Below are 144,179 nucleotides of genomic sequence, written 5' to 3'. Positions count from 1 at the left end.
GAGTGAAACATCACAAAGGGAAATAGAGGGACTTCCCTGGTGGTGCAGTGGTTGAGAATCCACCTGCCAATGCAGGGGACACGGGTTCAATCCCTGGTCCGGGAAGATCCCACATGCTGCGGAGCAACTAAGCCCATGTGCCACAACTACTGAGCCCACGCACCGCAACTACTAAAGCCTGTGCGCCTAGAGCTCGTGCTCTCCAACAAGAGAAGCCACTGCAATAAGCATGCGCACCGCAATGAAGAGTAGCCACCGCTTGCTGCAACTAGAGAAAGCCCGTGCGCAGCAATGAAGACCCAGCACAGCCAAAACAAAAAACAGAGACCAAAAAACAAAGGGAAAGAGAAACAGCTTGTGTACACAAAAGCATTTGTGTCCACGGGGAGTGGGGTATGGGCAACCTACAATCACAAGACAGTAGAGAGGAAAAGAAATTGCAGCAAAATGAATAGACAAAGATAAATGTCTCTACCAGATAAACAGCTCTTTCAAATTTATAAAGAAAACATCAAGCATTTTATAGATGCAAACAGTGAAAAAATGTTCATCTTAGAAGACAACTCTAAAATATTGGGTTGGCCAAAAAGTTTGTTCAGTTAGTGAAGCCATTGTTCAATAAAATTCTTGGTGAAAATGAAAAATGTCTCTTATTTTCACTTAAAACTGAGTGCACTTTCTGGCCAACCCAATACCATTTTACACCTAGTAAGTTAGTTTCAGGAAACGTTTTACAAATGCTGGTGAGACTGGAATAAAAGGGTAAAGTTAATAGCATTGAAAATTAGTATATACAGATGGCCAAAAAGCACATGAAAAGATGCTCAACATCATTAATTATTAGAGAAATGCACATCAAAACTACAATGAGGTATCACCTCACACCAGTCAGAATGGGCAGCATCAAAAAATCTACAAACAATAAATGCTGGAGAGGGTGTGGAGAAAAAGGAACCCTCTTGCACTGGTGGTGGGAATGTAAATTGATACAGCCACTATGCAGAACAGTATGGAGGTTCCTTAAAAACCAAAAAATAGAACTACCATATGACCCAGCAATCCCACTCCTGAGCATATACCTGGAGAAAACCATAATTCAAAAAGATACATGCACCCCAATGTTCACTGCAGCACTATTTACAATAGCCAGGACATGGAAGCAACCTAAATGTCCACTGACAGAGGAATGGATAAAGAAGATGTGGTACATATATACAATGGAATATTACTCAGCAACAGAAAAGAACAAAATAATGCCATTTGCAGCAACATGGATGAACCTAGAGACTGCCATTCTGAGTGAAGTAATCAGACACAGAAAGACAAATATCATATATCGCTTATGAATCTAAAAAAAAGGGGTTACAAATGAACTTATTTACAAAACAGAAGTAGAGTCACAGATGTAGAAAAAAAACTTATGGTTACCAGGGGATAAGGGTGGGGGAGGGATAAATTGGGAGATTGGCATTGACATATAGACACTACTATATATAAAATAGATAACTAATAAGAACCTTCTGTATAGCACAGGGAACTCTACACAATACTCTGTAATGGCTGATATGGGAAAAGAATCCAAAAAAAAGAGTGGATATATGTATACATATAACAAATTCAGTTTGCTGTACACCTGAAACTAATACAACATTGTAAATCAACTATACTCCAATAAAATTTTTTTTAAAAATTAGTATAAACATCTAAAAGCAACACAACAAAAAAATGCATCCAGAATTATTAAAACATTCATACTATTGAATCCAGTAATGTAACTGATTGATATTTATTCCAAGGAAATAATACAATAGAAGAAAAAACTATCTGCTGAAATGTGTTCACTTCAGAATTATTTATACAATAATGCAATTGCATAATTATAAGAAAACAATTTAAGCGATGAAAATATTACCTGTTAGAATCTGCTCACTGCAGCCTTATTTATAAAGGTGGAGGAAGAAGGCTTAGAATCAAATCAAATTAATATCCAAAAAAAGAGAAATTACATAAATAATATCAGTTCCATGCAATAAGATATAGCTGTTTTAAATAATTATAACTGCTATACATAAATCTGAAAATTACATAAGTAAAAAATTACAAACATTTTTCATAAAATAAGTAAAAAATTACAAATATTCTTTTTAAAATTACAAATGTAAGTAAAAGATTGCATATATATTAAAATATAGAGTGGAATTATGGGCTTTTTTCCCTTCAAATTTTCTTTGAATTTAAAAATATTTATTATCTTTTTATTTCTATTTTTTGAGCTTAATGGTTTTTAAAATTTATTTAAGGGGAACGTTAATAGTTTTTGGTTATACAACAGCTATGTCTACTGAGCAGTATCCTGGGTTTTGAGATTCTAATAAAACTGTCTTAGGTATATTTCTTTCATGCTGTGAGGGAAATGCAAATTAAAACCACAGTGTGTATTGTATTCACCTACAATAAATGGTTATAATCAAAAACAAACAAATAAAAATGCTGGTAACAATGAGAAAGAGATCCCTTACACACTGCTTGTGGAAATGTAAACTGGTACAGACAATATGTACAGTAGTTTGGCATTTCCTCAAAAAGATAAAAATATAATTACAGTTTGCTCAAGAACTCCATTCCTAGATATGTGCCACAAATAACTGAAAACAGGTGTTCAAACAAAAACTCGTGCACGAATATTCATAGCAGCATGGTTGACATTGGCCCAATGGTAGAAACAATTTGAATAGCCATCAGTGGGTGAATGGATAAGCAAAAGAGGGCAGATCTATAAACTTCCATATTACTCCACATATACAGAAATAGAGTAAAATGGTGCAGCAGCTATGGAAAACAATATGGCGGTTCGTCAAAAACTTAAACAAATTAACGTATGATTGTCAATTCCACTTCAGGGGATGTACCCAAAAGTTTTGAAAGTAGGGAGTGAAACAGATGTTTGTACACCCATATTCACAGCAGCATTTCTCACACCGCCAAAAGGTGGAAGCAACCCAAGTGTCCATGGACAGCTGAATCAATAAACAAAATGTGATATATACACAAAGGGATATTATTCAGCCCTAAAAACTATGGAAAGTCAGACACATGCTACAACACGTATGAGCCTTAAAGTCATTATGCTAAGTGAAATAACCTGGTCACAAAAGGATGACTATTATGATTCCACTTCTATGAGGTATCCTCCAGAGAAGTGAAACTCAGAGACAGAAGGTAGAATGTGGTTGACAAGGGTTGAACAGAGTCAGTGTTTAATGGATGCAGTTTCACTGGGAAAAAATGAAAGAGTACAAGAGATGGATGGTGAGGATATTTGTACAACAATGCTAATGTAGTGAATGTCACAGAGCTATATACTTTAAATGGTTTACATGGTAAATGTTATGCTCGATAAATTTAATCACCATGGAAAATGTGAATGAAGTACTGATACATGTTACAACATGCATGAACATGGAAAACATCCTGAGGGAAAGAAGCTGTACAGACAAGGTCACCCAGATCATACTCATCTTGTATGCTTTAAACCCGTCAAGGTTGTGAAAATGAGGGAAAGTCTCAAGAACACTTCCAGAAAAAGAAAACTGGATCAGAATGGAAAAAGACATTTTCATGCTCTGGGGCAGGTGGTAAAAATGGAAGTGGGCCTGTGGCTTGGATTAGAAGGTGAAAACCATAATGATTTCTCATTTGGGGTTATGTGGGTGTTCCCTGGGAGAGTGTCCCTTTTTGGGGGTAAAACACAATGGAAGGTGTCATTTAAATTGGCATAGGTGGTAAGTTAATGATGACCAGGGAATCTGAACTTACAGATAAAGAGTACATTGTACTTCTACAGCAAGTTTTCTATATGTTTGAAATTATTAGTAAGTAAATAACTTTTGAAAACAAACATGTCAATACCAGGCCAGAAAAGTAGGTAAGACATCAAACTTCATGACAGGGGCCAAGTCCTACACAGATTCAGTTCACCCCAAATGGTTAAGCTAATTACTCTTGTAGGAATCCACATATAATCTTTCCACAGTACCTCTTAATACTACTAGTAGTCACTATGTCTTGGGTGTTGTGGATGAACTGGGATACAGTAGAAACAATGGGATTTTTAAATTACAATTTTCCACATCAAATCACCAAAAGGTAGAAGTAATACATGAACTGAGTAAAGTTGCATGATACAAAAGCAATACACAAAAATCAGTTGCATTTCTATACACTAAGAAGGAAGTAGAAGTATCAGAAAAATTCAGAAAACAGTCCCATTCACCACTGCATTGAAAAGAACAAAATACCCAGGTGTAAATTTAAACAATGATGTGAAATACCTGCACAATGCAAACTGTAAGACACTCATGAAGAAACTGAAAGAAGAAATATTCTGTGATCAGGCATTGGAAGAATATTGTTAAAACGTTCATGCAGCCCAAGCAGTGTACACATTCAATTCAATCTCTAACGCAATTAAAATGGCATTTTTCACAGAAACAGAACAAACAACCCTATCATTTGTGTGGAACCAAAACAGACCCCAAATAGCCAAAGCAATCCTAAGAAAAGAGAGCACAGCTGGAGTCAACCCGGTCCCAGACTTCAAACTACACTAGGAAGCTACAGGAACCAAAACAGTGTGGAATGGGCACAAAAACAGGCACCAGAGGAACAGAACAGAGAACTCAGAAATAATCCCACGTGGATGTGGTCAATTTATGACAAAGCTGCCAAGGACATTCACTGTGGAAAGTCCCTTCAAAAAATGCCGGGGACTTCCCTGCTGGTGCAGTGGGTAAGACTCCTCGCTCCCAATGCCGGGGGCCGGGGTTCGATCCCTGGTCAGGAAACTAGATCCCACGTGCACGCCGCAACTAAGAGTTCGCATGCCACAACTAAGGAGCCCACATGCCGCAACTAAGGAGCCCACCTGCCACAACTAAGACCGGGTGCAGCCGAATAAACAAATATTTTTAAAAAAAATGATACCAAGGAAACTAGATACCACATACCAAAGAGAGACACTGGAAACTGTCTACACCACACACAGAACTACCTGAAATCCACACTTTTCCACATCAAGCCCTTCCTCTGTGGGCTCCTCTGAAAACGGACCCCCCTCACCCGTCAGCCGCATACAGGAAGCTTCTCCCCATGTTTTCTTCACCTTTCACTCCCATGGCGGCACCTCCCAGCAGGTCCTGAAGACACTGGGGTCCTGTCTGCGTGGACGGGGCCCAGTGTTTCGCAGAAGCTGAAGCCCCAGCGTGTCCGCGGGAGACCGACCTCCTGTCTGCGTCCACTCCGCCAGGCACGGTCAATCCCGGGAAGCCAAGCCAAAGCGCTGGCCCATCCCAGATCCAGGTCAAGCACAGGTGTGAGGCTAACGGGCCCCGCAGGAGGCCACTTGTTATTAAGAGACGCCGGGAGAAGCCGCCACGGGCGCTGTGGACGCCTTGGCGCAGGCGGGCTCCGCTCTCCCGCCTCCGGCCTCGGGGCGGGGCCGCCACGGGCGGCGTGGGGTCGCCCCGCCCTCCCCGCGTGCGCCGCTGGCGGGAGTGGACGCCCAGCCCGCAGTTCTGGCTCCGCGGGAACCCGGGCTCCAGCTCCCGCGCTGGGGGCGGGGCCGCCAAAAACATTTTTTGAAAATAAAAACGAAGGCCCTTTGGTAAATAGGCACCAGCCCATAGGCACCTTACAGTGAAAGCAAGTCTGTGGTGTGTCTGCTTCTTTGAGAAATAAGGAAGTTCTTCACCAGCTTGTTTCCTTTACCTCCAGGGCACCGGCATCCTTCATTTGCTTTGGCTTCATGACCAAGTCTTTGCCAGTGGAACATCTGTGAATGCCACGGCCACGTCTGGCCCATAAAACTTGCTACACGCGAAGCTGTGTGTCTCTCCTGCTGTGCTAGCTGGGTACAGACAGGCACGTTGGTCTTGGGAGTCACACGCAAAACCTGGCCCAGGCAAGGGCTGGAAGGAGGCTGGGTCCCCAAGTCACTGTTTGGAGAGAGCTGCACACCAATCCGTTTTTGACTTTATGGTAAGTTGCTGAGACATTTGGATACACTAGTTAAGAGCTAGTTTTCCTCTACTACCCCCTGACTTTTAGTTTGAGGATTTCGAATTAACTTTAGCAAGCAATTAGTAGGAAGTAAGCTAGACCTTTGTCAGGCAAAAATTCCAAGTTAGAACTCTGTAGCTCCCGTGCACATAACCCTGATTTTATTCTTTCTATTTCCATAAGGATGTTAATTAGACTTATTGTGATGATCATTTGCAGTTATACTTAGGCTGAATCATTATGTTATACACCTGAAAATAATATAATATGTCAATTATATTTCATTTTTTAAAAAAACTGTTCTAATTTCTTATCTGCCATGCCCCTTCTTATTTAAACTTTATCTTTTCATCTAAGCAAAAACTCATAGTTCTGGTGTCCAACTATCGTATCAATAAGCATTTGAAAATGCCCTACCCGATATCGTATGGAAGCAGGAGCATTATTAGTTGACTACTTCACAGCCAGTTACACCGGGAGGGTGTTTGGTAGACATTGGTAACCTGTCTAGCAGCCAAAAAGAAGGTCAAGAGCAAGGAAAAGGAAGTCTGAGAGCTTATGGCCGTGAATTGCATTGATGTGTCAAAACTCAGTCCCTGTGTCTCTCTTTTTTTGTATTCCCGTAAAACTTTATTTTACAAAAACAGGGCTCAATCTGGCCTAAAGGCAGTAGTTTGCCAACCTAGAGCATACTGAGAGAATGATGGTATGTGATGAAACCGATGAGGTAGGTACAACATTCTTATGAGGCTGATATTAATTTCTCCATTTTATGGATGTGGCAATTGTGGTTCAGAGACATGAAGTAACTTGCCCAACGTCACCCAGCTCATAGTTGGTAGATCCATAATATAAAAAAAGAAAAGAAGGGAGGGACATGATCTTTGGGGTCAAACAGATTGCTTTTATATCATGGATCTACCAACTATCAGCTGGGTGACCTTGGGCAAGTTACTTCATGTCCCTGTGTCTCTTATGGTTCAAAGAGTTTAAAAGTCAACATGGTTCAGAAAATTTCGAGGGTTCAAAGGCTTTGGAGAGAAGGCTAAAAAGAGTGGTCTGATTTCTTAGCACTGCCACCAGATTGAATTGTCAGAGTATATTCTCCTCAGCAGGGGTGGTAACACTTAGAGACACATGCCACCACTGGCCGTCTCCTGCCCGTGCAGACATCACTCATGATCTTGGCACGATTCTGAGTCCCTGGCACAGAACCCTGGCAGCCACTAACCATCAATTAGTTGGTAGAACATGAGAGATTGCGGCACCTGCTCCAAAGACTGGGAATTTTCTCTAAAAATCTTGCAGTTGTAGTTCCAGGCTGTTTGCCCTCAGACAGTGGGAGGGCCTTCTTGAGCTGACAAAATGATTTAAGTGCCTTGAAACAGGAGTACAGACTCAGAAATAGGAACTCTCAAAGAGAAAAGGGAAATACTTTCAAAATCTTAAAAATCACAAATTGTACCATTAACTTTACCTGATACGAATAAAACAGAAGTGTGTAACTTTCTGTCTGTAATGAACTTATCAATTCAATTAATCAAAACTGATGTGTGATCAGAACCAAAGTATTATTTATTCTTACACTTACTGTATAATACTTGAGAGCTTTTTTAGAGAAAGTACTATTAAACAACACCCGGAATTAAATATAAACTTTAATACGACAACATGTATGCATTGTCTGACCCCCTCCTCCCTACAGGTCCCCTTTCTATCACGATGTGCCTCCATCAGAATGACCATCGTACATTTGTCTTGTGTCTCCTTCTATTTCGTAATCTAGGCTCTGCCTACACCTCCATCCTCATGTTCATCACCTCTCAGAAGATACCTGTGTACCAGCCGCACAGAACTACTTGGAGTTTCCCAAACTCCCCCAGAACTGCACGCTTGAGGCTGCAGTCGCCTTTGCCTAGGACACCCCGTCCTGTCTTTTCCATTTACATGAAATCCACCTAACCCAGCCCCAGCCTGGCCTCCTCTGCAGACTGTTTCCTGGGTTAGCTGCCCCTCTCCTGTGCTCCCCCTCACCCCACAAAGCACTTGACACACGCATTTTTAGTTGCAGGCTGACTTGTTTTTTCTTTTATTTAACAGACTGTAAGGCCCTTGAGGGTAGGAACAACCTTCCATCTTTCCATGCCCAGAGCATGGTGTTGGTATATAGATAGTTGTTTAAGGAATTTTGTTACATGATTGCTGGAGTGAATTCTGAAGATCAGAGCTGTTTTGAAAAATGATGCCCAGATCACTCGTTAACCTAAGCCCACACCTCAGAGCTTTTTCGTTTGCTAGAACTCAGTGAAGTGGAATGGTTACCAAGATGTTGTAGATTTTGGATTTGTTAAGACTAGGCTTTTTTTTTTGCGATTACAATTTACCAGAAGTAGTTTACCAGAAATTTCTAATGAGGTGCTTCTCTTGACACATCAGATGCTATGTTATAGGTAAGTGTTAGCAATGGGAGCATCTAACCCCTATGTTCATAGCAGCACTATTCACAATAGCCAAGACATGGAAACAACCCAAATGTCCATCAACAGATGAATGGATAAAGATGTGGTACATATATACAATGAACTACTACTCAGCCATAAACAAGAATTAAATAATGCCATTTGCAGCAACATGGATGGACCTAGAGATTATCACACTAAGCGAAGTGTAAGTCAGACAAAGACAAATATCATGTGATATCACTTCTATGTGGAATCTAAAATACAACACAAATGAACATATCTACGGAACAGAAAGAGACTCATAGACATAGAGCACAGACTTGTGGTCGCCAAGGGGGCAGGGGAGGGGGAGGATGGATGGGGAGTTTGGGATTAGCAGATGCAAACTATTATATAGAGAATGGATAAACAACAAGGTCCTACTGTATAGCACAGGGAGCTATAACCAATATCCTATGATAAACTATAATGGAAAAGAGTATGAAAAAGAATAGATACAGATATGGATATACATATCTGAGTCACTTTGCTGTACACCAGAAGTTAACACAACATTGTAAATCAACTATACTTCAATAAAATAAATTTTAAAAAACACACAGAAAAAAACCCAACGGGAACATCTAGTATGCACTTGTGGAATTCAGCCTTCAGTTGACAGACTCCATTAATTCAATAAATATTTCAATATCTGCTCTATGCCAAGTTGCTCTGGGTGTTGGAAATGCAGTAACGAAAGAAAAGAAAGACTAATCATGCCCACGTTGAGTTTACAGCCCATATTAGGGAGAGACACAAACTATATAAATACATATTTTGTCAAGAGGTATGAAAAAAACTAAGTTGGAGTCTAGTGGCTGGAGAATGCAGTGGAGGGAATACGGTTGCTACACCATATGGTAGTCAGGGACGGCTGCTCTGGTAAAGTGACAAAAACCTAAAGGGGAGGGTAACAGCAAGTGCAGTGGCCCTGAGAAAGGAGACTGGATGGCATTTTACAGGCACAGCAAGGTGTCAGATTTGGCCAGAGCGAAGTAGCAAAGGAAAGTGAGGCAGAAGGTGGTAGTGAGGCAGCAGGTTACGGAGGGTTTGTAGGCTATGGTTAGAACGTCTGCTTTTACTCCAAGCGAAGTGGGGAATTACTGGAAGATTTTGAGAAGAGGGACGACATGATCCTACTTTTGTTTTAAAGGTAACTGACTGCTAATAACCTAGGTGGGAAAGAATCTGAAAAAGAATGGGTATATGTATATGTATAACTGAACCACTTTGCTGTACACCTGAAACTTACACAACGTTGTAAATCAACTATACTCCAATATAAAATAAAAATTAAATTATAAAAAGATAAGTGACTGCTGTGTTAAGAGCAGATTACGGAGAGCCAGGGATGAACTGGGGAACATAGTTAGGAGACTACAGTAATGACATAGGCGAAAGAAAATGGCAGCCAAACCCAAAATGGTATCAGCAGTGGAGATAGGAAATGTTTGCATGCTGGATATACTTTGAAGGTTAAGGCAACAAATTGTGAGTTATGAGTGAAAATATTATGCTGGTGATGACTGCAAGGTGAGGAGAATAGATGTGCCATTTACCGATATGTGGGATTCCATTAATGTGTATCTTTGGGGGAAATATAAACAATGCTTACTGTGTTTTATTTTTCTGTTAGATGATAAGATCATATTTATAACTTACATGCTTAAAACTTAAAGGACTGTTTGAGGGTGTACTTTTTCCTCTTCCATCTCTCCCCAGGCACCAAACCCTGGAGCTTCATTCTTGGCAAGGTCTCCAATGTCTCATCCACCTTCGCTTTTTCTCTCATGTTCCCTTAGTCAAGTCTCTCAGTATTTCTTGCTTGGAATAATGCAGCAGCCTCTTCATTGGTCTCCAGCCTTCGATCTTTGATGCCTCCAGCTCCTCCCCCGATGAGGAAGCACAGGTGGAATTGTCAACACCACGTTCAAAAATCTCTGATGGCCTTTGCCTGCTGAATAAAGACCATGACCCTCCACGGGGCAAGACTCCACACAACGGCCCTTTTAGCCGTGCGTCTTATTACGTAGCCCACCGTGTGCCTGTTGGTTCTGTTGTATATGCTCTGGCCTCTTAGTTTTATAGGTTTGTACTACCCCCCCCCTTTCCAAACCTGCCCCAGCCCCAAACTCACTTCTAACTCTGCATATTGGAATGTTTCCAATCCTTAATGCCCATCATGCCAATGAAGTCCTTTAAGCTTCACCCAGTAAGAATTCATCTTTTCCTTGGTACACAGAAATGTGGGTGAAGATTTGCTCTTAGACTCTGAGATGCTGACCAGCGAGCCTCCTGCCAGACTGGCCAACAGCTGGAGAATGAGACCATGGACTCTTTCCTTACCATATCTCCAATACAGGCAAAGAAATAGATTCCATGACCCCTTTTTCATGGACCAAAATAGCTATAACAGATGATCACAGCCCATATTCCCATGGCGATGACTTTTAGGCCGGGAGTGTACTCTAAGGGGACATACTGTCTGAGAAGAACAAACTGAGCTACCCAGGGAAGAAAAGGATCCGACCTAAGGTTGTCCTTTGTCATCCAAAAGAGAAGAGCCTCACCTGTAGTCTTCTTCTAGAACAGGGTCAGCAAACCTTACCCTGAGAGGCAAATTCCACCTACCACCCCTTTCTGTAAATCAATTTTTTTAATACAAAAGAAGTTTCCTCCCCAACATACTCGCACTTCCTTGGGCCTCTGCCTAGTAGTCTGTATTGGTTATTTATGAGTATGTGTTTCTATACCTCCTTTTGGGCAGTGGCCTACTGTATGAGAATGCAGAATTTGTTTTATTAACCACATTTCCACAGTGCCCAGCAGAGCACTGCTCAGAATAGATCCTTAGTAAATATCCATGGTAGGCTGAAACAGCAAATTGCTACTGCAGTGACAACAGTCTTAATATTGAGAAAAGATTTGCAGAACTTGTGGTTGGTCCCTGCCCACACATAACCAGTACGCACACACGTTATTTTTCAAATGCATTTTCTTTTATTGGATATTATTATTATCATAGTCTGTTTAGAACAACACCACCAAAATAATGTAAGTTTCTTAAAGGTCATATTGATACTCTCCATAAATATAAGCCTCTCTGGAGTAACATTTAGAAACCACTGTAAAATAAATTAGATGTTTTTTTCCTTTGAGGCCAACCATGTTTTCATCTCTGTGTGCAAATTAAAAAAATATATTGATTTTTTTCCTCTTTCTTTTACTAAGAAGAATTCTTTAAAATACACTAGGCAAACTGCTTACATGCTGCAGAAAGCCAGATGTCTTAGGGCACTGAAATAGAAAAATTAGTACTGTGTCTCATAACTTAAGGCTATCTGAAGGGAAAACTGATGAACGTTGTGATTTGGAAACTTGGGGCTAGCTAGTTATACTCTGCTTAACATCAGGGATGCCTCCAGTACCCACTTAATATTATTGGTATAAATGTCTTTTCCTACTCGATTGCTGCCCTCGGAGCCGCACTTCACTCCCGTGTATTAAAATTACTGGTATAAATATATTTTTCTTCACTAGATTATAAATTCCTTGAGGGTTATATTCCCGAAAGTCATTTAAGTTTATAGATGGGTTTTTCCTCACTAGACTTTAAGTTCCTGGAGGGCAGGAACTGTCCTTCATGTATCTTCCACCAGCTCTTACCATAGATCTTTGCACAGAGCATTCACTCAACAAATGTGAAATTCATCTTGCCCCTTGGCTACTACTCTGTTTGACTTCCTTTCTTTGCTAATGGACACTACACCCTATTCCCGATTTAGAATCTTGTATGAACTGTAACGGAGGTTCAGCAGCTGTAGCAGAGATCCAAAGTAACAGTATTTGAAATAGTCCAGCTGTAAGCTTCCCAAGACTTACTCCTCGGGGGTAGCCCTACCTGGGGCAGGTGACGCTGGGATACTGTGTATGGTTATGCAGGATGCTCATTTTTCCTGATGTCTGTTGCACCACTCTGTGGGGTCACATTCACACTGTGGTCTCTGCGATGTGTACCCACTGATGTCATGTCCAACCGCACAGTTGTATCCAGCGGCCCTATGGCTGCTCCACGATGGCAGAGATCCATGTTCCTTTTTCCTATTGCTCTGCTAGTCCTAGCGACTTCCAAGATGCATCACGCTCCAAAACGGACGGCCGCCACTGCATCCACATTCCAGTAAGAGCACGCTTACCGGAAGCCGCCATGTGTCACTTCTCCTCACATGCTAGTGTGACTAGAACTTAGTCACACAGGCGCACCGCGCTGTAAGAGACCCTGGGAAATATCCTTATTCTCAGTGGCAAGTTGTAACTCAAGGGTTCAAGGACCATGAAAGAGAACAGATTTGGGGGATGACTACAAGTCTCCATTACAAGCCAGTATGTCACCTTTTGTTTTGTCACTTACACTTTTAGTTCTGCAATCTTTTTCCCAGCTCTCATTCTCCTCTGTTCCTGGTAACCAGGAATACTTCATAGGCTGCCTTAATTTCTGCAGTATCATCGGTGAAGAATGGCAGCTTTGTTTCCTTCTTCCTCATACTTTTACTCCCCTTATTCTACTAGGCAGGACCTCCAGAACAAAGCTGAATTGAAAATGTAATAGTGGACATACGTGTCCTGTTACAAGAAGGAAAACATTCACTAGATCACCCTTCAGTATGATGTCTGCTGTAGGCTCTTTGTAGGTACTAGGTATTGGATTAAGAAAATCCCTCTTTTTCTCAATTTAAAGAACAGGGTAGCTATAACCAAGAGTTTTTGAGAGATGAAGTACCTTTGGGACCTCCAGCATCCCCTTTCTAATTCCTCTGAGATTTCTTCAGATGCTTAGAGAATGTTCTTCTGCTCTAGCCTTCCTACTAAACAAACTCTGGCTTTCAGTCATTAGGGTATAAATTTAAGATGTCTTATCTCTATCCGCCTAACAATGTTTTTGTCGTTGTTTCCTTTATTCATTCATGTACTATTTTATTTTACAAAAGATTTTACAAGATTTATAAGGACCATACATTAAACTGGAAAAGTAGAAATAGATAGCAATTCACCTCATGGAACATCTAGCTAGTATAGAAAATCATCACTAAGGTGTAGTTAACACATAAATTTATGCAGGTCATACACTACAGTATTATTACATTTGACCTGTAAATTTTTCGGATGTTCTTTATAATCAGTTTTGCATTGACTATAAGAAACAATCGTATCAGTTCTTCACAGAAAGTAAAGATTTCCTAGCACTAGGATTTGGAAAAAAATATTTAATGCTCTTCACATAGGTAATGTAGAGGATATTATCCATACTCTGAGAGAAATGCACAAGCAGATCGCCTGTGATGGTTTATTGTTTCCGTCAAGGTACGCAGAGGGCATTATTCCAAAGCAAAACTCACTAAACACAATTTTTCAAGCTATCCAACCACTTTGGACTAAGTTGCCTGTTACATTCCACAGGGGGTAGGGCATGCAGATTTTTTGTTAGTCATAATCTTAAAATTTTCTTCAAATAAGTTTGTAATTCTCTCAGCTAGGATTTTTTTTTTAATATGAGTTGTGCAGGGGACATTTCAGTTGTAATTAATTTCTGGCAAAGGCTTCCTGTGACTGCTTAAAGATGGACATAAATGATTTGTCACTCTCCCCATTAGGAGGTGGCTTCATGTCCCCTCCCCTTGACTCTGGGCTGGCCCTAGGTCTGCCTGAACAACAGGATGGGCTGCAAGTGATGCTGGACCAGTTCTCAGTCTCACCTTTATGAAGACAGCTTCCCCTCCTTGCTCTGGGTGTGCAGCCTCTCTGCACCCAGCTACCCTGGAGAAGCCAAGGCCAGACAGAAAGTCCGTACCCAGGAAAGCCAGTTAAGAGCCCCAGCTCAGCTCCCAGGTGACAGCCACGTGTGCAAGTCATCATGGATGCTCTGACCCAGTTGAGTCCCCAGGTGACTCCAGCCTCGGCTGACATCACATGGAGCAAAGGAACTGCCCAGCTGAGCCCAGTCAACTCAGAGGCCGGTGGGAGAGTACAATGACTTGTTTTAAGCCACTACGATTTGGGTGGTTTCTTTTTTTTTTTCTTTTTTGGCCATGCTGCAAGGCTTGCTGGATCTCAGTTCCCTGACCAGGGATTGAACCCGGGCCCTCGGCAGTGAAGGTGCTGAGTCCTAACCACTGGACTGCCAGGGAAGTCCTGGGGTGGTTTCTTCACTCAGTAATATACAATAAAAATGCTTCTCATCCACATTTCAATTCACTGCACGCAGTCTTCCTTCAGGCACTCACATACCCACAAATCTGTTCTGGTAAAGTTCATAATTTAACAAATCATTGGGAAACACGATAGACACTTCCTATTCTCGCCTTACTGAAATTCCTGCTGCATTTGTCTACTGACCACTCCCTGTTTAAAAAAAAAAAAAAAATACATGGGTAATACTTTCACATGGCTCAGAAACTAGAAAGTTTAAAATTGTCACCAGCAAGAAGTCTCCTCTCAGTTTTTTTCCACACCTGGCCAGTTCCACCCCCATCTCTGTCGCCAACAGGTAAAAGCCATCTGTATTTTATTAGATATCTTTCTAGAGTTTCTGTATATACACACAAATACATATGACGTTTCTCCTCTTCCCACTTTTTAAACAAAACATGCACCTTACCCACACTAGACCACTCCCATGCTTTTTCCCACAGTAGCAAAATATCTTGGGGATTTTTACATGGAGGGAACTCGATTTTTAAATCATATTCTTTAAGAAAAAAAAAATCTTCTACCATATGGCTATTTCTAGATTAAAATGCTGTTTGTCCCACTAAAGGATTTCTAGACCACCTACAAAAAGGTAAGAGATTTTAGAACCTAGGTGGCTCTTTCCTCTCTAGATGCATAAATGACCCCCCAAAACACCATTTCTAACAGAGGCCTGCCCTTACAAGGGGAAAAAATAAGCAAAATTAGATCATAATGGATTTTTCCCATTTCATCTTGTAGGGTAAGGCGTTTTTGATTGTCATGTAGGTACCTGACCCTAAGCTTCTGATTGCTGAAGCATCTACTTCAAAGTCACCTGTCTGGAATACACACAGTGCCAGATACATGACTGGATGAAGTCAGGACCCCTGCATCCGTGAAGTTCCCCTTTTCGAAAGCCCTGGGTGACCTACATAACTGACCACTTGAGTGACCTCGCTTTTCCCCCCGTAAAGGCAGAACCCAAGTCTGCTCTCTTTCTCTCCCCACGACCTTGCCGTGTGGCCCTGGGATGTGTCCTTGTGACCCTCCAGGACCTGTGGGTCATGAATCTTGTTTTGCCAAAGTTCCCTGATGGCTGTTGAGGTGCCTTTTGTAGCCATAACGAGAACCACGAGGGCTGGGCTGGCCACGCCATCACAAGATGGGCTGCAGCCAGTGAGGTGTCTGTGGGGCTCCCACAGGTGGCACAGGCCAAGGTGAGTGCCCTGGGCATTTCTGGGCCACAGCACCGTTACTGATGGGCTGAGACACGAAACACACCTCCGCCAAACACATATGCCAATCTCAGAGTGAAAATAGACCCATGCTTGTACTGGAAGAGACACGGAGACAAAAACAGAGGAAAGAATGGGAACCACAACACACTAATCACCTCCACGTGCGACGAGGCCAACAGTCTCTTCCTCTGTCTCACGATAGTATCGTATACTCAGACCACGCGGAAATGAAACGTTCCCCTGACACTGACACAGGCCACACCCTGCTTCAGTGAGAAGAAGGAAGGTCTTGTTCAGTGAATGCTGTTACAAGTTGAGGTTCATGCGGGTAAAAGTTCAATTAGATTCTTACCCTACCCTACACCAGAACACTCAAAATTTCAAATGGAAAGAAAGTTACACAGGCCGTAGAAGAATAAGAAATTGTACTTAAGGTTTTGAGATGTCTAGGTCTTTTTAAGCAAAACATAAAACCAGGGAAAATATTGGCAGATTTTGTACATAAAAATTGAAATCTCCTATAAGACAGAAGCCATCATAAACAAGCTAAATATAAGCACATCACAGACAGAAACACATGTGACAAAGAATGCATGTAAATAACTTATACATGCTGTTCCATACCAATAAAAAAGACTATCAATTCAAAAGAAGAGTGGGCAAACAATATGGAAGGGCAATTCACAGAAAAAAATACAAATAACCAATAAAGATCTGAAGATACGTTCAATTGGAATAATTAAGTAAATATAAAACGGAAAAAATTGAAAAGATTTACACTATTTAGTGTAAGAATATGAAGAAATACGTGCTCCCATACCTTGCTGTTGGGATTAAACTGACATAGATTTTTTGGAACATGATTCAGTAACATCCACCAGAATTTAAAATGGGTGTTCTCTTTAACCTAACAATTTTACACATAGGAATCTCTCTTACATGTATACATCTGTAAAAAGGTCTAAAAGTACTTGGGGCTGTTACTTAACCTCTCTGATCCTGATCCTTCAATGGTAAAATATTTATTATAATATGTGTACCTCATTTGGTTGTTAAGTGAGATAAATTAAGACATGGCCTGGTACACAATAAATTTCAGTAAATGTTATATATTGATATTATGATTATCAGCATTACCATCTCATGTTATTTTCGTGTACCTATCAATGATTATAAATTATTGACAAAAATGTCCATCAATGGAGAAATACATATTAAGTAGCATGCACATATACATATGTACACACATGAAATCTCCAAGACATGCAAAATAATACATGTTTAGATTATTTCCGTTTATGTAACAATTTGTGTGTGTATGTGTGTAAAGGGGAAGAGAAAGAATAAATGTGTGTTTTTTTAAGGGTCTAAAAAGATACCAAACTGTTATTAATGCCTGAAGTATTGGCACAAAGGGAAAAACTGAAGAGAAACTTACACTTTTTTACTCTAGGTCATTCTGTATTGTTTGAATTTTGACCTTTCTGAACAGCCAGTAGAAGCTGCAATGTTCCCTCCAAAACCAGTGAACTTGACTCATCTGAAACCATAACAGCTGGACCATATGCCTTCAGTCAACTCTGACCAACGTGGTCATCTAGCTTTTCAGATTAGACACGAGAGAAGATGATCTATAATCTAGATTTTGCACACCATTTAGGATGTCAGAGATTTATATCTAATTTTTTTAAATGGCGACTTATGATGAACTTAAGGTTTTTGGAAAATCATCTCATTGCTAACAGTGGCAGATTAATGAGGCGTTTCAGAACAAAATTATTTCATCCCATTCTGATCAAGGAACTCTTCATCTGAGAAACCTCTAACACTTTTATATTCTATTAGTACCATACAAGTTATTAATAATACGCTGACATAATAGAATTCTCTAAAAAGATCTTCTGCTGTAAAGATAGTCCTTTCAGCCCAGGGACTCCTGTCAGTGGATCAAAGCCCGCGCCCCACTCCTGTGAGCACTGCCAGGGGGCCAGGCTGGCTGGAAAATATCTCACTACAGCTTCTGCCTTATTTGAAATATTCACTATCAAAAGGCTTGTCCATCAGGATACCACTTATATCCTAAAAGAGACCAACGCCTAGGTAGCTCCTTTCCACTGTTCCCCTACTAAATGAAATTATACCTTTCTCCTTCTAATTCAAGATAAGAAAAATTGCTAAATCGAAGCCATCGTTCAAATCGATAAAAATAGAAAAAGTATAGGAAAAGAAAATTCCACCAAAACAATTCTCTGGAAGTGATATTAAATTCTACCCCAGAAATAAATGGGTTTCATATGACTTCAGAAATTTCACCTGGCACAATATAGTTGTTACAAAACCATTAAAAGCAGATTGTCATTAATTGATTACTTCTATTTGCCAAGCTCTGTGCTACATGGTTATAGATGTTATCTCATTTGCAACTCAGACAATTTCTTACCCCATTTCATGGATGAGGACTCAGAAGCTTAAGGAAATTAAGTACTTCCCCCAAATCTAGCACAGGTCTCACTCCCAGGTCCCAGTTCTTAACCATTACAAGTGTCACCATTCTTTCACTGAATGTGGCTGATGAATTTAAAAATACCTGTCATCAGAATCTAGTAAAAATAACCTACAGTATTGTTTATAATTTTATTTTGTTAATATTTGTCAAGAAATAAATCCATGTACATTTTACCCCTAAAGAAATATTTATAGCTTTAAATTAATCCATTTCATTCACTACAAGACTAGAATTAGTACTAAAGCAACTCAGCCTTAATTTCATAATAGTTTAAAATAAATGTGGCAATGATTTCTTTTCTTCTTTTTTTTTTTTTCTTTTCTTCTTTTAATGTTTACTGAACGAAACACATATTTTAAAATAAGCAAACTCCGCTACTATATATAAAATAGATAACCAACAAGGACCTACTGTATAGCACAGGGAACTATACTCAATACTTTGTAATAACCTATAAGGGAAAAGAATCTGACAAAGATATATATATCTGAATCACTGTGCTATACACCTGAAACACAACATTGTAAATCAACTATACTTCATTTAAAAATTAATTTAATATTTTTAATTAAAAAAAAATAAAATAAGCAAACTCGAGTGTTCACAAGGTACATATGCATCTAAAATATTTTTAAACACTTCTTCAAAAACTATCTGAATGCATTTACATAAAGCAGATAATTCCATAAGCATAATAATAATTAGGAATTTTTCAGAGCTAAAAATGCTTCATAACTATGAACATGTACAGCCTGTGAAATAACCAACATTTTTAAAACCTGTTTCTAAAGGCCTTTTTCACTAGCTATGCTCATACCTAACTTTTGCTACCTATCACACTGTTAGTTCATACTACCTAGTACAAATAGTATCAACTCTTCTGCAAAAAAAAAAAAAAAAAATTATCCTCAAATTTTGAACTTTCTGAAATTTTAATTTCCATTTTTAAAATGTGATACATTTTTAAAAATTTTATTTATTTATTTTTATTTTTGGCTGTATTGGGTCTTTGTTGCTGTGCGAGGGCTTTCTCTAGTTGTGGAGAGCGGGGGCCACTCCTCGTTGCAGTGCGTGGGCTTCTCATCGCGGTGGCTTCTCTTATTGCGGAGCACGGGCTCTAGGCACACAGGCTCAGTGGTTGTGGCACTCGGGCTCAGTAGTTGTGGCTGGCGGGCTCTAGAGCGCAGGCTCAGTAGTTGTGGTGCACGGGCCCAGTTGCTCCGCGGCATGTGGGATCGTCCTGGACCAGGGCTCGAACCCATGTTCCCTGCATTGGCAGGCGGATTCTTGACCACTGCACCACTAGGGAAGCCCCTAAAATGTGATACATTTTTAATGCTACAAAATCAGTTTCTATAAATTATCCCATATATGTTGATTTTGAAACTGAAACAAAAAAGTAATACCTAATCTTAGAGCAAATGCTTATGCATACAAGTCACAAAGTTGTAGCTTTGAAAAAAAAATTTGATGCTCAAATATCAACATTCTCCCAGCTGAAAACTAAGTCATTTTTTTCTTCTTGAGTACATTTAATGTAAATTAATCTTTCCATTTCCTCAGTTCTTAAGATTAATTTCTGTTGTAAAGGTTTTAATGAAGTTCAGTTAGAGTATACTCAATAAAACTAGCTTCTGAACAAACTCACCTAGCCACAAGTCTATTTCAGTCAACTGATGATTAAGTCATAAATCACTCAGGCAAATTATAATTACTTTCTGTTGTGCATATTTCTCAAAAACAGGAACACATACGTTTTTCACAATCTTGAATATATTCCTAAGAGGCGTGTGTGTGTGTGTGTGTGTGTGTGTGTGTGTGTGTGTGTGTGTGTGTTTAGGTTATTGACCAAAAAAGAAAAGACTAGAAGTTCTGTTCAATGAACAATACCACTGAACTAAAATCATTTAGCATAGTTTTTAACTACTAAAACTATGATGTCCATTTATTTCATATCATTAAATTCAGTACAAGAAAAAAACCTGATTATTACTCTGGATTTTACCACTGTTCTCTGTCTTATTGCCCTACACTACTTAAGTGAATGGACAGATCAATTACACGGCTATAAAATAACATATGCTTTAAAGAGCACATACAAAATCTCTTACTACCTCACCCTATGCAAATATCGAGTTTTTCATTTGTATAAACTTAAAGCTATGGTGTTCATTTTGGTCAGAGACAACAGAACAACATGGAATGCTGATTTTTTCTGTTACGTTAAGTACACGGAATACGGCATCTGTAAGAAGTCACCTCCCTCCGCCCCGATGTTTCTCTGTTTCTTAAAGGGGTGGTGGAAACTCTCAACTGCCGACATCAAGCTAGCCAGCACCTTGCTAGAAATGTAGATTCCTCAGCCCTACAGCCACTGATGCAAAGCCTCCAAGGGAGGGACTCTGGGGTCCTAGGATCACTCTTACAAAAGCTGTGATCTGAAACCCATTCTTCTACAGTCTTTACCCTAAAAAGTAAAACCCACAAAGTGTTAAGTGCATTTAAGAACAACTGCATTTAAAAATATAGGGGTAAGACACTATCCTAAATCAAAAAATAAAATGTATTTTTATTTTTCTATTGGAGTATAGTTGATTTACAGTGTTGTGTTAGTTTCAGGTGTACAGCAAAGTGATGCAGTTATACATACACATATATCCACTTTTTTAGATTCTTTTCCCATATAGGCCATTACAGAGTATTGGGTCTTCGTTGCTGCGCGCGGGCTTTCTCTAGTTGCGTCGAACGGGGGCTACTCTTTGCTGCGATGCGTGGGCTTCTCACTGCGGTGGCTTCTCTTGTTGCGGAGCACAGGCTCTAGGCGTGTGGGCTTCAGTAGTTGTGGCTTGCAGGCTCTAGAGCTCAGGCTCAGTAGTTGTGGCGCACAGGCTTAGCTGCTCCGCGGCATGTGGGATCTTCCCGGACCAGGGCTCAAGCCTGTGTCCCCTGCATTGGCAGGCGGATTCTTAACCACTGCACCACCAGGGAAGCCCTCAAGGTCTATTTGATTCAAGCCTGACTTGCCTACTCAAAGGAACGTTTTTGGGAGATTTTCAAAAGAAAATGTTGTCACAGGAGACAAGTGCAAAGGACTTTCAAATACTCTTTTTAAAATCAACCTACCATTTAAGTACTTTATTTTCTACACAAAAGACGGCTTAGAATTAGTTGAAATAAAAGATCCTGAAGATAAACTAAATCTAAAGTTTAGGCATGCACTGAGTATATTAATATAGTCTCTGAATAGTTCGATGTATTTCATTTTTATTAAAGTTGATCACAATTCCTACTTTAAGATATTCCGCCATTTAAGGGAAAAAAAGAGTATTACAGCTGCTGGTAGGGAGTACAAGTTGAATTAGTGCAAATTTTAGGAAAAGGATTGAAAATATTTTTCATAAGACAGGCATCTAACAAGATAAATATGTGAGCTTCTTATACTATGTTACCAAAAGGAAGAAGTCCCTGAAAATTTCTTCCATATAAAAATTCAAAACGGGGCTTCCCTGGTGGCGCAGTGGTTGAGAATCTGCCTGCCAATGCAGAGGACACGGGTTCGAGCCCTGGTCTGGGAAGATCCCACGTGCCGCGGAGCGGCTGGGCCCGTGAGCCACAATTACTGAGCCTGCGCGTCTGGAGCCTGTGCTCCGCAACAAGAGAGGCTGCGATAGTGAGAGGCCCGGGCACCGCGATGAAGAGTGGCCCCCGCTTGCCGCAACTAGAGAAAGCCCTCGCACAGAAATGAAGACCCAACACAGCAAAAAATAAATAAATAAATAAATAAACTTATAAAGAAAAAAAAAAAAAGCCTTAAAGCTCGTTTAAAAAAAAAAATTCAAGACGAAAACGATCAAAGCCATGTAAGCGCAGAATGAACATCAGCGTTTTTGAGAATTTGTAACCTAATCCTGCAAAGGAAATATTAAAATGTAATGTAATAAAAGAAATAGCACCTTTTTAAAAATCAAGTTATCTAAAATGTAAGTTTGCAAAACTATTCTGCATTACAAATCTCCACATGAAATCATTTGAAAAGGAGGTAGTAACACAAAACAAGCAGTTCCGAAAAGTGTAAAGTTACATGCTGATTGTAAATGCAAAGAATACAGAACAATTAAAACCAAAATTACACCTACATATCTATAGCAGGCCAAAAGTTCCTTTTCTTTTAAAGTCACACATTTAATAGTGTCTCTAAAACAGGCCAGGAAAGCAGCATACCTTAATATAAGGGGGAACATTTTTAAGGACATTTTTAAGAATTAAACAATTTTTAGAACTAAAGCATTATTAGATTATCTTCAGTGTATCTTTCTATTCAACACGTGGACAGAAGCTTTACCATAAGATTTTTGCTATTCAATGGAATTCAGAATAAAATGAGTCTATTTCAGATCATACCCTAAAACTTTTTGATACCTAAGTACCACAAAGGGATTGTCACAAGATGATTTTTTATTAGATGATTCCACAGTATAGAGCAGCCTTTTTCAGCCAGAGTTCTGAATGTAACAGACACAGTGTTACCATCAGATTCAATGTTATTATGTTTTTCTACAAGTGAGGCCAAGTATATACTTACATTCTTTCTAAACCCTTAAAATCCTTACAATTGAAAAGCTTGACCTTGAGTAGTTAATTCAAATAAAAATAAACTTGCTTAGGAGTATAATTTCAGTGGCCTAAACATATTTCCAAAGAATATTTTCCAACTGTGACACCTACTTGAATATTTTGGGCTTTTTATATGACTACTTTATCTATATCAAAAGATTTACCATAGCAAACTATGTTTCCAAAAATTGTTATTAATCAAAAATGCTGGGGCTTCCCTGGTGGCGCAGTGCTTGAGAGTCTGCCTGCCAATGCAGGGGACATGGGTTCGAGCCCTGGTCTGGGAAGATCCCACATGCCGCGGAGCAACTGGGCCCGTGAGCCACAATTACTGAGCCTGCGCGTCTGGAGCCTGTGCTCCGCAACAAGAGAGGCCGTGATGGTGAGAGGTCCGTGCATCGTGATGAAGAGTGGCCCCCGCTCGCCGCAACCAGAGAATGCCCTCGCACAGAAACGAAGACCCAACACAGCTAAAAATAAATAAATAAATAAATTTATAAAAAAAACATACGTACAGAAATAACTTTAAAAAAAAAATGCTACCTTATAGCTTGAGAGAAATAGACCTTGGGTTCAAGAAATGCTAATACATTATTAGCAGTTATTATAATTCTGTATTTAGTTTCATTTATAAATATCACGTAAATATCACTGGCAGGCATCATAATGTTAAATCATTAAACTAATTTCTAAATATTGATTTCAAAAGCTTTGAACATATGTTGCAAAAAAATTTAGTAAAACTTATTTTTAGTTTAAAAACTAACAAAAGTGTTTTTTTTCCAGGTAATACACCCAATTATTTTTTTTATGATCATCACCTACCCAGGAGTTGATAATAAATACTTGCATAGTTCTTGGAGAAAACGGACCTGGCACAATCTGAAGACAAATATTGGCAAATACCACGTGTCCCAAGTTATAGCTTAAGAAATAACACAATCTGCAATATTTCATGAAGCTGTTTATTCTTATTATTAAAACTTGGACTCAAGTAATCCTGGTTATTCTGGAAAAAGCACCTTGTTGTAGGGATCATTTAATCATCCTTTTCGACAATCACCTCTCCACGAAGCACCTTTCTTCTCTGACGTAACATATGAAAGTAGAGTTGTGGAAACACTTAATTGAAAAAAGAAAACAGAGAAGGTAAGCTATGGTTGGAAATCTTTTATGCTTGAAACCTCTTAAACATGGCGGACTTCGAAAGCAAGCACATCATATACAATTGCTACGACCCCCCTAATATTTACAGGGCTCAGGGTAAGCATACAAATGGAGGGCCACATACCATACGCCTAAATATTTTAATGCCATAAACTATCAGTCCTTTCAGCAAACTTAAATATTTTGATAAATATATCTTCATAATGACCTGGAAGGCCATGTTTGAATTTAGAATTCTATAACTCTTCGGAATACCGTGCCAGAACAGTGCTGCACAAGGAAAGCTGCCCCACCTGGCCCCTTCTCTCCGTTCCATCGGCTGTCCTATACCATGAGGGGTCTCGGGAACATCTGTGTGGATGTCCAAGCCCACACAACCCAGCTGCATCCATCCACCTCACAAACAGCTGCCCCCTGATCTCAGGGATGTGTACACAGGTAACAGTGTTAACCTCAGGGGAACAGACTGGGGAAGAGAGTTATGCAGTCTAGATGCACGCTCAGTGCCATCTGGGTTGCAAATTCCATGGTCCCGGTTTTCCAGGACGTGATCTGAAGGAAGGGGGTCCTGTGTGGAGTGGTGATCAGCGGTGAGCCAGGACAGGGCCCTCTATCTAAAACTGGGCCCAGAGCAAAAGCCCCTCTTGGCTGGGCATAAGGGTAGTCTGGTACACACACACAAAAATATATATGTATTAGGTCAGTTAGACAAATGGCCATCCACCCTGTCAAATTTGGAGAATTACTTTGAGCCAATTTGAACCAGTACTTTAAATCATAGGGTAAATGTTGGTGCATGAACAAATTAACATCAGCTACAAACAATACAAGTATACAAATATCTCTGAAAATGAACAGAATAGCCAAAACTAATGAACCTAATGACAAAACAAGCTTTGAATATTTTGCTTAGGCAACTGTGGGTAACTACTTTTTGAACTTAGCTCAAATGGAGCCAAAATGCATAAAAGACTTCATTTTTTTATTTAGGTATCCAACCTTCATTAATGTAACCATCATATTATACCTAAGGGCCTAAATATATTCAGGCCATATAGACTTAAAGCTAACTGACCGATTTTTGCAAATACTTCTATAACATCTTGAGTAGTTTAGTAGAAGTATGGGCTTGAGTTCAAACCTTGATCTTAGTTACTAGCTGAGCGATTTTTAAAGCAATTCACTTAACCTCTCTAATCTCTAATGTCCCCGTTGATAAATGAGAACTAAAAGGACTTCTTTTGAGCCCTAAGTGCCCAAAATGCACTTTTATACTTGTAATTAGCAAAGGATTTAATAAGCAAAGTATGATTAGTTGCTATTACTACTAATACTAATAATCAGGTGGAAAACGCCCCCCCGGCTGGCTGATCCTGCAGCAGGCGGGGCTCTCAGGTAACTGACAGCCTCCTAAACTGAGAAGCAGCTACTGGCAAAGGCTGGTCTTCACAGGACACCTGAAAATGCACAGTCACAAGTTACTGGTTTGATGGTTTCAAACCATGATCTCTCGGGCCCTGGGCTTCCACAGAGATGCCTCAGTGGCTGTGAGGAAAAAGGCAACCCAAGACCTGAACCTGTACCTATGATAGGACAGGTCCGGCTCTGCTCCAGGTGTGCTGCCGTGCACCAGATGCTGCGAAAAGCAGGGGAAGGAACAAGTGTCACAGGCACACCATCCCCGAGCCCTGCTGAACTTGCCCTGGTGGATAATCGGAGGAGAGTCAGGCTGAGGTGGGAGAAGGTGAGGGGAATAAAATCACTATATGACCATCAAGGCAATTTTGATTTTGGAAAAGCTTAGAAGTTGGAGGTCCCAAGGAAGTGGCCAAATTTTATGTTCATCCTCTTTAGATGAAATATTTCATATTGCGTCAATGTCGATTTTAGATTCTATAAACATTTCTCATTTCTCTTTCCCCCCCGCACTGACCCCAGAGTCTCTAATTTTATGGAGGAGGGCAAATAACAGCTTTGCTTTATCTTCATATTTCCGGCTAGTGACTATCAAAATCTGACCTAAAAATACACCACTTTGTATTTAAATGAAATGAATAGAGTCTCACCAATTCATTGCAACTATTGAAAGGTGAGGAGAAATTAGCAGAAAGACTGAGTTATTCAAAATATTTTAAGAAAAGCAGCTTCTTTATTATTTTCTAGTACACAGGGCAACACACATAAGACTAACAAGTACTCCTGGATGATCTTTCCAAGTATGTGCTTAATGAATAGAAATGACCTCAGATTTTCTTGGATAAAATGTTCATGTTCGATACATAATTCTAAATGCTTTCAAAGAGTTCACTGCAGGCTTTATCTTTTCTTTAAAAACATAAATCATACTAGGCTTATTTTTAAGTGATTTTGAGAAGGCAATCATTTGTGTGTTAATTTACTTACCTTTTTTTCCTCACAACTCACCCTTCAGTTATTTCAAATTATGAATACATGTGGCACTGAACGGAGGTTTTGATGTATTTGTAAGACATTATTCCTCCTTATTAATCTGGCATTTTATGACATCTTCTGAAAAACTTTCACAGCATATGCTAAATCAAAGTATAATACTAACAGAGACATACTTACATGGTATATACGAGGCCATGGTTATAAGAAGAAAATAATAGTAGTCAAAAGAGACATTGTATTTATTGGGAAGTCTTATTGAGAACATTCCTGTTTTCTTCACATATGGTAAGGCAGCGTATATTGTAAGAAGTTCACCAGCAACTCCAACAGGATATAAGATGATAAAAAAATTATATCTGGAGAAAGAAAAACCTGACAATTATTTTCTAGAATAATTACTGGATTTTATGTCATGATTCTTTTGCTACTACTTTATTTAAGCTTAAAAATTCTCCTTTCTATACATACTTATATTAACCTCACGTAACAAGGTTAATTTTTTTCACTTTAATCATTTGCTTATTAATTTAATTATCATCATTTTTTTTTTCTTATAGTAGTTTCCATTTTAAGTGGCAAGATCTTAATAAAGTAAGAAGTCAACTTACTTTACAGGGCTGAAATAACAATACATTTTAAAGTCAGTGACTGATAGATGCAGTTTTTTAAGTATGATAAAGTATACAAGTATTATAACTATTACAGTGTATTGTAAAGTAAATGTAAGCATTGTAAGGCATTGTAAAAGTAACTGCTTTGACACCTGGAATCATACTGATTTTTCTTTCCCTGCAGCTAGTCATTCGTTGATCAAATGTTGTGTTTTTGAAAAAGACCAGTTATGATCCTAATTTTATATCTAAATCTTGAAATTGCCAAAGTCGTTGTTTGAAGACATTTGGAAAATGTTTTGTGGTTACTAATTAAAAGAATGACTATTTTAGAAAACTGATAAAACCACCTGAAGCGTCAGTAACTACTAACGAACATACTGTCTAAAACTGCTTTCACGACAAAACAAGGAAGACAGGTCGTTTCCTGAATTTGCACATTAAAGGAATAGTCAGCTTGCTTAAAAGAGAGTTGAGAGAGTTCTAGTCAAAATCCCAGTCACAGTTTGTTCATTTGGATTGCGGAGCACCCTCCAACACAGAGTGGGCCCAGCATCACTTCCGCCTACAGTTAGAGGAACACTGCACAAGTGTCCACTGGTGGACCCGCAGGACAGCCTCAAGCGCCCAAGGTAACGACATTTCTCAAGTCTCCTTATTCCTATGTGCCAAGGATATGCAAGGGGGGACAGAGGGGGGCAGAATTATTTGCCAAAATAGATGAACTGGTAAAGAAAGAAAATGATCCTTCTACTGTCCCTGTGTCCCCTCCTTGCCTTGTGCATGCCACCTGCTTCCTCACCAGCCTTGTGTAGTTATGTGTGTATTATTTAAATCAATTTTTTCCAACCTCAATTTCCTACCTCAATTTAAAAGTACATAACCGAGCATTTTATAGTCCCTTCTTAAGTAAGACATTCAAACCTCTTAAATTTTTTTTTAACTTTATGTGACGCTCAGATGATTTTTTTGGGGGGGGTAAGATTGTTCTTTAACTGAAAAAAAATCACACTAAGTATAAACTAGGTTAAAGCCTTAAAGACGTGATTATTTTTAATGAAATGGGAAAAAATTACACAACTTATTTGACTTTATTTGCACTTTAAAAAGGCTCTATGTCACCAACTCTCTAAGCTCTGATGGCAGCATGACAGATTTAACTACTTATTCAGAAAGAGATATGATGTTTCCTTACAGATTCCTAATTGTCATCAAAAAATTTTTTGAAGGGAATGCATTTTTGAATTTAAAATGGAAATCAATATGAAAACATAACATTATGCATTTATCTATTCAGTGGGTTTTTCTAGGAACACGTCTGACAGATAAATAGAATCAAAGTATATTCAAACCATCACAGTAGGGCAACTCTTTATAAATAAGAAGCCATTTTTAAGCTTTACTTGATAATAGCTTCAACACTGGAACATAAATATAAATGTTATTTTAGGTTATTTAATGGGGTTGGCAAATATATGGCTGGTTGGAATCTTTAAGATTTTTGACATGAAACACAATTATTCACGATTATGCTTAACTGACGTGATGTATTATGCTAACATGTGCATTCAAAAGTTGAAAGATTTTATAGTAACCTGTTTAACATTAAGGCCATTGACAAAGGATTTCTAACAGCAAATTTAAACATGCAATGGTAGAGTTTGGAACTTTTCCAGAAATTCAAGACATGCAAATGCATTCTAAAAGGCGGGCAAAGCATTAAAGACCATTATCTCCTGCAAACAAATTTTATAAATACAGCAAATAAAAAGAGACTATGTTATGAATTAGTATTTTCAAAGGTGCTAGAGGTCTGAAAGACTGAGCTCATTCAAAATGGCATGAGATGCATTCTGGGATTAGAATCCGGCTACATTCCAAACTGCCAATCTTGCCAAACGCTTATAAATGGTAGTGCAACCTTCTTATGACAGACGAAACGTTTAAGCTCAAACTATAATTTTGAAGTATTTTGTCATATTCAAAATGGTAAGTCACAAATATCTAAAAAAGAGCTAGAGAATATAAAAACGTTTGAAAGGATATATAATTAAGAGTGATTATCCTTTGTAGGGGGAATATAGGCAATTTAAAAGGTTTTTATTCTTTTAGGTTATTTATATATACTAATTTATTATATTTGAACAGGTACAATATGAGTTATTGAAAAAGGAGTAATTAATTACTTAATAAAAAGTGTTAGGCTTTTTGTATAAGGGGAGCAAAAACAAGTCTGACACTAGTTACGAGTTACCTTTATAAATTAGCTATGGATTAATACAAATATCAGAGTTTTAAAAAATAATGGAAATATGGATATAGCATTGTTTTTAATATCACAAAGCAGTATTTACAGCATCAGAAAACTGGGAATAATCTAAGTTCTAGCAATATAGAACTGAGTCAGTCATACTATGGAATATTATGCAGCATTAAGAGTGAGAGAGTTAGATCTAAATGGACCTGTACTGATTTAAAAAAAGAAAAAATGATCTCCAATATATAAACAAAAATCAAGTATCATGTCATCCTATTTATGTTTTTAAAAACTCACATCTGTATGTTCACATTGCTGTTATTAAGAAAAAGTCTGATGGTAAACTCCCAACTTTCTCTCTCTGAGGGAAGGGAGTGGGGCTCAGGTACAAGTACAAACAGGAACTTTCCATGTTTATTCTATATACTAAAACTATTTGAGATTTTTTCACAATGAAAGCGTATTACTTTTGTAGCTTAATAAAAAATTTAACGAATGAAAATACTGTTGAACTCTTGTATTCTACCTATGTGGGATACCTACCTATCTATCTATCTATCTACCTATCTTATCTATCTATCTAACTTATCTATCGTATCTATCTAATTTACCTATCTACATAGACGTATATGGGATAGATGTTTCTTAACCCAACTGCCCCCCTGCACTTCTCACCACCTGGCATTTCTCACACCTGTTAGCTGTTGTATTTTCTGTCCCCTCCATCTTGAGAGGACAAAGATTTTGTTGCACTCACACCTGCACCTCAGGTATGCAGTAGGTACACAGCATATGTTATTGTTATTATTGTTATTTCGACTCTAAGTGCAACATGGAGAATGAAATGAACAAATCTATGCTGGTTTGTGATTTGTTCTCCAAAGGGCACAAATAATAAGTTGTTTTTATAATAACTTTGTAAAATATCAGTTGCTCGAAGAACACATACTTTAAAAAGGACGGAACATCTTCTGCTTTAAAAACTGTTGCTTTGGGAGAGCTATGTTTAGAACCCTTGAAATATAAATTTTGTCCTCATAACAAATAATACAATTTCAAATAAGGGTGACTTTTTTGTTTGTTTGTTTGCTGTTGTTCTGGCTGTGCCGTGCGGCATGTAGGATCTTAGTCCCCCGAGTTCCCTGACTGGGGATCGAACCCGTGCCCCCTGCAATGGAAGCAAGTAGTCTTAACCACTGGACCGCCAGGGAAGTCTCTAAGGGTGACTTTTTAAAATGTCTGTCTCTGCTACTTTATACACACACAAAAAAGTTGACATTGTATATATAAGATACTAAAACTTGTGGACACTAGGTTGAATATTAAAGTAATTTAAATCAATAAGTGATTGATGTAAGGGCCACTGTTAGCAATTACAAGAACAGTATGTATTTAATTCAATGAAAGTCTGTTGTGTTAAAATGATTTCTATGCACTGGAAGTTTCAAATAATTTTTTTAATATGCATTTTGTTACTAAAGCTTGCCTATTTTCAAAGTTTATTTTTAGTGTTTTAGCTTATTTTCCTAACCTTGTTTTGTAGAATAAAAACTTTGTGAGTTGTCAAAAAAAAAAATTTAAGTCAGTCAAACAAAATGCCATATTTCTGGCCAAGAGTTGATTTAATGTAATCCCAAAGATGTATATTTTGCTTTCAAGGAAAAATGAATGACTGATTCAGAGGCTAAGGACACTAATGTAGTTTGGCATTGCTTTCACTCAAGATATATGTTAATATGACTGTTGCCTGGTCATTAAATTAAGCCTTTAGAATGCAAGTTATAACACTGCTAATTTCAAAAACAGCAGCCTCCTGGCAACACAGGGCTAAGACACACATTTTAATTCTCTGTGTTAGCTCAGCACACCAAACACGCATGCGCAGGACCGAGAGCAACTAAACTGCAAGACATCGTCGCCACCTGGCCCATTTAATGAAGTATGGCAAGTGGTCGAGAAGACTGAATGTGTAGAAGGAATAGCGAGTGATCTCCGTCACCGTCCATGCGACCAGAAAAAGCACCACGCTCTCCTCATTCTGGATCTGCAGAATTACAGAGAAAGCCACAGGGCTGTTTAACCTTGAACTTCTTTCTCCACGAAGATATTTTCTGTTTATTATTTAGTACGTGCCTTTTATTATAACGGAGAGCTAGGGTTAGACAGATGCAATACAGAAAATGCAATGCAGTCACCATTACATAAGTCTTTACAAACACGCGATTTAAATGTGCTCTAAGCACAGGAATGGTCAAATTTCTATTGGGTTCTCTGTCTCACCCTTCACTCCAGCCAGTAACTCAACCATCCCAGGACAACATCAGCCCCTCAAAACCAGTATGGGAACAATCTGACCCTTGGACTTTCTATTGGTCGTCAAATCACACCCATCCTACTGCAGCACTAACTCCCGAATCTGCCCACTCACTGCAGCCCTGTTACCACTGTGTCAATTCAGGACCTGATCACCTCTCATGCAGACAGTCCCCTATGCAGTCTCCACTTCAGAGGTGGACGTTTTCTCTTAAAAGCAAAACACAGAAGCAAACCAACAGAAACAAAATTGGAAGGTGCTAGTCCCGGGATTTAAAAGCTTCATGGCTTCCCCACTGCTTACCAGGAGGAAAGGGTAAAACCCTCCCACCTGAGCATGATGTTCAAGGATCTTTACAGCTGGAGCTCAGAAATCTCGACTTCTGCTGCAACGACTCAACCCCACCCCCAGCTCTCTCTGGGGACACAAAACTTTGTATTATTTCCAGAATATGCTCTGAATGTGTCTTAACACACGCCATTCCCTCTAATTATCAATAGAATGCTCCTCCTTTTTCATTTTTTTATAAATTTATTTACTTATTTTTGGCTGCGTTGGGTCTTCGTTGCGGTGCACGGGCTTCTCATTGCGGTGGCTTCTCTTGTTGCGGAGCACGGGCTCTAGGTGCGCGGGCTTCAGTAGTTGTGGCTCGCGGGCTCTAGAGCGCAGGCTCAGTAGTTGTGGCTCGCGGGCTCTCGAGCGCAGGCTCAGTAGTTGTGGCACACGGGCTTAGTTGCTCCGCGGCAGGTGGGATCTTCCCAGACCAGGGCTCGAACCCGTGTCCCCTGCATTGGCAGGCGGATTCTTAACCACTGTGCCACCAGGGAAGTCCCTGAATGCTCCTCCCTTTATCAATACTTCCCATGGAAAACCCTTTCTCACCTTTAAGATCCAGCTAACCACCACGGGCTCTGGAAAACTTGTCCCAAACCCCTCCTCTCACCCTGAGCAGTCATGTGCTCCCATTCCTTGTTCTCACAGTACTGTGTTCATAGCTGTATTATAACACTTGCCAATTTCTATCAGGATTTGTCTGCCAAACTCTCGTGTATCTACAGCCCTCAGCTGATACACTCCTTCCTCGGGGAAGCCTTCCTTCGCTCCCTAAGTCAGGCCAAGTCTGCCGGTTACTGCAATCCACACGGGCCTCTTGCTTCAAAGCACTAACACTGGTATAATCAAACAATTATTTCTGCAACAACTTGTGTACCATCTCTCCCAATTCCAGGCTCCATGAGGTGGGAACCATATGGGTATTATAAATAGCCAGATTCCCGGCACAGTGTCAGGAACAGAATAGGCGCGTAATTCATACTTGTCGAACGATTCAACATCTGTAGGGCTGCCCCCTACTCCCCGACGGTCAGTCCCCCTGACAGCTGAGACTGACTTATTCATTTCTGTAAATCCCGAAGTAAGCACAGTGCCGGGGTATAGAGTGCACTCAATACATGCTGGTTGAATTAATTAAAGATGGGTGGAAAGATGCCCATGGGATACCACTGTTGGAGAAGATTAAATAGTAAAATCAAGCAAGAGATTTTCTGTAGGATAAAAAAGAGGCGGAAGGGATAAATTGGAAGACTGGGATGGACACATACATACCACTATATATAAAATAGATAACTAATAAGGATCTACTGTATAGCACAGGGAACTCTACTCAATACTCTGTAATGGCCTATATGGGAAAAGAATCTTAGAAAAAAAAGAGTGGATAGGGACTTCCCTGCTGGCGCTGTGGTTAAGAATCGCCTGCCAATGCAGGGGACACGGGTTCCAGCCCTGGTCCGGGAAGATCCCACGTGCCACGGAGCAACTAAGCCCATGCGCCACAACTACTGAGCCTGTGCTCTAGAGCCTGCGAGCTACAACTACTGAGCCCATGCACCACAACTACTGAAGCCTGCACTTCTAGAGCCCGTGCTCCGCAACAAGAGAAGCCACCGCAATGAGAAGCCAGCGCACCGCAACAAAGAGTAGCCCCCGCTCGCCGCAACTAGAGAAAGCCCACGCGCAGCGACGAAGACCCAACGCAGCCTAAAACAAAAATTTTTTTAAAAATTGGAAAACCCCATTTTATATGGCTATAAAAATGCCGATTTTTGGTTTTGCTGGTGTCTCAAAGCCATTCTATGAACACACTAAGTCAGTGTACAATCACACTTACATCCAAACCCAACCTTTCTTTGGCCAAGGGTTCTGCTTCCTGAAATACAGTTAATGTTTTGGATTCCTATTACTAAGAAAGCTTTCCTGCAGGCGCAAGGAGACGAAGTGTCATGTCACTTACTGGTTTTATACTGTGAGTAACGAACCACACCATAAAGATTCTTGAACTCACTTGGACCCCAGCCACAAGCACAGAAGTAGGGACAATTCCTTAAAGAAAAAAACAAGTCAACCACTGCCCTAAATGCAATCTATGCCAAACATAAAAATTAAATCAAAAACTCACCAATTAAACAGTGGACTACCTGTAAGCAAACACACAAAAAAAATCACGTGTCAACAGCATACAACATAAAATAAATTCCTGTCATGGCTGGTTTTAAATGCATCTGTAGGGAGTAAATAATCAGCAAAATAAGACTGATTTTGCTCAACTGATATATTTTCAAATAAATATGACAGTGACAGAAAAACAGCGTCGTCGGAAACCTACCTCAAGCAAGGCAAATGTCTGGAAAACTTTAAGTGTCTTCTGAATACTTTTATATAAACCTTTGTGTGTTCCTTTTTCCATATAAAAACGTACCATGGCAATAGCTAGTACCAGCCACCTAGAGAAAATAAAAGCATTTTATAAAATTCTATCACAACGAATTCCACTGAATCCTGTAAAGAAATGCCATAATTTATACAGTAATAACATGTATGTGTTATTATGCTCTCAGTTCATTATTCTATTTTAAAAACCCATAGGAAGAAATGACAAATATCGTTTTTACATTGACTCTTCAAGGGAATAAGGAGAACATATTCGAGATCAACTACATACAAATGTCAAACAATGTGCATTGTATTTTTGGTCTCAGCAGATAAACTGACGGACTGAAGAAACAGGTTTCTGTACCAAAAATGAAGTCATTATAAAGCATTTAATAATTATATAAAAATTTGAGGTAAAAAGCTGTGTGTGTATAAATATGTATTTTATACAAATATATAGTATATATTTATATGTAACTATAGGTAAAAATCTTTAAAAAGAATCCTTAATTAACATTTTTATAATTTTCTCTAAATAAAAACAATTGTGGTGCCACAGAAGGGACACATATAGAAGGTCAGACATAAGCCTGCTTTTAAACAGTGTGTTTTAAAACTAGTGGTTACCAAGGGGGGAGGGAGCAGGGGGGAGGGGCAAGACAGGAGTAGGGGTTAAGAGATACAAACTAGTATGTATACAATAAATAAGCAACTAGGATATATTGTACAGCACAGGGAAATACAACCATTGTTTCGTAATAACTTCAAATAGAGTATATTCTATAAAAATACTGAATCTCTATGTGGCACACCTGAATCACCTATACTTCAATTGAAAAAAAAGTTTGTTTTCGAAAAAGAAAAAAATACATACGCCCCCTCCCCCCTTTTAACTTACACTGATACATTAAATATAGTTGCTGTGAATTAATGGTACTTAAAAATACAAGCTACACCTGTGGAGACCAGCTTTCTCACCCCGGTACTCAATCTCCAAGAGCCACTGATGAGAGGTAATTTTTTTTTCCAGTTTCCATTGCAATTACAAAAGCACTTTGAAGTTTAAAAAAGTTGTGTCACCTGTAACTTTTAAAAATCCTTAATAATACACCCATGGAAATGAATAGCTATCCCAGGCTTTTGAAAACAGTGGTCTCCAAAGTGTCTAGTTAAATGGATTTATGAACTATAAAATTTATAATAATTTTATACAGGTTTAACTTTTTAATTAAAGAGCACTCAGTAAAATAGACGAATGGCTTAAAGGTGCCTGCAAAGAAACGACCGACTGAGTGGGGTGAAAATGCAGACTCGATCAAACAGCAAGAAAATGGCAGAGAGGCACTTCCACCTTGGGAATCTCTTCTCCTCAGCACACAATGCGGTTAAAAACAATGACCTTAAAAATAAAGAATTAAAAACAAAAACAAAAACAAAAACAATGACCTTTAGTGAGATATGACAAGAAATCAGGCAGGTGCCGGAAACTACCACAAAGACCTTTGCAATGCAGAAGTATTAAGGATAATAACAGTGATAATGATAAGTACACTTTCAGCGCGCTTTCAATGTTCCAGACACTGTCCTATATGCATATTTAATATATTAATATTTCATCCTCACAATAACCCCATGAGGTAGCGACTACTACTATCCTATTTCACTGCTGTGGAAATGGGCAGAAAGGGCCCTAGAGCCAGTCAGCTGGGACCTCAACTCACCACTCATCTCACAGCCTATGCTCTTGAACTACTCTGCTGTACTGGTCTGGCTCTAAGCATATACTGTGCCTTGGGATATTAGCTAATCACAACAATTCACGTATTTAAATGGCAAGTAATTTTTAAAGCTATACAGAATGTTATGCTCAAATATTTTAACTGATAGTAGTACGCTATCAAGAAAGTTTGAAAGCCACTGTTTTATACAAGACAATCACCATGCAGAGATATCCTGCGACTTACCCTAAGGCTTAGAGTAAGTAAGTTAATGGTGGAGGTCTCCTAACCATCACTGCTCTTGCCTTTCTACTGCACCATGGCTTTTACTGGATTCAACTCACGGTTCCATCCCGCATCAGAGCCAACACTCAGCCCTGTGCTGGGCCAATCTGAGTGTGCTAATCTGGATAATGTTTTAGGTACCTTCCAGGTTTAAAATGTTCTGATTTCATTATCCTCAATTCCAAGTCCTTACACTACTTCTAACAAGAAAACAAAAAGCTTAATATTTTCATTCACATTTTCCCATATACTTGTCTTTTCTTTTAGACAAATCCAAATCAGATTTTTACCAAAGACCGAGTTAAGAGGTAACTGTTAACCTACCAAAGAATTCATCAAAAGATTAATTTAGATGGCAAGTTTTCTACATTTTTAAAGGCATGATATAAAAATCCACGCATTTTAACAGCATAACAAATTTTACTGTTGTTCCATAGGTGGCAGTATTGTACCAACTAGTACAGTATTACAATACTATCACCACTAACCTGTTGGAAATAAAAGAAATCAACACTCTGGGGTTAGAAAGGGCCATGGAACTATCTATGCTAACCTCCCATCTGTTTTTTGGTAAATATGGCCATGAACTCATCTGAACTAACTCGTGCTCACCTCCTAAGTGCCCCCCAATCACAAAGGGTGAGAATCAAAGTCTCTCTTGAGGGCCCTACATTCAGCTAACGTCGTGCTTCCTATATCCGTCAGTTTAGTAACTGTAATTTTTAAAATTTCCCAAAGCAACCGGAGTGTCTACAATTAGGAATTCTTTTTTGGACAGTTTTGTTTTTTAAATATGCCAGAGCTACTGATTGCCTAAATATGAACCCAAACAGACACTTTCAGTCCTTGACAAAACACTCTCTTTGGAAAATATAAACATGTGTTCCACATGTAGAAGGTTTCTCGCTTGCTTAATTCATTTATTTATTCATTCATCTTCAGGATCAATACAGGACAGGTACTGTGCTAGGTGCTGGGGAATTAGGGATAAACAGGACATAGTTCTGGCCTCAAGGAACTCTTAAGTTAGTAAGTGGAGACAGAACACTGCAGTAACGAGAGAGATGTGGCATAACTTCCTAAACACCTTCTAACACTCACTAAATGCCTTCTTCTCATGCCACTATGGCTACAATTACCCTGAAAAATCTTACTGAAGGTGGAGCTCTTTCTTCTAGCTGCCTTCTGGTGCTTCTTTTTCTCCTCAGATTTCTTGGAGACCACCTGCTTTTTGAAGAACTTGGTTATCTACACCTATACTCCTTTTTTTTCCTTAATTTCAACACCGCTTTAAAAATTTTTTTTATAAACAACTTCAAACATATACAAAGGTATAGAGAATGAATGGTACGATGAACCCCCATTTGCCCACTGCCCAGCTTCAACCAGTATCATCTTATTAACAATCTTGTTTCATCCAAACCTCTATTCACTTCCTTACCCACAAGCCTTCCTCCCTGATTATTGTGAATCAAATCTCATACATCCTATAATATGACTCATAAATGCTTAATTATGTATCTCTAAAAGGTTTATTTTTCATAAACATAACCAAAACACCACTATCCCATGTGAAGAATTGAACAATAACTTCTTCAATCACAAAACTTAGAGTCAAGATACAAATTTCCTTAACTGTCTTATAATTTTTTAAAATCATGATTGAAATAAGATTCATACATTGCAATTAGTTGCTATGTGTTTTATGACTCTTTTAAATCTATAGGTTTCACCTCCTTCCATCCATCCTCATCTCTCCTCCCCTCTTTCTCTTGAAATTTATCTGTTGAAGACCCTGAGTGGTTCCTGCAGAGTTACCCTCGGTCTGGGTTTTGCTAACCGGATACCCACATGTCATTTATTGTGTTCTTCTGGCCCCTGTATTTCCTGTGAGTGCGTAGTTCGTTCTAAAGGATTGATCAGACAGATTCACGTTCAAGGTTAATTTCTCCGTTGTGTTGTGTACTTCCCCAGGGAGCCCGAAATTTCTGGCTGTCCCTCTTCTTTGTGATGTTAGCACTGATGGCCATGGTCCAGATCCATTATTTTGGCAGTTACGGAGAAATCATGATGTTCTGACTTTATCGCTTCTTCTTTAAACCTCCTTCAAAGTAACCATTTGGAGGCTTGTACCAGAGATGATCTTTGACGTTCACACAATCCATACTTCCGTGTGGTGTTCACTGACAACTCTAAACTTCCTTTCCTAGACTACATGCAGACTCGTTTAGTAGCCAACATGTGTTTCAATTTATCACACATAAGGCACTCATGCCAACAGAGTTAAGCTGAAAGGTTCATAAAAGAAAAAAACCAGATAAACTGGACTTCGGTAAGATTAGGACCTTCTGCTCTTTGAGAGACACTGTGAAGAGAATGAAAAAGCAAGCCATACCTGATAGAAAATATTTACAAATCACATATCTGATAAAGGACTTGTATCCAGACTATATAAAGAACTTTCAAAATTCAATAGTTGAAAATCAAACAACAAACCCATAAAAATTGGGCAAAAGATTTAAACAGACCCTATACCAAAAAAAGGTACACAACTGGTAAGTAAACCCATGAAAAGATGCTCAGGGTCATTAGTCACTAGGGAAATGCAAATTAAAATCACAGTAACACAATACACCACTTAGAAGGTATAAAGTTATGACGACTGACCACACCAAGTGCCGATGCGGATGTGCAGCAACTGGAAAGCTCATTCACTGCCCGTGGGGATGTACTGTACAACCACTTTGAAAAAACAGTTTGGCAGTTTCATAAGAAACCAGCAACGTGACTACCATATGACGCAGCCATTCTACTCATAGGTATTTACCCAAGGAAAATGAAAGCGTGTGTCCACACGAGACTTGCGTACACATGCTCACCACGTCATCTGTCATAGCCCCAAACTGCAAAGAACCCAAATGTCCATCCACAGATGAAGGATAAACAAGTTGTGGTAGGTTCATACATGGATCCACCTACCTCGGGAATATAATATATGTCTGTTACTTAACACTTCAAGAAATGTACGTGCCTGAACCTTGGGTTTGGTGCTCTGCTAACGCAGACTATGTACACTGTGAGAATATCTTACATAGTTTCTTTCTGCATGAAGTGCATTTTTAAATTCACCACTAGGAGGAGGAATTATCATTTCTAAATACCCACTGTGTGTGTCCAGCACCCTGCCGACCACTTCACATCCACTATTTCTTAATTCCTTGTAATAACCTAGCAAAGTAGTTGGTTTGCTCCTTTGACAGATGAGAAAACCCAGGGTCAGAGAAGTTATGGAACTTATCTGAGGTCACCCAGCTAAAAAGGAGTGAAAACATAACCTTCAATTAACACCTTCCCGTACTGTTTACAGGTTAAAATCCAAACATGTTAGCGAGGCATGTAATAAGGCCTGTGCAGTGAGCCAGGCTCCCCGTTCATCTTCCTTTCCCAGCCTACACTGCAGGCCCACTTGTGGTCACCCCAACGGCATGTCAGCAGGAGTTGTCCCCTAACTCCTGCCCTTTCCTCATCCCTGCCGAGTAAATCCTACTCATCCTTCAAAGCTCAGCTGGAATGCGATGGTCCCCCTCCGCCCCCAAAGCTTTCTCTGATCCTCCCTACCTGTCTGACTTGACACCTCTGCGGAACTTACTTCATCCTGTCTTTTATTGCAATCTACAAATGCCCCAGGTGGCACTTCTACAAGGACAGGGCCTAAAATATTTAGCTTTTGTCCCTCACTTGACCTAGGATAAAGCACTAACACATGCGGGCTTCGAAAGTGTTTGTAGCAAAGCAAAAAAATAAAAAGAGAGAGAGAGAAATGCTCACTTTCCTAGTCAAGCATCTGTTGTGAGCAAGTACAATAAAAATCCTCATATCCTTTAAATTACATTATTACTTAATTAAATTAATTACATCCTGTAGTTCTACTCCAGGAATTCATCCTAAACAACAAATTCAAGAGAAACAAATTAAAGCAAAACGTCATTAGAGGCATGATTTAGTCCATTACAGTACCTTAACTCTAGTCCCTCTTATGTAACCATGAAAGAGTGTAATTATGAAAACTACATAGAAATATTTGGTGAGACAGTGAGTGAAAACAGAATATCCTACACAGCAGATACTGTAACTACAATACCCTATAATGTGCATTCATTCACTCAACAAATATTTCTTGAGTGCTTCACAGAGCTGACACTGATACAGGATGACACAGACAATAGGCAACAGGATGAATCAGTAAAATTCATCGTACAGTTATACAGTAATAAGTACGATAGAGAAAAATAAAGCAGGCAAGGGGGATAGGAGTGTTTGTGTGCAGATGCTATCTGAATGAAGATAGCCACGAAGGCCTCCCTGAGAATGGAGATTTGAGTAAAAATCTGAAGGAAGTAACTCACATGAGCGATAACAAGGAAAAATGAAAGGCCATGCTAAGCTTATAGAATTAGGCAAGTTCTTTTCTACATTTATGTAAAATTTTATTTCTTAAATATTATTTTGATTGTTTTCAAAACTATTACAAAAAAATTAATAAACCCTCCAAAGTTCTGCTAAAAGAGAAAAACAAAACAAACAAATGAACAAAAAGAACCTTTGCATTAGAGGATGTAAACTAGTATATATATAGGATGGATAAACAACACGGTCCTATTGTGTAGCACAGGGAACTCTATTCAATATCCTGTGATAAACCTTCATGGAAAAGAGTATAAAAAAACAACGTCTATATGTGCATAACTGAGTCACTTTGCTGTACAGCAGAGATTCGCACAACGTTGGAAATCAACTCTACTTCAATACAAAAAAAAAAAAAGTTGCTAAGAGAGTGAATCTTAAATGTTTTTATTCCCAAAATAAACATGGTAACTATGGGAGGTGATAGATGTGTTAACTAATCTTATGGTGCAAATCATTTTGCAATACATACATATACCAAATAATCACACTGTACACCTTAAACTTACAGTGTTCCATGTCAATTACAACTCAGTAAGGCTGGGGGGGAAAAAAAGCGAAAAAAAAACCAACAACAAAGAGCCTCTTGCTATCCAAACCACTAAATGTACACGCGTGTGTCCCACTTTCAACACCACAACTTCGCCAACTCATTTACCCCTCTGCCCCAACCCTCCAATTAAATCGGGAGGCTTTCTTGCATCTCATGCCTATTTCCAGAATTAATCCCACTTAGAATATCTACCCTCTACATAAGCAAATCCTATCCCTTCTTCAAATCTCAACGCCTTTAGAAAGCCTCCAAAGAGTTAATTATATGGATTATTCCATTTCCGTTCCCCTTGCCTTTAAACAGAGATAAGAATGGCAAGGGACCTTCTCAACATAGGCAGGGAGACAAGTTTCGGGGAAGCAGTAATTTGCTGAGCCAGGGAGGAAGGTTAGGAATGAAGTGTGAGAACACAGCTGAGAGAACATTTAATTCTGCTTCAGGTCGGGTAAGAGACCCAGAATACTTCAGAGGTGGCTTGGCTAGAAGTCACAGCAGAAACATAGGGATTATTATCCAAAGAATGAACAGCCTGAGCAAAGATGGAGAGAGCCATGAAAATAAAACTGCATGGTGTTTGAGGGCATAGTGAGTTACAGGAGATTTCAAAAGCAATAAAACTGGAAAGAGGAAATCAGGGAGATATTGCAAAGGGCCTTGAACGACAGACAGCCTAAATCCCTTCCACTACAGTGGAGGTAATGGGGGGGTCACCGAAGGCTTTAAACTGGAGTTATGCATTGATTTTCATTTTTTGAAAAGGTAACTCGGCCTTCAAAAGGGAGAGTGGCCTGGGAAGGAAAGAGACAAGACCAGTTAATAAATGGTAGGTGACCCCGAAGTGTTTATTAACTGGATGAGACTAGCACAGAGGAGAGAGGATATTTTCAGCCTCCAGGGTATCTAAAGGCTGCAGCACACAGTGGGTACTCAATTGTTCTCCAGTAGCTTTGACTCTATTAGTTTTCCCTTTCAAGATTATAAAATTTAGTGAAGTGTAAAGAAGTAGCACGGCTCTGGACTCAGACTGTGCCGAAATCCAAGTCTGACACTTGCTGGTTTTGGGAACTTGAGCAAGTTACTTCACCTATTTGTGCCTCGGTTTCCTAGTCTATCAAATGTAATATCATGCACCCCTCACAGGACTGCAGAGGACCTGAAATGACATACTACACCTAGAGTGACCGACACAGTGCCTAGCGCACAGTGAATCCTCAACAGATACCAATATTCTCATTAACTGTATTTGGTATTAAGCACATAATAGGTACTCAGTACTGCATCAAATCATTTATTAAATCTTTATCAATCACATTTTTCTATAAGCCCTAGAGAAAGTTAAAGGTATTAAACGTTTCCCCAGATTTGTGTAGGTTAATAATACTTCATGTGATAACGGGAAAATAACTTTTTTAAACGGCAATGCCATTGAGAAACGGAAGAGCATTTTCCCAGCCGGTTTTGAAAAGCGGTCGACACATGTCACTGTGACAGCTCTCTGCAGAGAGATAGTCATTGTGTAACCTTAACGTGTAAGTAGTACTCAAAGCCACAAATAAAAGTACAGGGTATCAGTCACGGAGCCAACAAGATGCTGGACACGAGTGCTATGCTCCGATCCGGCAGGGTTTTTTGAAAACCGTCCCAAGTAAGAAGCTCTCGGGAGCACTATTACTTAAAAAAAACCCAAAACAACAGCAAAAAACCCCGTAGCGACACGAATAGTTAGGAACACTGCCCAGCCATCGGCGACACGAGGACACGCACTCCAGGGGCCGGCGGCCGAGGACGCGGGTCTGGGCCCCCGGCCGGACGGCTCCGGGCTCCAGGGTGGCGGGACCCCGGCGCTTCTCCAGGAGCAGCAGCAGTAGCGGCGCCCGAGGCGGCCGGGCCGGAGCCGCCTCCCCCGCGGGGCGGCCCCGCATTCCTGCCCGGGTCTATACTTAACCTCCGGCCCGCGCTCCGCGGCCGCCGCGCACGCCGTGCACCGTATTAGGCAATGCCCGGCGAGCAGGGCCCCGGCGCCCCTGGCCCCCCCGGCCACGCTCCATTCAAGCCCGGAGGCGGCGGCGGCGGCGGCAGCGCCCCTCCCCCACGGCCGCCGCGCGCGCCCCCGCGCCGCGACCACCACGCCTCCCGGCGCGCACGCGCGCCCGGCCCCTCGCCGCCCCCTCCCCGGAGCCGGGCGCGCCCCCCGGCCCGCCGGCGCCCGGAGCGGGGAATGCCAAGCGGCGGCGGCGCGGGGAGGGCCCCTCTGGGCGCACGTACCCCGCGGTCATGGCGATGTTGTAGAAGGTGAGCCAGGAGGTGGCCAGCAAGCCCCGGCGCCTCCTCTTGCCCGCGGCCTCCCTCTCCTCGCCGGCCTCCGAGGCGCCGCCGTTGGTGCCGTCCTCCTCGCTGGACGCCATGGTGGCCGCGCAGCCGGGGGACGTGGACGAGAGGGGCAGGGGAGCGGGAGGGGGCCCGGCCGAGCGCGCCGCTGAAGCGCCGCCGCCCGCTGCCGCCGCCTCCGTCAGGCGCCCCATGTGCAGCGCGCAGGGGTCTCGGCGCCGCCAGCCTGGCCGCCCGCAGGGGGAGGAGCGGGCGCCCCGGGCCACCGCCCCGCCCCGCCCCCGGCCCGCGGGAGCGCGCGCCGCGCGGGGACCCGGCCGCCGGTCCTGGGCGCGGGGGCGCACGGGGGTCCCGGGAACCTCTGGGTGCGAGCTCAAGCTCCGCTCCCGGGGAAACCCATCCGCCTCGCCAGCTGGGGGAGCCTCCTCTTGGAGACAGCCGGGGCGTCTCGGCGCAGACGACGGGCGCCTTGCTAGTTAGTGCCTTGAGTCGAAACGCACTTGGACTTGGTGTGGCCCTGACCCGCCCAGACTTCTGTAAGATTGTTTCTGGAGGTGGAGAGAGGCCGTGGGATCCTCCCGCCAAAGACTCATTCTTAAGAACTTCTGGGGAGGAAGCGCCCACTTTTCACCCTGTTTCACTTTTCCCAGCCAGTGGAGCAGGCATGGGGCGGGGGGTGGAATAGGAGTGCCCCACCTGCGTGGATTCCACTGGAGCCAGTGTTCTGTGGGCGTGCATTGCACTGCAGCGCGGGATGCTGGATGTTAGAGGGAAACTGGAGGAAATAGGACGTGACAAGATACCAAAGGAGAAAAGTTTGCGCAGACAGAGGCAACCTACGGATGGAAAGCTAGCAAGAGCCCTTACCGCAGGAAACGTAGTATCCCACTGTTATGCACTCTGTGTCTCCTTTTTTTAAAATCCTCTTCCAGATACACATGCTTTCTCCTAACAGTTCTTTCCTCTTTCCCCTTAAAGCACACAGTTAAGAAGGCAGGCTCTGGAGTCAGATGACTGGAATTCAAGCCCCAAATTCCAGGCTCCACCAGTCTTATTAGCTATGTGAACTTGGGCAACTAAATCTCTCTATGCTTCAATTTCCTCAGTGGGAATAATTATAAAACCTACCACGTGGGGTTGTTGTGAGATTTAAGTGAAATCATCCATGTAAACCACTTACAGGCCTGAAACAGCTTGAGTCACCCCAAATCAGTGTGTGAGCGCCATTCGGGCAACTCGGACCTCTGGTGATCCAGTGAAAGAAATTCTGAGCAGAGCAAGGGAAGCGATCTACTTGTTAGGTCGTCCTCCGGGAACCTGAACCTGGCCCTGGGCTGGAGACCACCCCCGAAAGACCACAGAGACGAAAGTTGGACCTGGTCCACGAGGATCCTGATCTGGGCTCTGGGCACCTCCCCCAGACGGAACTACCAGCCTAATCTGAGAAACTTAGATAATTTTGAGGAAGATGTTAACAATGGGAGATGGGGAAGTCTGAGGTGTGTCTGGGGAAGAAATACTGGCTGAAAATTGTTCAAATTTGATGAAAACTATGAACTACTGTTTTTAAAGGCATTTACATTGGAAAAAGAAGTAAAACTATTTGCAAGTGACAATATTGTGTTATTAGAAAAGCCTAATGAATCCACAAAAAAGCTACTGGAACTAGTTGCAGGATACAAGGCCAATGTAACAAAAAATCAATCCTTTCATACATTCTAGAAATGAACAACTGGAAGTTGAAATTTAGAGTAAAACTATCTAATGCTTATCAGCATCCCAAACCATGAAATATAGAGGGATAAATTTAACAAAACGTGCAAGACCCGTACACTGAACACTATAAATCACTGTCAAGAGAAAGTGAAGACCTAAATAAATAGCTATTCTATGTTCGTAAATTGGAAGACTCAAGTTGTTCAACTGTCAGTTCTCTCCAAATCCCAACAGAATATTTTTTAATTTGACAAGATAACTCTAAAATTGATACAGAAATGTGTAGTAAGAACGAAGCTGGAACACATACATATCTGTTTTCAACAGTATAAAACTACAGTTTACAGGACAGTGGGGTAGGCATAAGGATAGACATACAGATCAGTGAATAGAGTCCAGACCCCCATACATATGGTCAACTGGTTTTCAACAAAGATGCGAAGTTTAAGTCTTTTCAACAAAAGGTGCTGAAACAACTAGATATCCACATTTAAAAAAAACCAAAAAACAAAAAACTTGATCCTTACCTTACACTATAGACAAGTAATCATTTGATATGGATCATAGACCTAAATATAAAAGCTAAAACTCTAAAACTTCTGGAAGAAAACAGCAGAATCTTTGTGACCTTGGGGAAGGCAAAGATTTCTTAGATACAATGACCTAGAAAAAAGCATTTATCATAAAAGTAAAGACAGATGGAACTTCATCAAAATGTAAAACTTCGTTATCCCAAAGACACCATTAAAAAAGTGAAAATATTCACAATACATGTATCTGACAAGGAACTTGGTATCCAGAATATATAAAGAATTCTTATAACAATAATATAATAATTTTTTTTAAATGAGCAAAAAATTTGAATAGACATGTCACAAAGAAGATATGGAAATAATAGTACATGGAAAGATGCTCGATCTTTTTAGTCATTAGGGAAATGCAAATTAAACCCACAATGAGACATCACTACATCTAATATTTTTAAATGTTGGCAAGGATGTGGAGCAATTGGCGTTCTCATACATGGCTAAAGAGAATACTACTTTGGAAAAAAATTTGGCAATTTCTTAAAAAGATCAACATACACTTGCTTACCATATGACCCAGTAACTTCATTCCTAGGTATTTAACCAAGAGAATGAAAATAGATCCATACAAAGACTTGGACACCAACGTTCATAGCAGTTTTATTCATAGTTGCCCCAAACTGAAAATAATCCATGTCCATCAACATGTGAATGGATAAACAAATGGTAGTATGTTCATACAATGGAATATGACTCAGCAATGAAAAGAAACAAACTACTGAACATGCAACATGAATGAATCTAATAAACTCTATGCTGAGCAAAAGCAGATAGAAAGATTACATAGTATATGACTTCATTTATATGAAACTAGAAAAGGAAAATCTAATATACAGTGACAAGAAACAGGAAAGTTGTTGCCTGGTGCTGGGGATGTGTGCAAAGAGAACAGACTGGGAATAGACACAGGAATCCTTTCGGAACAATGTAAGTGTTCTATTTGTTGATTGTGGTGTTACACAGGTGTATACATCTGTCAAAACTCATCACACTAAACACATAAAGCAGATGCATTTTATGTATATAAATTGTTACTTAGAGTTGGTTTTAGTGTCATGCATAATAAATAAAGTGTAAAATTTACAATATTGATATGTTTAGCATAAAACCCAAATTTTGTGGCAGAATGGGTTTGTATATTACAGTTAATAGTTTCTCCAATTATTTCTTTAAAACATTGAATATGACATGAGATGTAACATTTTCAGAGGGGCTATATTTTTAAACAAAGTTGAATATAACATTTCGGGGAAAAAACTTTGAAATATCCTAAGAGTCAATTACATGCCAACGGACTTCTAAAACTGTCCCTTTAAAAAGTAAATAATTTACTGTATACTACGTACAAATAGGGGGTACCAAAATGAATGAAAAATGGGGCCTGTCCTCAAAAGACCTACAGTGCTTTTTAGTGGATAAGAAACTCATACAAATAAATGTATTCCAAGATAATGTCAGAAACATACCACCTTTCATATGCCAGGCACTTCCACTGATTTAATCCATACAACAATCTTTACAGATAGGTATTATTATCCACATTTTCAAATGAGGCAGTTGAACTCTGGAGGGATTAAGAAACTTGCCCGAGGTCAGAATCTAATAAGTAGAGATTTTGATGTTCTTCCTGACACCAAAGCTCGTATTCTATCATCAAATGCAGAGTAAAAGAAATCTGAAAAGTGAATCGCGGAGTGCTATGGGAATAACTTGTCTGGGGGCTCAGAAAATCACTTTTGAATACTTGAAGAATGAGTATGATTCCAACAGACAGATTGCAGGAGGATCTTGCAGGCTGAGTGCTCACCATGAACATGGGGGTGGGAAAAACAAGGAAGCTTGAGGATAAGTGAGTTGTGCACTTTGACTAAATCTTAAAAGTATCAGGCAAGAGGTAGAGTAGAAGCACGTTGAGAACCACTCTATTTTAAAAGGCAGGAGTGAATTTCTGAAGACTTGAGAGAAGGAAAATCATACTGAAGAAGCCTCTTTCCCAAGGTTAATCTGGCAGCAGTGTACTGAATGCAGAAGGCATGAGGGATGCAGGAAATGAGATGAGTTTCAGTCTGAGAGAGAAATGATAAAGCCCAGAGCTAGGTTGGTGGTCAACTTCAGCATGAAGAGGGCAATGAATAAGGAAATATCTTGAGACACAGCAGAGTCCCAAAAAAAAGGGTTTCATTTGCTTATTTGTTGAAGCAAAGGTGCCATAAGATATGAAGAGCCTGATTGTCTATGTGAAATAGGCTATTTCATGAAGCAAGATCCCTGTGGTTGTGAGAGGGTTAGCGAGTAAGAACATAGATGGAGGAATTAGGTTTCAAAAAGAGAAAGGACCCTTCTTTCTCAGACAGGCATAAAGGAAAAGGAGATGGAGGTATTTTGAGGCAGGGAAAAGAAAGTTGAGGTGGGACCCTGCTTGAAAGCAAGGTGTCCCCAAAGCAAAGAAGATTTGGAATAGCTTTCTACATATAACACTGTTTCACTTCTCAAAACATCTTTTATCAATCTACACATTAGCCCTTGTCTTTAGGGTAAAAATGGATTAGTCAGCTTGGCTTCAGAGCTGTCTACTATAACCTGAACCCAGGGGAGCCAATCGAACATTTATCTCTTATGAAGTGCCCGTCACCAAAATACTCTGACCCAACAAAGCAGGTCTGTTCATTGTCTGTAAACTGATCTGGCTAACTTTTAATCCAAACTTCCATTCTTTTCTCCCTACCCAAACTGCTATTTTCCCTTTCCTGTTTGTGTAAGTCTCATTCACTCTTCAAGGCTACATTCAATACCAATTTTTTCAAGTGGCTTTCCCTGATTGCTTCAGCTCATACTGGATCCTTATTCTTCCACAGAATTAGTTTGTACTGATAATGTGTCATTCATTTTAGTAGCTAATTATATACTGTCTTCTGCTTTTACTTAACACACTTGTGTGTGTTTTGGCTGTGGGGAAGAATTGCATACCAGTGATCAAGAACTGTATTTTTAAAAAATCCTTCTCAAAGGCTAATTAATGTTTTGCAATATTTAATACCTTTACTGAGGTATAATTGACATACAGTAAAGTGCATATATTCAAAAGGTGCAATTTAATAAGCCTTGGCATATGTATCATCTGTGAAACCTTCACCACAATCAAGATAGTGGACACGTACATCATCCCAGAGAGTTTCCCTCTGCTCCTTTTAATCCCTCCTCCTACCCCACCCCACCCCATGTGGTCTCCAGGCAACCACTGATCAGTTTCCCATTACTTTAAATGAGTCTACATTTTCAATAATTTTATATAAATGAAATCATACATTGTGTACTCTTTTCGCCTGGCTTCCTTCTCTCAGGATAATTATTTTGAGAAGGTCCAGCTTTATGGGCTTGCAACTGGTGTAGTCCCACAGGATCCTGTGCTTAAAAGGGCCTGACACTTGGTTTAATGCTCTATTGTCACTGTTTTGAAATTCTTAATAATATATGAACAAGGGAACCCATATTTTCATTTTGCTCTGTGTTCTACGAATTATGTAGCTGAATTATGAATCACGAATTATGAATTAGAGATTCATCCATGTTGTGTATCAGTAATTCACTCTTTTATTGCTGGGAAGTATTCTATTATATGGATATACCACAGTTTGTTTATCCATTCACCACATAATTTGTTTATCTACTCATGCTTAGATATTTTTTTCCAGTTACAAATAAAGCATCTATGAACATTCGTTGACAAATCTTTGTTCGGATCTATGCTTTCATTTTTCTTAGGTAAATACTTAGGAGTGGAATGACTGGCTTGCATGGTTGGTATATGCCTTTTTAAGAAACTGCCAAAATGGGCTTCCCTGGTGGCGCAGTGGTTGAGAATCTGCCTGCCAATGCAGGGGACACGGGTTCGAGCCCTGGTCTGGGAAGATCCCACATGCCGCGGAGCAACTGGGCCCGTGAGCCACAACTACTGAGCCTGCGTGTCTGGAGCCTGTGCTCCCAACAAGAGAGGCCGCGATAGTGAGAGGCCCACGCACCGCGATGAAGAGTGGCCCCCCGCTTGCCGCAACTAGAGAAAGCCCTCGCACAGAAACGAAGACCCAACACAGCCAAAAATAAATAAATTTTAAAAAATAAAAGAAAAAAAAAAAAAAAGAAAGAAACTGCCGAAGTGTTTTCCAAAGGGGTTGTACCATTTTACATTCCCACCAGCCATGCAGAAGACTTCCAGTGGCTCTGCATCCTGGCCAACACTTGGTATGGTCAGTATTTGAAATTTTATATTAATGTATTCTAATTGATGTGTTGTGCTCATTGTGGTTTTAATTTTCATTTCCCTAATGACTAATGGGCTGATCTTCTTTTCATGTGCTTGTTTGTCAATTGTGTATTTTCTTTGCTTTAGAGACAATTCAGATCTCTTGCCCATTTTCTTAGTGGTACAATCATGTTCTTATTGTTTCGAGAGTACTTTATATATTCTGGATACAAGTCCTTTGTCAGATATATCATGGGCACATATTTTCTCCCAGTTTGTGAGTTGCTTTTGTTTTGATGAAGTCCTATTTACTAATTTTTTTCTTTGATAGATTATGTCTTTGATGTCATATCTAAAACTCTTGCCTAATCCAAGGTCACAAAATATTTTGTCCAGTTTTCTTGTGGAAGATTAATAGTTTGGAGTTCTACATTCAGGCCTATAATCCATTTTGAGTTAATTTTTGTATATGGTGTGAAATATAGATTGAAATTCATATTTTTGCTTATAGAGAACCAAGTGTTCCAGTACCATTTGTTGAAAACCTATCCTTTCTCTGCTGAACTGCCTTTGTATGTTTGTCAAAAATCAGATGTCCATATATGTATGGATGTATTTCTCAAATGTCTATTTTGTTCCATTGATTGATTAGTCTATCTTTATACCAGTACCATACTGTCTTGATTATAATAGCTTTAAAACAAATCTTGAAATCAGAGTTAATGATTTGTGTCGGTGACAGTGTTAGTGACCGTGTTAGTGACGTTAGTGATATAATGTGATATGTAATGCGTGTTTTCAGCATATAGTGATAAAACTTAACTAGGCTTGATGTGGTTATTTCAACAGGATAAGAACAATGATATCATTAATGGGACGTGATGTCATTAACTGAAGAGAAAAAAACAATTAAAAATTTTAACCAGTTTTTCTATTTGTAAGTATCACAATAGGAATGAATATGAGAGAGAAGAAAGCTGGTAGAGTCAAGAAGAGAGTATTTATAAAATGCAGCTGAAGTGAGTAAGGGAAGTACAACTAAAAGCAAATACAAAGAGAACGAGAACTGAAATGTTAAGAGTGAGAAACCTCTAAACACAGAGGTACTAATCTAGAAAATGATAAATTGAGCACTGTATTTTGGGAGGAATGTTGGAATTAATTTAATTTTTTATTGATGTGAAAACTGAGGCACAGTGATATCATTACCTAGAGCTTACTAGCATCTCCTCTAAAATAGAATCAATCCTACAAATGTGGTTCTAGGCAGAAAGTTGAAAGTCCAACCTTTGTAAGTAAAATCCTTCTGTTCTAGTCATATAAGTAAGAAATTCATTCTCGAAGAACAATTTCATACCTTACAAAATTGATAATGAAAACGAAATGAAAGGTACACATATGCTATTATAAACATTAATTATGTTAGACTAAACACAATATAAAAAGTAGTATTTTAAGTGCTCCTTTGGGGAACATTTGCTACATAGGCACAGATATAGCAAGGGAACTTTAGAATGAAGCTGCCTTTTTCCTTGTATATTTCCTTACAGTAAGCACATTCATTTTTCACTGTGCCCAGAAACTTTGAGCTACCTTCATAATTGGAGTCATCTGTTTTGAAAATCTGTGGCTTATTTTAACACGCCTGGAAGCCTCTGGAAAGTCTTTGAATGGTAAATGCTGGGGAGGAGCAGATTCCTTGGTGACGTCTTCATTTTCAAAGATCCTTCATGATACACCAGCTGCAAACTGAGTCAGCAGAATCACCATAAACCCTCACCAACTGTTGAGTGTTGCTAATCCAGTTACCCAGTCATTAGCAGTTATTAGGTTAAAGAAGATGTATAATCTTTATAATAAGAAAGGGGTCAAAAGTGGAAGTCAAGTGAGCTATAATAAATCAAGGGAGTTTATGTTTATTATAAAACTATCTTTTGTTGTGAAAAGGCTATTTATAGACCCTTGCATTTTACAGATTTGTCCGACCTGCTCAAAAAAAACATGTTAAACCATGTTACTCAGAAGAAGCAGTTGTTTTAGAATTATTTATTAGGAGAGCCTGGGGAGGTGGGGCAATCTTGCTGGGGAATGACCTGAGGGTGTGGTTTTCAAACATTTTTACCTTCACTCATATTTTTAAGTGATTGTCTAAAAATGTTTCATCAAAACTATAAATTGTTGCAAAGGATATTCTTGCTGGTGATTTTTAAACAGCTTTATTGAGGTATAATTGACATAAAATAATTACATATTTAAAATGTACAATTTGATAAGTATTGACATATACATATCCATGAAACTACTACCACCACTATCAAAATAATGAAGATATACCATCAACCCATCCCTTCCCAATTTCCTCATACCCCTTGGTCATCTCCAGTGAATCCATCTAGACCCAAAGTTAATTTTGTTAAAGGATTTCAACAAGAAATTACATTTCTTTAATAGAAATAGAGCTATTCAAGTTAACTATTTCTGTCCTGAGCTTTAGTAGTTTGTGCAGTTGAAGGAATTTGCCATTTCCTTTAAGTTATCTAATTTATAGTTATAGAGTTGGCCATAATACTCCCTTATTATCTTTTTAATATCTGTAGCATCTGTAGTGATGTCACTGCTCTCATTTCTGAAATTTGTAATTTGTATCTTTTCTTTTTTCCCTCATCAGTCCGACTACAGTTTTATCAATTTTATTTATTGCCTTTTATTTTCCCCTATTGTTTTTCTGTTTCCTTTTTCATTGCTTTCCTTTCTGATGTTTACTGCTTCCGTTCTTCTGCTTTCTTTGGGTTTCATTTGCAATTTTTTCTAGATTCTTAAAACAAAAGCTGAGACAATTGCTTTGAGAGCTTTTTTCCAGTATATATGCTATATTATAAATATCCCTCTAAATACTGCTATAACTGCTTCCCATAAATTCTGATATGTTGTATTTTCAATATCATTCCATTCACAATACTTCTTATTTTTCATTTTTATTTCTCCTCTGACCAATGGGTTATTTAGAAGTGTTACTTAGTTTCCAAATATTTGGGGACTTTTAAATATTCTTCTGTAATTTATTTTTAATTTAATTCTATTGTACTCAGAAAACATACTTTGTATGACTTGAATCCTTTTAAATTTATTGAGATTTGTTTTATGGCCTGGAATATTCTCTATCTTGATAAGTATGTCATGTGCACTTAAAAAGAATACATAATCAGCTTTCATCAGATGTAGTGTTCTATCAGTTTCAATTAAGACAAGCTGGTTGATAGTTTTATTTAAGCTTCTACAGCCTTACTGACTTCTATCACTATCGAGACAGGGGAGTTGAAATTTCCAACTATAATCATGGAGTTGTCTTGTTTTCCTTGAAGTTCTATCAGTTTTTATGTTCTTTGAAGTTGTCACTATATGCAAAACTATATAGTTTTCTCATATTCTCTTGATTATTTGACTCTCTTTTCATTAAAAAGTGATGTTCTATATTTCTGGTAATAGTCTTTGATCTGAAACCAACTTTGGCATTAATATAACTGTTCAAGTTTTCTTTTGGTTAGTGTTAGCATGGTATATGTTTATATACCATGACATAGTCGTGTATTTAAAATAGGTTTCTTGTAGATAGCCTGGTAATTTTTGATTAGATGTCAGACGTTGTGTATTTTATCTTGTCAGGTGATGCATATTTTTGGGTTCCAGCATGTCTCCAGTGCTCTGCCCTGTAAACCGTAACAACTTTGGCCCCTCTGGACCTACAGCTCTGTTTTCTCATCTCAAGGAGACTGAGCTCTATGCCATGGCCTGGAAACTCTATCCAGGCAGTAAACAAGGGCAATCATAAGGCTCACTTTATTTGTGTCCCACCTCTCAGGGATAACTCTCTTTGTTGCCTGATGTCCAGGGTCACTGAGAACTGTTGTTCATATATTTTGTCTGTTTTTTCAGTTGTTTCCAGCAAGAAGATAAATCCAGTCTCTGTTATTCCATCTTGGCGAAAGGCGAAGTCTGAAACCTATATTGCTCTAATGTTTTTTCTTGACTTTAGCACTAAGACCATCATTATAATATTAAGTAGTAGTGTGAAAATGGGCATTTTTTTTAAATTTTTTTTTTATTTTTATTTTCTTAAAATGGGCATTCTTGTATGGCTTCGTTTTATAGAAAAATCATTCTCTTTCACCACTGAGTGCAATGTTAGGTCTAAGGTTTTTGAAGATGCCTTTTGTCAGGTTAAGAAATGTTTCTTCTATTCTTAGTTTGTTGTTTTTATCACAAAGGCTTTTGAATTATGTCAAATGGTATTTTTCTGTACCTATTGAGATTTTCATACGATGTTTCTCTTACATTCTGTTAGTACTGTCAACTGCGTTGATTGATTTTCAAGTACTAAAGTAACTTTATATTCCTGGGATACTCTCTCCTTAGTCATGATGTATTCTCTTTATATTCCCGTATATTTCTTTTTTAAAGGATTATTATTATTTTTGTTAATGAGGGATATTGTTTAATGCTTTGTTATAATGTCTTTGTTTGATTTTAGTGTCAGGGTAATGTCGGCCTCATAAAATAATTAAGAAATTGTTCCTCACTGAGGTATTTTCTAAAAGATTTTGTAGATGTTTGATATTATTTCTTCCTTACAAGTCTGATAGAATTAACTACTGAATTCATGGGCCTAGAGATTTTTGTGGAGTGTAACTAAGAATTTAATTTCTGTTATTGATATATATATATATATATATATATATATATATATATATGTTTTCATGTTTTCTGTTTCTTCTTGACCCAGTTGTGATCATTTACATCTTTCAAGGATTTTTTTTTTCCCCTTTTGCCTATGTTGTCAAATTTATTGGTGTAAAGGTTGTTTTTTTTTTTTTTTTTTTAAATTTTATTTATTTATTTATTTATGGCTGCGTTGGGTCTTCGTTTCTGTGCGAGGGCTTTCTCCAGTTGCGGCGAGCGGGGGCCACTCTTCATTGCAGTGCGCGGGCCTTTCACTATCGCGGCCTCTCTTATTGCGGAGCACAGGCTCCGGACGCGCAGGCTCAGCAGTTGTGGCTCACGGGCCTAGTCGCTCCGTGGCATGTGGGATCTTCCCAGACCAGGGCTCGAACCCTTGTCCCCTGCATCGGCAGGCAGATTCTCAACCACTGCGCCACCAGGGAAGCCCGGTGTAAAGGTTTTTAAAAGAATATTTATGAATGTTTTGGTTTAACATTATTTAATTTCTGTAATGTCTTAATTATAGGATCTATAGTCATGTTGCTTCTTTAATTCCTGATATTGACAGTTTATGTGTTTCCTCTTTATCTTTTGATCTAGGTAGAGTGTTACCAATTTTATTCATTTTTTTTAAAAGATTAAATTTTGGTTTTATTGATTTTCTCTATCATTTGTGTTTTATTTCACTGATTTCTGGTTTTATCTTTATTATTTCTCTTTTCTACTTGAGTTCTTTGTCTATCTTCTTAAGGTAGAAGCTTAGCTCATTGATATTAGATGTTTCTTTTCTAATATCTAATGCTTAAACTATTCCTCTAAGCATCACTTTAATTGCATCTCACAAATTTTGATTTGTTGTTTTCACTTTCATCCAGTTCAAAATATTTTCTGATTTTTCTTTGACACATAGGTTATTTAGAACTGTTCTGTTTAATCTTTACATAAATTGAAAATTTTCAGATATCTTTCTGTTATCTTTCTAAGTTAATTCTGTTTTAGTCAAGGAACAAAATCTATTTAATTTTATCCTTTAAATTATTTTGAGTCATTATAAGAGCCTGCATATTGTCTGTCTTTGTTACTGTTCTGTGTCTACTTGGCAAGAATGTTATCTTGCAGAGTTTGGGTGGGCCATCATAAATGTCAATTTGATCAAGTTGGTTGAGAGAGTTCTTTGAGTCTTCTATGTAATTACTGATTTTCTATTTGTTCTATCTTTACCTGAGAGAGGAGTATTAAAACAGCTAACAAACAGCTATTTCTCCTATCAGTTCTGTAAATCTTGCTTCCTTTTTTTCCAGTTCTGTCTTTAGGTTGATACACAATTGATATTATTATGTCTTCTTGGTGAATTTATGCCTTTATCATTGTAAAATGTCATTTATTATCCCTTTTGGTAATTTTGGGGTTTCCTCTCCCTGTGGCACAGTCCAGAAACTGACTCTGGACAGAAAGCTGTGGCAATCATAGGGCTCACTGCTTGTTCCCTTTCTCCTTGGGATCCCAGTCTGTTGGTTTAGGTCTGAAATCAGTTGTTCCATATACTTTATCCAGTTTTCTCTTGGTTATGGTGAAAGGTAAGTCCAGATCCTGTTACTTTCTCATGGCTGGTAAGAGAAGTGTGCCAATTTAATCGTGACATATTTTATTACTACATTTAACAGATATTTATGGAACACTTAGTGGAAAGTCTGGAAATATCAAGATAAGAGAGTCACAGACCAATGCTATACAAACAAGTAAAAAGTTACAATAGTGTGGCAGCTTTCAAATATGGCCCCCAAATTCTTTTATACTCCTTCCATCGAAGGGTGGATTTTATTTCCTTTCCCCATCAGTGCAGATGCTGCCACAGCTTGTCCAGTAGAATATGACTGAAACCCTGCTGTGCCCGCCTCCTAGCTCAGGTCTTAGAAACTGGAGGTCTTCTCTTCCTGCCTCTTGCAACGTGCAGCCCGATAGGCTGACACATAGGAGGTTCCCTGTAGGTGTTCTGGGCTGCAGCCCCAATGACCCCGCCGACTGCCAGTATCAGTGGCCAGACATGTAAGTGTGCAAGCTTTCGAATGACTGCAGCCCCAGGTGTAAAGTCATCCCAGCCTTGAGCCACCCCTGCTGACACTGTGTGGAAGAAAGTCAAGCTGTGCCTGCAGAGCTCTGTCCACTTTTTTGATTTGCAAGCAAAGAAGATGATTATTGTTGTCCTAAGTTGCTAAGGTTGGGTGGCTTTTATGTAATAAAAGACACTTGGAACAAATATAATACCATTAAGCGCTGTGATAGAAACGGCCAATAATCAACTAACTAATACTTATTACATGCCTAGTACAGGTCAGGTGTGAATTAGGAAAGGCTTTTGGGAATTGAAATTGAGTGGAGGTTTAGAGAGGGTATGGAATCAGAGCAGGAAAGGCAGAACGAATTGCTTGTTTGAAGACATGGAAAGTATGGGGGCATCAGAAAGACTAAAGTAGAGGGGCTGAAAAAAGACTTTAAAAAAATGAGGGACTTCCCTGGCGGTCTAGTGATTAAGACTCCGCACTTCCACTGCAGGGGGCATGGGTTCAATCCCACATGCCACTCAGTGTGGCCAAAAATAAATAAATAAATAAATAAATAAAATTTAAAAATGAGATTTTCAGGGGCCAGTTCTGTAAGGATGTAATGCTAAGGAATTAGAATTTAATTATTTATTTAATGACTGTATTCTCCATAAGCTATACTCCATAAAAGAGCTTTTATCCCTATGATATTTCCAGCATCTAGTATGGTACTTCGTACACATAAGGAGTTAATAAATATTTATTAAATGACTGACTGACTGAAGAACCATATGAGAATTTTAAAGGAATAACAATCAGATTTGTGTTTTAGAAAAATCATTCCAGCAGGGGTGTGGAGAATGGTTTGGAGACAGGTAGGTGTATTAACTCAGCTGCCATGAGAAAATACTATAGACTGGGTGGCTTAAACAACAGAAATTTATTTATTTTTTACCGTTCTAGAGGCTGGAGTCTGAGATCAGGGTGCCAGCATGGTTAGGTTCTGGGGAGCTCTCTCTTCCTGGCTTCCAGATACAGGTGCCTTTTCATTGTGTCCACACATGGCAGACAGAAGAGAAAAAGGAAGGTCTCTGGTGTCTATTCTTATAATGGCACTAATCCCACCATGAGGGCCCCACCCTCATGTCCTCATATAAACCTAATTACCTAATTACCAAAGGCTCCATCTCTAAATGTCATCACGTTAGGGGTTAGGACTTCAACATCTGAATTCTGTGGGGACACGATTCAGTCCATAGCAGTAGGAAACGAGAAAAACGTAGTAGGGGATGAATGTAATAATTCATCCAAAGGATGATAAGAGTGTGAACTAAAGTAGTGTTAGTAATGTTCCTAGGATATTTCTTTTCCTAAACCTTAGAATTATAGTTTTTTCCTGGAGTAACTCCACTTGCATGTTGCTGTCTTGTTTTTAAAGACAGAAGAATTTTCAAAATCAAACAAACAAAAAAAAGGGATTTAACATTTAAAAATTAACCATAGAATTTCGTAAACACATATTACAGAAACACTTGAAAGTGTCTGTACAACGTTTTAAAAACTATGGTAAAACTAAAAGTGAAACTCATGTAGTTTTAATGTTTTAAGGGATAATAATGGAAAGCTAACCTCAAAATACAAACCACTTGCACTTTTTCTATTTGGTTTTATGTTAAATAATATTAAAAATGTTTATTATTTATAGCATATTAATGATAAAAGCCCCAAAGAGCTATAACCATTCTTCTAAGTCAGAATACATAGATAATGCTATCAAGACTAATAGTTGTGTTATTACTTCACTATTTCCAGTGCTCACATATTGATGATCAAGGCTTGAACAATTTGATCATTAGCTTATCGCTGGCAACAGAATTATTCAGTGAAGCACAAAGCACATCCAAATGCATCTTCATAAATATTTGGCTCTGATACATGGCGATTATGATAATGTGCCCCAGACACTAATGCCCGGGAACTTGAGGTAGACACCTGTTTCTGTCAGCCCAGTAATCAAGAACCGGTTTTTGAGAGAGAATGCTCTGCTTTACATATCAAGAGTGATGTTTTGGAAGAATTGTATACTCATCATAATGAAACACAAGCAAGTTTTGGTACTGGCTCCTTAAAATGTTAAGAACCGGTGGCACTAATGTACCACATTTTTTACATTGCTGTGTTAACTTTTCTTCTGCTCTTGAAAGACATATAGAATCATCACTAAAATATCTGGAAAATATAAAGTGCCTAAAGAGCAAAATATCACAAATCTTACCATTCAGAGATAATCGTAATATTCTCACCTATTTCCTCTCAGAATTTAAAAGTTGGGGGTATTTTGTAATCTCATATGGCTTTATAAGCTGCTTTTACAAACTTATGTATTTAAATGTCTATCTATGTAAATATAGATCTATATTATCACCTTTAATAGCCGGGGAGTTTTTACATTGTGTGTACTATGATTTACTGAGCCAATACTAGTTAAAACGATTACTTACACTTATTTAGCGCTTGCTGTATGCTGGGCACCTAAGGGCTTCGTTTGTGTGAATCCATTTGATCCTCACAACCTGATTATTACTCCTGTTTCATACCGATGAGGAAACTGAGGCACCAAGAGGGAAGTAATGTGTCCAATCCCTAATGTCGGGCATTTTCGTGTTTAACAATGCTCTGATATTATAAACAAGGTTGCCATGAATATATTTGTTCACGTTCTTAAAGAATGTCTTTAGGATAAACTGCAAAAAGTAGAATTGTTGGGTCCAAAGGTATTCACGGTTTTAAAAGCTTGTGTTACATACTTCCAGATATTTCTCGTAGGGAGACTGTAATAATTTCATCCAACATTGTGAGTGTACGATTCCCCACATCCCTGACTCTTTCTCATCTTTGTCTCAATGACAAACACGTATCTAAATGCTACTCTAATCGTCATTTTTCACTTTTAGAAACGGGACTTCATTCTTAATGGATGTTTCTAAGCCCTCCTCGTATTCCACAATACCAATCCTGCTGTCCACACGTTGTAAACGTTTACATGCTACATTCGGAAGTGCTCTAATTTTGGTAGACTTACATAACTTCAATTTACATGCAAGATGCTCTAAGTTCCTTCCAAGAGGGATGCAAAAATCTCTAGAAGATACTCCTTAACATTTCTACAGGATATAGAGAATTTTTTTGGGTAAAGTTATAAATAAAATGACGAAATAGTTTAAGTTATTAAGAATCACTAATCAATCGCTAGCTCCATTTTTCAGTTTTCTCTTTTTGCTCGGTTTGGGGACGGGGGGGCGGGTATCACAAACCTTCTTGCCCTGTGCCACTGCTTTGCCAATCACCGTAATCGCTTAGTGAGTGCACAGTCAGTCAGTAGGTGCCAATGCCCAGCCAGAAGTGCTTTTGACCGAGCCTCCGAAGCGGGCGTTCGGGGCCTCTCGGGAAGGTGCCAGCGCAGCCTCAGCCGCCGCGAGCACCGCGCGCCCGACACTCCCCTCGTGCGCGCCCGACACTCCCCTCGTGCGCGCCCGACACTCCCCTCGTGCGCGCCCGACACGCCCCTCGTGGGGACTCTGGCCAAGCCGCCCCGCTCACATGACTTCACCAAGCAAGTTCCTCGTCACCGCAGGCAGAGAATTGAACTCACAGCCCTTTTACTTAGATGCCCCCGAGTGAAGGGGCTTCCATCCCCCTCCCCAGAGACCAGAAAGTTGTGACAACCAACGGAACGGGTGGGAGAAAGGGTCTTACCTCTCCCCAGCCTCGACCCCTTTTCTTTCTACTCAGCCTCTGATTCATGCCTGAGCTCGCTAGTCGGCTTGGGCGCGCCCGGAGGACCCCGTCCTCCGGAGGCTCCCGACCAAGGCCAAAGCAGGAAGCGCAGGCATCACGGCCACTCTCCCGTGTGGCTAATCAAAGCGGGGTCGGGCGAAGGGGGCGCTGGGGTTGGGCCGCTTTGGGCGGGGCAGGTTCCGGGCAGGTTCTGGGCAGGCGGCGCCGAGGTCGCCCAGATTCCCGACAGGCTCCGCGCGGGGGGCCTTCGCGGCTCCTCCGCTCCCGTCGCCGCCGTCGCCGCTGCTGTTGCCGCGGTAGCTGAGGGTCGGGGAGAGGAGGAGCTGTCGCGGACTCCGGGGGGTCCGTCTCGGTCGCTGTTTTTGCCTGAGGAGTCTTCGTTCCTCGGTCGTACCCTGACTCCCGCGGTGTCGAGGGGGAGTCCCTGCGGACACCTCAGCACGCAGTGGAGATGCCTCTCTTTGCCACCAATCCCTTCGATCAGGACGTCGGTAGGTGCTTCTGCCGCCCGCTGTCCACCCCCGGCGGGCCGCGAGCCCGCTCTGCCCGCTCGCGGCGGACGGTCTGGACCCCCCGGGCCGGGCGAGTCCTGCCCCTTCCCTGAGGCTCTTTTCTGTAAGAGTTTGGAGGAGGTTGGGGGCTCGGTGCATCCTCTTGGAAAGAAGGGGGACTGTGAGAGTCTGGGAAACGGGCCTTGAGCTGGGGCTGTGGGTTCCGAAAGAACTGCTGGAGAGGTGGGTGTCGAAGGCCGCCGAGGAGCAGCTGGGGCGGGAGCTGGTGCTGGGACGGTGCTTCTGGGAGGACAGAGTCGAGAGCTAGGGAGTCTCCGCTAGCGTAGGATGATAAGCCGTAGGATAGAGTGTTTCCCGGGACACATGTCAGACGTCTGAACTACGGGAATGTTTTAGGTTGGCTTCCTTAGGGGACTTTAAAATCTGTGATAGAACTGTAACGGGAGGACAGAGCTTCTGGTTCAGGGCGGACTGTCAGAGATTTGGGGAGAGAGTGATGAAGATGGAATACTTGGCAACAGTGTAGACGTCATTGAGGGCCGGAGACACTGGGCTGCCTTCCTTGGGTAGGTCTCAGTACTTTAAGTGTGGAAGAGGACCGGGGATCCGAAAATGCTAATTTGTTCTGAATTTGAAATGGTCTGTTATTGGTTTTCTGAATCATCGGTTTTAAGTACTGATCATACCAGTTCAACAGGTTAGTTTGTGTGTGTGTGTGTGTGTGTGTGTGTGTGTGTGTGTGTGTGTGTTTTCCTGGTCTGAGGGTAATAATTACAGGAGTTTGAGTTTTCAGGGAGAGAATTTGGGGGTGATTTGAATGCTCCTAGCATTTGGGGCACACGCATGTGGAATGAAAGCAAGTTAAATACCGTGCCTAATTGCTAGAGTAAAGAAGAATAAGGACACCCTAATGGAGTTGCTTTTCATGTCTTTGTATATCCTGATGATAAAAGGTTTGAATTTTGCTTTTTAACTGTAACTTACAGCCTGCCACTGAAGCTTGAAGGTTTGGGTTAAGACTAGAAAAAGGTTCAATCCCATCCCTGGCACTGCCTAGCTCAGAGTGGAATCATGGGCAAGTTACTGAAGCCCTTTGAGTCCCAACGTCCTCGTCTTTAAAGAGAGGGAAAACACATTCTGTTTGTGGTTCAGTGGAATAGTATGTGTAGAGGGGCCTCCTACAGTGCCTTTCTATGGTGGGCACCGACTAAATGATGGCTTTCTTCGGTTCCAGTTTAAACGAATGTCCTGAATCTTAGCAGTGGATGGAACTTTAGAGATGACTAGTAATAGTTAATAAATAAATAATTGGGAAATTACATTTAATTTAATAAGCACTTAGCACACATTATTTACGGGACACTGCTTAGTGACATAAGAGAGTGATGAATAAGCAGCATGCTGCTGCTCTCAAGCAGGTTTATAACTTACCACATTAATTTCCAGGGCAAATGTGTACAATAAAACAACTTCTTAATACCTTCTTCTTCTGTTGCCAGCACCTTGATCTAGTTTTCATGGTCGTATGTAATCTAGCTTCCAACTACCCAATCACCTTTATATCCTGTTGCCTTTTGAACCCACATTTCCATTGGATTCTTTTTTTTTTTAACATCTTTATTGGAGTATAATTGCTTTACAATGGTGTGTTAGTTTCTGCTTTATAACAAAGTGAATCAGTTTACATATACATATGTTCCCATATCTCTTCCCTCTTGCATCTCCCTCCCTCCCACCCTCCCTATCCCACCCCTCTAGGTGGTCACAAAGCACAGAGCTGATCTCCCTGTGCTATGCGGTTGCTTCCTACTAGCTATCTATTTTACGTTTGGTAGTGTATATATGTCCATGCCACTCTCTCTTTGTCACATCTTACCCTTCCCCCTCCCCATATCTTCAAGTCCAGGAAAACATAGGCAGAACACTTTATGACATAAATCACAGCAAGATCCTTTTTGACCCAGCTCCTAGAGAAATGGAAATAAAAACAAAAATAAACAAATGGGACCTAATGAAACTTAAGAGCTTTTGCACAGCAAAGGAAACCATAAACAAGACCAAAAGACAACCCTCAGAATGGGAGAAAATATTTGCAAATGAAGCAACTGACAAAGGATTAATCTCCAAAATTTACAAGCAGGTCATGCAGCTCAATAACAAAAAAACAAACAACCCAATCCAAAAATGGGCAGAAGACCTAAGTAGACATTTCTCCAAAGAAGATATACAGATTGCCAACAAACACATGAAAGAATGCTCAACATCATTAATCATTAGAGAAATGCAAATCAAAACTACAATGAGATAATCATCTCACACCAGTCAGAATGGCCAGCATCAAAAAATCTAGAAACAACAAATGCTGGAGATGGTGTGGAGAAAAGGGAACACTCTTGCACTGTTGGTGGGAATGGAAACTGATACAGCCACTATGGAGAACAGTATGGAGGTTCCTTAAAGAACTAAAAATAGAACTACCATACGACCCAGCAATCCCACTACTGGGCATATACCCTGAGAAAACCATAATTCAAAAAGAGTCATACCACAATGTTCATTGCAGCTCTATTTACAATAGCCAGGACATGGAAGCAACCTAAGTGTCCATCATCGGATGAATGGATAAAGAAGATGTGGCACATATATACAATGGAATATTACTCAGCCATAAAAAGAAACGAAATTGAGTTATTTGTAGTGAGGTGGATGGAGTTAGAGTCTGTCATACAGAGTGAAGTAAGTCAGAAAGAGAAAAACAAATACCGTATGCTAACACATATATATGGAATCTAAAAAAAAAAAAAAAAGGTCATGAAGAACCATTGGATTCTTAATGTCACACCTTTCCCAGTACCTATGCCACCCAGTTCAGACACAGGCTCCTTGCTTTTATACTTTTGCTTGTATTATTTTTTCTACCTTTCTTCACCTACTTATGATTAAAAGTCAACTCAGAATCCAACTCATACCTGAATCATTTCCTGATTACTCTAACCTAGAGTTTCTTATTAGCGACACTGCGGATGGTTTGGACCAGATAAATGTCTTTGTCGTGGGCGTCTGTCCTCTGCAATGTAGGGTGTTTAGCAGCATCCCTGACCTCTCCCCACTAGACGCCAGTGGCACCTCTCCCCACCGAAACCCCAGTTATGATTTAAAACATCTCCAGACATAGCTAGATGTCCCCTGGGGGCACGAAATAGTTTCCAGTTGAGAAACACTGCTCTAGCCCACTGTAATCTCCACCCTTTTCAAAACTCCTGGGACACTTTTTGTCTTTTTTTTTTTTTTTTTTTTTAAATTTTATAGCTACTTTTATTTTTATTTATTTATTTATTTTGGCTGTGCTGGGTCTTCGGTTCGTGTGAGGGCTTTCTCTAGTTGCAGCAAGTGGGGGCCACTCTTCATTGCGGTGCGGGGACCGCTCTTCATCGCGGTGCGCGGGCCTTTCACTATCGCGGCCCCTCCCGTTGCGGGGCACAGGCTCCAGACGCGCAGGCTCAGTAGTTGTGGCTCACGGGCCCAGCCGCTCCGTGGCATGTGGGATCTTCCCAGACCAGGGCTCGAACCCGTGTCCCCTGCATTAGCAGGCAGATTCTCAACCACTGCGCCACCAGGGAAGCCCACACTTTTTGTCTTTACCAAATTATTTCGCATTGAAGATAGTTATATCTTGTGTTAAGCCCCTGAACTCTTATTGGTTGACACAGAGTAGGTGCTTAATAAAAGTTTGTTGAATTGAGAACGTGTCCATTGAGCCTGTTAGACGGTAAGCTTCTTGAATGTGGGAACATTGTTTTGCTCCAGCAAAGCTTACTTTTTGTTTGTTTTTTGTTTTGCTTTTGTTTGTTTGTTTTTGGCCACACTGCTGTGTGGCTTGCGGGATCTTAGTTCCCCATTGAACCCGCACGCACCCTCGGTAGTGAAAGCGTGGAGTCTTAACCACTGGACCGCCAGGGAACTCCCAGAAAAGCTTACTTCTTAAAGTTAGGTTTTAGTGTTTGGATCAATTCTCTCCTCACAATCCATGTATCAAAATATCGTGAAAGTTTATCTAAGAAGACCTGCCAGAGACTCCCAGCAAATCATCCTTGGACAGAGTACAATAGACTCCCATTTAAAATTTTTCACTAGTATAGCATGTAGAATATAGTATGTAGAATACATTTAACAATATTTCTTCTTAGTTTGTCCATCAGTGAGTATGTCAGTGATATTAAAGTACTCCCACTAACTCACTTGATATATTTATCACTTAACATTAGCATATATTTTTACTACTTCAAAATTAATTGCCTTTAGCTTTATTCATCAATAAACTGATAAACTGAAATGGTAAATTGGAAATTTACATACTGATTTATACCACGTAACATTTCATATATAGAGATAAAATACTGGTGATCACTTTTTCTTTGAAGAAGCGCCTAAATATGTTTTTAGAATGTGAGCTCCATGAGGACAGGTATTTTTGTTTGGTTTGTTCACTACTGTATCCCTAACACGTAGACCAGTCTCTGGCACTAATAAACATTTAGTAAACACTTACTGAATACATGAATCTCATTTTGGATGTTATATTTCTTGCTAAGTTCAACTCTTAAATTATGAAGATAACTCATTCCATCAAGCTTTTATTTCAGAGTCCCTGGTGACTTCTGTCTTGCCAAACCCATCGGTCAATTCCTAGTTCATTTCTTTGTTGATCTCTTAGCATTCCTCTTTGATGTACTTTATTCACTTGGTTTCCAGGACACCAAACTTTTTCCGATTTTCTGCTTAGCTCTTTTTTAGTCTTTTTGCCTTCTCCTTTTTGTGACTTCCAAATGTTCAGTTCTGGAACTTCTTTTTTGAGACTTTTTTTCCCCTTGGAGTCTTAGGAGGCAATTTAGCTTTGCATTAAGAATTCAGACTCTGGAGCTACACTGCCTGAACTCAATTACCAGGTTTGCTGCTTACCAGCAGTGTGACTTTGGGTTAATTGCTTAGATATTCTGTGCCTCAGTTTCCTTATCTTTAATATGGGATATAGAGATAATAATAGTTTTTGGTTTCTTCCCCAAACCTGCTCATTCCTTCATCCTTGCCTATTTCAGTAGATGGCACCGTTGATATTTACTGTCACTCGTCTCTAATGTCTAGGAGTCATCACTGATTCTTCTTTTTCCTTCACGCTTCATATCCATGCTATCAACAAGATCTTCTGGCTCTACTTTAAAAATATATCCAGAATCTCATCACTTCTCCTTCTCACATCACTATTATCTTACTCCAGTCATCGTTCTCTCCTTCATAGACTGTGGCAGGAGATTTCTAGCAGGCTTCTTTGCTACTACTCTTGCCCCTTACAATGAGTTCTCATTTACAAAGGTCAGTGATCTTTTAAAAATCTTAGGTACTGTCATTTACCTGCTCAGAACCTTCCAGGAGCTTCCCATCCCACTTACAGGGAAATGCAAGTTCCTTAGTGTGGCCCATAGTCTGACCTTTCCTATGTCTCTGATATGATGACAGTCTCCAAACACTCTCTCTCATTCTAAGCTTCTTGGGTCTGAATATGCCAAGCTCATTCCTGCCTCTGTAGCTATATTGTGCTGTTTTCTTTGCCTAGGCTATTTTTCCCTCAGGTATTTGAAGGTCTTGATGTCCATCACATCATTCAAGACTCTGTTCAGAAGAGTTTCTAAGAGAGGCTTTCCCTGATTACCTTCTGTAAAAAATATCCATCTTTACCCTCTCTGTGTCCTTCTTCCATTTTGTTTCTTTATAGTACTCAACTACCTCACATTGATTGATTGATTGGTTGATTGATTGCCGCCTGTGTAGAATGTAAACTCCACAAGGACAAGAACTTTTCATTTCTGTTTCTCGTACTTCAGGGATAGTGCCTGGTACATAGTAAGCACTCAATAAGTATTTATTAAAGGATGAGTTATTGATATCTTGCTATCGTTCTGGTCTTGCGTATCTATTTGGTGTTCTAGTATCACCTAAAAAATCAAAAATCAGTGTATCAGAAAACTGAACTTATCTTTCCAGTCTAGTTCTTCCTTCGTTATGCAGTTATTTTATAATGTTCTAGTTATCTTGATTTGAAACCAAAGAGGCATTTTTGAATCATTACCCTGCCTCTACCAAATCATAATGTCTTTGTTTTTATACTACATTGCATTCCTAGTCACACTACTTTGGACCAGCTCATAGCCTACAGAATTGGACATGTTTTTAGTCTGTTTTGCCAGCCCAGTAAATATCAAACCACAACCAGTTTAATCTTCGTAAATGTCAATGTCACGTTTTTCTCCTGCAGTTTAGTGTGATGCAAAGACCTTGCTTGGGGTTTGGGTTTAAATTGCAGGTGCAGCATTTGCTCTTAGTAAGTGGGCAAAATATGGACGTAGGCAAGTACAGAACCCCTCTGAGTTTACTTTCCACTTGTGTGAATAGGGATAAAAATATCTACCTCAAGGAGTTGCTATGAGGAACACTTAAAAAGCACAGGACGTTCTCTTTACTGGACTTGAATATTCCAATTCAGCATGTTCAAACTCATATTCAAATTTCTCTTCTCAAGTTTGCTTTTCCTCTGTTCTCATGACTGGTACTTCAGTTTACTTAGTCAGATATGTCAAGAACCTGGGAGTCGTTCTTAAATTCTGTAGTTGTAATTTTCTACATCCCCATGGCAAATATATACTGTCTACTCTGTCCCAGCCGCCCTGAACTTGCCCTCCAGGATTCTGGTGCTGCCGTGGTCTGTGTGCTTCTCTTCCTGATAGCCCTTGAGTCCATTCATCTGTCCGTCCGTTCAGGCCTCCCCTCCTTTCTGTTGTCATCGCCACTGCCCAGCAGGTTTAGCTTGCTCTTTTAGGAGAGTCCGGTAGCTCTGTTATCCCTGCCTCCAGTCTGTCACCAGTCATTTTCCAGGTGACAGGGATATTTCTAAAATGTAAATGTAATCATATGGCTCCTCTGGTTAAAATAGTTCAGTGAATCTACAGCTTTTCACAGGAATTTGAACTTTTCAACATAGCATATAAGACCTTGTAGCATGTGGCTCCTTTTTTTACCTCTTCAGTCTCCAATGTTTTCCTCACGGCATATTTCCTTGTTGGTTTTACACCACGGCTTTTTCATCTGTGGATCCTCTGAGCTGCCATGCCTTTCTCTTCATTAGTCCTCATTAAGGTTATTTTGAGGAGATGATGCACGTAAAGCACTTAGCCCAGTACCTGCCGTGTAGTATGCAAGGGATACATTTTAACTCCTCTTACAATCAAGGCAGACATCGTTCAGAGCCTTTGGAGGCTGCTCAGATTCTAAGGGCTGGAATCAGTTACTGTAAAAACATACTCAGGAGAAAAATGTAAAAATCTAGAATACAGGTCTGTTAAAGGTCTGATATCCACTGGGTTAAGAAATTTTGTGCTCATTGTTTCTTCTGTTCTTATTTTACTTCTCCTGTAAGCTATTCTTTCTAATGCTTCTAGATTTTCATTTCTATTTTGTGCTCTTTTCTGCGATGCTTTCATGCTGTTGCTTTGACACCTACTTCCATTTCTGGTTAGAAGAGCTTCAGATTGCTCTTCCAATGGAATTTCCAGTGGTCAGGGGGGATAGGGATATTCGGTGAAACAAACGTTTTTGAAAAATTGATTCCGATCTCAAAAAGAGGGTAATTTCTTTAGGACTTGCTTTTTCCATTGGCCATTTTTGATGAACTTTTATGTCTCCAAACTGACTGAATGACAGTCTTTTTCCTGTAGCCTGAATGTGATGGGCAATCATCCTCTCAGCATTTCTTACCTCCCCAAATCTTTGGCAGTCATAAATTTTGAGAAAATCAAAAGTAGCTGCTTATCAGAAAAAAGTGCTTCAATCCATTGAGAAGACTACTGAAATTCAAATGAGGCTCAGTGTGTGATTTTTCTGGGTACTGCTAGGCAAATTTCTCAATCTCCTCTTTTTGGGTATAAGGAAAAGGATAATCTGAGGATAAAATGAGATCATTATGAAGCTTCGAATTCTTTAGAAGCAAGTGTGTGTTATTTTCCCACATACCGTGTTTTTGTCTTAGAAAATAAATAGTTTTGAATTCATTTGCTATTCACAAAGCCATGTTGAACTGCTACTGGTAGTTTATATTTTTCTGATTTAAAAAGTATTTGTTGTTTTACAACGTAGAAGAACTGTGCTATAGCTCTTGATCTTGAGGCAGCATCAATAAATAATGTGAACAATTTTAGCGTTCTGAAATGGGTTGCATTTCTGGTCTGTGTATTTAAGTTTGAGTCAGATCCTGATCCTGTTTGTGCATAGGAGAATGTTTAGCATAATATCTGCTAATGACTATACCAGACACTCCTGGGTATGCCTTAATTCAGATCATCCTTAGTTATGATAATAGACAATTTGTATTTTATCAGACATAAGCTTGTTATTTCTAGTTAACTATTTACTTTTTAATAAGTTAAGTTTTAATAAGCTTAACTATTTTTAAACAGAGTGATAGGTTTTAAGATTTAAGTGTGTTCTTTTTTCAAAAATGCACTAAGCTTTTAAAAAATCTGCTTGGCTACCAGTCAGTGAGGAGGATGAATTAAGTGCACTACCAGATCAAAGTGATAACTTGCTTTCCTTTTCTAAGATGAAGTACAGTCATCCCTCAATATCTGCAGGACTCCCATGAACACCAAAACTGCAGATGTTCAAGTCCCTTATATAAAATGGCATAATGTTTTCAGATAACCTACGTACATCCTCAAATATACTTTTATTTTTTTTAACTTTATTTAATTAATTAATTTATTTAGGCTGTGTCGCAGCATGTGGGATCTTAGTTCCCCAACCAGGGATCGCGCCCCCTGCAGCAGAAGCACGGAGTCCTAACCGCTGGACTGCCAGGGAATTCCCCTCTCGTATACTTTTTTATTTTTTTTATTTTTTATTTTTGGCTGCATTGGGTCTTTGTTGCTGCGCGTGGGCTTTCTCTAGTTGTGGCGAGCGGGGGCTGCTATTCCTTGCGGTGCGCGGGCTTCTCATTGCGGTGGCTTCTCTTGTTGCGGAGCATGAGCTCTAGGCGCGTGGGCTTCAGTAGTTGTGGCTCGCGGGCTCAGTAGTTGTGGCTCACGGGCTCTAGAGCGCAGGCTCAGTAATTGTGGCGCACGGACTTATTTGCTTCACGGCATGTGGGATCTTCCCGGACCAGGGCTCGAACCCGTGTCCCCTGCATTGGCAGGTGGATTCTTAACCACTGTGCCACCAGGGAAGTCCCCACCCCTCCCATATACTTTAAATCATCTCTAGATTACTTGTAACACCTAATAAAATGTAAATGCTTTGTAAATAATTGTAAATACAATGAAAATGCTATGTGAATAGCTGCCCACACACAGCAAATTCAAGTTTTGCTTTTTGGAACTTTTTGGAATTTTTTTTCTGACTATTTTTGACCTGTGGACGCTGAATCCGTGGACTGTAAATGTTAGACTGGAGGATATTGTTCAGGATGACTCACTCAGTCTTCTTGGGCTTCAAAGGTATTGGGGGTTTATGGGGTAGGGCTCTGGGATTCCTCAGTTAGAGCAATTCCGCTTGAATTTACTTCACATATTGGTTTCCTTTAAGACAAATTTTTCGTATAAAAGAGATTGTTGAATAATAAAGAATTTTACTAATCTTTGTCCCTGTTTTTTGGAAGGGAACCTGTAAATCGTTGGAATTTCCTGAGTGATAGGTGCGTCTTTCAAACTCATGGTGGGTTCCTGGGACAATACCTTGGTCCATGCTAGAGAGATGACTCAGCATGGGGGCTGGTGGCTCCAAAAAGACTAACCTTGTGATAAGATGGCTGGGGCTTTGAGTCACACAATATCAGCTAGACCTCCAGGAAGTGGGAGGAGGCCTGGAGATTGAGTTCTAGGAGGTGGCCAATCATTCAATCAACCATACCTTCATAATGAAACCCCAATAAAAACTCTGGACACCGAACCTCCGTTGAGCTTCCTGGTTGGTGATACACACTGATGTGCCAGGAGGATGGTGAGTCCTGAGGGCACAGAAGCTTTGCATTTGAGATCCTCCCAGACCTAGCCCCGTGCATCTCTCTTCATTGGCTGGTTGTCATTTGTATCTTTTATAATAAAACTGTAATTATAAATGCTTTTCTGAGTTCTGTGAATTATCGAACCTGAGGGGATAGTGGAAACCCCTGAATTTGTAGCCAGTTGGTCAGAAGTGCATGTGGCTGGAAACCCCAGAGCTTGTTTCTGTGTCTGAAGTGAGGGGAGACTTGGGGAGTTCCGTGCCCTCAACCTGTGAAGTGTGTGCTAACTCTGGGTAGTCAGCATCAGAATTACATTGTAGAGGGTTTCTGTGTTGAAAGGTAAAATTTGAAAACCATTAAAGTAGATGCTATTAAAGGTCTATGTTTCTATGACTTTTATGGATTCATATTGCAGTTACATGATGAGATTTCTTACTTATTGAGCATTTAGGCTGAAAGCATGGATATTGAAAGAATTACCCAAAGTAGAAATTGTTATTTTCAAGGGATTTACAATTATGGAAGCTTGAACAGGTCAGCTTGGCTCAGTTATCCTCTTGGCATACCTGCCAGTGAGAACAAATTAAACAGCGTTTAGACGTTTGCTTTCAAAGTAACCCATTTAGCTTCCAGAGTAATGTTAAGTTTCTCATTATATTTTCTTCTTTTCCCTCTTCCAAACCATTTTTACATATTGGCAATAGATTCATTTTTTTCTTAAAAGTCCAGCTCTGATCAGATTGTTTCCTTGCTCAAGATTTTCTAGGCTTTCTGGTGTTTCTTGAATTAATACAGATGCCTCATTTTGTATTTTGGGTCTCAGAGTGCTTCCTGCCTTTCACAAAGTAGTCTCTATTTCAGCCAGCCTACATTCTTCTTTATATTTCTCTTCTGTTTTGATAACTTTACTGTATTCACTTAAATAGAAATAAGAGTTTATTATTAATCCTGTTCCCCTCTGTCTTAGTTTCGAAATACATTGAGAATCCTTTCCTGATACTCATTCTCTCTCCTCCCAGGTGTTTACCTTTTTTTCAACTTGCTTTAGGCTTTGCATTTTTCTTGTGATATTTTTTCTATATATATTCAGGTCTCTATCTGTTGGTTTCATTTTCGGTTTTTAGAGTCTGAGCTACTTCAGATAGGGTCTGGCCTAGACTAGAAACTTATTCCATTTTGTTGACTATCTGTACAGCTTTTGTAATTTCCTGCAAATAAGTCACCTTACCATGATCTCAGATGTTTTGGACATTTTTGTTAATTCTTAACAGGAATTAATTTGTGTGAATAATCTGCTTTTAGAAAATGGTAGGGTAATTGGACATAGGTACCCTATCTGCCACTACCCATTGGTCATCGCCCATCACCCACTGCCACCTTATTATATTCTATGGATAGTTCTCCATGGCAGTGACTAACTGGCAGGTGTTGCTGTATCCCTTGGGACCGTGATATGGCTCAGGTATTGCAAACCTATGAAGAATTTGGACAGAGTTGGCTGCTTTGTATTTTCTGCTTTTAAACTGGCTATGACTGACCTCCAGCTCTCAGTAGTAAGTCAAAATGGGGAAATAAGTGTTGCCTGTTGAACGAGGTAGCAGGGCATTGAGGGGAATAGGGGATCAGGAATTTCGTTATCTCATCACGAAGACCTATCATTATAGGTAAGAATCTTGGTGTGGATCAGGCTTTCTACCCCCAAACCATCTCAGGTTAAAAAACATGGAAATATTAGTGAACATCTTGGAGATGCTGTCTTTTAACATACCTGTTCTTGGCATTACAGTGCTCCAGTCAAGATAGGTTACCTTCTGCTTTGGTATAGTTTTTGTTTCAGAAGATAACAGTTATTTCTTTTTGAAGTTTTTTTTCCTCTTATATAGGCTCTTGTTTGTTCTAAGTTGCTTTCTTCTACATTGGATTTGCTAATATTTTGTTGAGGATTTTTGCATCTGTTGATATTTTCATGAGATATATTGGACTGTCGTTTTCCACTAATGTCTTTGGTTTTAGTACTAGGGTAATACTGTCCTCATAGAATGAGTTATGAAGTATTTCCTCTGCTTCTGTCTTCTAGATGAGATTGTAGAGAATTGGTATAATTTCTTCCTTAAATGTTTGGTAGAATGCACCATTAACCTATCTGTGCCTGGTGCTTTCTATTTTGGAAGGTTACTAATTATTCGTTCAGTTTCTTTAATGGATATACGCCTATTCAGATTGTCTGCCTTTTCTTGTTTGTGATTTGGCAAATGTGTCTTTTGAGGACTTGGCCCATTTTTTTCTAGGTTATCAAATTTGTGGGCATAGAGTTGTTGATAATTACTATGTGTTTTTATTCAACACCACCAAGAAGTTTTTCAGTTTTCAGTGAACACTGACTAGATGTTCCACATATTTAGCTCAATTTTGACACTATCTGTCTACCTAGGGAGAGTATCAGATTCCACAGGTTAAGGGCTCAGTCGTACAAGACTGCCTTCACTCCCCACTCCCGGTGCCAGTCCAGGATGTTACCTGTGCTTCTGACTGACTGGCTATAAATTGGAGGCTCCCATGATTCTCTCAATGCTCTTCACCCATAGTAATATTCATTTAATATCCTTTTTATGTCCATGAAATCTGTAGTGAGGTTCCCTCTTTCATTTCTGATGTTAATAATTTGTGTTTTCTCTCTCATTCTTTTTTTTTGGTTACCCTGTCTATCAACTTCATTGATCTTTCCAAACAACCAATTTTTGGTTGTACTGATTTTTCTCTCTTTTCTGTTTTCAATTTCATTGATTTCTGCTCTAAATTTTTTCCTTTTGCTTACTTTGGATTTAATTTCCTCTTCTAGTTTCCTAAGGGGGAAGTTTATGTTAGAGATTTTAGATTCTCTTTTCTGATGTATAAATTCAGATTTCCCACTAAGCATTGATATCAAATGCCTCCCACAAATTTTGATAGGTTGTACTTTCATTTTTGTTTAATTCATAATATTTTAATATTTCTCCTTTTTTTGACCTGTGTATTATTTAGAAGTGTGTGTTATTTAATCTTCACATATTTGGGGATTTCCCAGCTCTTTTTGTTAATGATTTCTAGTTTAATTCCATTGTAGCCTGTGAGCAGACATTGTATGATTTCTAGTTTTTTAAATTTGTTATGGTGTGTTTTATGGCCCAGAATATGGTCTGTTTTGTTATGTTCCAGGTGAGCTTGAGCAGAATGTATTCTGTTGTTGTTGGATGAAATAGTCTACAGATGTTAATTATATCCAATTGATTGATGGTGGTGTTGAGTTCAACTATGTCCTTAAACTGATTTTCTGTCTCCTGGAACTGTCCATTTCTGACAGAGAGGTGTTGAAGTCTCCAACTATAATAGTGGCTTCATCTGTTTCTCTTTGCAGTTCCATTACTTTTTATTTCAGTTATTTTGACAGTCTGTAGTTAGGCACATGCATGTTAAGGATTATTGTCTTCTCTGAGAATTGACCCCTTTACTATTATGTAATGCCTCTGTCCCTGATAATTTTCCTTGTTCCAGGGTTGGCTCTGTCAGAAATATAGCTACTCCCACTTCCTTGTGATTAGTGTTAGCATGGTGTATCTTTCTCCATCCCTTTATTTTTAATCTATATGTATCTTTATATTTAAAGTGGGTTCTTGTAGATGACATATAATTGGATCTCATCTTTTGATCATTCTGACAATCTCTGTCTGTATTTAGACCATTAACATTTAAAGTGATTATTGATATTGTTGAATTAATATCTACCATATCTGTTACAATTTTCTAGTGGTAGCCCTTGTTCTTTGCTCCTGTTTCTTATACTTTCCCCCCTGCCTTTTGTGGTTTTAATTGAGCATTTTATATGATTCCATTTTCCCTCTTTTTTTTTTTAGCATATCAATTATACTTTTTTTTTTTCTACTTTCAGAGTTTACAATATACATTTACAACTAGTCCAAGTCCACTTTCAAATAACATTGTACCACTTCACTGGTAGTACAACTCACCTTCTAGTAGCAAACTATTCCTAATTTCTCTCTTTTGTTCCTGGTGTCCTTGCTGTGATTCATTTCACTTATACACACGCCTGCACACACACACACATGCGTACACACACACGTGTATACATGTCTCCTATATCCTCCCCTTGGAGACCTTTTGAAAACATTTCTTGCAAAGCCAGTCTGCTATCAACGGGTTCCCTCAATGTTTCTTAGTATGATAAAGTCTTTATTTCTCCTTTCCTTGGGAATAATTTCACAGGGTATATAATCCTATGTTGGTGGTTATTTTCTCTCCACACTGTTTGATTCCATTCTCTCCACACTGTTTGATTCCATTCTCTCCACACTGTTTGATTCCATTCTCTCCTTGTTTGCATGGTTTCTGAGATGTCAGGTGTAATCATTATGTTTACTTTTGAATAGGAAAGATGTTTTTTTCTGCTGGCTTCTTTTTAATTTTTTCTTTATCTTTGATTTTCTGCAGTTTGAATGTGATATGCCTAGGTGTAGAGGTTGGTTTGTTTGACATTTATTGTGCTTGGTGTTCCTGGAGCTTCCTGGACCTGTGGTTTGGTGTCTGACATTAATTTGGGGAAATTCTGAGTCATACTTGCTTCAAATATTTCTTTCATTTCTTTTTCTCCTTCTTCTCTGGTATTCCAATTATGCCTTTGTTACAGCTTTTATAGTTTCCCACATTCTTGGATAATCTGTTCCAGTTTTTTTCCCCCTGCCAGTCATTTTTTCTCTTTGCTTTTCAGTTTTGGAAATTTCTATTGACATATCCTCAGGCTCAGAGATTCTTGCCTCAGCCATGTCCAGACTGCTGATGAGCCCATCAGAGACATTCGTTTCTGTTATACTATTTTTGATCTCCAGTATTTCTTTTTGATTCTTTTTTAGAATTTCCATATATCTGCTTATATTGTCCATCTGTTCTTGCATGTTACCTCCTTTTTCCATTAGAGCTCTTATTAGCATATTAATCATACTCTTTAAAATTTCTGGTCTGATAATTCCAACATCCTTGTCATATCTGAGTCTGGTTCTGATGCTAGTCTGGTCTCTTCCAACGGTGGTCTTTGCATTATAGAGTGTGGCTTGCTGGAAGCTGGAGACGATGTACTAGATGAAGGGACACCAGCCTTTAGTGGTGTGAGAATCAGGTACTGATAGTCCTGTGATTAGGGCTCAGTGAGCCCCTGCCCCAGGGAGTGAATTTTCATGTGCTGCTCTCCCTTAAGTTGGGACGGGATGGCTACAGTGGGCTGGAGTTGGATATTCCCCTTCTCGCACGTGGAAGGCTAGAGCAGGCTAGCGTTGGGATTTCCCTTCCCCGAGATGGGTTAATCTCTGATAAAACTCTAGTTAGTTAGGTGCTGGTAAAATTATTTTTCTTGAGAGTAGGTCTTGTTAAGAAGAGAATACTCTGGTGTATTTCAAAATGATCAGTTTCTCTCCCCCTGCTGGAAAAATAGGAGAAATTTTCTGTGATATTCATCTTGAGAACCTGGGAGAACCCATGGAAGTAAAACTCACAAAAGGGCTTCCCTGGTAGTGCAGTGGTTAAGAATCCGCCTGCCAGTGTAGGGGACACGGGTTTGAGCCCTGGACCGGGAAGATCCCACATACCGTGGAGCAGCTAAGCCTGTGCACCATAACTACTGAGCCTGCACTCTAGAGCCCGTGCTCTGCAACAAGAGAAGCCACCGCAATGAGGAGCCCACGCACAGCAACAAAGAGTAGCCCCTACTCGTGGCAACTAGAGAAAGCATGTGCGCAGCAATGAAGACCCAATGCAGCCAAAAATAAATGAATAAAACAAATAAATTTATAAAAAGAAAAAAGCTCACAAAAGTTTGGGGACTGCCCTAAGCCTAGGCTTCTCTGGAGTTTTAACTCTCAGACTTGTGCACACTTCTCCTCCAGCAGTTTGTCAGTTTCAGTTTAGATTTTTGTGCCCTGATACTGGTTCCTGGAGATGTTTCTGCTCACAGGCTTCTGCTCTGTTAAGTTGTGATTCTCTGTATCCACCTATCTATTTGTCTCATTTTGGGGGCAGCAGTTTGCCCTGTGACCTCACTTCTGAGGTATCTAAGAAGAGTTGTTGACTTTTCACTTTGTTTACTGTTTTACTTGTTAGGATGAAGTGAATACTTCCAAGCTCCTTACGTGCTGGACTGGAAAACGGAAGTAATTGCTTATTTTTGGTGCCTAAGTCTCAACTATACCTGGTGTCTCCTTGTCTAGAAAAAAAATTTGCTTTACCTGCAGAAAGTAAACCATCACTCATTTGCTCCGAGGGGGAGAGGTGATTGCTAGAGCCTGTAAGGAAGCAAAGTAGAGACTACCTACATTTCAAACAGCATTAACCGATTTTGCTAACTTGGAGGTCCACTTTTTCTTCTTCATTCTCAATTGCAGACATTCTTTCTGCTATGAGTACTTGAATTTTCTGAGGATTCAACAGACTGGTTCTTTTTTTTTTAATATTTATTTATTTAATAGATCTTTACTGGAGTATAATTGCTTCACAGTACTGTGTTAGAGTGAATCAGCCATACGCATACATGTATCCCCATACCCCCTCCCTCTTGAGCCTCCCTCCCACCCTCCCTATCCCACCTCTCTAGGTTGTCGCAAAGCACCAAGCTGGTTCTTAAGCTTTTCTTTCTCACTGCCAATACAGGATTCACCTCTTGGGTCTTCTGAGTAGTTTACCATGTATCGATGTTGTCCTGTCGCTTCTGAGATGTTGTTGCTGTTATTGCTTCTCATGTTTTCCTTATCCTTGTGTGTCTGTGTTAAAGAAGAAAGAAGTCCCTTTATTGTAATTAAGAAAGGGGTCTAAATTAGGTGATTTGGTTCAATCTGCCATACCTCTGTTGTTTTTTTCAACTTGTCAAGTTTTTACTTAAGGGAAAATATTCAGTTAAAGCTTGGTTTTCTTCCGTTCAGCACCTCCCCCCCAAACAACAAGATCAACAAAACTAGATAGTTAATTAATTTAATTACCTGAAACATTTTGATAGAGATCTGTGTCTAGTCATGGTCCTTCGCTGGTGAGTAAAGCTAAGAATTATTTGAATGAAAGTATTCTTTATTTTAGTCTTTGTGTGCAGAAAGGGATAGATTTGTGCGCGCGCGTGTGTGTGTGCGCCTGCGGGTGTATTTTTATAACAAAAAATCAGTGGCCTATTTTTTTGATACTAAGTAACAAACAAATGAAGTATAAATGGGGAAAATAATTATGATAGGTAATAAAGGTGCCCTACCTCCTTTTAAAGATGGACTTAAATATTTCATTAACCAGGTGTTGACACCTATTGTGATTTGTTAATATTTGATTATACTACAGTTTGGTAATTTGAATGTGATCATTTACCTCTTAAAGACTTTTAAAAATAATGTGTCTGCGATTTCTTTTTATAATATACAGAGAAAGCAACCAGTGAGATGAATACTGCTGAGGATTGGGGCCTCATTTTGGATATTTGTGATAAAGTCGGTCAGTCTCGCACTGGGTAAGTGTTGCAAAGTTTCAAAGGATTTTTATTTATTCTTCCTGTTTATTAACATGAATGAAACAAGAGTTAGAAGGTAAAGCATATTACAATCACAATTTAGTTTAAAAGGAGAATGCTTTTGCTAGTGAGATTTGAGGAATCATCCCATTTAGGTTACTCCCTGTAACCAGGAGGGGCAACGTGACTGGTAACAATGTTGATACTTTAATTATTCTCCCTTGTCCATAATTGCCTCCTGAAATCTAACTTCTCCCACTGATTTTTAAAAAAAATTTTATTGAAGTATAGTTGATTTACAATGTTGTGTTAATTCCTGCTGTACAGCAAAGTGATTCAGTTATACATATATTCTTTTTCATATTCTTTACCATTGTGGTTTATCACAGGATATTGAATAGAGTTCCCTGTGCTATACAGTAGGAACTTGTTGCTTATCAATTCTCTATGTAATAGTTTACATCTGCTAATCCCTAACTCCTAGTCCTTCCCTCCCCCCACCCACCCTTGGCAACCTCAAGTCTGTTCTCTATGTCTGTGAGTCTGTTTCTGTTTCGTAGATATGTTAATTAGTGTTGTATTTTAGATTCCACATATAAGTGATATCATATGATATTTGTCTTTCTCTTTCTGACTTACTTCGCTTACTATGATAATCTCTAGGTCCATCCATGTTGCCACAAATGGCGTTATTTCATTCTTTTTTATGGCTGAGTGGTGTTCCATTGTGTGTGTGTGGGTGTGTGTGTGTGTGTACACACACACACACACACAATGGATATATATATCCAATGGAATATTATATATATATGTGTGTGTATATATATATATATATATATATATTCCCCAAATCTTCTTTATCCATTCATCTGTTGATGGATATTTAGGTTGTTTCCATTCCCACTGATTTTTAAAGTCATCAGTGATTTCTCAATTACCAAGTTTTTTGGTTATTTCTGTGTTCTTTTCTTCTTTGTCACATCTGCCCATTCGACCCAACTAATCAGTGACTGTTGAAAGAAAGACAGTTTTAGGGAAATAGAATTGTAAACTTTCTGGCATACAGACTTTTTGGTAATACAGGGCTTTCTCAACAGTGCCTCAAGGGGATTGACTGGTGTACAGAGTAATGGTTTCCTTCATTCCTGGGTTAATAACGTCCAGTTATTAGTAGCCACATCTACCCCTTTGTGCCACACAAATATTGTCTTATTTACATACTTTCATGTGAAGAATGTTTGGGAGCACTGCTGGATTCTGCTTGATTCTTCTGGTGGTAATCTTAACTCTCTGATGGTGCCTTCTCTGGCTCTTCTTCCTTCCCTTCTAAATAGAGATAGTTCCTTAAACTTTCGTTGGTCCATTTTTTTTTACCTGATACTTTTTCTTTTGAAATCTCCCAGCTTTCAAGTTTCTTTATGTGACATCTATAGTTTTAGCTCTGAATCCCTAAGTCAAGCACTAATATTGGGGATGCAGCATAATTTCTGAACATCACACTACATAAGCCTCGGTCTCACATCTAGAATCCTGAACTCATGTCTCCTTTTGCTTTAAACCTACATTCCCTCCTTTGTCCCCTGTCGCTGTTAATGACAAGGTTATTCTTTCATTCACACCTAAAACCTCAGACTCTCCTCTGCATTTAGTTTTTACTGAATTCTGTCAGCACACCTCCATAATCTCTCTCATGATGTTGATGTCATAGAGTCTCCTTAGTTAAGTTCTTGAACTTGGTCAAACCAGGCAGGGCAGTTTGTCTTTACGTCCTTTCCACCCCATCACTCAAGCCCTTTTTAGTCCGCAATGTGCTCCCTCTGGCAGGTTCCCAGGATTGTGGCCTCGTCCATCTCCTTTGTTGTCTTTGCATCCCTTCCGCCCTGGTTAGTTCCTTAATTTAGTTGACGTTTGAGTAGTTGCTGTGTGTTACGTGTCTGTTCCTTTTTCTCTACTTCTATTGGCCCTGCTTTACTTGAGCCATCCTTAACCACGCCTAGCCTAGTGAATTAACGTCTGGCGTTTCCTTCTGTTTCCATCTCTTTTCTGTCCAGTTCTTATAGCCAGTGGTCATATGACAACTCTGACCATGTTACTCCCCTGTCTTCCGTACTGAGTTAAGTCTAGTAACCTCCTTAGGCCTCTGAATCATTTATTTTTCATTTACTTCTTCTGTAGTTACTGTACTTTTCAACTCAAATATTTGAGTTGCCAGTGCTTTTCCACTTTATTGTAATGCTTTTGGTCATTCTGTTCCTTCAGTGTCGAATATTCTCTTCTCCCTTCTCCTATCTCTGTGTCTCATATCCTTCCAGACCCACTATGGCTATTATTTCTTCCACAAAGGCTTTCCTTATCCCTAGTACTGAAAATCATTACCGAAAACCTGAATCCTCAAAGCACTCTATCAAAACCATTCTTATTTGTGTTTTGCCTTGTATAATAGTAATTTATATACATCTAGTAGACTTAGATTTGTAGGATGAAAGGTCTATGAATTTTTGTTGTGTGGAGGAAAGCAAATAGCTGAGTGGCTGAGAGCATGGCCTCTGGAGTGAGACTGCCTGCCTTCAGATCCTGGCTCTGACTGCTTAGCTGTCACTGGTGGGTAAATAGGAACTTCCTTTTCTAGTTTGCTACATGAGAATAAAAGTAGTATCTTTTTCATAGGGGGCTTGTTGTGAGTGTTAGATTAGTTAATATATATAAAGTGTTTATAATAGTATCTGGTGTATGGTTAAGTGGGTACACCTCTGCCTCTTTTTTTTTTTTAATGGCTCTACAATGTTGTGTTAGTTTCTGCTGTACAACAAAGTGAATCAGCTATATGTATACATATATCCCCTCCCTCTTGGACCTCCCTCCCATCCTGCCCATCTGGGTCATCACAAAGCACCGACCTGAGCTTCCTGTGCTATACTGCAGGTTCCCACTAGCTATCAGTTTTACACATGGTAGTGTATTTATGTCAAACCTGCCTCTTTTTGATTAAAATGATATTTTGTGACAGTTTGTCTGTTGGGGACTAGGTATCGACCTAGCTCCATCCCTGTGTATTTTGGGGATAAAACTTTTATCTAGCATTCCAGTTGCAAAGTCCCTCCTCTCTCTTTTCACTCCATCAGTTTTCTTTTTATCTTTAGTTTGGTAGTCTTCATTTTGTAGATACTTTTTATAATAATTTGGTTAATTGCTTGAAATGAAAGGACAAACTCCCTTTCATTACTAGAAATATTCCATATTTTTCTAGTTAAAAAATAAATTTGTAACCCACCTAAAAATCCTATATGATGTGTCATGAAGATTTAAAGAGATCAATTTGTTTTTCTTCATGTTAACATTATTATACTGGAAATGATAATTTGTTATTTTTTTCCTGTCTTTTCCTGTGATGAGAACTGTTCAGATCTACTCTCTCAGCAACTTTCTAATGTGCAACAAAGTATTGTAACTGTACTCTCCATGCTATACATTACAGCCTCAGAACTTACTTACAACTGGAAGTTTGTACCTTTTGACCCATTTTATTCATTTTGCCCACCCCTCCACCCGTCTGACAACCACCAGTCTGTTCTCTGTTTCTATGAGTTTGATTTTATTAGATTCCATATATAAGTGAGATCATATAGTATTTGTCTTTCTCTGTCTGACTGATTTCACTTAGCATAATGCCTTCAAGGTTCCGTCCATGTTGTCCTTGTATACTTAAAATGTACTAATTTATAGCTTTAAGTAATTGTTTTCTATTTGCTTTTTGTTGTTGTCTAGTATCAGTAGGTTTAGACACATCCTCATTTTTTAATTTTTTCAAATTTACTTTAGACAACATATTCTTTCTCAGTATTTTTCCTTAGTGTTTCATTATACTTTGGAGATTTTAATTGACATTATGCTAAATCTATGAATTTACATAGGAAGTGTTTTCAGCTTTGCTAATTTAAATAATGAGAGGTAGTTCTATTTTTAATCAATATTTTTTCCTTTCCTCTTCCCTTCTTTTCCTTTTTTCTCTTTCATTTATTTTATCTTCCTTAATACTTGCTCTCTAGTTCCTTTAAATTCTCATTAAGTTAATTTCCAAGCATTTATTTGTTTGTTTATGGAAATGTGATATTTCTTTATAGCTCTTGTTAATATTAAGAATTGTTTGAAAAGGATTGTGTAATAATTGAGATGCCATTCTAATATTATAGGGTTTAAAAAAAATCAAACCCACAAAATTTGCTTATGTGTGTGATTTCTCTTTAAAAGTAATGTTTTGCATACATATCCAGTTGTATTTTCATTATTTTCACTTTCTTGCTGTACTTTGATGATTTCATAGTAGGAAATAAGCATCAGGGCCACATTTTGACTTTCATGGGCCGTCAGCACTTTTGTCTTCCTGGTTCCCTTTCTCCATAAAAAAGTAATAAAAATATTTTATGACTGCATGATTATAAAGGCAAGTGTATTATTATACGTGAAAACATTTTCTTTGACCTAAGTTTGTGGCATTCAGTACATTCGCATTGTTGTGGGATCATCACCACTATCCATCTCCAGATCTTTTCATCATCCCCAAGTGAGCTCTGCCTGTTAAACAACTTACCACTTCCCCCTTCCCCAGAACCTGGTAACCACTTACAGTTTGGTTTTAATTTTTTAAATCATCTCATATTAGTTATATGGAAAACTTACGGAAATCAGGTTTATGTTGTCTAGGAATCTAGATACATATGTTTAATATGGGTTGCTGATGGTAGCGTGAGAATATTGAACCGGTATTGTAGGTTGTCAGTGAAGTATTCTAGGTACCTGGTGTGCTTTAGAAAATATTGAGACATGTCATTGGTGTGAGAGGGAAAATGAGACATGAGTTTTCCTGAGGCAAATGTAGATGGCGCAGGTTGAAGTAGAGGGGCGTTATGGACTGGAATGCAGTTCATCAGGTTATTTGTATACTAGGCAACAGTCTAGGTTTTTTTTTTTTTAAAAAAAAACATTGCCATATGGTATTAATCTGTAATTTTATAAAATATACAGATCTATTTAAGAGGACGGATTTAGGGATGGTGGAGGGAACTTTAAGAAAAGCATTTCTATTTCAGTAAGATTCTTTTTTAAACAAAATGATTTGTAACCAGCAATATATTGTAGAATTATTTAGTGCATAAAGTAACTTATATTAAAGTCTTTCTTCTCTAAGAAAATAATACTTAAAAATCCTTTTGGCCCTTTTTAAAAAATTCCTTCCTCCCTCCCTTCCTTCCTTCCTTCCTTCCTTCCTTCCTTCCTCCCTCCCTCCCTCCCTCCCTTCCTTTCTTTTTTTCGAGTCATCTGTTTTGGAGTTATGGTTGTTTGGAAAATATTCTCAATTTTTAAGGGGAAATGAAGAGCCAATTATTGTGAAATTTCATTTGGTCAGAGAACTGTGACCCAGAAACATGGTTCCAGCAGTATTTTGAAAAACCCTCTTTAATGCTTCCTCTTTAAAAAAAACTTACTGTTCTTTGAGCCACACATACGTGTGTATTTATGTTTGTTGATTAAAGAAATACTTATGCTTATGAAATATATACTTTTTTGTTTCAAAAATAGATACTCACATGGCTCAAAATTTAAAACAGTTTAAAAAGATGAACATTGAGAAGTCTAATAACTTCTGTCCCTGTTTCCCTCCCCCATCCTCTACAGGTAACCACTTCTGTTTCTTTTGTATCTTTCCATTGTTTCTTACACAAATACGAGTATCTTTTCCCTGCCTTAATAGACAATAAGCATATTATACACTATTCTGCATTTGTAATTACTTAATTCCCTAATATATCCTGTCAGCCTGAAATGTTTGAATATGCTGGACTTAAAACTTTAAAAAAAATTCTGAACATTTTTTTCTGACTTCCAAAGATATTCACGTGATTTTTAGTGTGCAGTTCCAATGTCGTAAGTACTGAAAAATGCTTAGCCAGTGATGTCATATGAGGGACTGAAAAGTCTCTGTTCAGAATCAAGAGAACTTTCAGAATAATAGTAGTAGTTTTCTTTAACATAATAAATAGCTTCCCATAATAAATAGCTTTTGTCTCTTAGTTTTGATTGATTTGATTATAATTTCATATATAAAAAATAGATGTGAGGGTAGGTGTTGATTATCCGCAATAAAAAGTTAAAATTAAAACTCTGTAATTGACATCCAGATTAATTTGTGCTATTATTTTTTGTCTTAACTGTCTTTGTTCAGCTTTAGACAAAAATATAGTTGACTGAGAGTGGACAACGTGATAAACTTTTTTCTTTACTTGGATAAGGGATCTATTTGGATAGTAAGTCTTTGATTTATTCGTACAGAATTAGAAGGAGAAAATGATAGTCATTACTGATATTTTGTGAAAAATATAAACATAAGCCTTTGGGAAAGAGTTTGTTAAAAATATTTTTCATTGGCTTTATGTTGTCTTGTCCTGGACCCGGGCTTTGACTATTTCTGACCTTTAGCTGGAGGTTGATAGAATATGTCCTGATTTTTTAAGGGAAAAGTAATCTCTGACCTAGACTTCTTCAAGTTGGAAGGGCAGCATCAGTTCTAGAAACAGATTTCTTCCAACATATGTTTTGTAATAAAATCATACCCTCAATTTACTGGCCTTAGGTTTTAAAATCTTTTAAGGATAATAGCCAACATTTATTGACTGCTTATTATCTGCTGGGTCTTGTTTAAGTGCCTTATAAACATTTTATTTAATCATCACAACAGCTCTAGGTACTCTAGTTTTTTCTAGTTAACAAATGAGAATCTGATTCATATTTAGGATTTTTTTAATGTAATTTAAACTAGGGGAAGAGTTATAGCAGGAATAAAATTAAAGGCTTTTTTGTAAAGCGTGATCTTGATTTCTCGGTCTCTTTCACTTTCTTAATGTCACAGAATTACTTCAGTTCATTTCATCCTTTTTGTATCAGTCGTTTTTGCTTTTATTTGACAAACAGTGAGTACTGGCTGGGTATCATGCTTTGGGTCTAGAGTGGTGGATAAAGCAGGAACAGCCTTTGTCATCAGTTATGGTAACAGTTTGCCAGTGGACGATAGAAATAAACAGGAAATGGTCTAAGAAGATAGTGAGCAGAGGGCTTTAGTGGAGAATAAAAGGGAGACCTACTTAGGTTTTTCAGGGAAGCACAGGCGTGAGGGATAACACTTATGCGATGATTTTAAAGTTGAGAAGAAGCAAAGGGCTGCAAGCAGAGGTCCCAGGCAGAGGGAACAGCCTTCATGTGAATGCTGCAGGGTAGAGGACTCTTGGCGCTTTCTAAGAACTTGAAAGATATAGACTAGCTGGAGCAGAGGTGAGTCGCCCTAAGCAAGCACAGAGCTGGGTATAAAGAGAGGGAGTGAGTTAGAAACATGGAAGATGATAGTTGCAATGCTTAAAATTGAGTTTGCAGAGGGTTTTCAGTTTTTGGTAATGACATGGTCTAGGATGTGACCTTGACGGTTAATAATAATAAGGTGGAGTCAAAAAGCCAAGGGTGTTGGAAGCATCACTTCCATTAAGACAGACGTAACGTTAGAGAGAGTGGCAGTGAGCCAGGAGTTACAATCATTGAAAGATGAGGGGGCAGTGAGGTTTTTTTAAATGAGAAGATCAGAACTGGGCTGTTTTATTTAGGAAAGAGGGAGGGAGAATGTTTTTGAAGTAGCAAAGGGAGCAAAGAGGACCCTTCATTTAGGAGGTACAAGAGCCGTGGGAAGACAGAAAGCTACCACTTGAGGTGGCTGCAGGAGAAGTGTTATCTTCCATGGAGAGCCAGTTTTCTGTAGAGCAAAAGGACCAGGGGTAGGGCCTTTTGTTGATCATGGGCTGTGACTTCTAGAGGATCCAGTGGAAAGATTTCAGAAGCTGGGGAGTAATGGATATGCAGAGCTGTTTAATGATGGAGAGGATAGTCTGGAGCTTCTTGTAGGGACTGGTCTAAACAAGAATAACAGGCATATGTTCTCAAGTTCTCAATTACTGGATAGTAGAGAAAGTTGGGTGCCCAAGACTTGGTCTTGACTTCTGCAGAAGGAACCTTGGAGTCCTGGGAAGGAGTGATCGGGGCTCCCTTTGAACCCTTTCCATAAAGGTGAAGAGGCTTGAGGTGGGTGGTCTTCCAGAGTCAAAGGCACATTCTTAGCGTTTTCTGGGATGCACATCTTTTTCTGTACTTAAGAGCTGTTTGTGCTTCCTTTTCTGTGAACTGTCTGTATCTATCCTTTCCTCATTTCTAGGAGTCCCTGATGTGTTAGGGACGTATCTTGTCTGTTTTATGAATTGCATATATTTTTCCATTATTCTTTTTTGTTTTTTTTTTGGCTGCGCCGCACAGCTTGTGGGATCTTAGTTCCCGACCAGGGATCGAATCCAGGCCCTGGCAGTGAAAGCGCCAAGTCCTAACCACTGGACCGCCAGGGAATTCCTTCCATTATTCTTCTGACTTTGTTGTTTTTCCATTTAGAAATTTTTGATTTTTATATAGCTGAATTTATCAGTCTTATGGTTTTTAGAATTTTGAGTTATACGAGACTTTCCTTCTCCAGGGTTTTAGTAGAATTATCTCATATTTTCTTTATGGTTTCATTTTTTTGTTTTATAATTAATAGACTTTGTGTTTTTTTAAATACAATTTTAGGTTTAGAAAAAAATTGAGCAGATAGTACGAAGAATTCCATAACCCACTCCCACCCCTTATATGCAGTTTCCCCTATTATTAACATCTTGCATTAGTGTGGTATATGTTACAAGTAATACATTATTATTAACTAAAGTCTATAGTTTACATTAAGACTCACTCTATATTATACAGTTTTATGGGTTTTTTTTTGTTTTTTTTTTTTTTAAAGGAGCACTATTTTTTTTTTTAATTTTTTATTTATTTATTTATTTATTTATTTATTTTTTTGCTGTGTTGGGTCTTCGTTGCTGTGCGAGGGCTTTCTCCAGCTGCGGCAAGTGGGGGCCACTCTTCATCACGGTGCGCGGGCCTCTCACTATCGCGGCCTCTCTGGCTGTGGAGCACAGGCTCCAGATGCGCAGGCTCAGTAGTTGTGGCTCACGGGCCTAGCCGCTCCGCGGCATGTGGGATCTTCCCAGACCAGGGCTCGAACCCATGTCCCCTGCATTGGCAGGCAGACTCTCAACCACTGCGCCACCCGGGAAGCCCAGTTTTATGGGTTTTGACAAGCCCATAATGACGTATACATTATTACAGTATCACACAGAGTAGTTTCACCATCCTTAAAATGTCCTGTGCTCCCCCCATTCATCCCTCTCCTTTCTCTCTCTGAACCCCTGACAACCACTAATTTCTTTTTTTTTTTTTTTTTTACTATTTCTATAATTTCGCCTTTTCCAAAATGTCATACAATTAGGATCATATAGTATGTTATAGCCTTTTCAGAAGCCTGCGCACTGCAGCAAAGAGCCCACTTGCCTCAACGAAAGATCCCTCATGCTGCAGCTGAGACCTGATGCAGCCAAAAAATAAATAAATATTAAAAAAATTTTTTTTAAATCATGAGTCAAGATATACCAATTTTATTAAGTTTTTAGTGATTCCTCTCTCTCCCATATGTTATATTACATTGTGTTCTGTTTGACTGAAATATACTCGTGTTATATGATCTAGGAAATTCAAAATATTACTAAATTTAAGTATTCAGTAACTTATCTGTACTTCCATTAACCCTCAATATTTAGTATGTAGAAGTTTACCTCCTTTTCTGATGAAGTCCTTCGGGCACATGAACTTGTTCTTTAAATAGCCAAATAACATAATTTGTAGGCTATATTCATGTTCCATCAGTTATCTCATAAGAAATACCTGTTTAACAAGCTCAGAATCAGAATTTGATATTTGTATTCAGTGTTTTGCCCTTTTCCCCCTTGTGCTCTGTAGACTGTGTTTTATGTAATGTACATTATGAATCAAATATGCACTTTGAATATGCCATTGAATATACAGTTATTATTCATTTCAGTTCTGATTTCTTTTGCATTTTATAATATTAAACTTCTTTTATAGTTAATGTAATGCCTTTATGCTTTTGAAAGCCACCCTCTATATTAGACTCCCTTTAGTATTCAAGAAGGGTTTATATTCTCTGTTAATTAAATTTTTTTTTTACTTTGTTCAGCAAAGATTTGAGGTCCCACATCTTTTAGTGTATGCCTGCTGGGTACTAAGACCTATAAAAGTTATACATACACATATCCCCTCCCCCCTCCACAATACGGTCATACATATATCCTTGAATTGTAAGTTGTAGTAAAGCACTTTTTATAGCATGTAAAAAGAAAATGTAAAGTTTAAATCACTCTAAAGTAGCTTTGAAAGCTAAGATTGTAAAAGTAACTTGATAGAAGAATATGTTTGTGCTTTCTAGAACTAACATGGAGTGTCTCTAAGTCCCTGGCATGATTCTGGGAGTAATGTAATAACATACTGAACAGGAAGCGTTTAAGCCCCTTTTTTACAGATGAGGTCTGTCAAGCCTCACATCTTTTTCTTCTGAATCACAGCGCTGCTCTTGTCCAGCAGCAGTTCTCAGCCCGGTGGTATTGCGCTGCTCGGGGTGGCTTTGGTTGTCACACTGACAGGAGGTTACTGCTGACATTGATTAGGCGGGGACCAGAGATGTGATACGCCAGATAGTCTTACACTGCAAGAATTTTTCTGCCCCTATTTAGAAACAGACTGCTAGTATCTTTGTACCTCTTCAGTCCTGCCTCAAAGGTGATGAGAGGTTAACCGTGCAAGCACATTCGTGAACTGTGCTATACACTGTTATTTCTGTTATTTTTTTTTTATATTGCTTTTCTTTTATATTTACAATACTTTAAAGAAAATATCCTATTGTTCTTCTGTCAGGCCCCGTGAGGGGGATAATAAAGAGGTGGTATCCTCATTTTGAAAATTTGATTGATCTAAAATCATTGGTTTAGTAATAGATGCAATAATTAGTATTTGAATTCACTGCCTTTTCAATGGTAATAATTTCCTCAAGCGTATAAAATCTCATCACAGTTTAACCTGTTATCTTTATAATACAAAAGTACTTTTCAATTAAGATGTAGAGATGAGACATATTTTTAAATAAGAGACTTTTAAAAACTTATACAAAGCATGAGATCTCACAAATCTTGACTCCTTTACCCAACAAAATCATTGAATATTTTTGGCTTTCCCCTTATATATTAATGGAAAGACCTTTTCAGGTAATCTCACTAACTGGTGACTAGAGATGAATACTGAGCTATTTATCTGTCATAACTGTACAGCAACATACCTACAAGTAGATAGACATTTATAAATAATGTGGTGACAGTTTTGGAAATGTACTCAGGGCTATTCAAAGAGATTTGAAATTTCATTATTCTTTGAAAAGAGAACTGTAGGAATGCAAAATTAGTTTTAGTTTTCTTTGGTCCTCTTAACTCTAGATCTGAGCTACATTCCTATGCATGTTTAACTTACTGAATTTAACTGTATTCTTTCGCAGCCCCCTCAATTTTATTTTTCTTCAAAACTTGTTCTTCTGTCCATTTACTGAGCTCTACGTGCTGTCTTAAATTCCAGTTCCCATTTCTCTTACAGAGTGTGTATATCTCCCTGCACTGAGTATGACTCTTGCTCAGAGTATACATATCTTAAACAACATGACCCTGAATATACAAGCCATCGTCTTCACCTGGTGCTCAACATAACAGTTTTGCTTCAGTAATTGAGGAGAAGTTGCCTGTATTGAGCATATTTGAGAGATGACAGAGTATGTTCTGCAACAGTAACTCCCTAATCAAAGAAAATTGATTAACTGCCATTGTTGCCTTGTTATCCTTAACTTTGGAAACTCAGGAAACAGTACAATTCCATTACATTTTACAGTGGTGTGATTTGTGGTATGGTCATTTATCACACGGTAAGTTAAGAGAGTTATTTTGGGGTTGGAAAACTGGGAAGGGTGAGAGAGAGTTCTTTCCTTGTTCTTGTGTGTATCCTTGACCTCTCCTATCTTTTTGTTTTCGCATCTCAAGATAAGGCAGAGAGAGGATGAGTCTTACAGAATGTTTTAAATACCAGAATGGAGTTTTGGGAAGGGTTTTGAGAGAGATCAGGATTGGACTACCCTTTACAAAAGGTTGGTGGTGGAAACCGTTGGTAGATTTCTCTAAATGCACGTGCAGATTTTATCTTAGGTAATTTTACAAAATACTTCATTCATATGTCTCAACAGTCCCTTTCCTCACATCCTGTGCTCCTCCCAGCACCACTTATTGTGCATTTTCCCCTCATCATGGAATTTTTCAGAAATAGATTTTGCGAGTGCATGTACATTTTCCACATAGAAAGCAAACCCAGCAGAAGATGCAGAAGTTGGTAACAAATAGAGCTTTATAATGACGATTATTCAGTTTTTCTAAATACTAACTATTGTACAGCAGTGAAAATTCGTGTCTTTCCCATTTAGCTCAATGACTTCTTCTTGAGCATTGGCCATGTTGAAGACATAGAACCTGAAAGATGGAGAGTGGTGTGGAGAGAGGGGAGCTGGAGTGAGAGGGTCTAGAGGAGAAGAGCCCCCTCCTAAAACTTTCTTTTCGTGGAAGCCCACAGTACAGTGTATTGAGGTGGCCTGGAGTAATGTTGTGAATAATGAAACTGACTTTGATGCTTTAGTTCATCAGAGCTGACATATGCCGAGGCAGCTGTGTCCATTCATGAAAAGCCTGTTTTCTTGTCTGGTCTAGGATTCGAGGAAAAGACAGTAGAAGCCACAACTAGATGGAAGTACTGCCTTTTTTTCTCACTCTCGTATGAACTACGTGTCCGAGATCTATGCATAAAAAGATAATGTTTGGATGAACATAGTTTTGGCTGGGGTGACCCTGCATCCAATTTCCCTTGGATAGTTTCACTCTGTGCCTGCTGTTCTTGTATTACGCCTGGTTAACACCCCCTTTCACTCTCAAAGGGGTGCTCGTATAGATGATAAATCACACAGACACTGTATTTGTAGTCCATTTTCATTTGTCATTGAGAGGATAATAGCCATAGGACACCTCCTTTAAATTCAATTATAACTCTTAAACCTTTTTAAAAAGAATATTTTAGCTATAATTTTTTGTTGAATTGTAAGATTTATAATGAAATGTATATAAATATACTTTCACTTCTGTATTTTACTTATCGTTTTGTGGAAATACTGAAAAGCTGAATTGAAAAAAAAAACACGGAACAGAATGAGGTCGTTAAATATTAGATTTTTGTGGGTCACTTCTGTTGTTTAATAGCGCCAGTTTTATACACAGTTCTGAAGGGATTTTGTTTTTTAGCTTATTATACCTAAAAAGATATTGCTTTGTTGGCATACATAAAGTGTTCGTCAGGACTTATAAACATTCTAGTTGGCTTTTTTGGTCATTATCCTTTTTATGGATGCAGTAGCCAACTTTGCTTTGGTTCCAGACATGTCCTTGCCTTGGTTTTTAAAATTGGCTGTGGTTAAACATTTCAACAGTATAGAAATGAGTGAAATAAAAAGTAAAAAGTTCCATTTCAAAGCCCCTTTCTCCATCCTCTTTTCCAAAAGTCACCACAGTTTAGATTTCTTTCTTTAAAAAAAAAAAAGAATGTGGTTTATGAACAATATGTCAGAAATTTCATTTAAAATTTGGTGGTAAAGCAAGTATTGAGGATTATTTTCTAAAATGTTTTATTCACTGAGCTGAATCATCTTTGGATCATTATTTTTTAATGATTTTAATTTTAGTATTTTGATAATTTGGCCTCTGCCAGTGCTTTGAAATGATAATTTTGTGTTTGTCAACATGCTTTTCACAACTGCAAAAATTAGCATGAGGTCACAGATTCTGGCTCCTAAAATAAGTCCAAGTGTAAAAAAGGCAAAATCTAAATAATGTTATATTATTTCTTCAGTCTAATGATGCTGCTTTTAGATACTTTTAATACAAAATCAGTAGAATAGAGCTGCAGAATCATGAGTTGAATGCTTGACATATAATAAGTATCCCATAAATACAATTTTTCCCCCTCTTTTTTCCATGCTCTTTAGGTGGAAAGCTTCCCAACAGGCAGTGAAACAGCCTTAGAAACAGAAATTTTATTTTTTATTCTAATATCTCCCTATTAAAAATGACTTTTTTCTGTTTATCATTAGTAATTGCATTTTCAATTCTTAAAGAAATTTTTTAGGACAATTATTCTTACTGGCCAGTTTTCCCAGGGCTCAATGTTGTTCTGATCATTTGATACTGTTTTTTCTTTTGTATGTGTGTGTCCAGCTAGCTGTCCATTTCCTAAACTTCCATCCCAAATGGAAGCTCTGTATGTATGCAGTTAAATAGTAACTGTCCACTTCCCCCTTCTCTTAGCCACTGGTGACTTCTGTTCTACTTTGTATCTCCATGAATTTGCCTGTTTTGAGTACCACATATAAGTGGAACCATGTAATATTTCTCCTTTTGTGTCTGGCTTATTTCACTAAGTATGTCTTCAAGGTCCACCCATGTAGCATGTGTCAGAATTTCGTTCTTTTAGGCTGAATAGTATTGCACTGTATTTTGTTTATCCGTTCGTCTGTTGGTGGAGATTTGGCTGTTGTGAATAATGCTGCTCTGAGCATGGATGTACAGATGTCTGCTTGAATCCCTGCTTTCAGTTCTTTTATGTGCGTATTCAGCACATAGTGGTGGAGTTCCTGGGTCATGGGGCAGTTTTATGTCTGACTTTGTGAGAAGCTGTCAGACTTGTCCACAGTGGCTACGTTGTTTCGTTTCGCATCGCCGTGGGCACCGCTATGCATAAGGGTTCCTATTTCCCCACATCCCCGGCTGGTTGCCTCTTCCTTTTTAATGTGAAATCGTGTCTCACTGTGATTTCATGTGCCGCTCCCTAATGATGCTGAGCGGTTTTTCATGTGCTTTCTGGCCATTTATATATCTTCTTTGGAGAAATGTCTGTTTGAGTCCTTTGCCCATTTTTGAATTGGATTATTATTTTTTTGTTATTGAGAGGTAGGACCCCTTTATATATTCTGGATATTAATCCCTTATTAGATACGTCCTTCCATTTCTATCAGGTTAATTTCATCCAATTAGTTAATTACTTAATTAATTAGTTCATTTTATATATTTTTCTTCTCTGGAAGTTTTATCGGGTTCTTTTTTGTATACCACTTCTTTCCTTTGCTATGTTGATGATTCCTTGTACATCCTTGAGCATACTTAAAATAGCTTATATAATTTCCACATTTTCATTTGACTGAGTTTTCTCCTAGTTAAGTGTCACTTCTTCCTGCTTCGTGTCACATCTGGTAATTTTTGATTGAATGCTTAGTATTATGAATTTTATATTGTTGAATGCCAGGTTTTTTCATACGCCTGTTAAAGAATATTGGACTTGATTCTGTTAGAGGTTACGTCTGGATCAATTTTATTTTTCTGTGGCTTGTTTTTTAAGTTGTTATTGGATGGATTTAGGATAGTCTTTTGGGGTGGTGTAGCCCCATCACCAAGGCCTAAACGCTCTGCTGCAAGGACTGTCCACTTTGGTATGAGCTCTGACAGCTGTGTGAGCTTTGAGAACCCTTCAACGTAGAGCTCTCAGTCACTTTTTGTCCAGCCTGGTGGGCAGCAGACCTCAGTGGACCCCATGCAGGTATCTAGCACTCTTTCTTCATATAGCTCCTCTACTCTGTCCTGCAAATTCTAGCTCCCACAGCCTGCCAGAATTCTGATTTCTGTCCCCTCACTTCAGTGAGATCACTGCCATCTTCCTGGGATCAACTTCTCAGCGCTGAGATTCAGAAACTGCCTTTAGACAGAAAGCCTATTTCGGTACCTGGAAAGTGCCCCTGGGTAGAAAGTTGAGGCAGATGTCTGTTTATCTAATTCGTGTTCTTTCTTAAAGATCATCATTCAGCGCTACCTGTGGCCTAATGTCCCAAATGTATTTTAAATATATTTTTCCAGTTTTCTAATTATTTACAACAGGAGTGTAAGTCTGGTTCCAGTTATTCCATCGTGACTGGAGGTGGAAGTCTTGGTGTGTCATTTTATTTTCAAAACTTTCCATCTAGAATTAGCCCAAAATGCCTTATCTGTGATCGTTAAGGAAGAGATCCTGTTAATTTTGTTTGAAAAATTTAAAGGAACTTTTTAGTGTACAGTTTTTCAATTGTGTCATTAGTGAGAATTAAACTTCTCTACCATATTCTCCCTTTTGTATCATAGTCTATTGCCTTTTATAGTTAAGGGGGAAAAAAGTAGAATGTACTACTAATTGTTACATTTCTCATTTTTTAGACCTAAAGATTGTCTTCGGTCTATTATGAGGAGGGTGAACCATAAAGATCCTCATGTTGCTATGCAGGCTCTGACTGTGAGTGGTTTCATTTCAAGATCTACCGCAAAATTGTCTACCGAAATCGAGCCCTTTTAACTCCCTATTTTATACTTTTAGCTTCTAGGAGCATGTGTATCAAATTGTGGCAAAATTTTTCACTTAGAAGTATGTTCAAGAGATTTTGCTAGTGAAGTAAGCAACGTATTAAACAAGGTAAGGAACATTACTTCTAAGAAATGAATTAACACTGTCTTCTTTCTTCATATATTTTATTGTTCAGTTCTTCACATTTTAAATCACAAAGGACTAGTCTGTGCTTTTTTTTTTTTTTTTTTTTAACTCTTTCTAGGCTATGTCTATCCCATGTATAAGTCCATGTTAGGTTTTGCTGAAGAGACTACACATTTATATAACTTGGAGATTTGGTTTTGGTCAAGCCAAATTAGAATATATTTAACCTCTTTTCTTCACCATTCCTTTCTTCTGATGAAAAATATGTGTATTTCTCTATCTGATTAAGAGGTACCAGTTTACCTTAGGCACAGTTTTTATAACCATTTTTTGTTTTAGTCACAGAGGTCATCTGCTTAACTGAATGTAGAGTTAAAAATTGAAATCCAGCAATTTAAGGAATTTAAAAATTTTAATTTACTAAGTAATATGTGAGCTTTCTCAGTAAAAATTCATGCATTCTAAAGGTAATTATTTCTGGCCTTTTTGGGGGGGATAATTATATATTAAAAAAATGTTTTAAGTGTTAAAAGGGAAAATGCTTCATGTTTTTTGGAAAAAATGAGTATTTCCAGATTTTAGTAGGAAATAGTACATAAATAAGAATTTAAAATTCTGTACTCCTTTAGAACACGGTTATGTGATAATTTTTTCCTGTTCTGCTTTATTCAGTTATTTGGTTATATTTAGGTATTTTGTGCTAATTACTTACCATTCTTTTGATGTCCTGAATGTCCATCAAAATGTACAACGGTTTATGAAGAGATTCTAATGTAATATTTTCCTTAATTGAAGATTTGTACTCAGTATTTAGTAACGTGAACAACTACTTTAAAAAGCAAACAGTTGCATATAGGAGAAAGAACTCTTTATTTTTCAAATATTTTACAGTGAACATATTGGTTTTATACTTAAGAGGGAAATGTTCTTTTGAAGAAATGAAGTTTCCAGGAATATCGGCATATAGTGGACCTCATGCCAAGCCTCAGATAATTAAGTAACTGGGTAAAATCATAGCCATGCACATTAAAAGTCAGGAATTAGGAATAAAGGAATTGTACTATTTATTCTCTCTTTCCAACTTATTTTTCGTTGGTCTGCAAAAAAGAAAACAAACTTTTCTATGTCTTCCTCATAGACAATACTTGCTTAGTTGCAAAATACTCTGAAAAGTCCTGTCTTTCTGACCTCCAAAATAAGTTAGTATATATCTAGTGTTTTAATATGTTATGAGGTATGTGATGGTATCATCTATTTTTTTTTCATAGTGTGGAAATAAAACTAGTTTATTTCTAGTAACCATCTGTATTTTCTTCTGTGTCATCTATAGCTAGGGATAATTTATGATTTAAAAAGAGATCTGCACCACTTTATAAGTTTTATATTTACGGCATCTGTATTAAATCATTTGCCAGGAAATTAGTGCTTTTTTATTAATTTTTTTTCTCTATTTTTAAGGGTCATCCTAAAGTGTGTGAAAAATTAAAGGCTCTTATGGTTGAATGGACGGATGAATTTAAGAATGATCCACAGCTTAGTCTAATATCAGCAATGATTAAGAACCTTAAGGAACAAGGTGTTACGTTTCCAGCTATTGGCTCTCAGGTATTTTATATAAATTTGTGCGTGTGCTACAGTTCATTTCTCTGAAGTAGCCATGTTTATTTTTCTTTTTTGCCTCCAAACCCAGGTAGTTTTTAATACTCCAGAGGAATTTTTGTTAATAATAATAATCTTGCATATAAAGTTGCCAGAAAAATATAGTGGAATGTTAATGTGTTCCAACTGCCATTTCCCCACGGTTTCTCCTTCTTTATTAATGAATTCGTTTAACCTTTTTGCAATTAAAAAAATTTTAATATAATTTTAATAATACAGACGAAATTGCTTTATTAGGTAATACTGACATTCTTGTTAAATGCTCTTTGTGCTGTAATGTTATCTACAAAGAATGACAGCTCAAAAATCAGGTTTCCTTAAAATTTAAGGATGTGTTTAGAGGTTCTTTGGATTATGAAATTTATGAGCACCTGTATTAAAAATGGTAGAGAGATAAAAGGGGGTCATTGGGAAGAGAACTTCCCCTTAATAAGATCTGACCAGCACGTAAGTGTCTTCTTTCTTTTTCCTAATAAATATGATCGACTGAAAGGCTTAACTTGCCTTTAAAAAAAATTATTTATGTAATGAGCTCAATCTCTAATTTATGTCATATTGGAAAAAAAATGGAAGATTATCTCTTTTATTCTTTTTCTATTCTGGTAACCATCCTTTAGGATGCCCAGCTAACTAAGCAGGCTTAAAGTGTGTGGTAACTTACTGCACTGTCTTTCCCCACTGTATGGCTTGGGGTAGAATATAATGAGTGATGTGAAAGCATGAGCAGAAAACTCTTAGTTGTAGAGGGCTCACATTCAGGGTTTTGACCGTTTCAAGGGAATTATGAAGTGATTCATCCAGACTTATCTAGACTTTCTTCCCAAGGCACTTCTAATTTATCTAAGTACTCTTGAGATGTGAAAACCTAGAAATATATTTTGGAGATGAAGGAAGGAGAGGGTATTTTTCTTCTTACTTGAAAAAATTTGGCTTATGAATAGCTTTACAATGATAAATTACATCTTTGAGAAGTAGTCATTCATAATTGATAGCTCATTTTTACTACCTCAGAATAATTTCTAAATCTGTATAATTAAGGAATAATTTTATGCAGAATAATCCAAGATATCTTATAATAAGATATCCTTGACAATAGAAGCAATGTTTAATTATCGAAGAGTAGACTCACTATGGAGAACCAAAGAGTGTAGTTGCCTAGTGGAATGGCAGGTTCTGGATCCTGAGACCCTGTTCCGGAGCTTGTTACTTACAGTGTGGTTGGTTGGCCATCGTCATCACCACCTGGAAGCTTGTGAGAACTGTCACATCTCATTCACGGGTGGAGACGTGCCTCCAAGCAGTGGATTCATTGCCTCCGTTTTGACAAGACCCCCGATGACTGTTTTGAGCAGCACTGCTCTTGAGGACAGCTTTCAGTGCAAGTGACAACTGCATTTCAGTCCACAAAGGAACTTGTGCCTGTAAGAGAAGGAAGAAGAGTTAATGATCCGTTTGATACGTAGCTTTGTTTGGTTAACCTAGAATCTCAGATAGTTGTGGGAACAACTCTAGTGATCCTCTAATCTAATCCCCTCATTTTACAGATGAGGATACTGAGACCCAGAATGGTTAAGTGACTTGCCCAGGGCCACAGCTAGTAGTTGCAGAGCTGGAACTAGGACACAGGCCTCCTGACTCTCAGTCCAGTGTTCCTTCCACTACACGATCCTGCCTTCCGTTTGATATTGAGGTTAGTAGATATGTGTCTGTCCGGACTAGGCTTTGAAGGACCAGAAGTGGAGTGAACACTGGCAAGAGCGTTTACGTGCTAACTGGTGTAGATGTGAGACTACGCTCCTGTTCAAAGGATTCAGGATGTAGATCAGCAGTAGTACAGTTCAGAGTTACCTTTCTTTTTTTCATCTAGATCTTACAAAATATGTGAAAGCTCATTTTGTTATAGTTGCTGTCTTTCAACCACAAGAAATATGTAAAATGTGTATAAAGTAACCTATGATGAGGTAGAATGGTGATTTTTTTAATAGTAGTTTCTGAAGAAGTTTTCATTGAAAACCATGTTTGTAAAGAGCTGCATGTTTAATTAAAAAAAAAAATCTATCATCTGGGATCAACTGCAGAAGTCCCTCCAAATCTTACAGTCACTTAGTTGCTTAAGCCGTTACTACGTTTTAATCAGAGTAGAACTTTGTTAGCATATTTTAAAAAAAGTTTCTGGAAACAAGAGAATTTTTTAAAGTATATTTAAAGTATATTAAAGTATATTTTTTCATCCAAGTACAGAAGAAAATAATATAAAAATATTAAGAAAAGTGATACTTGAGTCACCTAACTCTTGCTGCTGTGGTTCTCTTAGCACTGACTTTGGAGGTCGAAGTGATGCTGGCACTGCTACTGTGTTTGACTGGTTAATCAGACAAGTAGCGTTGCTACACTTGGAACCTGATGATAGAAAGGCACTTTGAAAAGAGAGCGGTTCAGGAATGTAGGGCTTAATATAGCTTGTTTCTGCACTTCCTTCTTGACCAATAGAGAGCCCTTCTCAGACCACAGAAGATCAATATGTCTATCTTGTGAAGTTCACAGATTGTGAAAAAAAAAATTCATATATAATGATAAAGGTTGCCTCTGATGAAGCGTAACATTCAATTTTCAGAGGTGTATGATGATTAAAACATTTTTATTTAAGGAAGGTTACAACTAGAGGTGGGTCAGATTTAGAGTGCTTGAAGTTCTATTCAGTGAATATAAAAGCTCTCTTCTAATCAGCTTTGCTAAAAATAAATGCCTTTTGTATTTGTTTGACATTATAAATATATTAAGTGAAGACTATAGAATGGTATTTACTATAATGTTGAATATTTTGCCTTTCATTTACTCAACAATCATTTATGATCGCTTGTAATATTTAGCCCCATATACCCTCAAGGAACATGCAGCCTGGTTATGGAGACAGACATGTAAGCAGAGAATTATAATAGGCGCTGAGATTTATTGCCTGTTACTATGTACTGGGCAGTGATCTAAGTGCTATGCATTTGGTAATTTGAATATTTTTTAGAATTTCATTTTTCTTAATTGATGGCTTTGGGAATTACAGTATACATTTGTAACTTGTCACAGTCTATTTTGAGTTAATAGTGAATTATTTCACATAAAATGTAGAAACCTTGCAACTCTAGAGAGTTTATTTACTCCCTACTTCAGCATCCTTTATGCTGTAGTTATCACATGTGTGGCATATATCACCTCTGCATACATTTTAAAGCCCAGGAGACAACGTTATATACTCTGTGATTTAAACCCTGAATGGCCCTCATTGCATCTGATTTTGGAAGCTACGTGTGCTAATTTAATCCTCACGACAGCCTGTGGTGTGTGGGCCATTGTTGTCCTCATTTCGTAGATGAGGAACTTGAGGCACAAGGAGGCTTTTAGGCGCTCAGGGTTCGTGCGTTACAAGGTGGTGCATCTGGGGTTTGAACCACATTAGCCTGACTCCCCATTAGCCTGACTCCCCAGCTTGCGTCCTTAACTGTCCTTAACTACCCGAATCATGATACCTTGTTTAAAAGTGTTACCAGAGGGGCACAGAGGAGGGAAGGCTTAATGAGAGGGTTTAGGAACGTTTCACTGAGAAAGTGATTTTTAGCTGTTCACTGACTGGTGGGTTTGAATCTCACTAGGAAACAATGTGGATGGAGTACAGTGAGCCAGAGGGGAGGACGTCATGAGTAGAAGCAAATGTGTGTCACAGCGTGTGTGTGTGTGTGTGTGTGCGCACCAGCAGTTTCTGGTAACTGATAGAGTGGTTGAAAAATGAGGCTGGAGTCTGATTGGCCTGGATGGCCACACAAAAACTCAGCAGCCGTTAAGACTTTAGAAGCTTGTAATTCTGTAAGGGTGAATCAATGTATGTATTTATTGTACACTACCTTGTATACAAAATATGTTTAAGAGGGGCAGTAATATATTGTCAAAATTAGCTGCTAGTATTTTGGTTTAGAAAATAGTATAATTTTATGAGCATTTGTATTACTGTATATCAATCTGGATTCCTAAAGATAACATCCTGACTTTTGATCTGGAAGGAAACAGTAAAACTCTTGAATAGATATTTAAAAAATTTAAAAACTGCTTGCTTTTAAAGTAGTCATCTCCTTCCCACTCTCAACTCCTTTTTGCTGAAATCTCCTCTAGTCTGTCTTCTCTGGTTTGCATAGTGTCTGCTTCTAGTTTAGCCTCTGCACACAGACCTGGGAGAGTGTGGCTAGGCTGTTAACCCTAAGAAAACAAACGCTCTCAGTCTGTTCTCTCGAGCTCTACCTGTTCTCTGGCTCCTTTCAAAGAGGAGGCTGCTCAGGTCCGGATTTCTTTCTTGCTCAGAAGTCTGCGGTGGATTGATGGGAAGGGTCTTGTGAGTTCTTAGATTAGTTGGAGGTAGGAAAATTTGAGAACAACTTTCAAATATCATTTTCCCTTTTTTTGTGTTAGGCTGCAGAACAAGCAAAAGCAAGCCCAGCTCTGGTAGCCAAGGATCCTGGTACTGTGGCTAACAAAAAAGAAGAAGAAGATTTAGCGAAAGGTACATTTTTAAGTCCCTGATCATGGAAAGAAGATAGGTCTCTTACTTGATGTTTATTTTCCCCCCAAGATATTTAAAAATAAAAGAAATAGGAGTTCACAGCTGAAGTTGAAATCTGCTTGTTCTCCTTTGTTCCTCTCTTCAGTGTCACTTTTTTCCTCTCCTCTTCCGAGGCAACTGCTATCATGTATGTCCGTTCAGTCTATGTTTCTATAATGTTTTTACCACACTATCTATGTGTCCATAAACAATACCAAATACTTTTTTGTGTCCAACAAATTCTTTTTCATAAATAGTGTACTCTAGATATCATCTACAACTTGTTTTTTTCATGCAACAATATGTTTGAGATCTGTTCATAATGAGACAGGTATATCAGGTTCATCTGTTTTAACTGCTGTGTAATATTCCAGTGAACTAATAAATACCTGCTGTAATTTATCCTCCTACTGATGGACAGCTGGGTTTTCTGGTTTTTTTTTACTTTAACAAGTAAGCTGCACTGAGTATCCTTGTCCACCTTCTCTTTGTGTGTGTGTGTGTGTGTGTGTGTGTGTGTGAGAGAGATTTTGTTTCATGGTATTGCTGGCTTATGGAGTAGGTACATCTTTAACTTTGCTAAATAGTTGTGGTATTTCCTTTTCCATCAGCAGTGTATGAAAGCTCTTATTATTCACTTATTCTTTTTAGTCTCATGACATTTGGTATTGTCAGAGTTTAATTTTTGTGAATCTGATGGGTTTGAACTGATACCTAATTGTTTTTAATTTTTATTTTCTTTATTACTAGTGAGGTTCAGTCCTTTTTTGTACGTTTATTAGCTGTTCTCATTGTCTCTCTTGCTATTTTTTTTCTAATAATGATGTAATCTTTTGCCTGTTACATCTGTTATAGATATCTACTCTTGGGTTTTGGCTTACAATTTAACTTTGATAATGGCATGTTTTATTAAACAAGTTTTAAATTTTCATGTAGTCAAAATTTTTGCTTTTCTTTTATGATTTTGGGTTTTTTTTTAATGTCTTAAGATATTTTCCTCTCCCCCAGGATCCTGAAAGATATTTTTCTATGATAATTTTAAAGTTTTATTTTCCCATCTGGTCTTTTATTCATCTGGAACAGAGATGGAAGGGAAGACGGGGTTATATGTTGCACTGAAAGCAGGGTAGTCAATTCATTAAGATTATGTTACAGAGCCTGTGTGACACATGGTGATGGCCTGTATTAAGGGAAGAGATAGAGCAGACACATTTGAAATCTATTTTGGGGAATTTGTTAGGTGAGACTTTACTGTAGTTATTTCCAAATTCCAGTTCTTAGACTGATTACCTAAGAACGACCTTTGGAACAATAAAATGTAGGTTCTCAGATACTACCTTTGAGACTCCTATTTAGTAAGCCCCCAGTGAAGGACTCAAGCTTGGGACTTTGGACTTCTGAAGTGATTTTGATTATTATTTGGTAAACTTAAGCTATAGAAATACATTGAAAAGATGAAAGAAAATATAAAATATCTGCAGCTAAATTAAACAAAATTGATTTGAGTTTATATCTTTTTATTACCCAGAATATTTAAAATTGTACCTGTTCAGTAAAAATAGTCATCATGCTGTTCAGTTTTTTTTTTTTTTAATTTATTTATTTTTTAAGCTCTCAGTGTGAATGAATGAATAAAATTGATGACATTATTTTTGTTCAATATATTATATCAGGATATGTCCTGGTTTCCCTCTACATTATTAGAAGAAGAATACTTTTTACCTTCAGATACCTTTTTGTACTGCTTAGGATTGCTGGGTATATTAACATTTTGGGTCTTTTTAAACCCATTATTTTCCAGCCATTGAGTTGTCGCTGAAGGAACAAAGGCAGCAGTCAACCACCCTTTCCAGTTTGTATCCAAGCACATCTAATCTCTTAACTAACCACCAACACGAAGGCCGAAAAGTTCGTGCTATATACGACTTTGAAGCTGCTGAAGATAACGAACTTACTTTTAAAGCTGGAGAAATTATTACAGTTCTTGATGACAGGTGATGGTTACTATTAAATTGAACATTCATTTGAAAATATATAACATATTCTGTGTTTCATATTATTCTTGCTGAATGCCTTATCAAACGTAATAAAATCAAATATTGACGCAGGTAGTTTCTCTGTAGGACAGTCAGTTGTTGCTTTGCTTGTGTCATACTGTCTGGATTCGTATATTGTAACTTAATTTTTCCTCATCTATCATTTAAATGGGTTTTATATGTCTTGGAGGCCTAGTTTACTCTATTCATTTTTGGTTCCATCTTATAATATAGATTGTTAAATTAGTAAAAAAAAAAGGTTAAGACTTTAGAAAATACACCAAATATATATATATATATGTATTTATATATATGGAATTTAAAAGAAATACATAATATAGTGAATTAATTTATTTGCACAGAATAGTATATCAGTGTGGCACAAATTCATTTTACATGGTGTTATATCATTATATCATAGGGGAGGTGATACAGTGCATCTGTTTTTTTACTACAGCTTTATGTTTACTTGAAAATTAGTTGTTACTGATGATTATTACTCATAATGAAGTGTTAAAATTTGCAAGTGGTTTTTTTTAAAAAAAAATCTTTATTTATTTATTTATTTATTTTAAAGGGAGAGCTGACCTGGCAGTTTTTTTTTTTTTTTTAATATATTTTTATTTATTTTAATTTTTGGCTGTGTTGGGTCTTTGTTGCTGCATGTGGGCTTTCTCTAGTTGCGGTGAGCAGGGGCTACTCTTTGTTGCGGTGCGTGGGCTTCTCATTGTGGTGGCTTCTCTTGTTGCGGAGCACGGGCTCTAGGTGTGTAGGCTTCAGTAATTGTGGCACGCGGGCTCAGTAGCTGTGTCTCATGGGCTCTAGTGCGCGGGCTCAGTACTTGTGGCGCATGGGCTTAGTTGCTCCGCGGCATGTGGGATCTTCCTGGACCAGGGCTCGAAGCTGTCTCCCCTGCCTTGGCAGGCGGATTCTTAACCGCTGCGCCACCAGGGAAGCCTAAATCTTTATTTTTGAGGTCGGATAAATGCACTAGGTTTTTTTATTTGTTTCATTTTAATATTTATGTATTTATTTATTTGGTTGCACTGGGTCTTAGTTGCAGCAGGCGGGCTCCTCAGTGTGGCTCACTGACTCCTTAGTTGCAGCACACGGGCTCCTTAGTTGTGGCTCCAGGCCTTCTTAGTTGCGGCACATGGGCTCCTTAGTTGTGATGTGTGAACTCTTGGTTGCGGCATGTGTGTGGAATCTAGTTCCCTGACCAGGGATTGAACCTGGGCCCCCTGCATTGGGAGCACGGAGTCTTATCCATTGCGCCACCAGGGAAGTCCCTGATGTGGTTTTTAAAGATCAATTCAAATACATTTAAGATTATTCTTATAGTATCACACTTACATGCTAATATGTTTTCTTGAGTGGAAGAAAATGAAGTAAAGTTTGAGCTGGTTAGCTGGAAGTTGCACAAAACCTTGATCATTCATTCATTCAAAAAGTATTTATTGAGCACTTGCTAGCTTTCCTTATCCTAGGTGCTGGGGATCCAGTGGTTAGCGTGGGTAAGCACCCAGGAGTGTGTTCCTTGTGAACATTTTTGCTGTAAATGGTGTTACTGTCATGTGTGTTCTCTTGTGGGGGGGAAAGTTTCCTAATGTGTGCTAGAAAGAGCACTGATTTAGGAATGGAGGTCTGGATTCAGAGCCTACTGTCTATCTTATTATAAAGGATTCTCACGTGGGAGATGTTATAGGCGGGAGCCTATAAACATTGGAAGTTGACAGTTTTCAAGTGTCGGGACCTCTGTTTGAGGGAGAGAGTTCAGAGCCTTGTACTAGATCCTCGAAGCGTTCGCCAGCCTTCCAGAATATGAGAAAGAACTGTGTGTTTGATAGCGTCTTATCTTCTCTGAGGCCTCATCTCTAATTTGTAATAAGGATACATTCACTTCCTCCATTGGATTGTTGTGAGCTTCAGATCTGGTAATTATATAGGTTAAACACTATAAAAGGTAAAGATACATAGAAATAAAAATTCTTTGTTATAGTAAAGCATTCTTTCTTGTTTCTCTTAGTGACCCCAACTGGTGGAAAGGTGAAACCCATCAAGGCATGGGGTTATTCCCCTCTAATTTTGTGACTGCGGATCTCACTGCTGAACCAGAAATGAGTAAGTGTTTTCCAGCCTGTCAGTGGATGACAATCCACAATTCTCTCTAAAATTCAGCTTTCTGGAGCAGAGACTCTCAGAAGTTAGTGCCTCCAAGGTGTTTATTAAAAATGCAGCTCCCCAGTCAGATTATTTATGAGGAGTCATCTAATCATCTAAGAATTGAAATCATCTGTCTACCAAGATTATCTTAAGACAGACTATGGACTTTTCTTTAGGGAAAAAAAAAATATATATATGTGTGTGTGTATATATATATATATATATATATATATATATATATATATATATGTGTGTGTGTGTGTATATATATATATATATATATATATGTATGTATGTATATGTATGTCATTGTAAAAATGCAGATTAAGAAGTGTTATAGAGTTTATGCATTATGTATTTTTGGTATCATCAGTTGATGAAAGGGTGACAAATGCAGTGTAACCTTATAGAGAGTTCTTCCTATTCAAAGGTTAGCTCATTTCTCTAGTGTCCAGCCCCAAATTTGGAAGCAGTGGCCTCTTAGCAACTTAATGGCTTTTCTAAGCCACCATGTCAGATATTCAGAAGGAGCCATAACGAATCATGTCAATAATTTTTTGAGTTTCAAACCTTTGCTGACTAGGAGGAACAGACTAGAATGTGGGGCGAAGAAGGAAAAGTGATATTACTGGCAGGCGTAATCATTGCAGGACATTTAACTGCCAGTAGTTGATCGAAATGTTGGTAGGCAGTTCATTGTATTTCTAGGCAATACTGTAATGAATCTTCATAATGATGAGTTTGTGGCATCAAGATTAAGTCACAACCTTCCTCTTTTTAAGGAAACAGAAATATGTTCTAATCTAGAAAGATTTCTGTAGCGACTGCAATGGTTAGAATTTTAAGACTTTTTTTGTATGTAAGTTGGTAAGCTACAGTTATCTTGGCAAAATATCTCATCTTTCTATAATGCCAGGTAGAAGAGATCAAAGAAAGTTATAAATCACGATCTGCTTTGGTCATTTTCAGTTTATAGGAATTTTAAGAAAAGATCTTTGTCTCAGTTGTCTTTTTATTTCTAACAGTACTTGGTACTGAATCTTATCCAGAGTACAGACTATATAAATGTTTATACAATAAATGAAGCGTAAGTGTCTGTGTATTAACAGTAAAGATACACTTTTCTTTGAAAACATAAAAATGCTTCTCTTTCAAGAGAAGGCTTTTATAACAGACCAGATGTTACAGATCTTTGATAAAGTAATGCCCTCTTCTAGTTATTGTCGGGATGTCTTGTGTCACTTGTATAGAGACAGATTGTGATACCCATTCCTTTAATAAAGGTCTCTTTGGTAAACTCAGAAAACGTCCTGTGGAACCTTGTTTAGATGGCAGTGCATAACGTGCTAACTTTTTAATCTGGGCTGATGGTGGTGAGGGATTTTGCTTGATTTTTGGGTTTGGGTTGTTTTTTTTTTTTTTTTAATCTTGAAATAGCTGTTGGGAAGGATGGAATTGTCTTGGACTTCCATTCAAGAGGAGATCCAAGATCTCAGGTAGATAAAGTAGCCATCTCATCTTTTTTTTCCCATTACATAGCAATGTAGCCTTAAAATGAATATTCTAGTTATTTTCATGTGTTTCACTCTGGACCATGTAAAAGAGAAACCAGAGCATCAGAGCATATACAGTGGAGCTACAGTTCTCAAGCTTGGAAAATGAATGTTAGCAAGATCCTTGTAGCATCGTTCTTTATGAGGAACCAGAAGCCCATTTCACTGAATGTGTCAATTAGAAGTGCCTGACCTACTTAGCTTGTTTTCGTTTTGGAGAGGCAGTAAGATTTCGTGCAAACACTGTATTTTATATATGTATATGCATAAACACATTTGTGTGTATGTGTAAAATATTATTTATACACACATACACATAATATACACACAAACATACACATACATACAAAGTAACAGTATTAGTCCCTGAGAGAAAAAGCACTACAAACTTGTGCGTGGTCAGCTGCTAGGATGTGAAGTCTACCATGTGTTTTCTTATGGGTAGCAGCCAATGCGGTGCTGTCCCAGCTTTCTGCTTGTTAATAGCTCAAGATATAAAAAGCAAAAATATGTATAGCATATGGCTCTTTTTCTTCAATGGGAAAGTGAAATCAGCTGAAACTGGTCTTGTATGTAGAATTTTACTTTATGGTGACTTGTGTGGGATGAATATATTCCTTATATTGGAAATTAAACTGTTTTCCATTTATATTCTGTAGCATAGAATACATAAGTGATATGACTTCTTGTTCTCAGAGTAAAATCACAGGCCAGATTCCAGTAGTGTGGGCTAATAGAGCTAGAATGATTGGCATTCAAATCCAGGCTTTGCCATTTATTAGCTTTCTCCTATGCAAGCGTTTTTAATCTTTCTAAGCCACTGCTAACCTCATTTACAAGATGGGCATATCTCATAGGACTGTATTGGAGATTCATCGGGGGAAATGCAATATTCCATTAAGCATATTTAATAGTTTAATTAATATTATTTCCCTTCCTTAATTCTGCCCCTTTCCCATCCCCCTGATTCTTAATTTTTATGAATACTGATTGACTACGTTGATATCAGGATGAAAAAATCCAAAAAGGAAGTTCATTCCTTTAAAGCTGTATGTGTTTCTCAGTATTACTTTGGAGAAGATTAATTACTATGTTAATCATAACCTTATATTTGCTGGTTAATGTTACATTGAATCTTTTTAAAGATTGCTTTGTTGAGCAAGAGAAATACGTGCTTCTGGTTTGCAGATCCCTTAATAACCACCTTTTCAATTGCAAGAATGATGTAACTAAAAAATACAGACTGATTTAGTGGAAAATTCAGATCCCTGCCAAGGCCACTTGTAAAGCTCTCCGCTGGCCTGGATGTCATTCACTTAGTTAAAAAAAAAAGACTGAGTGGCGTGCGGGGAATATATAGCTAACTTCCCAATTCATTACATTGAAAGAGCGTGGCCTGTGCAAAAGTGGAGATTTTTCTTTGAAAGGACTGGTAATTTGAAAAGAGGATTTATTTTCAAAAGCAGAATTCATTTATGCCATTGTAAAGCTTTGCTTTCTGTTCAGCAGTTTACTAAACTCTCATATGTAATAGGTGATTAATCTTTGTTCCAGAAATATAGTTCTTATTTTTAGTGAAGTATCTGTTATGGAAAACATAAAATCTTCAGAAGAAAAAATTAAGAAGTCTTCACAGAATTTCATAATGTCATGTTCTGTCATGGTTGCCTAAATCTGCAACCGAATTATCCCTTAAACTGAGTTTCTCAGATTGAAGGGAATACAAGAAAAACCCAAGTTCTCTCCTTAAACTTAAAGTGCTTTTAAATAAAATGTTAAGTTTATAAGGAAGCGACAAATGTTACATGTTTTACAGTTAAAACGGAAAAGAAGACGGTACAGTTTAGTGACGACGTTCAGGTAGAGACGCTAGAACCAGAGCCGGAACAAGCCTCAATTGATGAGGTGAGTGGTTTCCTGCCTGAGAGCATCATACGTTCAGTACTGAAGCCGCAGTGGTTTTCTTTCCTCAGTTAAGAAAATTCAGTACCTGATTAATGCATGTGTTTTGTTGTTGTACAACTTCAAACAACACAGATGAAGCAAAGATTCTCCTGGAAAGTTCCTCCCTAGTCCCATTCTTACCATGTCGGTACGTATAGTTGTACCTCATTATTTTAATTCCTGCTTAATATTCCATAGAATGGACTTACCATGACTTCATTATTCTGTTGTTGGACGGTTAGGTTGTTTTCAGTTCTTTGTGTGTTTTTTGCTATTACAAACACTATTATAATGAGACTTTTTGGGTATATTCAAAAGAATGTGTGACTTTTTTTTTTTTTTTTTTACATCTTTATCAGATTATAATGGCTTTACAATGTTGTGTTAGTTTCTGCTGTACAACAAAGTGAATCAGCTCTATGTATACATATATCCCCTCCCTCTTGAGCCTCCCTCCCACCCTCCCCATCCCACCCCTCTAGGTCGTGTGTGACTTTTATTTTTAAATGCTCTGGAAATTATATTCTTTGTAACATTTTAAACTAATGATGAAAAATGAGATGTCATCTTTAAACTATGTGAGGGGATTTGTAGGTTTTTAGCCTTTTTTTAGGGGAACCAGAAGCAGAAAGTTTGAAGAGCACTGTTTTAGCGAAACGGTTGTAGAAGCTGTGCTGAGAGCCCCCAGAGAATGTACTGGAGTTAGGGAAATTTAGGTTTGGCTATAGCATTCCATCGGAAAATGCATGCATTTTCTAGGGTCAGGCTAGTGGTCTATCTAGAAACCTCATTTCTCTGATAGTAGATAATTTCAAATAGGTTGTAGAATTCTGTAAACAAAGAGAAGAGAAATTATCCATATGTTAGTTGACTCTCACTCTCATTTTACTCCCCTCCCCTTCTTTTTTTGGCTGTAGGCAAACTTTTCTGACATGTGCCTTCTTTTTTAGACTACTTAAAATGAAAATTGTGAATCTTTCACGTTGAAAAATAATATCTATTTCTAAATATGGAATTCTTTTGACTTCAGAAGAGTGTTTTAATATACGTGTGTTGTTTTCACTCTCTGGTGATTAATTCATCTCTCAAACTGTTATCCTTCTGTACAGAGTATTGAGTTTTGTTTTGGTATAAATAACTACTTTGCTTAGAATTGGTAGTCTTTAAATTATTCACCTAAGTAACTATGCTTAGTAGCATAACCATATAAAAACCATGAATGGAGAAAAGCTTGTAATTATTACGGTAATATTCTTTGGTACATGAGATGTATATTTTGGTTTTTTAAAACTTACGTATAGATACATCTCTACTAATATAATATATAGATGTATTTATGTAATGATGCCTTCATTAGTTCTGTTGGTCTTACAGCAAAAGATTCTGAAATAGATCTGAGTCATTGCTTTGAGATGCCTTCCAGCCTTTCACATAGGAGAATAGAGAAGCCACAAATCTTCCTCCTTTATTTGATGACAAAGTGAAACATTGGTGGAAAGAGAATGTAGAGTAAATCCTTCTGGTGCTACTTAGAAGAACAGCTGTACCAGAGCCGAGCTGTGCCTTTCTGAAACAGCTGCTATATTCTCCCTGGTAGAGAAGTAGTAACGGAGCTGTTAGTCACAAGTACTGCCAGCTTGAGAGAGAGAGGTTACACCTGTCAGCATGGCAAGACTACAGCTGCCCCAAAACAAAGTGACACAGAAGTCCACTAGCATGACTTAAGAGATTAAAGAACTCACATGTTGTAAGTTTAAATGTTGCTCTATTTCTTCTCATCTAAGAGAATTTCTGGTAGCCGTTTCAAAAGGGCTCTGACTTCACATGATGGTAAAGAGAATACACAGACAGTAAATACATAGAAGCGAAATTGAAGTCTTCCTATCTGTGCATTACAGGATTAGCCACTATCTAACTAATGAAGTGAGAAGGTATTGTTGCATAATGGTTTGTTACTTTTTATAGTAACTGTTTAATTCCTGTAGGATAAAATGGACCAATTGCTGCAGATGTTGCAAAGTACAGATCCCAGTGATGATCAACCAGATCTTCCAGAGTTACTTCATCTTGAAGGTAAACCTTGCTTTCCATTTCCCTTGCAAATAAAGAATAATTAGGGGTTATATCTAGTGTTCTGTTACACCGTGGTTTTCTATTTAAATCAAATTGAAAATGATATAAACAATGTTAACATTTCTGACTCTTCTGTGACCAGTCTCACGTTTATATGCAGTTTAATTAAACCTTTGGTAGAATTCAAATTCTTATACTTTTCTACCCAAATTAAATATTTTATTCAACGTTTAAAATGTTGTAAAATGAAAATTGGTATTAAAAATTTCTGAGATCAATACAATCAATCTAAAGTATTGATTTTATAAATAGCTAGGAAAATCAGTCTTGGGTTCTGTGGGCTAAGATTAATTAATAGAATTTTTATTATTCCAAGTTAGATCTTTTATTCCTTAAACTACATGAATATCCATCAGAGAGTTGCTTTCTTTTGCTGCATTTTCTTATATTTCTTTAAATCTTGTCATCTTAGCCATGTGTCACCAGATGGGACCTCTCATTGATGAGAAGCTGGAAGATATTGACAGGTAAAAAAACATGCACTCCATCTGTATTGTGTACCTTCTTCCCCACAGATCTCTCTAAACTGCGTATTGGAATAGAGCTGCCTTGTATTTTATTTTATTTTCATTTTAAAGATATGCCAGTTCTCATTCACTTGTTTTCTACTTGATGTGGGAATTAAAATTAGACCCATCTGCCCCCCCTCCCGCTTTTAAGTGAGGATTTATTTGACTTTCACTATGTTAGTCTGTTTTAAAAATAAGGGTTAACTATTATAATCATATTTGCTGTAAGCGGCATCATCAGGGCCCACACATGACCCATCTGTTATTAACGAGGGAAACCTGGATATTTTGAGGTAAAGTCAAGTACAATAAGCTAGAGTCCTTCCAGCACAGCACCTAAATCTGAAACAGTTTTGGTTGCCTTGGAGCTAAACTATAGGATATTTTTTTTTTGTTACAAGGTTAAATTTTTAATAATGTCTATCTACTTATACCACTCTTTGCTATCTTTGCTATTTTGATGCATCTTATTATTTAGAACATTATATCATTTAAATAGCAGTTATGTGTCACATCATTGTATAATATTTCAGAAAACATTCAGAACTCTCGGAACTCAATGTTAAAGTGATGGAGGCCCTGTCCTTGTATACCAAGTTAATGAATGAAGATCCAATGTATTCCATGTATGCAAAATTACAGAATCAGCAGTATTATATTCAGTCATCCGGTGTTTCTGGTTCTCAGGTAAGCTTTTAAAGATGCAAGTATTTCGTTTTAAATTCTTAAATATATTTGAGATTATTTGGAATAGGTGTGTTTTTGTAAAACGTGAAACTTTCTAAAAGTGATGTTTGGAGTAAAAATAAAGTTAAAAAGTTTTTTTCACTTGACAAATACAACGTGTAGTATGCTAGCTATAATAATAGTTCTTGTTCTAAAAAATTATTTTTCTGCAGGGGTGCACATCAATCACTCTCAAGCTTTAAAAAAAAAAAAAAACAAAACAACAGATGCTTTGGCTCTACCCAGACCTATTGAATCCAGGCATGAGGCCCAAACATCTGTATATTTTTAAAGCTTCATATCTAATTATCTGGTTAAGAACTACAATTTTTGTCTGTCTGAGTAAAATTTCTAATTATTACTAAATTCTTGTGAGTATCTACCATATTCAGTTTTATAGCGACTTTCTTTAATCTGGATTTTTTCCGTTCCTTTACATGAGAACGTGTGTAACGCAACAGAGAGCCCTTTTTCCTCTCGTCATGCCCAGCAACTATTTCAAGAGCCCATTTCCCACAAACTCACTAAGTTCAGGGTATAGGGAGTAGTTAGCCAGACACAGCATTTTATCCACGTAGGGTAGCATAAACTTTGTGCAGATGAATTTTTTTTTGACGCAGTCCACTTCTGGAGGGAGGGGCCAGCACCCTGGAGAAGAGCAGCCAGGCCTGAGAACTGTGGGGCTGGATGACACCTACCACGAGTCTTGATGCCAGCGTGAGCCAGCGGGCAGAGAGAGAGCCTTCCTGTCCAGGTTGCAAAGTACAGACAGAGAGAGAGCCTTCCTGCGCAGTTTGCAAAGTACAGACAGCTGTATTCGTGAGGACTGGACTAGCTGCGCCCATAATGAAGACCTTTGGATTCTGTGTGTAGTGAGTCTCGTGTGGCTTAACGCAGCCTTCACATGAGTGTTGTTTTGTTTCCTGATGGGTGTATTCCGGTCCTAACAGCTGCTGCAAGTCTCGCTCCCTGGACAGTGGAGTTCTGTTTCCAGACATGTGAAATGGAAGGATCTGATGGATACTACAGAAAATTAGACTATTATGTGCATTTAAGACTCAGGGGGCACTTAAGGCTTTAATCTCTATAGCTTAAAACAAGTATAGTTTTTAGGTGCAGGGGTACGCAAACAATGGCCCAAGGGCAAAGTCCAGCCTCCCGCCTCTTTTTTTAAATAAACTTTTACTGGAACACAGCCGTTCTCATTCGTTTCTCCGTCGTTGCTGGCTGCTTTCTCTATGGGCAGAGCCCAGTAGTTTCAACAGAGCGCACATGGCCCACAAAGCCCACCCCGTTTACTGTCTGGGCCCTGGACAAAGAAGTCTGCTGACCTTGCTTTAGGAGGATAGCTTGCTCTATGTTCAGTAAGCTGTAACTTAGGAGATATATCTCTGTGTAGATGCCTAGAAACAAATGCAGACTGTTGCTGTAATGCAGTGAATTCAAAGACACTTCTTCAGCCTTTGGGGGTTCCTTTTAGGGAGATACAGTATCAACGTGGAAAGAAGGATTATGTTAGTATAAAATTTCAAGGTAAGTTTCTTCTCTGCTTCTGTACAGAGGTAGACACGAGTTTAGCTAATGTTTCCCTAAAAGCAAAAATCATCAGAAGCCCACTTCACTGAAAAGCACTTTTTAAAACGCCTGTCGTAAAGCAACTGTACCCCAATTAAAAATAAATTAATTAATTAACTAAATCTACGTAAAAAAATAAAATAAAATGCCTGTCACCAGAAGGAACTCAGGAAACCATTTCAGAGATGTAATTGTTGCTCTTTTGTAACTGAATGCATGCCTGTTAAAATCCGAGGGACCCTAACGTGTTTTGTCTCTGACTGTCCTAGGTGTACCCAGGCCCTCCTCAGGGTGGTGCTTACCTGGTCGCAGGGAGCGCACAGCTGAGCCAGCCCCAGAGCTACAGCCTTCCGCCAGAGCAGCTGTCTTCTCTCAGCCAAGGAGCCGTGCTGCCTGCCGGCCCAGCCCTTCCCAGTCAGCAGGCTCCGGCTTCCTACCCCAAGTAATGTGATCATTGGCTCTTGTTTGCGTTCAGCGCTGTTAAAACTCTCAGGTGCCCTTGGTCGTCTGTAATCATAAAAAATGGATAAGGAAAATCCAGGGTAGGTGTCGTCACTGATGCCAGACGGTCAGCCCCGTCTGTGGTGGCAGGTGGGTTCTGTAGGACCCCCTGCAGTTCTGCAGTCCTAGCCAGCAAGCCAGCCCTCTGTCCTGCTGAGTCCTTGAACTGCTGTATTCTGGTTTTAGCTTTGTGTTTTTTATATTCCTTCCTATCATAATTTCTTTTGTTTTTATTTGAGTCTGTGATATTTGTTAAGAACTTCAATGTAACTTAAATTTACTTTGATAACTATAATTTAATGCTTTACACAAATTTCACATAAAAGCTGAATGTTCCTGTGGTTATTATTTTAGAATTTATAGTTCTGGGCTGTCTCTTAAAGACAAATATTCCCTTCTTTTTACCCTGTGTGGGAATTCAGTATATATCACAGCATAATAAACCACATGAAAAGAGACAGTACAAGAAGCTGTACGCCCCTGTGGTTCATGGGGCGAGTAGCTGAATATGAAATGACAGGCCCATTGTTCTGGTCATTTACTTAGAATGCCCCTATAATGTAAATGATTATATATATACATTATATTATTCATAATTTATAAATGCCTTTTCTACTTCAGTGGGCATCTAAGCTGAAGTCATCACTTTGGATCGAATAGGTAGGCTTAAGAGTTCAGCCGTGTGTAACTCCAGAGGTCATGATGTTCTGACTCACAACAGAAGTTTCTTGGTGGCACAGGTACAATTTCTAGGGACCTTTCCATCAATGGTGGAGTTGCCCAGAATGCTCCTGTACTGCCCTCACTATTGTACTGTTCATGCTCCAAAGAGTCACACTCTAGGGATGCTTGGGGATTGTCAAACATGATTTTGTGGTCACAGCTCATATTCTGAAGTGACCTTAATTAAGAAGGATGGTGATGCGGAAGCCTGTTACAGGCATCAAACAGCAGCAACAAGAAAACAGCGCTCCCTACTGGGTTGTATAGCTTAGGAAAAAAGTTAGGTCTAACTCTGTTTGTCCAAGGACTTTTTTTCTTTTCTTTTTTTTCTTAAGTCTCAGTTTGGTAAAAAGTGAATACCGTTACATAGAAGTTGGTAGGGAGCAACTATTAGGAGAGTAACATGCTGCTTTAAAATTAGATCAAAGTGAGTAGAGGTAGGTATTGTTGAGAAGTTAGCCAGTGTGCACGAGTAGTATATATAGGAACCTCTCAGATACTTCAGTATTAGCCAGAAGTGCCACCTCTGTCCCAGCTAGTCCTCTGTTACCATGTCACATGCTGCTCTGGATGCCTCATTACCAGAGATTACTTGGGATCCATTCTTAGTTCAGAGCCTTGAGGAATTATCCTTGTAAGTGAGATCCTCTGTTGGGAGCTTCTCAAACCATGACGTGCTGTAGAGCCAGAGCACCTTGTCGTTGTTTGCTGGGGGCTGCTCTGTCCTCTTCTGCCATTTGGACGCGAGACCCCTGTGCAGGACCCGCACTGTGTTCCAGGGCCTGGCTGCTGACGTGCGGTAGCTGTAAATGTCCCCTCTCCAGAAACACAAGTACATTTCAGTAGGTGCTTTTTGCAGAGCATTTCCTTGAAACGTTTAGCCCTCTTTGCCGGGCTAATGGCTGCTTATTCTTCAGCTCTTAGCTTAGCTTCATCTTTACTAGAAGCCTGTCTTGCCTTCCCACCTCGCCAGCACTGTTCCTCCTCTGATGCTGTCTCAGGCCCCCAGCATATCGTGTCATCGTGTTGTCCTCTGTATCTCCACTAAACCGTCATAACTTGAGAGCTGGAGCGACATCTTTCACCTTTAGAGCCACACTACGTAGCACAGAGTTTTTTTTGTTTTTATTTTTTTAAAGATTTATTTATTGATTGATTGATTGCTATGTTGGGTCTTCGTTTCTGTGCGAGGGCTTTCTCTAGTTGCGGCAAGCAGGGTCCACTCTTCATCGCGGCGTAGCACAGAGTTTTACACCTGGTAGGAACTCAGTAAATATTTGATAAGTAAATGTTTTGGGCTTTTTTTGTTGTTTATTTTTAAATTTTACTTATTTATTTACTTATGGCTGTGTTGGGTCTTCGTTTCTGTGCAAGGGCTTCCTCTAGTTGCAGCAAGTGGGGGCCACTCTTCATCGCGATGCACGGACCTCTACCATCGCGGCCTCTCTTGTTGCGGAGCACAGGCTCCAGACGCGCAGGCTCAGCAATTGTGGCTCACGGGCCTAGTCGCTCCGCGGCATGTGGGATCTTCCCAGACCAGGGCTCGAACCCGTGTCCCCTGCATTGACAGGCAGATTCTCAACCACTGCGCCACCAGGGAAGCCAGTAAATGTTTTGATGGGAATTTCAAGGGCTGTGTTAGGCCAGTGAGATATATGTTTCAGTTCCTTGAAAAGACTTCACGCAGGCTTTGAAGCAATTTTTTAAAAGATATATTGGGAACAGTTGTGTGTGTAAATGGGCATGTGTGTGTGTTTGAATGAGAAAACTGATGGCAAAACAAACGTCGGCTCACAAAATTGGAAGGAGTGAGAACTGGGGGTGGAAGTGTACTCGATAGAGTTGTACAGCATGTTTTACTCAAGCTTTCTAACTGCAAATCAAGGTCAAGGAGGAATTTTTTTTCCCCGTTTTTTTTTTTTAAATTTTATTTATTTATTTATTTACTTATGGCTGTGTTGGGTCTTCGTTTCTGTGCGAGGGCTTTCTCTAGTTGCGGCGAGCGGGGGCCACTCTTCATCGCGATGCGCGGGCCTCTCACTATCATGGCCTCTCTTGTTGCGGAGCACAGGCTCCAGACGCGCAGGCTCAGCAACTGTGGCTCACGGGCCTAGTTGCTCCACGGCATGTGGGATCTTCCCAGACCAGGGCTCGAACCCGTGTCCCCTGCATTGGCAGGCAGATTCTCAACCACTGCGCCACCAGGGAAGCCCCCCCCCGTTTTTGGTAGGCAAGTTTTTTCGTGTCCCTCAGTTTGTATCTAGGAGGCAATTTCTTATTCTGTTACATAGAATTTAGGTTTTAGGGTGGTCACTTTTCCAGACTTCTGTCACCCTAGGGTGATATTACTGATAACTGGGGAAGGTGGTACTGATACAGTTTTCTAGACCTACCTGAGTGATGGTGGCCACGATGATGCTAAGGTGACCAAAGCTAGGTACTTATTTGTCAATTATTTCATTTTACGTCTGTTAAACAGATGTTTTCTGTGTCTGAGTTTGACGTTGTAGGTATAAGTGAGATCACACAGTATTTGTCCTTCTCTGTCACAGGGACAAGGTTTCCTTCTTTCTCACGGCTGAGTACTATTCATGTGTGTGTGTATCTCTATCTCTGCCTCACACCTTCTTTACCCATTTATCCCTTGACGGACCCTTAACTTTTCCCGTTTCTTGGCTATTGTGAGTAATGCTGCAGTGAACATAGGAATGCTGATATCTCTTTGAGATCCTGATTTCAGTTCCTTTGGATATATGCCCAGAAGCAGCATTGCTGGATCATATGGTAGCTCTATTGTTAATTTTTTGAGGAACCTCCATACCGTTTTCCATACTGACTGCACCAACACTGCATAGGTGTTCTCTTTTCTCTACATCTTCGCCAGCAGTCCTTACTTCTGGTGTTTTTGATCATAGCCAGTCCAACAGGTGTGAGGTGATACCCTGCGGTTTTGATTTTCCTTTTCTGGTGGATAGTGAGGTTGAGCGCCTTTTCATGTGCCTGTTGGCCATCTGTATGTCTTCTCTGGAAAAATGTTTATTCAGGTCCTCTGCCCATTTTTTAATCGGGTTGTTAGGTTTTTTTTTTTTTTTAACATCTTTATTGGAGTATAATTGCTTTACATTGTTATGTTAGTTGCTGCTGTATAACAAAGTGAATCAGCTATACATATACATATATCCCCGTATCCCATCCCTCTTGTGTCTCCCTCCCACCCTCCCCATCCCACCCCTCTAGGTGGTCACAAAGCACTGAGCTGATATCCCTGTGCTATGCGGCTGCTTCCCACTAGCTATCTATTTTACATTTGGTAGTGTATATATGTCCGTGCCACTCTCTCACTTCGTCCCAGCTTACCCTTCCCCCGCCCCATTGCCTCAAGTCCATTCTCTACGTCTGTGTCTTTATTCCTGTCCTGCCCCTAGGTTCTTCAGAACCTTTTTTTTTTTTTTTTGGATTCCACACATATGTGTTAGCATACGGTATTTGTTTTCCTCTTTCTGACTTACTTCACTCTGTATGACAGACCCTAGGTCCATCCACCTCACTACGAATAACTCAATTTCATCTCTTTTTATGGCTGAGCAATATTCTATTGTATATCTCTGCCACATCTTCTTTATTCATTCATTTGTCAGTGGACACTTAGGTTGCTTCCATGTCCTGGCTATTGTAAATAGAGCTGCAGTGAACATTGTGGTACATGACTCTTTTTGAATTATGGTTTTCTCAGGGTATATGGCCGGTAGTGGGATTGCTGGGTCATATGGTAGTTCTATTTTTTAGTTTTCTAAGGAACCTCCATACTGTTCTCCATAGTGGCTGTATCACTTTACATTCCCACCAACAGTGCAAGAGGGTTCCCTTTACTCTTCACCCTCTCCAGCATTTATTGTTTGTAGACTTTTTGATGATGGCCATTCTGACCAGTGTGAGGTGATACCTCATTGCAGTTTTGATTTGCATTTCTCTAATGATTAGTGATGTTGAGCATCCTTTCATGTGTTTGCTGGCAATCTGTATATCTTCTTTGGAGAAATGTCCATTTAGGTCTTCTGCCCATTTTTGGATTGGGTTGTTTGTTTTTTTGATACTGAGCTGCATGAGCTGTTTGTATATTTTAGAGATTAATTTTTTGTCAGTTGCTTCATTGGCAAATATTTTCTCCCATTCTGAGGGTTGTCTTTTTGTCTTGGTTATGGTTTCCTTTGCTGTGCAAAGGCTTTTAAGTTTCATTAGGTCCCATTTGTTTATTTTTGTTTTTATTTCCATTTCTCTAGGAGGTGGGTCAGAAAGGATCTTGCTGTGATTTATGTCATAGAGTGTCCTGCCTATGTTTTCCTCTAAGAGTCTTATAGTGTCTGGCCTTATATTTAGGTCTTTAATCCATTTTGAGTTTATTTTTCTGTATGGTGTTAGGGAGTGTTCTACTTTCATTCTTTTACATGTAGCTGTCCAGTTTTCCCAGCACTACTTATTGAAGAGGCTGTCTTTTCTCCATTATATATTTTTGCCTCCTTTATCAAAAATAAGGTGACCATATGTGTGTGGGTTTATCTCTGGGCTTTGTATCCTGTTCCATTGATCTATATTTCTGTTTTTGTGCCAGTACCATACTGTCTTGATTACTGTAGCTTTGCAGTATAGTTTGAAGTCAGGGAGCGTGATTCCTCCAGCTCCATTTTTCTTTCTCAAGATTGCTTTGGCTCTTCGGGGTCTTTTGTGTTTCCATACAAATTGTGAAATTTTTGTTCTAGTTCTGTGAAAAATGCCATTGGTAGTTTGATAGGGATTGCATTGAATCTGTAGATTGCTTTGGGTAGTATAGTCATTTTCACAATGTTGATTCTTCCAATCCAAGAACATGCTATATCTCTCCATCTGTTTGTATCATCTTTAATTTCTTTCATCAGTGTCTTATAGTTTTCTGAGTACAGGTCTTTTGTCTCTGTAGGTAGGTATGTTCCTAGATATTTTATTCTTTTTGTTGCAATGGTAAATGGGAGTATTTCCTTAATTTCCCTTTCAGATTTTTCATCATTAGTGTATAGCAATGCAAGAGATTTCTGTGCATTAATTTTGTATCCTGCTACTCTACCAAATTCATTGATTAGCTCTAGTAGTTTTCTGGTAGCATCTTTAGGATTCTCTATGTATACTATCATCTCATCTGCAAACAGTGACAGTTTTACTTCTTCTTTTCCAGTTTGGATTCCTTTTATTTCTTTTTCTTCTCTGATTGCTGTGTCTAAAACTTCCAAAACTATGTTGAGTAATAGTGGTGAGAGTGGGCAACCTTGTCTTGTTCCTAATCTTAGTGGAAATGGTTTCAGTTTTTCACCACTGAGAACGATGTTGGCTGTGGGTTTGTCATATATGCCTTTATTATGTTGAGATACATTCCCTCTATGCCTACTTTCTGGAGAGTTTTTATCATAAATGGGTATTGAATTTTGTCGAAAGATTTTTCTGCATCTATTGAGATGATCATATGGTTTTGCTCCTTCAATTTGTTAATATGGTGTATCACATTGATTGATTTCCATATACTGAAGAATCCTTGCATTCCTGGGATAAACCCCACTTGATCATGGTGTATGATCCTTTTAATGTGCTGCTGGATTCTGTTTGCTAGTATTTTGTTGAGGATTATCCATCTATGTTCATCAGTGATATTGGCCTATAGTTTTCTTTATTTTTGACATCTTTGTCTAGTTTTGGTATCAGGGTGATGGTGGCCTCGTAGAATGAGTTTGGGAATGTTCCTCCCTCTGCTATGTTTAGGAAGAGTTTGAGAAGGATCGGTGTTAGCTGTTCTCTAAATGTTTCATAGAATTCGCCTGTGAAGCCATCTGGTCCTGGGCTTTAGTTTGTTGGAAGATTTTTAATCACAGTTTCAATTTCAGTGCTTGTGATTGGTCTGTTTATATTTTCTATTTCTTCCTGGTTCAGTCTCGGAAGGTTGTGCTTTTCTAAGAATTTGTCCATTTCTTCCAGGTTGCCCATTTTATTGGCATATAGTTGCTTGTAGTAAGCTCTCATAATCCTTTCTATTTACGCAGTGTCAGTTGTTACTTCTCCATTTTGATTTCTAATTCTGTTGATTTGAGTCTTCTCCCTTTTTATCTTGGTGAGTCTGGCTAATGGCTTATCAATTTTGTTTATCTTCTCAAAAACCAGCTTTTTGTTTTATTGATCTTTGCTATCGTTTTCTTCATTTCTTTTACATTTATTTCTGATCTGATCTTTATGATTTCTTTCCTTCTGCTAACTTTGGGGTTCTTTTGTTCTTCTTTTCTAATTGCTTTAGGTGTAAGGTTAGGTTGTTTATTTGAGATGTTTCTTGTTTCTTGAGGTAGGATTGTATTGCTATAAAGTTCCCTCTTAGAACTGCTTTTGCTGCATCCCATAGGTTTTGGGCCATCGTGTTTTCATTATCATTTGTTTCTAGGTATATTTTGATTTCCTCTTTGATTTCTTCAGTGTTTTCTTGGTTATTTAGTAGTGTATTGTTTAGCTTCCATGTGTTTGTATTTTTTACAGATTTTTTCCTGTAATTGATATCTAGTCTCATCGCATTGTGGTCGGAAACGATATTTGAGACGATTTTGCTTTTCTTAAATTTACCAAGGCTTGATTTGTGACCCAAGATATGATCTATCCTGGAGAATGTTCCATGAGCATTTGAGACGAAAAGTGTATTCTGTTAGTTTTTGGATGGAATGTCCTATAAATATCAATTAAGTCCATCTTGTTTAATGTATCATTTAAAGCTTGTGTTTCCTTATTTATTTTCATTTTGTTTGATCTGTCCATTGGTGAAAGTGGGGTGTTAAAATCCCCTCCTATGATTGTGTTACTGTCGATTTCCCCTTTTATGGCTGTTAGCATTTGCCTTATGTATTGAGGTGCTCCTATGTTGGGTGCATAAATATTTACAATTGTTATATCTTCTTGGATTGATCCCTTGATCATTATGTAGTGTCCTTCTTTGTCTCTTGTAATAGTCTTTATTTTAAAGTCTATTTTGTCTGATAGGAGAATTGCTACTTCAGCCTTCTTTTGATTTCCATTTGCATGGAATATCTTTTTCCATCCCCTCACTTTCAGTCTGTATGTGTCCCTAGGTCTGAAGTGCGTCTCTTGTAAACAGCATATATATGGGTCTTCTTTTTGGATCCATTCAGCCAGTCTGTGTCTTTTGGTTGGAGTATTTAATGCGTTTACATTTAAGGTAATTATCGATATGTTATGTTCCTATTACCGTTTTCTTAATAGTTTTGGGTTTATTATTGTAGGTCTTTTCCTTCTCTCGTGTTTCCTGCCTAGAGAAGTTCCGTTAGCCTTTGTTCTAAAGCTGGTTTGGTGGTGCTGAATTCTCTTCTTTTGCTTGTCTGTAAAGGTTTTAATTCTCTGTTGAATCTGAATGAGATCCTTGCTTGGTAGAGTAATCTGGGTTGTAGCTTTTTCCCTTTCATCACTTTAAGTATGTCCTGCCACTCCCTTCTGGCTTGCAAAGCTTCTGCTGAAAGATCTGCTGTTCACCTTATGGGGATTCCCTTGTATGTTATTTGTTGCTTTTCCTGTGTTGCTTTTAATATTTTTCTTTGTGTTTAATTTTTGATAGTTTGATTAATATGTGTCTTGGCGTGCTTCTCCTTGGATTTATCCTGTATGGGACTCTCTGCACTTCCTGGACTTGATTGACTATTTCCTCTCCCATATTAGAGAAGTTTTCAACTGTAATCTCTTCAAATATTTTCTCCGTCCCCTTCTTTTTCTCTTCTTCTTCTGGGACCCCTATAATTTGAATGCTGGTGCATTTAATGTTGTCCCAGAGGTCTCTGAGAGTGTCCTCAATTCTTTTCATTCTTTTTTCTTTATTCTGCTCTGTGGTAGTTATTTCCACTATTTTATCTTCCAGGTCACTTATCCGTTCTTCTGCCTCAGTTATTCTGCTATTGATTCCTTCTAGAGAATTTTTAATTTCATTTATTGTGTTGTTCATCATTGTTTGCTCTTTAGTTCTTATAGGTCCTTGTTGAACGTTTCTTGTATTTTCTCCATTCTATTTCCAAGATTTTGGATCATCTTTACTATCATTACTCTGAATTCTTTTTCAGGTAGACTACCTATTTCCTCTTCATTTGTTTGGTCTGGTGGGTTTTTACCTTGCTCCTTCATCTGCTGCATGTTTCTCTGTCTTCCCATTTTGCTTAACTTACTGTGTTTGGGGTCTCCTTTTCACTGCCTGCAGGTTCATAGTTCCTGTTGTTTTTGGTGTCTGCCCCCAGTGGGTAAGGTTGGTTCAGTGGGTTGTGCAGGCTCCCTGGTGGAGGGGACCAGTGCCTGTGTTCTGGTGGATGAGGCTGGAGCTTGTTTTTCTGGTGGGCAGGTCCGAGTTTGGTGGTGTGTTTTGGGGTGTCTCTGACCATATTATGATTTTAGGCAGCCTCTCTGGTAATGGGTGGGGTTGTGTTCCTGTGTTGCTAGTTGCTTGGCATGGGGTGTCCAGCACTGTAGCTTGCTGGTCATTGAGTGGAGCTGAATCTTAACGTTGAGATGGAGATCTCTGGGAGAGCTCTCGCCAATTGATATTACGTGGGGCTGGGAGGTCTCTGGTGGACCAATATCCTGAACTCGGCTCTCCCATCTCCAAGGCCTAGGCCTAACACCCCGCCGAAGCACCACGACCCTGTCAGCCACATGACTCAGAAGAAAACGGAGAAAAAAAAAAGAAATAAATAAAATAAAATAAAAGTTATTAAAATAAAAAATAAAAAAGCAATTAAAATAATAAGAGAGCAACCAAACCAATAAACAAATCCACCAATGATAACAAGCGCTAAAAACTAAACTAAGATAAACATATAAATCAGAAACTAGTCAGTCGCATACAGCAAACCCCAAGTCTCTACAGTTGCTCCCAAAGTCCATCGCCTCAATTTTGGGATGATTCGTTGTCTATTCAGGTATTCCACAGATGCAGGTACATCAGGTTGACTGTGGAGATGTAGTCTGCTGCTCCTGCGGCTGCTGGGAGGGATTTCCCTTTCTCTTCTTTGTTCGCACAGCTCCTGTGATTCAGCTTTGGATGTGGCCCCACCTCTGCGTGTAGGTCGCCTGAGGGCATCTGTTCCCTGCCCAGCCAGGACAGGGTTAAAGGAACGGCTGATTAGGGCCTCCCGGCGGGAAGGAGGGGTACAGAATGCGGAGCGAGCCTGCGGTGGCAGAGGCCGGCATGACGTTGCACCAGCCTGAGGCGCGCCGTGTGTTCTCCTGGGGAAGTTGTCCCTGGATCACGGGACCCTGGCACTGGCGGGCTGCACAGGCTCCCGGGAGGGGCGGTGTGGATAGTGACCTGTGCTCGCACACAGGCTTCTTGGTGGCGGCAGCAGCAGCCTTAGCGTCTCATGCCTGTCTCTGGGGTCCGCGGTGATAGCCACGGCTCGCGCCCATCTCTGGAGCTCATTTAGGCAGTGCTCTGCATCCCCTCTCCTCGCGCACCCCGAAACAATGGTCTCTTGCCTCTTCGGCAGTTCCAGACTTTTTCCCAGACTCCCTCCCTGCTAGCTGTGGCGCACTAGCCCCCTTCAGGCTGTGTTCACGCAGCCAACTCCAGTCCTCTCCCTGGAGTCTGACCTCCAAAGCCCGAGCCTCAGCTCCCAGCCCCCAGCTTCTCCGGCGGGTGAGCAGACAAGCCTCTCGGGCTGGTCAGTGCTGGTCGGCACCGATCCTCCGTGTGGGAATCTCTCCGCTTTGCCCTCTGCACCCCTGTTGCTGCGCTCTCCTCCGTGGCTCCAAAGCTTCCCCCCTGCCACTCCCGTCTCCGCCAGAGAAGGGGCTTCCTAGTGTGTGGAAACTTTTCCTCCTTCACAGCTCCCTCCCAGAGGTGCAGGTCCCATCCCTATCCTTTTGTCTCTGTTTTTTCTTTTTTCTTTTGCCCTACCCAGGTACGTGGGGAGTTGGTTGCCTTTTGGGAAGTCTGAGGTCTTCTACCAGCGTTCAGTAGGTGTTCTGTAGGAGTTGTTCCACATGTAGGTGTATTTCTGATGTATTTGTGGGGAGGAAGGTGACTTCCACATCTTACTCCTCCGCCATCTTGAAGGTCCTCCTGAATTCTCCTGAATGGCTCCAACAAGGATGGTTCCCATGGTAGGTTCTTGTGGCAGAAAGAATTCAGAGACAGAGAGGGAGGTCAAGAAAGCAAAGTGATGATTTATTTAAGCGATGGATTGTTAGGTTTTTTGCCATTGAATTGTATGAGTTCTTTATGTATTTTGGATATTTACTCCTTATCAGATATTGTGATTTGCAAATATTTTCTCCCATTTCATAGGTTGCCTTTTGGTTTTGTTGATGGTTTTCTTTGCTGTAGTTTTTAGTTTGATGTAGTCCCACTTACTGATTTTTGCATTTATTGCTTGTGTTTTTGCTGTATATTCAGGAAACCGCAGCCAAGACCAGTCTCAACAACCTTTTTACCCTGTGTTTTCTTTTAGGAGTTTTACAGTTTCAGGTCTTAAATTTAAGTTTTTATTCCATTTCAAGTTCATTTTTGTGTGTGGTGTAAGACAGGGGTCCTATTTCACTCTTCTGTATGTGGTTATCCAGTTCTCCCAACACCGTTTGTTGAGGAGACTATCCTTTCCCCATTGAGTATTCTTGGCTCCCTTGTCAGATATTAGTTGACCATTGATTTGGAGTTTCTGAGCCTCAAGGTTCTTAGGGGCTAATGGAGGCAAACACACACAAAGTATGTTGTTACAACACAAATTACAAAGAAAGGTATATGCAGGGTGCTTGAGGAGCCTCAGGGTTCAGGGAAGATTTCCAAGAAAAATATGCTCTTAAGACTGGAGGAAAAAGTAAGAATGGTTGTCTGTCATGAACAAAGACGTGGTTCTCATGTTTTTGTTGACTTGACATGCTACGAAATGCATGGTACCCATGGAATGGGTGAAATGGGGAGCAGTGAAAACGCACGGTGCATGTTGGGCATTACCAATGGTGCAGCGTTACTAAAGGGTTAAAGTCTCTGCGGGGGAGAGGTGAGAGAGACGCTTGGACTTATTGACAAGGATAATGGATGGTCCTAGATACCATGTTAAGGAGCTTGGGTCTTGTCTGGGAAAGCCCGAAAAGAGCTTCAGATGGTGATAGTGTTGATGGATTCATAGGGACTAGATTAGGAGCTGGGAGGCTAGTATATTAGGCAAGAAATGATGAGCGTCTAACTGCAAGATAGGGATGAGAAAAGAGTTATTTAGAGATGAGCAAATGATTGCCTATGGGTAACACGGTGGGGAGATAGTGCAGAGCAGAGATATGAGAGAATTGCTGGGTTTTAACCCTTGAACAACTGGGTGGATGGTAGAACTTTTAAGTTGAGATGAGGAATATAGTACAAAGTGGGAATGATTACAGTAATAGCTAACATTTATGGGATAGTAAGCACTAGGTGTTGCGCTGTATGCTTTATGTGTGTTAACTCATTGATGGTAATAACCCCTGAAGTAGGTACACTATTATCCCCATTTTATAGATGAGGAAACTGAGGCAGGGAACGACGGCTAAGGTCCCATTTAGCTAAGATACAAAACTAGGCATTTTGGCACCAGAGCTTAGCACTTAGTCTCAATATGATATAATAGCATTATTGTGACCCTTATCGATGTGACCAATAGCACGAAACCTGAGTCCTTGTAATACTTTATATTTCACAGCACAACACTTGTGGAATGATAATGGGTGATGCCTTTAAGCATGACTTATGTGGTTACATTAGTTGGTGGAATGTAGCAGCAAATGACTATCTGTTATAATAGGGAATTGGTTTAATTTGTGCAAAGTACAAGAGTATTGAATTTACCAACATTGATTTATAAACAATCTAGGAATTGAAGAAAAGTTTAAAAATAGGCAGTATTTTGAAAATTTTAGGCAATTGCCCATTGTATAGCTTGTTTTACATTTTTCACAGAGAGGTGGGGGGGAAATCTGCTTGTTAAAGCTCCTAGTATTTCTCTTTATATATCCTGGTGTCTTACACATGATAGAAACTCGACTGTCAGGTTGGGGATGGGAAGAGAGGAAGCCGAGACATGAATCAAGACAGCTCGAAGGAGTTCTGGTTGGTGGGATGGGGGGTCAGTGCACAGTGAGGGGAGCACTGGCAGGTGGGCAGTTCCAGCAGGAGGCAAGGCAGGATGTAACTGTGGGTGTGGGTGCAGACAGTGGGTAAATGTGTTAGTGGGAGTAGAGAGAAGGTCTCTGTTATTTGCTTCTCTATTTTCAGGGAATAAGAGAAAGGAGGATATCAGGTCTTCATCTCCCCTAGTCTTCCAGCACTGCTCTTAGGGACCAGCCATTTCCATGTGGCCAGACCCAGTGGTCACTTCCTTTTTGAAATACTTTCTTCACTTGGCCGTGACCATGCTCTCTTAGTTTTCCTTCTGCCTTATTGCCACTCTTCAGCCTTCTTTGCCTAGTGCCTCTTTATCTCCCTGACTTCTAGCTCTAGAGCTCAAAACACGGAGTGCCTTTTCCTCTGTCTGCAGTCGCTTCCTGGGGGATGTCATTCAGGTCCCTGACCCTGAACGCCGCCTGTGTGTGCTGATGACCCCCGAATTCAAGCTGCTAGCCCTCACCTCTGTGCTGGGCTCCAGACCCGCATAGCTGACCGCCTGCTCACTGTCATTTCTTGGGAATCTCCTAGGTACCTCACTTGACGTGTCCAAAACTGTGCTTGGATTCTCCCTCCCCCAATCTGCCGTGGCCCTTATCTGTAGTCTTTTCCTTTTCAGTGGGTGGCTGCTCTACCTGAGTAGAGTAGAACTTAGTTCTAAGATTTTACCTCAGACATGACGTAAACTTCCTTTGATGGAACTTCCTTCAAAATCGGACCCTTCCCTCCCCTTTCCTCCATGGCTCTCGCCAGCTGCCCGACGGCTCTCACAGGGACGATTACAGCAGCCCCCGGTCAGGTCACCTGGCTTCTGTCCTGGGCCCGGGTGAGCCTGTTAAAGCCAAGTCACGTCACGTTGCTCTGGTGTCCGCAACCAACCAGTGTGTCTGCGTCCCACTCAAATGCACGCCACAGTCCTTGCCAGAGTCCGCACGGCCACGTACCCCGAGGCTCCTCTGCCCTCTGGCTCTGCCGCCTGGCTCCGCGCCGCTCTCCGCTCTGCTCGCGCTGCCCCGGCCCTCAAGGCCTCCTCCAGTTCCTTGAACGTGCCTGGCCTTCTCTCTTCTCCAGGGCCTGCTTTTCTCTTGGCCTGAAAGCCTGTTTTCCTAGATAATCGGTATCACTCCCTCCCCCTCTTTCCAGGTCGCTGCTTCAGTGTAGCTGTGTCTGAGCAGCCTCGGGGACCACCCTGGATACCCAGGAACCTCTTGTCCCAGGAACTCGTGGTTCTCCTACGATGCTTTATGTTTCTTTATACCACCTCTTGTTACTACCTCTTGATATATTATACATTTTTTATCATCTTTTTTCTCCTTTTAGAATGTAAGCTCCATGATGGTAGGGACGTTTCCCCCTTCTTTCTTGATGATATCCGCGTGCCTCAAATAACAGTGTTTGGCACGTTATAGCTATTTACTAAGTATTTATTGAATGCGTTGCATGAATGAGTAACTGTTTCATGAACAGCTTTCCTGTTTGTCTCTAAGCGGCTGGGTAAGTCAGTACTGATCTAACCGAGTGTTCCTTCCGCTCCACAGCACGATGGGCACTTCCGTTCCAGGAGGCACGTATCCCAGCCAGCCTTCAGTGTACAGTCCCCCTCCTGCCGCCGCTGCCGCCCCCGACGTCGCCATGTACCAGAACGCAGGCAGCAGCCTGTCCCAGGTGCCGAACTACACTTTAACGTCAGCGCTGCCCCAGCCGCCTCCGCCCCAGCAGCCGTACTCTCCGAAGGCCCTGCTGTAGGGCTGGGATTCCTCTTTGTGGCAAATACCTGCTAAACGCCGATGACAATGTTATGAGATTCTTTGATATCTTAAGATTTGTTTATCCTCAGCTTATAGGAATCGTATCTTGGTCAGCAAGTTCCAATATTCAAGAAGGGAGACCTCTCTTCAATTTGCACTGACTTTTTAGAGGTCCTCCCCTCCCCCTCCCCCAGAGGAATGAAACTACTTACAACATCTGATTCCTTTCGTAATATGAAAGAATCAGTGCAAGATTATTTGTCTCGTAAAATTACCTGGTCTGCAGAAAGTCAAACTGGCAAGCACCGTTGTAGCAGATGTGTGCATAGATCGCTGTGTAACTTCACTCGTGGCCACTTTGAATCACGGTGGTGATCATGTGAATATATTTAACACTGTTAACTTAATTGACATTGCTGTTTTATTTTAATCATGAGCAACTACCATGTTTCATAATGTTTTGTGTAAATTTAAGAGCATTACACTGTCCTTTTGAACTGCAAGAGAACAACGCTTTAGCATATGTACATGAAGGCATTATGTTGTCCATGTTTCAGTTTCCCATTAAACTGAACCTTCCTTGGAGTAATTGTGCGCTGAACACACGTATGTTATGTCATTGTGTGGCCTCTGCATTCTACTAGCTGTCATCACACCAGCGTACAGTAGCTAAATTTTTGGTGCATTTATAGGAAATGATGATGTTCCCTTTTAAACTTTTACATTTTGGCATGATATTTCAGAATACTGTGGGACCATGAGACAAAATTAAGTTGGACCACATTCTTTATATCTTACTTCTAAAGAAATAATGTTAATTTACTTTTTCCTAGTTGAAGATAGTAATTAGGTTTCTAAGCTGTATACTGTGTTTATTGGTGGCAGTGACACCAAAGATAGAGGCATTGGATAGAAGCTTTGAAACTGGAAAGAAAACATGAATTACACTACGTTTTCAAAGTCTCTTGTAATTATTTAGGCTATAACAAAATTTGATTCATCTGTCTTATTCCACTGCTAGTCTTTTAAATATGTCTTTAACACAGTGTATCCTTTAATTCTTCATTAAAATGGATGTAAGTGGATGTTTCAAAGTCATCTAGATTCCTGGCTTTGCTTAACAGTTTATTTATTCTTGTCTTTCAAACGGGATTTATGGGCTGCTCTCTCTCTTCTAAAGTTCTAAATGGAATTATTTTGGCTTCTTATTCAGGAGTAGTTTGAATGAATGCTTTTCTTTTAATCCATATGTAATATGTTTTCTACTGACATTTTAATCTCCTTAAATATTTATAATTTCCCTAGTCTTGTGCTATTATGTAACACTATTATTTAAACAACTGAAAAATTGAGTTGAGCGTCGTAGTAAATGAATTGATTTAGTAACAGGTGTCACACCATAAATGAAGATTTAATTTGTATTTTCTCAGAGTATTATGATCAGGTACTTGCTTTCCTTTTGACAAATGATTCCATCTTTGGCAAGGTAGGTTCAAATTTAAATCCTCATCTTCAACTTAGGGTGTTTCACCCTAGTGTTGTGTTTTCCTGAGTTTAGAGTACGTTGCCCTCAAATAGTAGTTTTAAAATTTGAATTCAAAGTTTACATTAAAATTTTTTTAATACGTTGTTTTTTGATGAACGTTGTCAAAACATTGTACTCTTTCTCATTCCAATTTGAATACTCTAGTTTAAGTGATACACTTCGTCTCAAGTCATATTGTATTTTTCTCTTTGTCTTTTGATGAATTCCTGTTTACCAATGGCAAATGTATCATTTTTCCCATTGTATTTTGATATGCTTCATGATGTAAAATCAATGATATATTCTCTAGTATGTGTTTTGCCCTGTAAAAGTCAAAGAATGGTGAAATGAAACAAGACTACCCTTATTACAATGCATATGCAAGTTTCTTTACCTTTATAAAGATTTAAATGATGAATACTTAAAACTGATACTATATTAGTTTGCAGTTTTCACTTATTAGGTATAAAAATAGCAGACGGAAAAAATTCCACTGGAAAGGAACCACTGGATTTTTCATCTTTCAGATGACATAGCAAGGACGGAAATAGGAAAGGACCAGTTAGGAGCACAGTGATTTTGTTCTGCAACCAGTGTATGTGTTGCACTTCCGTAAAATCTTTCTTTGAAAGATAGCTGTCCCTTTTTAAAGGGAATAGGATTATTTATAAAAAGAACTAACTATAATATGAATTTCTGTGAAGCAAATTTTACTTCTCAGTTTATTTCCTTTATAAAGTTTGTGTATCCATAAGCCAGTGACATTTGAATGGAAAAACTCAGCCCAGTTATATACTATCTAGCTTGAGTAGCCAACAAACCCCACAGTCAGTTGGATGGACAATATATCAGTGCCCTAAACCTACCTAGTAGGAATAATATGTAGTATGTCCTTACCATGATTTTACAGTCTTTTCTAACTCCCTGGTCCTGCTCCACTGTTACCTGCCTCTCCTACTCGGTGATGAACCTTTTCCTGTGCCCAGAGATTCCCTTCTTTATATTAAAAACTTCTGGACCTTGTTTCTATACCTCTTAATTTTTGTAATTAGAATGCTTAATAGACCCCTAACATTCTTTTCTGATAGATACAATTTTCATATATGACATATGTATAATTCAGCATGAAACTATCTTCAGTCCCAAGCTTCAAGTTTATACAAGATAAATTAGTGTCCTATATGGTAAACCATGCAACTGCAAAAGCTATATAATTATTTTCTAAAATGAGGTCCATTGGTATAATTGGTCAAATTTTCATTTCTTTAATACATTAAAATTACTGTTTTCTTTTTCTCATCTTACCGATTGTATTAACAATTATATAGCATCCTGTTATATAACTCTTTAAATATTTAATAACAAAATTATAGTTTAAATTCTTCACTCATATCATTTTCTAATTTTTAAAAATTTTTTTCATTGTCGATGAATCCTTGCAGCCTTTAGAATAAATATATAAAAGAAACTTACCTAAATATTTTCTCAAAGACCTTATGTTCAGTTATCTTTTATTTTAGAATCATGGTTCGATTAAGTGTTCTAGTCATATATCTAGATTATTTTCTATGCTGTTTATAATTACATGCCCCCCTGGTTTTTAAGCAAAGCTGCCTTGAGTTTTATATATTCTTTTTTAGTGTGGTCTTCCTTTGAAATTATAATACTTAGTAATTTTTTTCCCTGAAGTTTTTCTAGCTTCAGCAATATTTTTTCCTTATAATATTCTAGAGCATTTTAAATCTCAGTGTTTAAAATATTAGATTTCCTTGTTGAACAAAACCTAACATTTTATTGGTGATAACTTGTGATCATACTGTTTGTTCTTTGTTGATATTTCAACTCCCTAGCTTTATGTTAATACTTCCCTCTGCCTTTATTCTCTGTTTCCTGCTTCTTTTAGAGTCAAGAGTTTCTGATAAAGATTGAAGATTAAATTATTGTGTCGGTAAGCCCTTGTGTAAACGCGAAAGGAACTGGTTCTAATAATCGTTTGATGTTCAGAGACTTAAAAAAGTTATGTCTATTTTAGAAAAGAGTATATACAAATTCGTTGATCTGCTGCCCTCGTCAGTAACAAATATCTTTTGAGTTTATAGCCTCAAAATGTGTCTATGTATTTACAAATTATAGAAGTTCTACTGTAGTAATACATATAGTACATTATGAAACACACCAAAAATAGAAGTCTTACAGGGCAAGAGGTAAATTATTAATAGAAATTCTAATATTTTCTTCCCGTATCTCTGGTTCATTTAGTCTGTGCCCTAGGATGTGTATGCCCGATTTGGAGACCACTGTTTTAGAGGTTAAGATTAAGCAGAGGGGAGTACGATGTTACTAAGTTGGCCCTTTGAAGTCAGTATCTGATACTACAGGTGGTGCTTTTCCCAGCAACTCTTATGTTGAGAATTTTCAGACTTACAGAAAGATTGAAATAATGCATTGAACACCTGAGTACTCTTTGTCTTGATTGACTAATCATTAACATTTTGTCACATTTGCTTTATCTGTTTATGTATGTTTATATATACGTGTGTGTGTGTGTGTATCCATGTTTGTGTCTAGGTGTGTCTGTATGTGCATATGCACATATACTTTATTGTGTGAATAAACAAAGTTACAGACTTCGCACTAAACCATACACCTAAGCATTTCATCATGTATTTTGTAAGGATAAGTACATATTCCTTCATAACCTAAACCTTTGTCACATCTAAGAAAATTAACAGTAATTCTGTAATATTATTCTCACCAAACATCCCCAAACTGTTTTATAGGTACAGTTTTTTAAAAATCCAGGAAATATATCACATTTTTAATGTCCATTTATTCTCTATTAATCTGGATTGATCTCTTCTTTTTTTCCCTGCCTTTTTAAAGATCTACACCAGTTGTCTCATAGTGTGTCCCACATTCTGGATTTATCTCGTCTTTCTTTATGATGTTATTTAATTAACTTGATGCACGGTTCTCATTATAGTAACTCTTTATTATTAATTAATCCCCCCAAATTGCAGTCAGAACTATGTGACTTACGGTTACAGGGGATGAATCTAAATTTTCCAAGCTCGTATCAGAAAACTGTACATATAAATGAACATTGTTAGCCTAAAGTATGGTTATTCTGTAGAAGAGACCGTGTGCTCAGGCCATCGATGCTGCCATGGCTCAGTACAGTTTTGTGTTCTTCCTTTCAAATTGCATTCAGAGTACCTGAAGAAAATTTGTGCCCTTGAAAAAAATAATTAGCTCCCCTTCTCCACCATTCAAACCCAAATGAGCTTTTCTCAAGCTTGTTCATGTACCTGATTCACTCTGGATGGCTTTTAGGTATTTTAGAAATGTCATCAACAATTATAGGACTTTGTTTTGGGATGTGTACATTTTGGCATGTTTGTTTAAAAAGACTTCTCTTTACCTTTTAGTCGTATCTTCTATTAAGATATTGAAATCACTTCAGAGGAAGGGAAATCCTTTCTTTTTAAAAGTTCTAGTTTTTACTTATTTTCCTCAAATTGGTTGCCAAATTGGAATCAGGCCGACTAAAATGTATACCCACAGTCAAGTTAGAAACACATGCAAGTTACAATAATGTACACTATCAGGTTGTGAAATAGCTTGTTTAAGCCCTTACATTATTTCCGTTGGTTAATGGCTTTTAAAAAAATAGAATAAATGTTTGGAATCCATTGTTTCTGTGGCAGGATATATGAAGTTTCTTAAGTGCAGGATAATTACATATCTTGTTACTTTAAAAAGAGATATGTAAACAATTGAGAATGTTTTTGATTAATTATGTGTAATATTATGTTAGGCATTTAAGATGCCAAATGTGAAACATCCATACGGTATGATTATTTTCCTCAGAACTAAAAACACACAAAAAAGACCTATATACTGGTTTTGGATTTTGTTCCTTTTCCCTCAGAGAAAAAAAAGTTTCAATTTAATATCTTTGATATTCTGTAATTTAAAAATACAATGATAACACTTAGTTGTGAAACATGACTGAAGAAGTTGTAGTGAAGAATACAGGTAAATTCATTTAATATTTACCAAAGAAGCTTCATTATAACAAGTCCATTTCTATAAATGGCAGTTGGCACAGGATAAAAGGAAAGATTTCAGTATTTGCCTTGTAAAATGTATCCGTTTTGACCACATGGGTTTTTTGTAAAGGATGTGGTAATACTTTCGGTTGAAGAAAAGAATAAGAACTAAATTATGTTATGGGAGTTTATTGGAGTTCTATTCTGCTATGAAGTGGAAATTTCAGTTCATTGCCCTAGGAATTTAGATTTTAACCCAGATATATCTTTTCTCAAAAGAATATCTTGCTAGATATGTGATCCTAGGCAGTTCCATGAGTCTCTTGGGCCTTCTACTTATTTATAAATTGTGGTGTTAGTGTAACTGTCACATGATCCTTTGATGCTTGCAGAAATTCTGTGCTTCAGATCCCCAGCCTCCCTGCCGTTCAGCCTGAATAACTCATCTGTGCCACTGCAATTACCTCATAGCTCAGAGAAGGAAAAGGTACTGAAACTCGGGAACATGTTTCCAGCACATGGTCATAACAGTATATTCCCTGTGAGTAATCTGGGGATGCCTGATGTCCATTAGTAAGCTCCTGAGCCTTTTGTTGATGTTTGAGTGACCCCACCAGGAACATCTGCGCTTTGAGTAGAAGCGCTTTCATTTGATAGTACTTTCACTTTCATTGGGGGAAGAATTAAATAATTACGACTCTGAAGCATATACAGTTTTCATATCTTGCTTCAAGCTAAAGGAGAGAGGTAGCATTGGACTATATGAAATTTTACCATTTTTGATGTTCTTGTAGGCAGAGTTGTGTTTATTGACGTGAAAATTATGATGAAGCCAACATACTATACTTGCCATCCTTTTGCTGTTTTATTTACTAAGTAAGCAGATTACCTGAAATGTTAGAGAACTATGGAAACTAGCAGTTTCCATCTTTGAGGCTGGCCGAGCGAGTCTTTTTCTGATATTCCAAATAAGGTACACAATCAGCAATGGCATTTTTTTACATCACAAATATTTGGCCTAGAAAAATGTCATTATACATTGTTACAAGTTATTAATATTAATACACATAAACATTAGCCGTTAAAGTTGTTTTTCTAGTCAACAACTTTTTTCTTGTATGTCAGTCAGTTACATGTGTCTGTTATTTTATATAGTTATATAAAACAATTCCAAGGGTAAAATATATATTTTTTAGTTTTCTTGTTTGCACTTTAGGAAATTACATACCCTGCTGGCATTAAAGAAAATTCTTTCCAAAATTAGTTTATGCTGAATCTGATAAAAAAGGCTTATATCAAGTATTCAATAAGGTAGATAAGCTTTTTCAGAGGGGGGGAAAAACAAAATTTCCAATTGTTATCACTGGTTGTGTCATATTCTCCCTTTGTAAGCAGGAGTAGTCACTGACTTTTCAGAATCTTTTTTTGCTGTCTCATGCTAATTTTTTCAAGAATAATTCCGTGAGTGAATATTGGTTGAGTTTTACCAAAACAAAGAAACAAGCAAACAAAAGAAAGTTCTTTATCTTATGTCATAGTAAAAATCAATTTTGTGTTTGTACAGATAATGTTTTTTTATTTTTAAAAGATTACTTAGATTCAGATTGGTCTTATCGAAATGATTTAATATCAAAACATCAGGATAATTTAATTTCATTCATGGTTGCCAAATGTTAATTTGCTTGGAGGAGGAGCAGGTAGGCCAGCGGATTCCTTTCAGGTTAACTTAAGTATGTATTTTAAATAGGAAGACTTCTAGTATCTGGAATGGAACTATATTAGGCTGCAAGTTAAATTATTGTGCTGTTGCTTAACTCCATTAAACTAAGGAATATTTTGTCTCTGCATGCCTTTCGTTTATTTGAAAGAGAATTTCTTTAAGGTTTTTAACATGATAGGAGCAAAGTTCTGTTTTTATTTTAACTCTTTTCCAGCATTTGTATATATTTAACTATGCGGACCTATTTGAAAAGCAAAAAACACCCCCAAATTTTATTTTATTTGCAGCATGACTCTGTTTATGCTTTCAGTGGGGAACATTAACATTGAGTAAGTATCCAGTTTATACTAAATGTTTGTTTTATGTATGTTATAATTCACAATGGTCAGGGAAATTGTTCTCAAAAATTAAGCAGAGAAGGATAGATTAATAGCTAAAGGAGCTGAGTTTAGGCATAAAACATATTTGTTTCTAACAGTTTTGTCAAAAACACTTTGAGATTAAAAACTTTGAAGTATTATTTTCCATTTTTGATGAAGAGGTAAGCGTCATTAAATTAAAATTGACTAGTGTGATCTAAATTACTGCGTGTAGTATGTTTTGAAAGTCATATTTCTAAATATTCTTTTTATCTAGTAATTCACAGCTTATTAATCAAATGCTGTGTATAACTCATTTTTTTCTGGGTATTTACAACAAGAGCTGTTGTCTGAGAAATGTAAAATTCTATACATAATGTTTGAAATCAATTCAAGGGCAACCTTAACGTTGTCTAGCAGATGACTCCTGTATATTGGACTTGAATTGTTGTAATTTTGGTGACCTGGAGCTCATAATAGAATACAGGGAATTCTGCTGTCATTCATGTATGTGTTCTAAAAATCACTGTGCTGTGCATAACTGCAAAATAAAGAAGCCTTAGGTTTTGTGGGGAAAACTGGTTAGAGGCACAACATTCCAAAACTTCAGCAATGACATACTAATGAGTAAAGGTAAGAACCTAATATAGGGATTTCCCTGGTGGTCCAGTGGTTTGAACTCCGAGCTTCCACTGCAGGGGACACGGGTTCAATCCCTGGTTGGGGAAATAAGATCCTGCAGGCTGTGCAGCGTGGCCAAAAAAAAATGAAAAATCTAATATAAACAGTATTAACTGTTTCACATGTTAAATGGTTTCTAGATACATGAATATTACAATAAATATAGCAATTTACCTTGAAAAAGACCTGAGGCATGCCTATGGGAGTGGGAGCGGGAAGGGTTGTATTTGTGGATTGAGTAAAGGTGGGCGGAGGGCCTGCTGGTGTCGGAGGGCAGTTGTGACACCAGACCTGGGTGAGCTGAGGGCGCTGGTGGTGTGAGGTGTGCACGCGTGTGTGTTTTGCCTATTCCTGCGTGTGTTTTGTGTGTTCCTGTGCTCAGTTTAGCTGGGTGCAGTTTTCTACATGTCCTACCATTTCTCCTGGACAAAGCCACGCAAACTGAAATTTGCATTTTGCTCACATGGTTCCCTAGTGTCATCTCCTGCAACAAGCTTTTGTTTTCCAAACAGTCATTATATCAAAACTGACTCTCAAAGTCATTTAGAGATGGAGAATGAGTGGCTAGTCACTATTAATTTCTAACTTAAAAAAAATACCTTTTATACTTTTAAGCGATTGATAAGAATTATGGATATCTAGGATACAAAGCTTTCTTTCCCCCTACTAGATCAGAAAGGATCCCAGTTGAGCATGTGAGCACATTCAAATTCAAAGAATTACACGTTTTGCTTAATTATAGTGAGAATATATGCCCTACAATCTTGCCCTCTCCTTCCAAAAAAGAAAGAGGAAAATTAAGGAAAACCATTATATTCTGAGTTAAGTGGGCATAGCCATCATGCCATTATTTCCATTGATTTTTAAAAATTAGCTATTAATTTGTCCTTCAGTTGGCTGACTTTTGAATGTGTACCAGGTTTTCAAGGTTTACTAACTGATTTCTAAATTTTTACCTATTTCGCAGCACTAAATATAGTAGATATTTATTTAAATATTTACGTACTTTTACAAATCAGGAAATATAAATACAGGTTATTTACACGTTTATTTTGACATCAACAGATTTTTGTCTTGCTGGACAAAGTTCCTCCATTTATTTCTAAAGCGTGCTGTGTAAATGAGCGGGTCTTCCTAGGGATGAGGTTATCCGTGTCGGTCACATCTACGCTGGCTTATTGCATTCACTTTTCCTGGTCCTCAGTTTTATCATCTATAAAGTGAGTTATGTCTCTTAAGTTCTGTTCCAGCTGCACTTCCTCCAGGTGATGTGAAAAACAGCATCACCTTAATTTTATTTATTTAGCAAGCACTTGCGTCGTTCTTACTGTGGGGTGGGTACCACTCTAAGTGCTTTTCAGATAACTCATTTAAACTAGGGTGATGCTGGAGGTGAGGAAACTGAGGCAGAGAGTTTGGTCATTTGCTCAAGGTCATCCAGCCAGATGAAGGCGAAGCTGGGGCTCAAACCTAGGTAAAGGTTGCACTCTTGTCCATCAGTTTGTCATTGAAACGTTGATTCACTCTGTACTGTGTGGAAACTCTGGATGCAGCAGTGGAGAATGAGGCAGGCCCCTGCTCTCCAGAATCTTCTCACTAAGGGAGGAATTTGTACTCATGTGTGTGTGAGTGAGTGTGTGTATCCCACAGAAGGACTCCAAGGTAGATATTTGTGAGACTACCACATTAGAATGTAAAAATATACATTTTCAGGTTAAGTAATTGGGTCCACGTTTCTAACTGGTTTATTTAAGATGGTTTAAATAAACCACAGGGTTCTAATCTAATGGTGGTAAACTAGGTGAGATTCTTTCAGGGGACTATGGAGACACGATAGTCAAAAGGCCTACTTAATTGATACCTAAGATTAATGATATGTGTAGAAATTAAAATAGTTATGCTGAATCATTTACCTTAAAAGTTCTTAGTCAAACCAGATCCCCTGTATGTATGTTAATATGAGCTTCTTGAGGATCAGAATGGAATCTTTTTCATCTTTTTATCTGTACTGTACCTAAAATAATATTTTTCCCACTGTATTCACTTAAGTGTTGAGTGAATGATCAATTCAGTTTTACAGTGTGCAAGATGATTCTGCAGAGAGCTCTGTGTCTGTCAGGGACCTGCCAGGAGGTCGAATTACACTCAGGAGGTCAACTGCACAAGCTTTCGTGAAAGAACTACTTACTGAAGACTAAGGGAACGAGGAAGGGAAGTTGAGGCATCCTCCACCGTCAGGACCCCTGAGTCAAAAGGGGTAAGTGCTCCATAGCAATGCACGGAGCCCAGTGAGAGCTGGACTAATTGGAGGAGGGACAGACGGACAGAGCTGTGACTGGCACAGCAGGCAGGAAGGAGGCGCAAGGGGAGTGAATACCCTAGTGTCCCCTGCTGCCCTCTGATCTCCTGCTGGGCCTCTCATTGGCCGAACCCAACTGGAATACAGAATGATGGGGACATCCGTGTGGGGGGACAAATGGAGAACAGCCAGCATGGGAGAAACATATCTGGATGTGTCTTAGTCCATTCAGGCTGCTATCACAGAATGCCATAGACCGGGTGCCTTATGAGTAACAAATTTATTCCTCACAGTTCTGGAAGCTGGGAAGTCCAAGGTCAAGACGCTGGCAGATTCAGTTTGTGAGGGCCTGCTTCCTGGTTCATAGCTGTCTTCTCACTATAACCTCTAACGGCAGAAGGAAGGAGGTAGGCAGCTCCTTGGGGTCTCTCTTATCAGGGCACCAATCCCATTCATGAGAGCTCTGCCCTCATGACCTAATCGCCTCCCAAAGACCCCACCTCCAGACACCATCACACTGGGGCTTCGAATTTCAACATGAATTTTGCGGGGACGTAGGCATTCGATCTATAGCATGATTGAAGCGTGCATTGTCATCGAAAGCAATTTGATTCACTGCTTGCAAAAATATTAAAAATTTTCCTCTATCAATTATATTATCACATATTTTATGAAAAGCCAAACATGTTCTAGGTGTTTTCCAGTTAATCGTTTAATATTCACATTGCTAAGAGTTTACATAAACTACTGAATTTAAATTATCAGTAGGTGGGGCTTCCCTGGTGGCACAATGGTTTAAGAATCCACCTGCCAACGCAGGGGACACGGGTTCGAGCCCTGGTCCGGGAAGATCCCACATGCTGTGGAACAACTAAGCCCGCGAGCCACAACTACTGAGCCTGTGAGCCACAACTGCTGAAGCCCACGCGCCTAGAGCCCGTGCTTCGCAACAAGAGAAGCCACCGCAATGAGAAGCCTGCACACCGCAACGAAGAGTAGCCCCCGCTCCCCCCGCTCGCTGCAACTAGAAAAAGCCCGCACGCAGCAACGAAGACCCAATGTAGCCAAAAATAAATAAAATAAATTATCAGTAGGTGGTGCTGCTGAGATTGAATCCAGACACTTAACTGAAAGATTAGGATTCACACAGGTTATGTGGGAAAGAATGTGACAGAGCCTTCAATTTCTGATTTGTTGTTTTTCATGACATCTGAAAAGCATTGATTTTTAGAATTTTGATTTACTTAATATGTGGAATATTCTGGATTTGCCCAACAAAGGAGCAGCAATGGATGTGTCTCCACAGAATCTGAAGGATAGGCATGTTATAGATCATTTTCTGACATGCTATACTGGGGATTAACTATTGCCTTCTTGATTCATTGCTTTGAGATATAAGCAATGAATCAAAATGTGCATCAAGATTTTTTAAATGGTTCAGTTTTAATTTCCTGGAGAAGAGAATTAGATGCAATTTAACAAGTGCCCCAAGCAATCCTTGTGGTCACACTGGTTTGGAAAATGCTGACAATATGCAGCCTTCTTCTTCCGGCCTAAGTTTCCTTATACACTTGGCCTGAGTTTTCACAAACATTCTGGGGACACAGTCACCTTTGAAAAGGTGAAGAAAGCTATGGATCTTCTCCCCAGAAAAATTCTCCCACCTAGAGTGTTATACATAATTTCAGGTGCTTCAGAGATATTTATTTTTATTTATTTATTTATTTGATGTGGACTATTTTTTTTAAAGTCTTTATTGAATTTGTTACAATATTGCTTCTGTTTTATGTTTTGGTTTATTTGGCCGCGAGGCATGTGGGATCTTAGCTCCCTGAACAGGGATCGAACCCGCACCCCCTGCATTGGAAGGCGAAGTCTTAACCACTGGACCGCCAGGGAAGTCCCTCATAGATATTTAGAGTCCATCTATATAGGCTATTTTATGAACCCCTGTCCTATAGAATCAGTTTAAAACTCCTCAGTCTAGATATCGAGGCTTCCCCTAACCTCGGCCCACCCCACTGATGGACCCTTTTGCCCCATTATTTCCATCATAACTCAGGAGGTGTGAAGATGAACAGATTTTATAGATTATGTTCTTGACCATAATGGAAAAATTGAAATCAAAGAACCCGTATGGTTTCTGTACAGCCTATGTGAGTTCTTCATACTACAGAATACAGTCTATTGAGGAAATGATCTAGGCAGGATTTCATATTTTGCATCATTGGCATCTTCCAGGAAAAAAAAAAATGGTAAAGGAGATTGCGTTGACCTGTTAAGCCACTTTTTTCTAGACTCAAAGACAAGCCTTTTATTTTGAGCATAATTTTAGGGCCATGGTGTACCACAGGGAAAGGTATTCTGGCAGCACCGTGGTGAAGCATGAAGGCTCACGTCAGGCTTCTCCAGTCTTTTACCAAAACATCCTTTGGCATCACCAGGCCTGGATTCTACCAGCAGAGCTATCAAGTCACTCAAAGTTTTCTTTTTATTATTGAGACTAATAGGTTTGTTGCCAGTCTGAATCAACTTAGCCGTTCACTACTGACTGTAATATAAGTTCAAAGTATTGTTATCATTACAGAGGAAGGTCTATAGACTAATTCCAATACCTTAGGTCAGATCCCAAATAGATATTAAAAATAGAAATCATATCTGGGCCATTACCTCTGTGATGGTGATTTAACCACTACATTGTGTTCACTTCTATATTTATTATAATGATTAGCTAGCTGTTTATGTAAAATTGGTTTATCCAAGCTTAAGTAATATAGGGGGGAAAAAAACAAAACTCATGTTGAGTGGCAAGACAAAGTTTTTAAAAACACATGCAGAGTTTTAAAATGTAAACATAGTTCTTTGTATATATGAAATTTTCATTTACTTATTTCCCATCATCTCATTTTAACAATAGTGTAAAGTTGAAGATGGAATTCAGCAGATGTTTGAGCACCAGCGGGCTCTAACAGCTACTAAGTGGACAGAAAAAAAGTTGGCATAGCGGGCCTGACTGCCATTTTTTTGAAAGTCCTGTTTCCAAGGTTGGCCCTTGGCTGGCATTTGGGAACTTGGATTTGAGGAGGGTTCCCACCATTCTCACAACAGATAAGAGTGGCTCACTGGGCCTAAACTATTTGCACAAATGATGTGGTTTATGCTGAACACCTGCTTTCCTTCTGGGAGTCTGGAATTTGGGGACATGTCAGGTAGAGAGTACCTACATGATCAGCCCCAGTAAAAACCCCAGGCACTGAGTCTAGAGAGCTTTCCTGGTTGGCAACATTTCACATGTGTTGTCACAGCTTGTTGCTGGGGGAATTAAACTCGTCCTGTGTGACTCTGGACCGAGGACTTTCGGAAGCTTGTACCTGGTTTCCCTGGACGTCCCCCTACGTGCCTTTTCCCCTTGCTGGTTTTGCTTCAAGTCCTTTCAGTGCAATAAATTACAGCCATGGGTACAGTATGCTGAGCTCCGAGAGGCCTCCTAGTGAATCATCAAAACTGCAGGTGGCATTGGGGTCCCTACAACACAATAAGATCCTGTCACTGCCTTAAAGGAGGTCATGAATGTGTAAGGAAAGAAAACATGTACATTTAAAACTACAGCACGAGGTAGAATTTAGTAAGGCATTCAGTACTATAAGAAGAGATAAGGGCTAATATTGCAACTGGGGAGTTAGGTACAGGCTTTAGTCATTTCAGTGTTTTGGAGCAAAATTTTTTCTTCAATTTTATTGTGGTAAT

At 38.9% G+C, this 144,179-nt stretch overlaps 2 protein-coding genes across 2 annotated transcripts; one reads left to right on the top strand and one right to left on the bottom strand.

The window, feature by feature from the left end:
* Positions 1-24,093: 24,093 nt before the first annotated feature.
* Positions 24,094-44,234, bottom strand: HACD1 (3-hydroxyacyl-CoA dehydratase 1). Its single transcript, XM_036844427.1, has 7 exons — positions 43,903-44,234; positions 34,571-34,688; positions 34,364-34,382; positions 34,199-34,287; positions 31,514-31,635; positions 26,901-27,079; positions 24,094-24,266 (listed from the first exon to the last, which is right to left on the bottom strand). The coding sequence occupies exons 1-7, from the start codon at positions 44,157-44,159 to the stop codon at positions 24,184-24,186; spliced, it is 867 nt and encodes a 288-aa protein (XP_036700322.1). The 5' UTR covers positions 44,160-44,234; the 3' UTR covers positions 24,094-24,183.
* A 17,058-nt stretch (positions 44,235-61,292) lies between these two features.
* On the top strand, positions 61,293-132,344 carry STAM (signal transducing adaptor molecule). Its single transcript, XM_036843012.1, has 14 exons — positions 61,293-61,555; positions 79,062-79,146; positions 95,487-95,562; positions 95,644-95,739; positions 97,216-97,362; positions 101,869-101,959; positions 103,800-103,992; positions 106,061-106,155; positions 109,567-109,655; positions 111,680-111,767; positions 112,240-112,294; positions 112,870-113,023; positions 114,907-115,079; positions 129,587-132,344. Exons 1-14 carry the CDS (start codon positions 61,516-61,518, stop codon positions 129,792-129,794), a joined length of 1,590 nt encoding a protein of 529 aa, XP_036698907.1. The 5' UTR covers positions 61,293-61,515; the 3' UTR covers positions 129,795-132,344.
* Positions 132,345-144,179: the final 11,835 nt, after the last annotated feature.

Source organism: Balaenoptera musculus, chromosome 2 (assembly GCF_009873245.2).
Source record: "Balaenoptera musculus isolate JJ_BM4_2016_0621 chromosome 2, mBalMus1.pri.v3, whole genome shotgun sequence".
Classification (NCBI taxonomy): Eukaryota; Metazoa; Chordata; class Mammalia; order Artiodactyla; family Balaenopteridae; genus Balaenoptera; species Balaenoptera musculus.
This window is presented reverse-complemented; position numbering and strand designations above follow the sequence as displayed.

Bases quoted from the DNA above. Each gene is read 5' to 3' on its own strand.
- HACD1 (XM_036844427.1), bottom strand. From the start codon at position 44,159: ATGGGGCGCCTGACGGAGGCGGCGGCAGCGGGCGGCGGCGCTTCAGCG. The intron at 27,080-31,513 runs GTGGCGACGATG...TTCTTTCTCCAG, and splicing joins TACTTCATTAAATGGGCCAG to ATATAATTTTTTTATCATCT. The intron at 24,267-26,900 runs GTAAGTATGTCT...TTTTCAATTAAG, and splicing joins CATGGCCTCGTATATACCAT to TGTTTCCACAACTCTACTTT.
- STAM (XM_036843012.1), top strand. From the start codon at position 61,516: ATGCCTCTCTTTGCCACCAATCCCTTCGATCAGGACGTCG. The intron at 101,960-103,799 runs GTACATTTTTAA...ATTATTTTCCAG, and splicing joins AGAAGAAGATTTAGCGAAAG to CCATTGAGTTGTCGCTGAAG. The intron at 112,295-112,869 runs GTAAAAAAACAT...ATAATATTTCAG, and splicing joins AAGCTGGAAGATATTGACAG to AAAACATTCAGAACTCTCGG.